The sequence below is a fragment of the Pimephales promelas genome, chromosome 21 (assembly GCF_988280905.1).
Source record: "Pimephales promelas chromosome 21, fPimPro1.hap1.1, whole genome shotgun sequence".
In the NCBI taxonomy this organism is placed as follows: Eukaryota; Metazoa; Chordata; class Actinopteri; order Cypriniformes; family Leuciscidae; genus Pimephales; species Pimephales promelas.
The window spans coordinates 11,394,351-11,516,246 of NC_142789.1; the positions used below are offsets into that span (position 1 = coordinate 11,394,351).

The following is a 121,896-nucleotide window of genomic DNA, read 5'->3' on the forward strand; positions in this document are numbered from 1 at the left end:
TCAGCAGATTGAGTTCACTTACTGCACTTTCTTCCAGCTTCAGTTTGACACGTCTGTCCTCAAAGTCCTTTAGCAGTGTCTCAGTCAGACCTTTCTGGGAGACAGGTGATGACACATCGGCAAGTGTGCTCAAGGGCTTGATGGGGGTTGCTCGGGAAACAGTTGGGGACATAGGTTTTTGGCTTCCCCATGGCTGGGGTGTCATAATTGACATTGAGGGCAGTCTGGAACTGGGTCGTTGTGAGGACAACTGTAGACTTTTATCTGGAGAGATAAAGCAAAGCAAGAGATTATGATTATGATTCATTCACCATCTTAAACAAGTCATTCGTTTCCCAATTCCTTTTCTCTGGATTACAGTTACAATTTTTGAATACTGCTTCATGTTTTCCATGGAGCATTTTTTAAATAATTACATCTAAACACATACTATATATCTGTTGAAATCTACTCTCAATTTCATTGTGGACTACAGATTCTGTACTGATAAGTGTAACCTTGGCCTGACATGAATCCATGGTTTATAGGTAGAGGGCCAAGCACCAGCACAAATTATATTCGAAAACAAGACAATAGCATGTGTGCATTGGATTGTCTGAAAAACAGTCTTTAATTTGAAATGTGCATTTACATCCATAAAGTAAATGATTAATCATTTTTCAGTGAAGCAGAATGCCATGTCATGTCCAAAGTTCAGAAACTAAGTTGGTAATTCTTTTTCATTCCTTGGTGCTGCTGACATCCATAAACATTTAACACTTAAGTTAATCAGTTAGCTATAAAGAAGAAAGTTATGAAACACATTTCCCCCAAACATTGTCGAGAATAATAAGACAACAGACAATAGTGCCTATATGCAGTCCCCCTTTGCCCATTTGTTATGTTTATGTTTGCCATGTATTGAGTGCAGTGAGACTGAACAGTTTTACCTGCCATGGATAATCGAGAGACAGAGAAAGTGTCCAGACTCCAGGAATAAGGGTAACCACGATCAGACTTCTTTTCTGGAATTACAGAATCCACTTCTGCTATGTCCCCATGTGGAGTTTGTGGTGAGAATACAGTTTCCTCACTACTATATAATGGAGACCTGGGTTCAGAGGAAGTAAGCACTGAAGCCTTGGGTGCTGAGGTGAGTACTGAGAAAGAGTCTCTCAGATCTTGGAGCTCTTGTTCACGCCTGAGGTCCTCTTCAATTTCCTGGCGGATGCTGTCTGGGGCATTCTGCATTTTGGGGCTCCAGTTGGTGTGCTCAAGGTGAGATCTCCTTTTAGGAGTGTACCAACTATTTTTTGTGGGATCCAGTGGGGACGGAATTTTTGGAGAGTATAATCTGTTCTTTCCTAACATTCTGTTGTCGTTTTCTGCAATCCAGGGTGGCTCTTTTTCTGTAATGAGTTTATTAGTTTGGCTGTCAACACCATTTTCTTTGTATACCCTTACTTCAGAATGGTTGTTTTCCCCAGAATATGCACTCATTTGGGCTTGGTTTCCAAAAGTGCTGCTGTCAGTGTTTCTTTGAACCATGGATTCATCAGGATGTCGATGAGGACAGCAAGGCGAAAGAACCTCCTTTGGATCTAAGATGTCACCTTCATCTACTAGTACAGGTTGCTCTGTAATCCACATATCATTTTCAGAGACTGTTATTTGCTCTACATCATTTGAGGGACTTTCTCTTAAACTTGTCCTCATAGATGTGATTAGAATTTCATTGGGTTGTGAAGCAAATGACTTCTTGTCCTGTACTTGGTTCTCTCGAATGTGGTGACTTGAAACACGCTGTGAGTTATGTCTCTGTTTCTCAAGTTCAAGCTCTCTCTGAATAAGGAAACTCACTCTGTTTGTTTCTTTGGCTTTTGCAGCTTTCACCTGTGAAGACGACATGGTCAGAATTGGCTTTGTCCTAATCTCCACCATCTCTGAATTGTCTGAGCGCAAGATACCCCTGGATCGCCTTAGACTCTCTTCACGTTGTTGGGAAATTCTGATTTCCCTTTGAATGGGAGTCTCATCTGTCAAGCTACTTTCCATCTCTGAAATGGAAGGTTCGTTCAAAACGCTCCAATTATTGGTGTAGCCTTCACTTTGGTCACCAAGACCAGAATCAACATCATATATGGAACCACTCACATCTTCTGGAGCCTCAGTCACAGTTACAGTCTTTACTTCTGCCTCTTGTTGTGTTGATAATGGGATCTTCTTTTCCTCTAGGCTGTTCTCTTTGCTTACTTGTTTTGGAGTGAAGATGTTGGCTGTTGAGGATAGAGATTGTCCTCGCAATTTAGGGGAGTAAGGGAGCTGCTGAGGGCTCTGTAGGAAGGGGTTCTGTTTTGATCTTTCCATCATTAAAAACTGCTTTCGTGCTGCATTGAAATCAATTTGCTCATTGTCTATGGTGCCAGGCTCAACCCTGGCCTGTTCGGTCTTTTCACTCACTGGTTTGTAGCGTAGACTAAACCCATCTAGGAGTCTTTGTGGCATGTTACTGAGGTGCAGATTTTCCAAGGCACTCCACTGCTCTTTAAGGGCAGGGCTATTCTTGGGTGCCTGATTCCGGATGATCTCAATTCGATCTTGATTTTCCTCCTCTTCACTCACTGTGGAGGCATCCATCACTCTGTAAAGGTCATCTCCGTTAGTTTCTTCGAATAGCCTTCCGGGTCTCTTTTCCTCTGTGTACGCCTGCAGTTTAAACGTGCTCTTCTCCTTCAAGGTATTCAGTTTGGCCTGTCTTTTTGGAGAAATCATGTAGACTTCATTCATCTCTGCTTCTGGGCTTGCTGGGTCATCTACGAAGGAATAGAACCCAACATGTGAGCCTGTGCTGCTGGCAGTTCCAGGGCTGCCGGGGTTGCTTGGGGTACTGGCAATCCAGTCCTCACTGTCACTTCCATTCTCAGACACAGACACTTGTTGAGCCTTGACCATCATGTCTGGGGTGCTTTTACCACTGCCAGATGATCCCTTCACAGTGGGCTGCATGCCTGTTACTGTTACGCTTTCCAAACTGAACCTGAGAGAGTCACCATCCTCACTGCTACTCCATGTGTTCTCTAGTGACTGTGGTTGACCAGTAGGGCTCAATATGGAGCGCAAATCCGACTGCTCTAGCTTAGGGGAGAAGGGCTTTATTACCCAACGCTTTGGGCTGCTGGTCATGGGGACTGGTGGATGGTTTGAGGCAGGCCTGGGAAGTAGAGTTCTCAGAGAAGGTTGGGAATGAATCACAGCCTGCTCCTCTACTGAGGGGTTTGTGGATGAATCATATAGGTTGACCGTCACAGTTGAAGCCCGTCTCTGGGTAACAAAAAGAAAAAAAAAAAAACGAAAGAAAACAGATTTACTACTGTTAGCGTGTGGAGAGTATCAGATGTTTGACTCATATTGTGTGTAGTGTGTAAGTAAAAGTGACTAAGAATCTCCAGATGTGTAACATGCATGGTTTAAGATGTCTTAGCTTAAAAGGTTTAGCAAGTTGTGTCTAATGAGTTGAAAACATTTACAATGTACATTTAGAACTTTTATGAAAAATTTTACACTCATTACATTAAACAGAAAGTCATTATAATTTAAAATAAGGACTTTCTGTCATTCTGTCCATGACTTTCTGGGTGGTGATGGTGCAGTGGATAAGACACATGCCTTTGGTGTGAGAGACCCGGGTTCGAATCCACTACGAGACACCAATGTGTCCCTGAGAAAGACACTTAACCCCTAGTTGCTCCAGAGGCATGCGACCTCTGACATATATAGCAATTGTAAGTCACTTTGTTAAAAACGCTTCAGCTAAATTAATAAATGTAAAAATGTAAATGTAAAACTGTTAAAAATGCATAGAGGGAGATAATACACTTTCACTTTCAATACACTTGCCCCTTGTGAAAAGACACAATAGTTCTTGCAGAGTAACCATGTTTTAACTGTGGTATTTTGTAAAATTTGGTTTAATTTCTTTATGTTGATGGCTAATTTCAAGCTATCACAGTTTTATAATAACTGTTATTTAAGTGGAAACGGTTACTATGGTCAACTTTAATAGTTTTTTTTTTTTTAAACTATAACTACAACTGACATAACTGTTATACAATGCATTTCCTTGATTTACACACATATATATATATATATATATATATATATAATTTCCTTACTATAGTACAATCATGGTAAATTGATATAGTTTCATCAACTCAGCCTACAATTCAGCTAAAAAACAATGTTTCTGTTTGCCTTTTTTACAGTATAAAAAGACCCATCTTCTACTTTGTATTATGACACCTGTCTGTAGTATGAAATTACATATTAAATAATAAAAATGCAATCAATGGGTTATTGAAAAGCTATACATTTTATGATGTTTAATAATAAAATTAGTACATTTTTAATAAAAATATAAAAACTACATTTGTATAATAATTTCTGATGATTTAGTCTAATTTGGGTCTAATAACTTCTGATGAAAAAAGTATTGGAAAATATATACATCCTCAGACGGTGATAGTGATACATGTTGGATGGTGATAAAAAGCTGTCACTCACCTCAAGTTATTGAAGAGATTTGTAATATTCTATATTTTATATAAAATAATTTAGCATTGCGGGAAAAACATTTTCTGTTCTGAGTTACTGCATCAAAACAATAGATAAGACTGTCTACTCTGAACAAGCTTACGTAGTTGTAAGGGAGTTTTGCTTACCGCAAGTGGGTGCCCATGTGTGACATTGTGAACTGTGAACCACTGATAAACTGATTTCCAGGAAACCGCAGCTCTGCCTATGCTGATTGGCTCATACTGTTTGAGGGGTGTCCCAAAATGTGCAGAAAATGCACTGTAGCTTTACAGTGTGTTGACCAAAGCATAGAATGTCATGTTACAGGGAGTCCTAATACAAGCTTTTTATTATTATTCATATTGTTTTAAATGTACCCACTAGATTACAGCTTCATTTCCAGATACAAATGCAATTTCATGATGGTGACCCATATTTTAACAACCACTGATAACAGAACAGCCATGTTTTGATAGATGTTCAGTGGAATGGACTCAACATAAAAAGCACATGAAGCTGCTCTTTTATTTTCTTTCAGACAGATGCAATCGAAGTACTCTATAAAAAAATAATTGTAAGATAACCATATTCAACCTGATCAACCTTTAGCATACAGTGACAATAAAATGGCTGAAAGTGAAAACATTCCCGCCCCCTAAAAAAATCCCACAATTCCCGCCATCTCAATTATAATATTGAAATAAGTACTTTTGTCTTTTAGAAAAACGGCATGTTCAGCTACAAGTTGTACTCTTTTAATTTACTGTTTACAAATGAGTTAGGCATCTTATATTTCCTGTCTCTCTTACAAATGATCTCACACCTTTCAAATGTAGAAATAAGATGAGCTATTTATTCTAACGTAACAAGACTTTCAAAAAACGTTTTAGCCAAAGAAAAAATGGCCAACACTCACCCTCTGACATCAGAAGAGGAATCAGAGCCTGTAGTGTCACATGAAGGAGGCACATCTGTCTTTACTGCACTGACTTGACAAAGTTCAGCTAATATATCATATTTGCAAGCATAGACACACCCCACACCCAGACTGAAAGGGTGCAACAGACTGATAGATTGTGGAATGGGTTTTGAGGAAGAATAGGCACCTGGCAGATTAATATAAAAGCTTATTACTGATCCATCTGTACACAACCATCTGATGGTTAAAATTAGAGATGTTTAACGGGCCTGAATAAATTAATATACATTCTTAACTATGATGTATCCTTATGGACTGTAGTGAGGATGACAACAACAGTGCAATTAAAATTAAAGCTGAAGCTGTTATTTGAGCTGTGCAGTGAGTTGAGGAAAACACTTGAGTCAGAGCAGATAGATGAGTGTAAAATAAAGAGCATGACACTCATATACATTCCAGACTTTATGGCCAAGCAAAGTCATCCCTAGTAACTTTTTAACTAGTCATGTAAAAAAAAAAAAAAAAAATCTATTACTGAGTCCTTTCACCTTTGTGCACAGAAGTTTCTGGGAATTGAAAAATTCAAATCCTGACACCTAGTGGATAAGAACCATAAACTTGGGAATGTCAAGCATGGCAGGGTCCGTTTACATGACACCATTTTAAACTAAAAACTCATTTCAGAACTGAGGGAGACAGAAATGTCAGGTGTAATACCAGTTTTTATCTGACCTTTGTGTAATTGACAGATTTTGTTTTTGATTTCATCGCTTGCTTTTAATTAAGTAAGAAATAAAATGCATAGCTGAACAATAACCACTAATTCTTATTTTTTTAATGACAATTTTATAATTGTTTATGTACTGTGCATTTGTGCAAGTCCTCATGGATTTTATACAATGTAAAAGTTTGAAACATAACAAATGTTTAATGTTTTTGAAAGTCTCTTCTGCTCATCAAGGCTGCATTCATTTAATAAAAAAATGTAGTAAAAACAGTAATATTGTGGAAATAGTATTACAATTTAAAAGAATGTTTTCTATGTGAATATACTATAGTAAACTGTAATGTATTCCTGTGATCAAAGCTGAATTTTCAGCATCATTATACTCAAATAATCATTATACATCATACGTTATTGTCAATAAATACTTTGGAGATGGCCTGAAAAACACACAACCATATATTGTCACATTCGTGTCTTCGAGTCTTCAAGTTTCCTCAGTCAAAACATTTCTGTTTTTTATTCAGCTGCTGCTACAGCCAATAGCTGGATGCCTTTGTCCATATAAGGGATTTGTGGAATGTCACAGAGTGCCGAAGTGATGACGTCACTTTGTAGGACAACTCGGAAAGCGCGGTGCATGGGTTCCCTCAATCGAAGAGCTATGCATTTTCCCCATAGACTTTTGGAAAATCGCAAAAAATAAGAACTGTGTTTAACAAAGAGTTGTGACCCTTACACGTTTTGATTAATTTTACAAGTTAATCCAAAATGTATACATTTTGAAGCCTATAAAGTTTTTAAAAAACCCAAGCAGACACAATAAAGTAAAAAGTAACTCACTTCCGCGTTTTGGCCTACAGAGTGACGTCATAACTTCGGCACTCTATCCACAAGTTTCCTACGCCCCATGAGGCCTTGCGTCAAAAGTGGGCGCGACTTCCGGTTTAAAGTAAACAAAGCGCGACTCGACATGCTTGACACTCGTTCATTCAACAGTTGAAAGTCATTCAAGTTATAGCGATCCAAACTAGCTAACGATGTGGGAACACAACCTCAACGAAATTCAAAAGGGTGAAATAACAGTACCTTTACCCTCCGCAGTAGTTGATTGGGAGTATTATAATAACATTATTAATAATCAATACTCATCAAGGCATGGTGACAGACAGTTGTGTGAGCTGACAAACAATTAAAATAAAAAATACACACTTAGTCATTGTGCTTTGGAGTTTATTCAAAATTATAAATGAATGTGCTGCTTGAAATTACTGGCACATTCGGTATTCTGTCAACACAGGCTTTGATCCTGAGTTTAGGTGCAACATCAGTAGAGAACAGCCAAACACATGCTGATAGAGTTTATAGAATATTAAGAATTTAAACAAATGTACACAGGAAGATTCGTCTTTTGGGAGGTGATGGAAACTACAGTCGTTGGCAGGATCACTCTGATTTCGTTTTCAGCTTCAAAACGATCACGTTTAAGCCACTGAATCAGTTTAGTCCGGTTATACATACAAGCGCGAACAGCACATGTTGTCCCTGACCTCCGTAACGACATCTCTCATAAAGATTTGCGTCTTTAAATAGTAAAATAATTCTCCGAAAAACAGCTAGCCTCTTCGCTAACTAACACACAAAATACCATTGGAATGCTACTTCTGCCGCCTCACCGGAAGTTTCACCCACTTGATTTTTTACAGGAGCGCCCCTCGGAAACTTGTGGATAGATGAATCCGACGAGCGTTCTGTGTAGGCTGCCATCTTGTGGCGACGCCATTACTGAGCTGTTACACCGGCATAGACATATGCACCGGTATATAAACAAAACTCGGTGATAACAGCTACAGCCAGGCAGAATGACTTGTTGGGTTGATGATGTTAGACAGCGGCCTCCAGTCACAGATGAAGGTACAAACGATCTTACAGATTATTTATGAAAATAGCTTGGCAAGCTAGCTAGGCTAACGAGGAAACTATAAAAAGATCTGTCCATTTGGCAACAATAAATAAATAAATGAATGAAATCAAATAAACAAATTCATGTTTTTCATTTGTCTCCATTATTTATCTCATTTTCACATTGCAACGGGCAAGGGTAAGGTAACGTTACAGCTAGAAAGTATACATAATATCGACCAATTAGTGTTTTTAAACCATGGAAAGAGGTCAATTTAACAGCAGGAGAACAATTATGTCGCATAACGTTACATTTAGCTCAGGAAAGCCATTTAATTGCCGTTAATTGAAGCCGTTAATTGAATAGAAAAAATAGCAAGTGAGGAGATTTTGCTGATCACTATATCACACATTTATTATATTTTTTTTTACTTATGTCATTAAAAAATTGTTATTATACGCGAATGTCCGCGTCTTGTACTCGCCCAGGAAATCTGTGTAAACCGTACAGCACCAGACAGGGGCAGTCGACCCGGTGTATTCACAATGTTTTCTCTTCAAAATTGAAATTTTACTGCCACCATTGAAACAATTTATAACGGAAACTGTTTACCCACTCGACATTATACAAGGGGTAACGTTGTAACGTTAGTGACAGTCGTAAATCGCGGGCTGTTTATTCCAGTGGACGCAAGTTGCAACTAAAACAATAGGAGGCAATGGCGCAACGCTACCCAGCAACAGCTCAGTAATGGCGCCCGCTTACTTCCGGTAGTTTCGCCGGATTCGTCTATACGCACAATCGGCTCTGCGTCATGGAATGTCCAACACATTCTCATCCTTTAGCGTCATATAGAACGCTATATGACAAAACGGCGCTATACTACGCACATGGCACCCGTTATTGTTAATATAACACGTGCTGTGAGGGCTAAGTTTAGGTGTGGGGTATGGTCTGCGTGTCATATTCATGCTAAAGGATTTATGACGTCTTGGGTTCTCGTGTTGTATTAATGATAAAGGGTGCCATGTGCGTAGTATAGCGCCGTTTTGTCATATAGCGTTTTATGTGACGCTAAAAGATGAGAACGGGCTGGAATGTCCCTGAATAGGTTCATGCCCACTTTCGGGGGAAAACAAACTAGACTCCCCATTAGGGTTGGGTATCGTTTGAATTTGAACGATTCTGATTCCGATTCCTTGTTTCGATTCCGGTTCCTAACGATTCTCGATTCCGATTCTTTTAAGAGGCAGGGTCAAAAAAGTTTAGCTAACCTTGCTAACCAATGGCCTTTCTGAAGTAAATACTCCTTTCTGAAGGAAATCCTCCTTCTGTAAAAATACTCCTTTTGTCACAAATTTTGCATTTTGCCGAGATTTTGTTATTTTTAGAAAAGTGAAGCCACACTTTGGATCGCCGACGTAAGGTACTCATGTTCGACTCGCGTGGTTATGCCAACACTTCCGGTAGACGCTTCTTCGTTGGTGTTGTTCAGCGGTTTCTTCTTCCGCTCGGCGGACTGTGAATATCGAAACTAGGAATCGAAATTTTAACTTTTGAACGATTCCAGGAAAAACGAAAAGTTAGTCTCGGTTCCAATCGATACTCGATTCTCGATACCCAACCCTACTCCCCATAGACTTCAATACAAAATAATAGCAAAAACCAACGTCCGTACACAACCGACAGGAGTAAATAACTTAAGAAATCACTTATATAAAACATGTCAAGTAATTATACTGTATGTCCACCCTGCCTGCCACAGAGCGTGAAAGATACATACACAAACTTAATTTGGTCAATTTAAAAACATGTCCCTTTATTCTCCCATCGTCAAATTGGTGTAACAACATTTATTTGTACCTCATCGAGTCACCAGGTAAGCCAGTTAATGATTTTATTTCGTTTTTTAAAGTAAAAAACCTTAATGTATATATTATTAATTATGATGATGATGGCAGGTAGCCTGGGCTAGTTGATAATGGGCATAAAAAATGTATCTTTCACGCTCTATGGCAGGCAGGGTGGACATATAATTACTTGACATGTTTTATATAAGTGATTTATTAAGTTATTTACGCCTGTCGGCTGAGTACAGACGTTGGTTTTTGCCGTTATTTTGTATTGAAGTCTATGGGGAGTCTAGTTTGTTTCTCCCAAAAGGGGGCGGGGACTAAATTGACAGTTAAGTTCCCGGATGTGCCGGTTGTGCATTATCACTTCCAGAGCCCGTCTAACGGAGAGCCTTGGCACTTCCTATTAGCCCCGTTGTGTATCATCCTGGTTGCAGTTCCATTAGAAATCCACTGGAGGTGATCGAATGAATGGGAGTCTATGGGGCTAAACGGCTAAAAGTGTCTCTTTCACCTGCTTGTCGTTAAATTAACATAGATTTTATTGTTGATTACGCAAGTTCAATATAGATTATAGGCCAAAAGTCGAATGAACAAGTACTTACGTCCTTTTGAATTCTTACAGGTTAGGCTGTTGTTGGCCGGAACACGGTAGCATTCTGCTATTGTGTGACGTCATCACATTTTTTAACTGATTTTTAGAACAGATAAGTGAACTTAAAAATGCAATTTTCAGCTGAGTGTATTATCTTAGCCCTCCCTTTTGAATGCAACTTTCAAATTACTTTACACAAAATTACATCCAGAGAAAAGTAGATTTATGGGGGTGAAACCCCATTGACTCCCATTCATTCTGCACTTGACCGCGAGCGCCCCCGCATGGACAGAGACGTGTTACTGCAGCCAATCCAGAACCCGGAAGTAACCAGCCAGTGTCAATTCTCTTCAATAGACATTCTCTCTCACTTCTACGAATCCGTTTGGAATTTCTGTGAGAGAGCGCCCTCCAGCGTTGTGAATGAATCACAAATTACATGAGAGTGTTAGTGCTCCATAATGTTCAGATTGCCTCGTTTTGGAAAAGAATAAAACAATAGGTCATGCTATCTTGAAATCTCTTTGAATTAAATCTAGATTTATTCACAATGGCCTCTAAGTGAACACACTTGACCCGCAAAAAATGCGGGGGATGCATTTATGTTTGAGGGGCTGAAAAATGGTAACTTTTGAAAATGGGGTATCAAAATGCAAGATTTTGTAAACAATACTGTTATTGTCTCCATGAAAATGGTTATGCCATGCGCATGCGTGTTACATGTCCAGTAGGCACGTACTGATAGATAGGCACAAAGTGACCGTCAACTAGGGCGTCTTTAATAGTTTTCGTGGATACGTGTGAAATGAATCGCTTTGACAACACATGAAAATGCATAAAAAATATTTAATTCGTGTTTTTTTTTAGGTAAATATCTATTTGCCAAACCACATTAAAATGCATTAGATAAAAATAAAGTAAAATGCAAAAGTATTTGACTTGACTTGTACGTCAACAATGAACATTTGCAGCTATTTAAGCATTAAAATACTAAAACACTAAAATACACTAGTATTGTACCATACACATGTATTTTATTTTATTTACAGATGACTGAAATTCCATTTGTTTAAAACTTTAAATATTTAGTAAACCTGGTCAAGACAGGCTAGTTTATCAATTTATTATTGTAGAATAAAATACTTTTTAACTTTTTTTAAACTTTGTTTTCTAACATACAAGCACTTCTTGAAACACCTTACCTTAAAATCACGATCCAGGCTGTTACACAGCACCTGCCAGGGAGGTGTGTACCTGAACATGCTGCTCGCTGTGCGTCTGAGCTGGTGTTTGCTGCAGTACTACTTGCTTATTAGAGTTCCACAGGAAAACCCAGCATGCAGTTATCTCAACTCAGTCCTAATGAGTCCAGTCTGTGGAGGAAGTTGGGTTAATGAGGAGAGGGGAAAGTGAAAGGAAGAGGGAAATCATTTTCATATAACATAAAATATCATAAAACAATCACCCTCTCAAATGTACAAATACTCTAGTATGTGTATTACAAAATAATGTATATGAATACATTATATTTGCGAAATGTTTTTACTCTCAAAATAAGATATTCTTCCTCTGACTCACCTCATCTTTTGCAGGCCCATGGATACAGCAAGACCATCGTGTTTAATACCGCTGAAAGATACAGTTAAAGCAGGACCTGGCCTACCCATCTGTAATTCTGCAGGGTTCAGTCAGCCACACTTGACACTTTCCCACCCACTACCCATAAAACTTGTGTTTTGGCTCAATTGCTCTGGTAAAGCCCCTCCTCCAATATGGCTGCATGTGTTGTTTACCGTTCTCAGCCAAACCGAGAGGTATCATCTTTAGCGAAAATGCCAAAAATGTATGTGGGGTGACCTGGCCCATGGTCAAAGATTCAGTGCATGCATGCGTGTCCCTGCTGAGGGCAGGGATACCAGTCTGGAATACTGCTATAATCAGCAACCTTAGAACAAAAGCTGAGAATACCACTCTACTATCCAATAATGCAGCTCATAGTTGCTCTCTAGCCTGGTCATTTAGTCATTGACAAAGGAAGTGACAATGCCGCAGTTAGTTCTGAATGGCAGCAGAGTGGCGTTCCTCAGGTCTCGCCACTAGGCCCGCAACGAGTTTGTATTTTAGAAATTAAGAAAAATTCTTTCCTTGCTTAGCAGTTCCCTTACTCCTTGAATTTGTTGCTGTTTGTTTTCGACACAATAAGAAGAATCAGCTCATTCACACATTTAAAGGGGTCATGAACTGGCTTTTAAAATGTTATTATATTGTTGTATGAGGTCAACTTAAGACGTTCGCTTGGTTTTTGCATTCAAAAACATCAAAATGAATAAGTAATAGGCTATTTTGTACCCAAGTTGTGAGCCTTCCTGAAAAACGGTCGGTTTTTATGGGCGTGTCGCACTGAAGACTTGGAAATAAACGCCCACTGCTGTGAGTGGATAACAGTTTTGCATATTATAATGAGTTTCACTCACCCGTCGGTGTATGTGGGGGAAAACGTCCAATGTTGTCAAATGGCAACCGGTTGCCCATACATGTTCGACCCAGAGTCCGTGTGTTGCACAATTCCTGTCAGATCCAATATAGACGGCACAGCACCGTTCTTTACTCTTAAACACTCTGTAAATCTAGTCTTGTTTACAAAACAATCCTCAGTGAAATGAAGCGAACAGACGACGATGTTTTACCCTCATCAGCTGGAACGTCATTAAAAATAAAGTTTATCCATGAAGTCCTATTGGAATCCACAGGAAGCTTATGCAGCGACTGTCTTCTTCCACAACCAGGCACTGCACAATATTCTGTATTGCTCGGTAGAACGATCCGGTTTGTATGGAAGCTTGTTTCCGCCACTGAATAAAAAAATAAAATAAATAATTGCGACTTTTTATCTCACAATTCTGACTTTTTTTCTCACAATTGCGAGATAAAAAGTCCGAATTGCGTGATATAAAGTCGCAATTGCGAGTTATAAAGTCAGAATTGCGAGATATAAAGTCGCAATTGCGAGATAAAAAGATAGAATTGCGAGATATAAAGTCGCAATTGCGAGTTATAAAGTCAGAATTGCGAGATAAAAAGTCAGAATTGCGTGATATAAAGTCGCAATTGCGAGATAAAAAGTCAGAATTGCGTGATATAAAGTCGCAATTGCGAGTTATAAAGTCAGAATTGCGAGACATAAAGTCAGAATTGCGTGATATAAAGTCGCAATGCGAGTTATAAAGTCAGAATTGCGTGATATAAAGTCGCAATTGCGAGTTTTAAAGTCAGAATTGCATGATATAAAGTCAGAATTGTGAGATTTAAACTCTTCTGATGGGGGAAAAAGAATTGGCCTAATAAGTCGCAATTGCGAGTTTATATCTCACAATTCTGAGAAAAGATGTCAGAATTTCGACATATAAACTCGCAATTATGTGTTATAAAGTCAGAATTGCGAGATGTAAACTCGCAATTGTGAGAAAAAAAGTCACACTTCTGTCTTTTTTTCTCAGAATTGCGACTTTATATCTCACAATTCTGACTTTATATCACGCAATTCTGACTTTATATCTCGCAATTCTGACTTTATAACACACAATTCTGACTTTATAACTCGCAATTGCGACTTTATATCACGCAATTCTGAGAAATAAAGTCAGAATTGTGAGATATAAACTCGCAATTGTGAGAAAAAAAGTCAGAATTGTGAGAAAAAAAGTCAGAATTGTAAGATAAAAAGTCACAATTCTTTATTATATTTTTTATTCAATGGCGGAAACAAGCTTCCATAGGTTTGTCATCACGAGGTAGGCATTGTATGTTTGGCTACTTAGCTATGCGTGTATGCGCTAATCGGTGGGCGGGGCTAAACCGGCCGTGTTGAAGTAGGTGTTGATCTTCTTCTGCGGGGGTGGTGTTTAACCCCTTCGACGTCATAGTTTCCCACTTTTCAAAACGAGACGTTTTCAGAGGCTGGTGTAAATAAAAGCTTTTATTGGACTAACAAGGATGTTTTCAGTTCTGAAACTTACAGGATATTCTTATAATATGATAACCTCTTAGATATCAAAAGCTCAAGGAAAATTTGATTTCTCAGTTCATCACCCCTTTAACAACGCTTTACTCCAACATGATCTTTTTTTGCCATTATTTCGCTGTGAACGATATTTCTATTGAATTGCATCCAATAGACTGCAAACGCACAAAATGAATCTTTTGCTTCTGCTTTGCTTTGAAAAAAATGCGGAGAAGGGAGTGCTGGCCTGGTACATACCGATTTGCACATCAATCCTAAGAAGCACATGGTACATTTGTTGTTACAAAGAAAACAAGACAGACACAGGGATTTCCGTAAAGCACATCACATTTTAATGTCTCGTCCCAACTCTTTCTACAGCTCTGTCAGGTTGATTAGAAAGCAGACCTTCACAACACACAGACAATAGTGGCAGTAATAGCACACACATTCATTATCATGAGAACCAATAAGAGAGGGCTGTTCAGACAGGCGGAGAAGTACCCCGTCTGGGCTGCCCATTATCAGTACTCATTAGAACCAGGTTATATGTCCTTGGTCCTCTGTTCTATCATGCCTTTGAACTCAGCTTGACATCAAGGGTTAGGGGGTTCAAGCACAGGGACATTATCTAACATGGAAATGGATATGTATATGTAGATATGTGCGATTTATGTACCTATAAAAGCATGCAACTATACAAAAGAGATACGCCGAGCCCGTGGCCAGACAACAAGGCATTCAGGGGTGAGGAACAAGTCGGAACTGGAATGTTAGTACTGACGGACAGTAAGGTGAGCGGCGAAAGTGTGAGGCAACCGTGAAACTCACAGTGAAGCAAAGACTTTAAAGGAGGAGTCCCAGATGAGGATTGGGGGAAAAGCAAACTGGTTCTTGATCAGCTGAGCCATGAATTATAAACTCATAGATACTGCTTTACATCCCCAAACTGTGCACATGGAGAAGTGAAAATTCTGCAAGTGTGTAAACATGAGGGAACAAGATAAACAGTAAGGTTTTTCATGCTGACCTCATTTGGCTCCTGGGCCTCTGAACACACACGCATATTGATTTCCACAGAGCTCATCCCAGTGATTCAGGCAGTTAAACAGACATTACAACTATGTAATTAAAATAGGAGATACATGACACATATTAACTGACATAAATCAAAACACACACTTCATCTAGCACATCTCTACCAGGGCCATATAATTAATTCCTCTAAAATTAGTTCATAATTTGTCATCGAATTAAATCGATGAAGCAAGTAATTTACAAAGCAAGGGACACAACAGGTTTAACATTCATGAAGAAACCCTCCAATGTAACGTTATGTACAATTGAAGGTGCATTTAGTAGTTTGGAGCTAATTTTTAAACATGAATAAAAAATAAAAGCATTTTAAGTATGTATATGCTGTACGGCGTGTACGCTATTAGCATAGTGTTGTTTGGCGATTCAGAGTTTGGTGACAATGGTGTTGAGAGAAACAAAATATTTTAGACTTTGTAACCTAAAACTCGTTTGCTAAAATCACATCATGTTGGCCAGTTTCAAACATGCTCGGAAAACACAGATGATGTGTAGGCTTCATTAGCAGTGTTTTGAAAGCGCCCATCACAACCTACATGGCCGAAGATGCAGAAAAAGTATGAAGCCAGAAGACAAGACAAAAAAACGTGGCATATTACACAAGGTGGGGAAGATTTTCAAAATCCTGATAGTTATTCAGAAGTTGATTCTTTTCTGTTGGACAGCTAAGGGAGTTTATTATTCTGTTGAAGACTGCTTGCTAAAACTCGAGATGATTGTGCTAAACCACAGATAAGGCAATTGTGATATCAGACTACTGGATGCACCTTTAAGTGTTACTTGCAATGGAAAACATGGAAATAAAAAGCGAAATAAATTTAAAATGCCACCGCATTAAACCATAATGCAGTCAATCACCCATCTCTTCAACAAAAACTATGCTTTTTGTTTTTACTGAAGCATTTGGCATCATAGCTACTTTAAGGGTAATTCCAACATTTTTTTTTTCCAACTTTTATCAGAAACGTTAACACTTTTCCCCCCTAAAATAATCTAAAAAACTTCAATACTTGGCATGGTAACCTATTAAACTTTTCCTGTCGCCTTGCCACACTTCCCCTCATTTCATTGGAATAGCTAAGGAAGGGCGGACAGTGTCCTTCCTGTCTTTCCATTCTTGAACTGTTATGATTGTTGTTTAACTGAGAGAGTTTTGCTTATTCTGACACTAGTTTACACACATGAGGGCTCTTGCATAGGATTGGCTGCAGCAGTTCTCTAATGTCACATGTTGGAAATGAGCTGTCAATGACCCTTCCTGAATGCTAATGGCAGTGCAGACTGGAATACAATCAAAACACCGTCCTGGACACAGCCAGCTTGATACTTCAACAGTTCTTAATGTCAGAACAAGGGCAGAGCTTTTTCAATAATCAAAATCCATGCAGGTGAAATGATGAGAAGGCAACAAATATTTCAATGCAAGTTTATATCACGCAGCAGTTTGAAAGTAACCAAGAGAACAACTTGCTTCTTACTTGATGAAATCTTCAAGTTTGGACAATATATGACAACGGGTTTTAGGGTTTTAGTTAAAACAAAGGAACGATTAAACATGCGTAAGCTCTTTGCTGGACAAGTCTGACTGAGAACGACTACCGAAAAGCCTTACTAAATATCAGAGCTTACTGAGATATCCTCGGCTCACCTGTCCTATGTTTCAATATGAAAGAGTGCAATCAGCTGGACGCACATTAGAACAATAAGAAGAAATACAGATTTTCCTTTAAGGAGGGGAAAATGGTGCTGTATCACTCCCTTGTGAGTGCGTGTGAGGGATTGCAAAGAAAATTAAAAGGGATGCTCTGATAAAAGAAAGGGCTTTGAAATATTCTTTCTTTGAAGCAAATAGTAATTTGTGAGAATGTAGTCTCAGCGTAAAATACAGGTGTGCATTTACAGCAATGTTGGTTCGATAGAGGATAAGCAGTGACATGCTTTGATTTAGCACAAAATTGTTATAACTCATCCCTATGTTTGTAAAAAAAACAAATAAAAAGCACGTATGTTATGCAAGTATAATGGAAGTCTATGGTGGAAGGCATAGGAATAAATAATAAGTCTAGCTACAAGACTATACACTACTGTTTAAAAGTTTGGGGTCAACAATTAGTTAAAAAAGTTATCAAAAGTAACAGTAAAGATTTATTTATTTAAAATATATTTAAACAATCTATTTCAAATGAATGCTTCAATAAAGAATTATGGGGAAAAAAAAGTCAATTTCCACAAAAATATTAAGCACCGTTACTATCACAGGAATAAATTAGATTTTAAAATACACGACAGTTTTTTAAAATTGTGATATTACTGTTATACAATATCACTGCTTTACTGTATTTTTGCTGCCTTGGTGAACAAAAGAGACTTCCTTCAAAAACATTTAAAAAAATCTTATCGACCCCAAACATTTGAACAGTAGTCCATGTGCTCCTGTCAAGACCATGTAAAGCCAGCAAGGATTTACAGAATGATTTAGACAACAGCTCAGGAATAATAATAATAATAATAAAATACAAACTTCCAATTTTTGTAAACGTATTTTTTTTTCATTATAAACTGAGGAATGAGTCAAAACAATTATCTATATCAATAGAGAGCTTAACGTGTATTTAACCCCAAAATCATTTAAAATTCATTTCTAAACAAAGGCGGAGAGCGCTCTCTCAATCCCATGGTTTTATTCCTAGTTGAGAAAACCAAAATGATAATAATTGAAATACTTATCACAGCTTCATCAGTAATAAATATGTAAAAATGTTTTCTTTTATGCAAAAGTGAAAATGCTTTGCACAAAGGGAACTCAACTAAAATAAATATTTCTTTCAAAAACAAATCATGACGTCATATATATTATGTAATTATGTAAGATAATTCATCCCTTTATGGTAGGACTTTAGGATTTAAGAGGCTTGCTGGATATACCGATCGGTTCAGTTCAGTTAAAGGGTCTTTAATCTTCAGACTTTTCTCATAGGAGCGCATACGACGTGATTCATTTCAGCCACAATAAAACCAGAAAAAAAAATAACTATACGCATCAAATTTAAATGAGGTTAGAGAGTATCAAGGGGAAAGGATCAAGCAATATAGAAAATATAAAACAGGTCAAAATCAATTAAAGAAACAACAGCTTCTATCAAAAGATTGTGAATGTTTATTCTTTGCCTTGCTATTGTTCTCTCTGTATGTTGTTGCATTTCATCAGCAAAGTCCATGTTTGGGAGGGTGCGTTTAGGCTCACATGATTACGCAGCACTTGCAGGGTTGTTTCTCCTTGCTCTTGACCTCAGCAGCGCCCCCTTCTGGCTGTCCCGACTCTCCCGCCGCCTCTTCAGCCTTCGGTGGCTCTGCTGGGCTGCCGTTAGAAGGTGCCTGCTCCTGCATGGTGTCACTGCTGGTGGTCTTGGCATCTCCATCCTCTATGACGACCACCTCGGCCTTCACAGTCGTGCTTTCCTGCCCCAAAACCTTCTTTGTTTCGTCCTCGTCCTCCACGCTCTGGTAACCCATGAAAACCATCGTAACTGGGTTCGCCGCACTGGCCCCGCCCACTTCTGTCTGAGGTGTTGCGGGTTTCGGTTCTACGCCGGTGATCTCCATTACGGGGGTGGAGCCGGCTGCACCTGGGACTACGTCTTTCTCAACCTTCTCAACTTTCTCGGCCTGCCCTCGCTCCAGTCGTGGTGTAGTCTTGCCGCTCTCGCTCATGGTCACTTCATCAGCTTTGTGGAGGAGCTCATCCACCTCGGAAGAGCTGAGCTGGTGAACGCCATTGGTTACTGCGCCGTCCACACTGCGCACTTCATGCACCACTGCATAGAGAAAAATAAGGCACATTTTAGTGATACCCTGACTGACCGCCCAATATCTATTGACATGACACCCCCTAGAGCAATATCGACCACGAACAAATGTGGGTCAACGACAAATTTCAGTGTTCAAGATCAATATTTTTTTTTTATTTTTTTTTTAAAGTCCTTTATCTTGTTGGTTTCATATGGTTGACTAATTTAATTAATCATATAACTTAATGTAATTGAATAATTTAAAATTATGTTTCGGGAGGGGAAACTAATGGCAAACTAATTAAACTAAAGGTCAAAATATCTGATATTAATTATATTAATTATATCATTAATTATAAGACTTAATAATAGGTTTTCTTTTAATGAGGAATTTACATAATTCAATTATCAGGGCAGTTCGATCATTTGAATATATAAATATATATATATATATATATATATATATATATTAGAGCTGTGCAAAAATTAATTGTGATTAATCGCATCCAAAATAAAAGTCTGTGTTTACATAATATATTTGTGTGTGCTGTATATAATTATTTTGTATATATAAATACCTATGCATTCATGTATATATTTAAGAATTATTTGCGCTTAAATTGTGTATATATAAATAAATACATAATCTATATTATATAAATATAATTTTATTTATGAATAACACATTTTCTTAAATATATACATGCATGTGTGTGTATTTATATATACAAAATAATTATATACAGCACATAGAAATATATTATGTAAACACAGACTTTTATTTTGGATGCGATTAATCGCAATTCATTTTTGCACAGCCCTAATATATATATATATATATATATATATACATACATAAATTAATCGATTCAAACTAAAGTGAGTGTCATGTCACATCTTTCAGATTATAATACAGCACTCAGCCTTACTTACATACAGCCTTACTTGACAATGCTTATATGAATCCTTTGTGTAAACATTGCAGCACATTTGCCACATATTAAATGCTGGTTTGCAGTAATCAACATTTTTTTTTTTATAATACTGTGACTTAGGCCTAATCATTTCTGCTGGAAAACCACAATTTATTTTACCCATTGATGAGCACAGAAAGCATACTGTGCACAGTTAGTGACTACTGTTAGCATCGTCTTTAAAGATTGTGTGCCAAGTGCACTTTAATTGCCAGGAGTGCTCACATGAGTGAGGGGATCAAACACAGGGAAAGAGTGGCAAGCAGTAAACAGAGCAGGAAGCAAGCAGTGCTACTGGTGTTAGCATTAGCAGCTAGCAGCATACGGTACAAACAGATACAGTAAATGAAGTATTGTAATCATTCATAAAACCTTGGAGAATATAGGCTACTTAATATGTGAGTAATTTATAGCTTTATTGTATAACAGCACATTTTAACTGGGAAGGGGTAAGGCTCATGGCTAAGCTTGGCAACAACATGCCCAAAACTAGCAGTCAAGTTGCAGGGTGACCAAATATGAGTTTAATGAATGATATGGTCGCTTCTTCCGGGAAATAATGATGTGTCAACCAAAATCAGGAGTTTGTGGTAACCCTGCATCTAAAGCCATGTTTAGATGAACTTATTACTTTACGAGAAGTGGTCAGCATTTGCTGACATATCCAGTGTGTTACTTTTATTAAAAAAAAAATTAAGATTCATATGTGCTAATTGACACTATCTCATCCCCATGTGGTTCCAGACCCATTAGACTCACTTTCTTTAGTGGAACCCAAAATACACTGAAAAAAATAATATGCTTTATCTAATCAATAAAATTGTGGCAACATATTACAAGCAATATTATTAATTAAATTGTACAAATTAGAATTAATTAGAATGTTAATTTGATTAACTATTACTCAATTCTAATTTGTTCAATTTAATAAATATTATTGCGTGTAATCTGTTGCCACAATTTTATTGATTAGATAAAGCATGTTCATTTTTACAGTGTAGATGACCAGAAGCTATAAATAAAAATATGCAGGTCTCATCAAACTCCAAAAAGGACAAAAAAGTAACATAGTTCATGACTCATGGCTCATTGGAAAAATGTGCCTGCCTACGTTGGTTGTTGTACTGCGGCTGTTTAGAATTGAAATGTGTGGTGAGTGGCTCTGAAAGGTTAATGCTCTGTTGTGTTCGAAAATAAACCCTAAACCTAACCAATAGTTTTAATGAAAGCAAACATGAGATTAAAATGCATTTGCTGAAGCAACCACACTATTTTAACTTGCTGCTATAGGTCTTTGAGGTCTTTTCTCATGACTCATATTTCACAGGACTCATACCCGAGTGCTTCAGATCGTAAGTGCAGTGCTTTGCCAGTCCTGGATGAGCTATTAGAAAATGTACTACATCAGAAAAAGCCATACATAAGGAGCTCTATGTGACATGCACATCAAAATGTATGTTTACAGCATGCTCTTAGTGTTTTGATGCCGTAGTATTGTGCAAGGAACTGTCTTTATTAATATATAATCTGCCCATGTAATCATAATGTGTTTGAAAAGGAATAAAAGTCTGTGTTTTACTGCCACTAATGTTCATTTCGGCTGGAAACCACAGTTAATTGAATTGGTGCGTTTTAGGAGTTTTGCAAAAATGTAGGCACTTTTTTTCACTGATACATGTTGTCTTAAATGTCAAACACCTGAAAAAAAACATTTAACCCTCACCCTTCCTTTGCACTTTGTTACACATCTTTCCCTCATGGATCAAAATGACCCAAAGCCCTAAAATTATACTTTTTTCTTCTTTTTCAGAAAGCTTATTTTATGTAATTTCAAATTTTTTAAAGCAATTTTTTGAGATTTTTTTTGTTGCTCTTTTTATTTATTTTCATTTACATGACTAGATTTGATCAATAACTAGTAATTTAAGCATATTCCTCACATTATTTATACATATATATATATATATATATATATATATAACATCATATTTCATGACTCATGCCACTAGATGGCCTTATAGTTCTATTTGGAGCAAATGAGCTGTTCCGCTGGGTCCCAAAGTCAGATTCTCTTCAGTACGTATTCAGATACAAATGTAGACATTATTTAAAAAAAAGAAAAAGAAAAAGGTTGCTAAAGTTTTAGCATTTTTAGTTAGAATTTTGAGCATTTTTAGGTTTTTCTTTGTACTGAAGCATTCTTCGCATTCCATTCATTCCTAAAGGGGTCAAATTGACCTGTGAGGAAAGGATTTGTTACTTAAAAAAATTCTACCACAGAAACTCGTCAAATCCATTATTTTTTTTGGTGTATTCGTGGTTCAAGTGCGACAAAAGTCCTAGGGTCTTGGACCCCTCTGAAAAACATTCAATTAATTTCGGATCAAATTGACCCAAGGAAAGCATGAGTTAAAGCTACACCGTGTAACTCTTTTAATTTATTCGTAGCTAAAACACTTAGTTCTTTCAAAAATATATGTGCTCATTAATTTATATTTAGATCGTGCAAGTAATAAAGTATTCTCGTGAGTGTATAATATGCCATTGAAAATACATATTGGTAGGGGTTCTAATGTCGGTCGCCATGTTGCCCCTCCATCTTGAAAGTACATTAGCCAAAGAGGGACATACCCGTTAATTCAAGCTTCGCCTTTCACATTTACGTTTGAGTTAACACTCATGGACGAGGTCGAACTGGAAACAATGTTAATCTTGGACTACATCGGCCACCGTAGGAGTTAAAACGAAATCGGAATTGAGAGGAACAGAAACTAGTATTCACTGGATGGTCATATACCTTTTCACCTCTAGATGGGGGCAAAAATCACACAGTGTAGCTTTAAATATTTGACGGGTTTGACGGCTGAATGGAAACGGTTCTCACATGTCACATGACCCACAACGACACAGCAAACTAAATATGTGAAAGTCAGAACAAATTATGCTATGGAAGAAAGAAAGTCATACGGGTTTGGAACAACACAAGGGTGTAAAGATGACGTTTGTGTAAAACAACATAAACACCAGGTTTGGGCAAATAAGACAAATTACAGCTGATGTTTTATGTAAACATTCAGACTTCTCGTAAAGTAGACATCTCTAGCAAAGCCACGCACGCCTGCTCTATCGCCAGCCACCTTTCTGTTCATCCTCATAGACCTTGACCCCCTGCATCGAGAGGTCTTTGGGGAGCAGTGTGTTAGTGGACAGGACTTTGGTCTTTCCAGTCACCAGGTCCTTCTCAACAGTGATCTCTACGGAGTACATCGCTGCAGTGCCAACGAAAGAACGCATTACAATCCTGCAATGATGTGCTGTCACACTCACATGAAGTCATTTAACACACACACACACACACACACACACACACTTGTTTGGGACCAGTTGCTTTATTCAAACAACCAGTGAAACATGACTTTCAGAGACTGCCTGTTGAGCACTATGACAACAATGACACAGAGTGAGGTGTTGAAAGACAATATGACTGATAGGCACTACATGTTTGTGTTCTAATGTAATTTATTCGAAATAATATTATTTGGAGATTATATTTTATTATATAATAATCAGAACTTGCTTATAACCATATAAATTGCTTATAACCTTACATATATATATATATATATATATATATATATATATATATATATGCGCTATATTTTATATTTTTGAGTTTTATTTTAAACATCTCAATGTTAATTTATTTAAAGATTTTCCTAAAATCATGTAATCAGAACTTAAAAATTCCTTATTATCTGTTGAAAATGTTTATAAAAATATATAATTAAAATTTAAAAAACAAATAAAAAATACTTTTAAATATATATATATATTTAAAAACTTTTAATATATGAAAAACATTTTTGTACATATATTTTTCCCCCAATATTTTAAATATAAAAATAAAAAAACAAATACATATAATTATTAAATCATTTGTTGTATTTTTGCTTGTTTAGTTTATTTTTGTAACTCTATCATAAATAAAAGCCATGTTAACCTAATCCTTTATTAATACAACTTCCAAAAAAAGCGGTTTCAATTATATGTTATTCTGCTCACACACACACACACACATGCAAACACACATCAACTGAGAGAACAGAGAAGACAAGATTAGATGAAATCAGCACAATATTAGTAAGTTTTTCAACACTGACAATTGGACAATATTTTTTAGATATTTTTTAGTTGGTCTAGTCATCTATTTCAGTCAAAAAAACTGCAAATAAATTTAGAGCAAAATTTAGACCTGAAAGCTTTTTTTTTTTGTTTTCTGACAGGTCTTAGTTTTAATCAAGAGATCTAAAACAGCACCTTTCAGCTTTTGGTCTGTATCTGACTTTAAAACACTGATTCAGCAATCGGGTTTGAACATATTAAAATTAACCAAGAGGCATTCAAGTGATTCTAAACAGACAAATAAGGTTTACACAATGAAACTTTTTTCCAAATTTCTAAATCTGTTTCTAATTAGACATTAGTGCACTTGAATTTGCACTTGAAAATTCTAAAAATACTATTGGGGTGTATATGCAAAGGTGTTTAGGACATTTCCCTAGTTGGGCAAAGGCACAGTTAAGGGTCTAAAAGGTTTGAGAACTGCAATGACATTAATCGGCTAATAGGTCTAAAATAGAGCTTTTTTGAGCCCAAATTTAACCTTAACTCTTACTTTGTGCCCCTTTCCATCAGTATGTGATATTTATCTCAGAATAACAGAGGTAAAGAGTAAAAACAGCAGGAAGAGTGTGTGATCTCTGCGTGAGCTATGGGTGGACTAACACTCACCTGCTCTCATCATGTCAGAGACACCTCCGGATTTCTCCAGACGAGGGCTGACGTGAACTTTGACCTCTAATTAGGGTCATGAATGAGGACAGAGAAGGACAGAGAATGATAAAAAGGTATAAGAAGTGAGAGTGTGGAACAGGAGGGAGAGGGAGGATGGGAAGGAGTACTAGACACAAGATTGACTGTATTGTCCTTTGGATACATGACAAGGGTAACTCCAGAAACTGGCCTTTTGGCAGTGTAACTTATAACTAGTTGTTTTTGAGATTTCAAAGAGCGTGGAGAAAGAATTCTGATCAAATGTTGATCACAAAAAGGCTGTCATTAGAGGTGTTTCTGGTGTCAGAGATGGTGATGTTACCTTTTACAGATTTTACAGAGTCTGCCACAACCTGAAAAAGAGAGGGAAAAAAACAAGTTGATCCAATTATGTTTGTATTAAATATGAAATATCCAAATACAGTCATCTGTCAAATAAATTACTTTGCTATCTAGTTAAGTTTTTAATCTTTTTTTTTTAAATGAATACATATTTATAGTGCTTAATGTTGTCTTGTATTACCTTGATGTTTCTAATACAATGACAAATTTGACTTTTTTTTTTTTCAAGTTCTGACTGCTGTAATCAATCTCTCGATATTTTTTCCCTCTTTTGGAAAGTTTTCCTTTTTGTTTTACAGAAATTATACTAGTTGTCATCTCCCATGTTTAACTATGGAAGTTTACCCAACTATGATGACTTCTGCTTCTGAGAACCCCAGAAATGTCAAAATTTAGATATAAGAATAAGTATATGAAATAAGTATAAACCATTTAAATATATATATTGTGTAAAATTATGACTGCCCTGTTAACTTCCTGAGGTGTCATTTCCACCTCATTTTTTTACTCTACTGTATTTGTTTACCAATGACTCTAGACAATTTCAGTAAAGACAAGAGCATGCTTAAGGTGAAATATGAGATATGTAATGTGTGAAGAAAAAGAAAAATCAAGCTACCTGTAAACACTGTATAACGTGTAAGCTTATTATAGGTATTTTCCAATCAAGCTGTATTTAGTCAAATAATATTTTATTGTGCATACACATAAAATGCTAGATATACAAGCAGCCACAATAAGACAAAGAGTCAGTCATGTGATACTAAAAATGTTTAACATTTCAACCACCATCATTTCCAGCACAGAATGCTATTTAAAACAATACATAATTTGAGATGTGGGAATTTTCATTATACGTTCAGAAAAAAAAAGAGAACTTTGTCATGTGATATGTATACTGTATACTCTATTGGACATTGTTAAATAAACATTTGTAAAACTAGTTAGTGTTTTAAGGAATTTTAGCTTTTTAACATCTACCCATAGATTAATACACACTTCAACTGGTAAAAAAAAACCCAACAAAAACAAAAAACATTCAGTTTTTCCATTCTAAGGGTTTCTATAGAAAATGAACATTTGGCCATGAACAACTCTACGGTACTGTTTCTTAATTCTCAAAAGTAATAGCTGGGTTTCAGTTAAGTGATTATGATGACGTGCAAAATTCAGATGGAGGGCAGGGAGTGAAGAGCGCAATGGAGGATAGTCCATACTGTACTACTTAACACGCTATTACAAGAGAAAGATATAAACAAAAAATCAAACGTGGATGTGATCCTTATTTTATGAAAAGGAGCGATTTACCTGCCATCGAGACGGTAGATATCAGTAACTACCTCGTCTTACAGACATACTTTGACTTTACAAAGTTCGGAAACTGGTACGTTACACAAACATAGCCACTTAAGTTGTATTAACTCACCTTTTACAAAGTGATCACTGCACAAACGGGCATTTTCCTATTCGGCTCCCCCCGACTGCAGGCGTAGGTTTGCAAGCCGTTTTTCCAGAGTTTTTCAGACAATTTCTTACATTTTCCCCCCTTATGAACAACAACTTTTGGTACACGATTAAAAACTCCTCGTGGGTTGATCGATTTAAGTAACCGTAAACAATGCAAAATATAGGCATTTTGAGTTTGTTTTAGTGCTTTCTAAATACAGCAAATCACTTCCTGCCCATCATTTGCATTTCGCGCCATGGCAACGCAGTGGCGTGACGTCATATGAAACCCAGCTATTCCGGCATACATGAATTTGGAAATGTATTCAACTGAAGACATAAACTGTAAGCACTAGAGGTCAACATGCACTGGACAGTGACATGATGTTCTTTAGAGGATTCTGACCACAACAGAAAAGTCCAATCAAAGAAAATAATGTGTTATTTTCACATTGCTATGGAGTTCCCTCCGAATGCAGAACAATAACATTTCCAGTGAGTGCAAAAGTCAGTCAGTTGTGAATGTTTCGAGCATGCTGCTTGAGTGAGACAGATTTCTGCACTTTAAGCAGTGATGCCCTTAATCAAGATGGCCTTTGTGTAGCCAGACATGAGACGGCCCCCTATTGTGTGTCATGCTTCAATAGAAGCCTTGATATCTCCTGCTGCGTTTTATGGGTTAGAAAGAGCTGGTGGTCAGAACTCACCATTTTCTCTACTGTCATGGTGTTGACTTCCTGTACTGCGTCTGACAGGTTCTCTTTGGTGGATGTTGCAGACAAACCTGTCTCTAGCACTTCCAGCTCTCTTTCCAGTCTGGGTTAATAAAGGGAGAGACAGAGGAAAATAAAAGATGGTCATTAAGTATATTATTTTATATAACCAATCACAAGTCTTGCAAAGAAAATAGCTTACTTAAGCGTTGTAAGATAAGGTTTCGTAATGGGAATGGTTTATCTTTAGGAAAAAGGAAAATGTCATTGTTTCTACAATTAATAATATTCATTTTATACTACGGGGCAGTGCAATGCTTGAATCTGATTGGTTAACAAGCAAAAAACGCATGGCTAAAGTAGTTCCAGGCTGATCTTAATCAAATTACATAAAAGGTCCATACAGCCTACAACAGCAAAAGAACCAAAACCCACAACGACACTAGCCAAACAAATAAATATAGTATACAGTAAACAATACGCTCTTAAGAAAAATGGTTCTAAACAGTACCAAATTAGGGAACAAGACACTTTCACAAAGTTAAAGAACCTGTAGCAATTCAAATCTGTTTTCACAAATCACGCCACACCGTTGTGTGAGGGCCTTCCACACCAGGCCTTACTGGCATTAGCTGTTTACTGGCATGATTCACTGGTTGGCATACCAGTTCTGTGCCAGGAGCCCTAGCAGCCAGAGCAGAGATTTAATCAGGGAATGGAGATCCAAACTGGCTGTTCTGACCCATGCCACTTTTTCACCATTAGAAATAAACTGAGACAAATCACATGAGAAAAATCTTGGCCACTAGATCCATATTACACAGTCCAGGCTGATGGATCCCACATTAGGGACTCTAACCGCAGCTGGACTGAAAAACAGAGGTAGGATAAAGACATCTACTTCTGTTTACTAGTCCTTTTATTAAAAGTGTCAAATGCAACTCTTTATTGCAATGGTGTGACTGGTTTACCTAAGAATGGTCTCCTCAAGACCTCTGGTTTTGGCCTCGTCTTCCCGCAACTGTTTTGTGGTCTCGTCTTCCTCCGGTCCTGCAGAGGGCGCACCGTCTAGCAGCCATCTTTCCCTCAGTGCCTTTGACTACAAGAAAACGCACATTTTCTGTAAGCAAGGAATACTCAAATGACCTTGTGCATTTGTCAAAATGTGCCATGTAAAACAGAATATACTCTGGGGAACATTGTATCCCATAATCCAAAGTTCTGTGAAACAATGTAATAAATGATATAGAAGCAATCATAGCCTTTTTTTTTATTATTCATTGATTTTTTTTTTTTTAAGTGTTTCCACCAAATGTCATTTTTACTCACATGCAAATTTGTATTTTATTTTTTTCTGAGTGGTCAGTTATTTCATTTGAACATATTTGAGCATTTATTGCTGCAACTGACCAATCAGAATCAAGTATTTCAAGAGAGGTATGCAACAATGTTTCACATTGTGTATGTGTGTGTGTATATATATATATATATATATATATATATATATATATATATATATATTGTATGCAGTTTTCAGTATATGGTATACAAGTAATCCATGTGGTGTATTCCATTTTATCAAAAATACAGTAAAAACAATAATTTTCTGAAAAATTAAAATTTAAAATAATCTATGTTTAAATATTTTCTGTGATTTCAAAGCTGAACTGTCAACAGTCATTATTCCATTTATCAGTGTCACATGACCCTTCATTCTAATATTTTGTGCTCAGCTATCAATAAATTATTACTGAAGCTCAATGATTAATAATGATTCTTATTATCATCAAAGTTAAAAAACATTTTTGCTGTTTAATATTTTTGAGGAAACTATGATATCATTTTAATCTATAAAGATCAAAATAATAGCACTTTTTTTAGATGGAAATGTTTTGTAACATAAATATCTATACAAAATATTACACCCCAAACCGTTGAAAGATAGTGTGTGACACTGATAACAGAAACAGAAAGCAGCAACATTTTCAACATTGATAATAATAAGAAAAAGAGTAATGGCTGCTGAATGGAAAAAAGCTTTGCCACCGCAAGAAAATATTACATTTCAAAATATTTAAAAATAGAAAACAGTCTTTAAATTGCAATCATATTTCACATATCACTATTGTTTAACTGTATTTTGATCAAATCATTATTGTATATTTTCTTTACCAATGCAAACAGATTTAGGGTAAAGATGGTGTTGTTACAATGAAGTTACAATGTTGTAAAAATTGTTATAACCAATAGATACAGTCGGTTGGTCTGGGAACGCCCCCGGGAACGCCCCGTCACGTGGTGTGAATTTAGCCCGTGGGGGAAAACATTGCCTTGGCGCTCATTGAAATACATGGGACAATCATGCCGAAGAGTTGCGGTGTCGTTTTCTGTACCACCAATAAACAAACAAATTATAAATTGAAGTTCTACAGCCTTTCTTACATACATACAGGACCAAATAGGAGGACAAAATGGCAAAATTAATCATATCTTATTAGATTACTGTGTGAGTAGGTCCCTGTGTGATAAAGTAGTAGATGTTTAACTCGTATTAGGCAGTGGGCCAGATTTGTCTGACGTTACATCCCTTACGAAAAAGAGCTATAGTAATCCTATGGCTATTAGTATTCTATAGTAGTGTATAATACTTCTGTGATGTTCTTTAATACCTCTATACTTCTAGGCTATGTCCCAAAATACTATAGTATTCCTATAGGAATATTAACGTTACTATAATATTTTGTCCTAAAATACTACAAGATTCCTTTAGTTGTTTTTCATAAGGGATGTCTCAGTCACATTAGCGTTATCAGCTGAAGGTTATCAGACTGCAGTCTGTGAGAATTCGGATAACTGTCAGCAAAGTCCCTCTGCAACTTCGTAGCTACTACTACTGATCACTGTTTTACAAAAGGATAAATAGTTTGGAGTGAAGCATACGTACAATTGGTAAGTGACATGGTTTTATGGACTTATAGTAACTTATACGCAAGTTGATTGAGTAATAGGCTTGTGTTGCCGTTAGCTTCCGCGATGTCTTACCTGAAGATTCAACCAGATATAATAGTCTGGAAACGACACCTCCGGCCATTTGGTTGGGTCATTGATCCAGTTTTTAATTAAATAAGGGCAATCATAACCTATTACAGTTAATTTTGCAATGTACCGTTGCCGGTCGGCAGGCATAAATGACTCGCAATATGACATTTTTCTCATTCAAATACATAGGATGGTCGCGCTGCTTTCCCCCACGCCGACCACGCCCCCCAACTATGACGCGTTGCCGACTGTATGTATATATATATATATATATATATATATATATATATATATATAGAGAGAGAGAGAGAGAGAGAGAGAGAGAGAGAGAGGATTCATGCATCAGTTGAACAATGATGATAGTGACACATGTCCCAAAAGAGTTTGAATTATGTTATCTCCAGCCTTTGGAGATCTCCTATGAGAGAAGAGATCTTTACTAACCAAATAGTGCACAGCTCTTGCTCTCAGAGCCTGAATTATTCAGTTAATTGGCACTAAAATCTAAGTGTTGAGCTGGCACTAAGCTGCCTTGGCACCAAACCAACCACTGCTCTGATTTACTCTCTGAAACTGATCTTACCCTTTTCTTGACTCTTATTGGTAAGCATTAAACTATGCCAATTTGTTTGCCATTTACAAACTGCATAAGATGCGCATGTGTATAGGCTGTCCTGTACCCATCCCATTTCCATCAACCATTAAAAAGTCTTCAGCTAAGTACAGTTCCTTCAAAACTTCAGCAATATAGACTGGGCGGGGTAATAATGCTGCAATGCAAGCCTTTTACAGTAGCAAATCCAAATCCAATTTTTGCTGATTTTAGTATATTGCAGTCCTAGCATCATTTATGTTGATTAGTTCTTTTATTGCATATGGATATTTGACAGGCAGTCAAAAAAGAAAAATCATAGATAAGACTGAGCATTATGGAAGCGAGTTGTATTATTTGGTGGCCGTCCAGCCCCTAAAGGGCTCTTGGCATTAACTGCTAAATGCTCTGCAGGCCTCAGACATCCCTGTCTCTCCCAGCTGTTACTGATCAAACCTTTGAAGATGGCCGTCTTATTCCTTTCTGTCAAGTCATAACATTCTTTATGTGCTAATACTACATTATATATTTTGATTAATGCATAATAGTTCATGGACACCAGTTCTGTCTTCTCTAAGCTACTTCTTGGCCAATAGTTCAGATCTGTTCTTGCCCTTGCAGATTTTTTTTATTTATTTATTTATTTATTTTACTTTTCTATAAAATTGTTCAGCTTTATTTACAGAAATAAAAAAGCAATATTTGTATTAATAAAATGTAATTTTTATATTTATTTATTTTTTAATTCTGTGACAATAGAGCTGTAGATTAATATTAATGTTTATAATGATGATATGTTGTCATTTTTTTTTATAATAAGGAAAGATAATTTATAACCAGATAATTTAAAATTTAAACTTTACACTTATCCAGCTATAAACATCTGAATATGATCAATGAGCATACATACATAGTAGCACTGGTCTTTTAAAAATAATCACATCAATAAAAGGGTAAGTCAATCATATTTTGAGTATAGGTCATCAGTGAGCATTATTTCTCTTTTATTCTTTACCTTACTTCTTTCGTTTCTTTTTATTCTTTCATCTCCTTTTTCATTTTAGTTTGAACTGCCACCTCCCACTCTCCAGAAACCCACTGTGGGAGAGTATACTGACCACACTCTCTCTCTCTCACACACACACACACACACACCTCTTCACTGACACAATGCAATAAAAAATACAGGACAAAGCGCACAAGCGCCTATGTGCTTATAGTGGCAGACCCATTGTTTTCGAAAGTAAATGGATCCAGATTTTTAGGCAACAGATTAAAACAAAGACATTTGTTGGTCTATTAGAGTTCACCACTCTCGATCATGTGTCATGTGAACTGTGTTAACCCATGCCACTAATCAAACCACACCTAACCAATCCACATCATTAACATCCTGTCAGAACATCCTTTAATCAGTCTGAAGTAACCAAATAGCCAATCAAAACAGGGAAGCTTTGGAGCCAAAATACTGAAATTGTATGAGTATGAAACTTCATTCAGACACATGGGCTTTAGCAGGACTTGGCTAGGGGCCTAAAACTGCATATCTTCATACCTCAATTGGTTTGAATTGTTCTGTATTTGGACAGAACCCTTTGGCCCCTATCTTAGATTGACAAATGCCTGCTCATATATCAGAGAGCATGTGTTTTCAGGACTCTCAGAGGCCCCTCCATACTTTTGCGACCTGCGGCCCATTATTCACTGGCTATTCATCTCTTTCTCTTTCTCTCCCTTTGCATTTTGCTGACTCTGAATGGAAGCTCCATAGAAACTGCTAATGAGGAGAGTTTTTGGATCTTATCTCTGGCCAGCACAGCAAAGTCTCTCAACTACAGCTGCTCTAAAGTTGTGGAGCTTCAAAACACACACAGAGAAAAAACACAGCTAGTTTCAACTTCCACAATATTTACAAGAAGGACTGTCAATAATAATTATGATCCAATTAATTACAGCATAATATGAATAAAGCATTACAATAAGAAGAAAGCATAACATGCAACGAAAAAGCATCCACTTTACAATAAAGTCTCTCAGACTGTCTCAAAATAGATTAACACAAGATGTATTTTGGTATTATTGTACATTCGAACCTATGCCACATGAGCACCAATTTTGGTGAAATAATGAGTTAAGTAAATGGCAAAAATCATTATTTGATGTTGTTAACAGTACAGTGAAACAGTAAAATTGCAGTGTTATTATAGTATTATTTATTCATAAGTTTTTATTTTATTTTTTTCAATTTGAAGAAATTTTGTTATTTGCCTCTGTCATTATTATTTAAATATTTCTATTTAGCCTAATTTAGTTTTATTTCAGTTTTAATAATTTTAGTACTATAATTTCAACTTAAGGTTTAATAGACATACATAAATCCCGTTGCAGATCTAGGTAGGTAGAGCTGGGGAGGTGGGGGGTTTCAGAGGAACTCTGAACAATGAACCAGACTATGTAAATGTTGATTAAGGAATCTCATTGGCTGCAGGATCAGGAAAGGGCCAATCAGCTTGTGCCATGTGGTAATTAAGTGATTGCTTCCAGATTGCATGTAAAGAACCTATTAGCATGTGCCCTCTAGAGTTTTGGGATTGAACTAAATATTAATTCAACCGGGTATATATGTATACAGAAAATAAAAGCACACCGTACATGGTGGACACTCAGGGGTATGCGTTAACTCTTTTTGAACATACTGGTGCTACAGATGTTTAAGTTTTGTAGCACAGGCCACACACTTATAGCATAATAAGTATAAACGCCTTACCAATTCTGAAAACAACCATAAATAGTGCAGTTCATCATATATGCCATGGCATGTATGTTTGCTAATTATGTTATCAATCACATAAATAACCTGTTTTTAGACCTGTTTTTTAGGTTGTTGTTTTTGAGTTTATGGACCAAAATAATTTGAAATAAATATGAATATAAGTCTCATAACATTGTGGTTAACTGATGGCGCTTTTCCTCTGCATGGTATGGTATGGTACGGCTCGCTTTAAATGGTACCACCTCAGTTGAGGTTCCAATTGTAAACGTACCGATACTAAAATGTGACATGAAAATACTGCAGATCACTGATTGGTCAGTCAGAATCGTCACTAGCGCCATTGTATTTGCGAGACATCAAACCCACTAGATTTAAATAGTCGTATCACACAGTGGAAAAGGGAAGCGAGCCGAACCGTGCCGCACCGAGCTGAACCGCACTGAGCTGTATCGAGATGTACCATGCAGTGGAAAAGCACCAAAAGAGCCTATTTTTGTTGTGCATATGGCATTTTCATATTTTATTAACTGTGTTAATATTTTTTTTATGTTTATTAACTATTATTATATATTGCTGAAACGAAGACTTTGATAGCTAGGACTGTAACTGTAGCTTGTTGGGATAAGTGACCACTGTGGTGCATCGGTAAGAATGCAACTGGATGCTCTGACTCTCTTGAAGGGGTTTATTGACAGTCAACAGATGATTGTCTGTCTTCTTAAAATGTACAGTATGTGTGGTTCTACGATAAACAATAAAGAAAAGAAAAATATCAGCATACAAGTAACAAAAGTGCTGTCAGGATGATATTATTAAAGCTAATACTTGTCATTTAGTATAATCTTCCCTTCAGGTAACTTTAGCTATTTAAATCAAATAACCAAAATAATCAACGCGTTCTCATCCCAAAGCGCCATATAAGACGCTTTTGCAAAAGCGTAAATATCCAACACACATGGCACCCTTTAACGTCTAATGAGACGCTTCGGTTAATGGTTAAGTTTAGGTATGGTGTTGGGTAAGGGATAGACCACTAGGGGGCGCCTTCTGCCCAAATCTGCGTCTCATTTCACGTTAAAGGGTGCCATGTGCGTTGGATATTTACGCTTTTGCAAAAGCGTCCTATATGGCGCTTTGGGATGTGAACGGGCTCAAATAATATACCAGCACACATTAGCTTCTTATTAAACTATAGCCTCAGTAACAACAACAACCAAAGACACATAGTTCTCTACTACATAATCATTATAAACACTCCATGGATAACTATGCAGTGTCAGATGAATACTCATAAGCACAATAGTAGTGCAACACTATAATACTAGGCATTAATGTGCTGTTAGCGAACTTTAAGCTAACAATACTGCATTTCAACTGAGTACCTCAGATTAAACAACACTCATAAATACCCTAATACACCAAAAATACACATATGTAAAACATTCACCAGGGTACTCACATGTCTCTGAACGCACACATGCACAGATAGCAGCACAGATTACTGATTTATTAACTATTCTCTTCAGAAATATCTACGATGTGCTTCCTGGCCTCTCTCACCACTAACTCAAAAACGAAACCTATCAGTTCGCGCAAAAACGGGTGTCCTCTCCGTGACTCCAAAACAAAGGCGCTGATTGGCTGATCCCCGTTACTAGGACATTAATAAGGAGTCCTTCTTTACGATTGCACTATTATACTTTAATATACCAAAAGGATTATAAGGAACACCATACTAATACTGTGTTTTACCCCCTTTCAACTTCAGAACCGCCTTAATTCTACATTGATTCAACAAGGTGCTGAAAGCATTCTTTGGAAATGTTGGCCCATGTTGATAGCATAGCATCTTGCAGTTGATGGAGATTTGTGGGATGCACATCCACGGTCTTAAGCTCCAGTTCCACCACATCCCAAAGATGGTCTAATGGGTTGAGATCTGGTGACGGTGGGGGCCATTTTAGTACAGTGAATTCATTGTCATGTTCAAGAAACCAATTTGAAATGATTTGAGTCTTGTGACATGGTGCATTATCCAGCTGGAGTATCGAGCAGCCATCAGAGGATGGGTACATGTGGCCATAAAGGGATGGACATGGTCAGAAACAATGCTCAGGTAGGCCGTGGCATTTAAACGATGCCCAATTGGCACTAAGTGGCCTAAAGTGTGCCAAGAAAACATCCCCCACACCATTACACCACCCCCAGCCTGCACAGTCGTAACAAGGCATGATGGATCAATCTTCTCATTCTGTTTAGGCCAAATTCTGACTCTACCATCTGAATGTCTCAACAGAAATCGAGAATCATCAGACAGTCTTCAACTGTCCAATTTTGGTGAGCTCTTGCAAATTGTAGCCTCATTTTTCTATTTGTAGTGGAGATGATTGGTACCCGGTGGGGTCTTCTGCTGTTGTAGCTCATCCGCCTCAAGGTTGTGTGTGTTGGCTTCATAAATGCTTATCTGCATACCTCGGTTGTAACGAGTGGTTATTTCAGTCAAAGTTGCTCTTCTATCAGCTTGAATCAGTCGGCCCATTTTCCTCTGACCTCAAGCATCAACATGTCATTTTTACCGTGACAAACCAATCCTCGGATTGAATTTGACTCACGATTGTGGGAATAGTGAGCATCTTGAACCTGAATCTCCTCAGAGAATGGTTCAGGTGCCTGAGATCTATTATTGGACGCAACTCCCCATCCTTCTTGGGAACTATGAAGTAGCGGCTGTAAAACCTGGACTCCCTGTCTAGTGGAGGAATATATTCTATAGCCTCTTTTGCCAGCAGGGAGTTTACTTCCTGTTCCAATACCCAACCCTGCACTGGGTCGACTACAGTCCAGACCACCCCGTTGAATCTGGGTGGGCGGAAACCTAACTGCAGCCTGTACCCATTTTGAATGGTGCGCAGGGACCAAGGGGAAATATTCGTCAGATTTTTCCATGCATGGAAATATCTTACCAAGAGAACCAGCCTCTCGAGCCTGGCTTCGGGTATTAATTAGGATTCGTTCTTGACCCCCTGAAGCGGATTCCCGGCAGGGCTGAACCGGAAATGATTCTCGATGGGTGAACATGAATACTGCCTGGCCGCAAGCCTGTGGGGCGGACAGTGCTGCCTGCATTCGCTGGAAACCGATGTGTCCCGAAATGTGTTCAACAGCGGGAGAGAAACATCGATTTCTTGCAGGCTCCACGAAGGAGGCGACCTCGGTCGTTCCACCACGGGTGGGGCAGCCCGCAGAGAACCTAGACCAGCTAGGATCTCTGAGAGCGTCGTCTATGCCCCCAGGCTCCTTGAGGGGGGGGGGGGGGGGCTCTAAACGAGACGCTCTCTTTTTGGGCCTGTCTGTAGGCGGAGGAGCTGGAGGATGGCTGTGGCTGCCCAGACATCGAGCGGCGAGGGAGATATTGCTTGAAGGCCGCCGACTGTGTCTTTGCCTCCTGAAAACTGTCGGCGACTATATTTACGGCGTCGCCGAACAGGTCAGAAGGCGAAATCGGGGCATCAAGGAGGAAAGCCCCGTCTTTCTCTTTGATGCACGACCGATTTAATTATAGATGTCTCTCCAACACTACCATCACCACCATGGAGCGGCCGATTGCACGGGCCGTCTCCTTGGTGACACGGAGAGACAAGTCAGCGGCCTTCCTCAACTCTGCGATGTCTTTGGGAGTTGGACCCTCACCCTCATGAATGTGTTTAAGAAGGTTGGCCTGGTACGTCTGAAGCAGCGCCATGGTGTTCCCTGTGCTGCAGGAAGCGCTCGCCCAACTTGCTCTTAGTAAGTGCTTCCTGCCTCTCTTGTGGCCAACTGACATTTAAATGGCCACAGCACAAGAAACAACCTCCACCAGCTCCTCAAGTGCGGGGACATGGGGTGGCGAGTCGTCCCCAAAATCCCTGCCCTCGATGCTGAGCACGTCTACCTCTTTAGAGGCAGACAGATCAAGCATCAGTTCCTTGGCTCGCACAGAAGAAGCCGCTGGGCGGGGTTCCCCGCGAGGCTCGATGACATCAGAACTGCCAGAAGAATCCTGAGGTGCCTCGGCAGCCTCGGGATTCCCTGACAGATCCGTTTGCGACACCCATGAAGAGCGTCGCCCACGAGGCTCGCGAGGCTGGCCATCCTGGTCAAAGAATGTTTAGATTGTCAATTTCAAGTGCAATGCCAATTGCAACCACACTTACTAACTAATAGTCTCGATGGAACCCAACACTCACTCACTCACTCACAAGAATATCTTGAGGATATTCAAATTAATTAACCAATCAGTAATACCCTTGACTAGCTCTACCACACGTGGATGTTTTTCCGCTAAGAAACGAACATTGTTATTATGTTTTGATTGATACAGTGAAGCTGCTTTGATGCAATCTATATTGTGAAATACGCTATATAAATATACCTGACTTGGCAATATTTTCATATAAGTATGTGGCATAATAATATGACAGTTTGTGATGTTTTGCTAAGTATATGACCGTTTATGATGTTTTGCTAAGTATATGATTGTTTGTGGGGGTTTACCCTAACTACTTGTCTTGCTGGTTACACTATATTGATATTGATTTGATCTTTAAAAAGAATAAACAGATTTCCTGTAATTGGGCAAAGACAGGTGTTATCTGAAACCTTATTGTCTGTTGGGTTCCATCGAGACTATTGGTTTGTGTAATGCTACACTTTGTGTTTTATCTGCTTCCCAACTTCATTTTTGGAATAAAGCAGTGTATGCAGGCTATAAAGGGGAAGGTTTTTTTTCTCCTCTCCAACCTTTACTGCTCCATAGATTACTTTTACCTGCATATCCACAATTCAGTATTTGGATAGGCAGGTCTTTAAAAGATCGGATGGGGCCCCATACATACCTTCGCCTTGGGCCCTCAATTTGCTAAATCCGCCACTGACAGCCCTGACATTAAAGAAGTAGTATTTGTATGATAGTAAACTATATTCCATACATATCCAATAGGGCTGGGTAATAAATATCAATTTCTCTATATTAATTGATTCTCATTTTTACGAAACGATATCGATTCTTAAATCTCAAGAATCGATTAGTCATCCTGTTTCATTTGAATGAAAGGAACATTGTATCGCGGCTACGCCCATCCAAAAAATCGCAATAATCTTTGTCCTTTGTTACTACTGATATGAAACAAAGTCTCAATTTTCAAATTACGTCCATTTTCTTTAGAAATTCAAAAACATAAATAACGTTTTGGCGCTGTGGAGTGAGATCGCTCTGGTGCAGCTCAAGAGAAGCAGCAGCGCTGATCTCTCTTCCGGCTTAATAATATCAGTTACAGCGCGAAACAAACATGAATGAGCATCTGAAAGTGTGTTAAAAGGTAGAGTACAACTTATCGAAATCCGTATCATGTCACATTGATTCGCTCAATCCGCGTTTCAACCGTGTAATAGGCGTCAGTTAAACAGCTTGTAATCAATGTCATGTATCGTCATATTTACCTCAGAAAACCCACATCAACTCGTTAGTCAGCTAGAAAAAAATAACTCCAGAGAAGAGCATTTTGCCAAATATACACACCATATTACATATGCATTATAATTTTAATGTTCTTCAATATTTAATGCATATTTGAATAAATATGGCAAGTTTTTATGACCACCATTTAAATGTTTATATTTCATATAATCTTCTTATTATAAAAATAAATAAAAGTGTAATTTAAGTGTTTGTATAGCTACAAAACAGTTAATTATTACCTTCATATTAGGCTAATGAAGCCTAGTAGGCTACAACTAGACTCCCATAGTTTACAGCATTAGTTAAGAGATTTGATTTCCTTGAGAAAATTTGCCATTTATTGTAACTGATATCCAAAATAATCAATATTGAATCAAATTGAATCGTAATCGAAATTGAATCTAATTGCAAGCTTGTGAATCGAAATCGAATCGAATTGTGAAATTTGTCTCAATACCCATCAGCCCTTATATTCAAAGACATTAAAATGTATATTCTAAACTACTGCATAAACAGAAATGGGGGAGAAAGACCTCCAACAGTTCACAATCATGTACACCTGACCTGAGGGCCACAGAGACAATACACCATATATTTAGCAGAGTGAAGCATTTCCCTCTTTCCACAAACAGGATGTCTTGTCACCCCCCATGGCAAATTCTCCTTCCTGTGTCTGACGGGGTGTTCTTGGCCCAGACTGCACCAAATCACAGTGCTCCAGTCAACACTAATATCATCAGACAATCTTAAAGGGATAGTTCACCCAAAAATCTGGCTCTATCTTAAGTTTATCAAGGGACAAGAATACTTATTGTGCAAAAAACAAACATAAATAATGACCTTTATTCAACTATTCATTTCCTTCTGTGTGGTGTAACAGCGCAGCGCTTCTATGTTGTAAATCACATGTAGGATCATTATTGCCCGACGCTAGTCATGTGTGTGATGCGTGTGACGTACGAAGCGCTGCGCTGTTATACTACGCGAACTCGCGTCAGAAGGCCACACAGAAGGAAATGAATAGTTGAATAAAGTCGTTATTTTTGTTTTGTTTTCACACAAAAAGTATTCTCGTCGCTTGATAAATTTAAGATTGGGCCACTGTAGTCACTTGGACTATTTTAACAATATCTTTAGTAACTTTTCTGGGCCGGCAAATTTCAATCCCTTAGAAGCCTATGGAGGAGAGATCTAGCACTCAGTTTTAAAGATATAAACAAATATCTTAATTTGTGTTCTGCAGATAAATTAAAGACTTGTGGGTTTGGAACAACATGAAGGTGAGTAATTACTGACAGAAAATTATTATAATTATAACAAAAACTAAATGATGACATAAGACAAAATTATTACAAAAAAGTAGCTATGAATAACTATGAATTTAACTTGTAAAAATGTTCAATTATTACATAAAATATTTAAATTATGACCAATGCAACATTATTACACAAACTCATAATTATGAGATAAAAAATGTAAATTATAAAATAAAAAGTCAATTTCACCAAAGTTATCATTCTCAATCTCATCATTTTGACTTTTTATGTCATAACTTAAACTTTGTACGTCATTATAATGACTTTTTATCTCATAACTATGACTTGGTAGGTCATTTTTCTTATGTGCCAGAAATTGGCTTCAATAAAAGAGACGTGAGTTAAACAGTTTAACCCTTTCACGCGTACGATCACACCGGTGTGATCAGTCTTGGCTGGTCCCTGGAGCGTACGATCACACCGGTGTGATTAGAACGTTCAGTGCACACGTCAGCAACTGCTAAATTCAAACTTGCTCTCGCGCGTTGGCTGGCGCTCAGCCAGAGACAGACGCACTCAGTTCTGTCATATATCACAACTATTGAGTGTTTTCAACCACATAATGTTTATTTTAGGTTTCAGACATTTAAATACACATATGTACTAGCAAAACAATGATTTTGAGTTTGTAAAATACACACAGATGTCTATAGAAGCGGCAATAATAATCCTTTCAATTATAATAAGACGACATGTTTTATTCATATCAGATACACATTGTGTAAGTAGCTTAACATTTGATCCTATTCTTCTCCCAGTTCACCAGCCATTTACTATCATGTATTTCGTGAGAAGTGGATGAATTGACGTTATAAATCCAACAGATCCGATTCTCTGAACTGAAAACGAAACTAAAATGGCTCAACTAAAGGAAAAAAAGGAAAAATGACATAAAAGCAGATCATCATTCATTCCGCGCTCTGTTCTGGTTGTGCTGTGTCACGTGACGAGCAATGACGCGTCACCATGGAAACATTAAAGTGGCAAGTTCTAAATAACGGTCGCCTTGAAAAACTCACGCTGGGGGGTCAGTTAGAATAATTTAAACTTACGTGTGAAAGGGTTAATGAAGCTGTAAACTGTCACTTCATCTTCAATACTGTAGTAGGCCTTTGACTTGCCTTTATATTTTATTTTACTTTATTTATTTATTTATTTTTTAGATTAATGGGTGAAATAGTGGGTTACCTTTAGAACAGAACACAAAGCTGCATCATGGCACTATGGGAACGCTTCTGCATGACCAGTGTCTGAAGAATGTGTGAAAAAATGCCCATCTTGATTGGTTGACACGAGGCCAAGTGATGTAGCATATCGTTTTTGTTTTATCGAATGTTTTAGACAGTATGGCCAGCAAAAATGCTAAGTTAGGAGTTTGCCTTTTTTATTGGCTTCCTCACTCCACTGGGATGTAGCATCTTCCAAGGCACTACCCATAGTGCATCCTCGCAACCTGTTTGTGCTGCGGCCACACATTCATAAGATTTAACAGCCTGGACATGGATTCAATCCGAGGATGTCCTTCTGGGTTGGTCCAGTCTCTCTGCTCAACAAATGTCTGTGTCACAACCTTGATGGGTAGACACTTTCCCTGGTGGCGTTGGTATTAACTTTCCCATAGCATCAACTCCATAACGCAGCGTCAACTTACATATGTAACCCTGCTCCTTGAGAAGGGAACAAGACGCTGTCACACTGAGGATTCCATGGCGTAAGGGCCCTTTTATGGTCTTGCTGACGCACTACACTACATCACCTGTCCTCACGTCAGCTAATCAAGATTGCAGTGTTTTCACACGTACTTCAGACAGTGGTCACACAGAAGCGTTCCCATAGCGGCAAAGCCATAACACAGCATCTCATTCCCTTCTCAGGAAACCAGGTTACATAACCTGAGAAAATGTTTATCATTTTAAATTATGGTTTTATATTAATATAGACTGCAGTCTTGATAAAATGACAAATATGTTGGCCTCAGATATCAGTGTCTTACCTTAAGGTGCTGAAGCTGTCGTCGGTCATCCTCTAGTTGTCTTTTCTTATTCTCAATTTCTGTCTGTCTTTTCCTCCTTTCCTGTGAATAAAGAAATACCTGATATTAAGAGAAATAGCTCTTAATAGCTGAAATAGCGAGTTAATACACATCCAAAGCACTAACATGATTTTGCGCTGGTGTATTGTTGTTCTGTACCACTCAGCGATTGCACTGTTCTTCGAAAGTTTTAAAACATTAGTTATGTGAAAATAATTTCCTTTTGTTGTTTGAGGATGGCTAAAAAGGTTTTTCCTAGGGATTAAATATTTTGTTGAAACCTGTGCTGTTGCTCTCAGACCAGAGCATGTATGATAATGAGTACTAACAATCTTCATATGTGAGAGAAAATGAGCTGAGAACAAATGTGTTCATCAAACAGTGAGACCCCAGCCAGCAGGGAGAGCATGTGTATGATGAGATACATGTGTTTTCCGGAATGATGAGATACTTAGTAGACCGTCCTCACTCAATGGCTGTCTGTCTAAGTGGTGTCCGCAAAATAATATAGTATTCATAGTCAATTGGAAACGTTTTTGGGGCAGACCTGACCTGTTGAAAAGAGATGGTATTCATCCCTCCCAGGATGGTGCTGCTCTTCTCTCTAGTAATATGGCACATTTTTCATGTTTCATGTTTGAAACTTTAGAGCTCAAACATGACGATTTGGGGCTCGGGTCAGGAAGCAGACAGGCTGGCTAAACCAACTGTTTACCAGGTCACAGACGTCACAGAAGTCAGATAAATCCCATCACATTGAGACTCTTTCACCTAGATTTCATCATATAGAGACTGTGCCTCTGCCTCGAATTAGGAAATTAGAATTAGAAAAAAATCTAATCGTAGAAAAAAAAACGCCCAAACCCATTTGAGGGTAATTATTGAATATGATGTTCAACAAATAAAAAATAGATATAATACAGATTAACAAATTATAAAGTTGGGTTGCTGAATATATTCAACCCCGAAAGCACTTATTGTTAATGATATGATTACAGATTATAATATAGACGTGTTGTGTTTGACTGAAACCTGGCTAAAACCAGACGATTACATTACTTTAAACGAGTCAACCCCACAAGATTAATGTTATAAAAAACGAGCCACGTCTGAAAGGCAAAGGTGGAGGTGTTGCTGTAATCTATCTATAGTACTATCTTCAGAATTACTTGAGAAGTCTAGATTAAAATATAATTATTTTGAAGTGTTGGTGCTTAATGTAACACTAGTGTAATCTAGTGTAAATGATAAATCAAGCTTGGCATTTGCATACAGGCCACAGGGCACCATACAGACATTATCAAATAATTTGCAGATTTTTTATTGGAGTTAGTACTGGCTGCAGATAAAGTCCTAATTGTTGGTGACTTTTATATACATGTAGATAACAACAAATACATTGGGGTTGGCATTTAGAAGCATTCTGAACTCTATTGGAGAACACGTGTCAGGACCCACTCATAATCGTACTTTAGATCTAATATTGTCACATGGAATCAATGTTAATACTGTTAAAATTCTGCAGCGTGATGGCATCTCAGATCATTATCTTGTCTTGTGTATACTCCATTTAGCCTAGTTTGCAAAGCCGACTCGGTGTAACAAATATGTTAGAACTATCAATTGAATTTCCATTTCCATTTATTAATTTAGCTGACACTTTTATCTAAAGGAACTTACAAGTGCTATATATGTCAGAGGTCGGACGCCTCTGGAGCAACTAGGGGTTAAGTGTCTTGCTCAGGGACACTTTGGTGTCTCACAGTGGATTCGAACCCAGGTCTCTCACACCAAAGGCAAGTGTCTTATCCACTGCACCATCTCCACCTCTATAGGTATATATTATGCCTCTAAAGACTGTTTTATTAATAATAATCTTGATCAGTTTCATCTCCTCCAGTCCTTAAGAGAGCAGCAAGAAATTGGAAGATTTGAATTTCGTGGAGAGCGAGCATGATTGGGTACAGAAATGCCTTAAAAATGGCTAGATCTGCTTATCTAAATAAAGCTTCCACTTCTGAATTTTCCAAAGAGCATAGCTTAATGACTATATGAACTTCTTTACTTACAGGATTGATAATATTAGAGAGAAATACTGTCTACTACAGTATCCCATCAGGCAGTGCATTGTAGTGTCCCTGAGAAAAATTCCATTCATTCGTTGCAATAGGAGAGGACGAATTGTCTAAGCTCGTTAAATCATCTAAATCAACAACATGTATTTTGGACCCTATACCGAATAAGCAACTGAAAGAAATGCTTCCAGAGGTCATAGATCGTCTTCTTAATTATAATTCATCTTTGTCACTAGGATATATGTACCAAAAACTTTTAAGCTGGCTATGCTATTATTAAATGCAACTAGTTCCTAGAGAATTAGTCAATTACAGGCCGATCTCAAATCTACCCTTTTTGTCAAGGATACTAGAAAAGGCAGTATCCTCACAACTATTTTCCTTTTTAGGAAGAAATTGAATCTGCAAAGACTTCTAGTCAGGATTTAGACGACACCAAAGTACTGAAAGTGCTCTCATTCGAGTTACAAATGATTTGCTCTTTATCATCCGATCGTGATTGTATCTCTCTATAAGTGTTACTCAATATTAGTGTTGCATTTTATACCATTGACCACAACATTCTTTTAAATAGATAAAAAAATGATGTTGGCATTGGTGGAATTGCATTAGCATGGTTGAAATCATACTTATCTTTCCATTATCAGTTTGTAGCAGTAAATTGATCAGTAGTATTATATGATATAGTATTGATCACAAGTTCACTATGGAGTACCACAAGGCTAAGTACTAGAACCGTTTGTAAAGTAGATATGGGCTGAGTGGAATCCATAAACAGGTCTTTATTAAAGGATCTGAGCATAAAATCCAAACAATATATTAGTCACAACTCGTAGTCAGGTCACAGACATTGGTCAAAGAACAGGTAAAACTAACACAGTCTCATCCCAAAAAGTCATATAACTGACGTTTTGGGACGTATTTTGACCATACGTCAATATCCACCTTTTTAGGGCCCCCTTAAAACGTCAGTAGATGGCGATCCCGGGCCGTCATACAACTGACGCTTTACCTTTAACGTCAGTTAGGTGACGGGTTAGGTTTAGGTCTGGGGTAGAGTTAGGATCCCATAACCTCATCTACCGACGTTTAAGGGGGCCCTAAAAAGGCGAATATTGACGTATGGTCAAAAGACGTCCCAAAACGTCAGTTATATGACGTCTTGGGATGAGACCGGGTTGGTAAAACAATTCAAAGGCAGACAAATCCACAAAAAACAAAAAACAAAAAAACAGCAATCCAAAAGCGTGAGTCGAAAAGCAAAACAGTGGTCATAACAGTAATAAACAAAAGAGAATGGTAGAATTCTTAGCAGGGCAGCAAGGCAGAGAACTGGCAATACTTCGCAATAAGGCAGTAATAGCACATTGCTTAAATACAGAGTGACAGGAAATGACAAGACAGGAAATTATGTGGCAGGAACAGGAAGTAACAGAGTTTAATATTCAGGTGATGGCTCCCTCTGGTGGACTGGTGCCTGATCAAACGTTACAGATTCCCCTCTCCTCGGATGACCCTTTGGTCAGGGTGCTTGGTGAAAGTCTCTGATGAGTGTCGATTCCAAGAGGTCCTTAGTTGCTACCCACGATCTCTCCTCTGAGCCGTATCCCTCCATATCCCAAGTTATTGCATCTGACCCCTTCTCCTGCAAGAATCTAGGATCTCCCAAACTAGGTAGGCAGGAGCTCCATCGATCTCGAGCGGTGGAGGAGGTTCTTCATCAGTGGTCACAGGGCTTGATAAGCCATGGGCTGGTTTCAGGAGGGACACATGAAAGGAAGGAAAGATGCGATAGTTATTAGGCAACTGTAAACGGTATGTGGCAGGATTAACTTGACGTACAATCTTAAAAGGGCCAACATACTTTGGACTTAATTTCTTGCAAGGGATTTCAGGCATAGGTTGCAAATGGAAAGCCACACCATTTGACCTGGCTGATACTCAGGATAAGGACATCAGTATTGATCAGCTTGGATCTTTTGAGATCGAACAGCTCGCTGGAGATGGACATAAGCATTGTCCCAGACCTGTTCACTTCTCCCAATCCAATCATCCACAGCAGGTACATCAGATGGTTCCCCAGACCAGGGGAATAGAAGAGGCTGATAACCCAGGACACATTGGAAGGGGGTCAGATCAGTTGAAAAGTGCTTGAGGGAATTTTGGGCACACTCTGGCTATGGAAGGTATATGCTCCATGGTCAATGGAGACCATGATGGTGATGAATCCTTGAGAGTAAGGAAGATCAGTGACAAAGTCAATGGAAATGTGGGACCAGGGTCATTGAGAAATGGGTAGTGGTTCTAGTAGTCCTGCAAGCAATTCTCAAGCTGTACATGACTGAGCGCAGATTTAACAAGCAGCTACATAGCTATTAACATCTGCAGATGATGTGGACCACCAAAATGAATTTCTGACCAAAGCGGTGGTGTGATTAATTCCAGGATGTCCATAGCAAGGGATGTTTGAAATCATTGAATTATTCTATTGCGAAGACTGGATGAAACAGATTTCCCAAGCTGGACACTCTGGAGGGGATGGCTCTTCATGTAGGACATGTTGAATCTCTTCCATAATATCCCACTGGATGGGTGTGATGATGAAGTGTGGTAAGATAGTTTCTGGTCTCATGTGTGAGTCAACAGAGTCGTGGATATGCATGTGTCTTGCTATTTTTGCTCCCTGGACGGTATGTGACTGAGAAATTGAAACGAAATTGAAACCATTGGAGATAACTGAAGCCGCCGGTGTCCCAATATGGCGCTGACATCTTGGGACTTGAGTCTGCACACTTGCGTTTTCGGGACCAGACATGCGCAGTCGTGAGCAGGAAGTACAGCTGCAAAATCAAGGCCCCGCCCTCACTCTCACTGAATCAATCACAAGCACACTCCCCTGCACTTTTCTTAAGTGGCCTCTGACTGCTCCGTTCCTCTCCAATGATGTCTGCTGATTGCAGTACCTCGTTAAAATGAGGTAAATACAATTACTAACCACATAGTCAACATAATGAAAAAAAGTCTGTTGGTCGGCCCTTCATTGACTAGTTCGCACAGATAACCTGTCAATCATGATGTCACAGCACCGTTTTTATAGCATCAAATAACTAACTAAAAACAAACTTATTTTAAAAACAAACACTTGACACTTGGCTGCAGGGGAGGGCTTGTGCGGCACGCTTGATGCGAGCGCCTGGCGTCTTTGTGGTCTGAAATGACTTGAAAGGAATGAAGCCAGTGTCTAGCCAGTGTCTAGCCAGTTTCTCCATTCACAACTGCGGCCTTAATAGATAGTAATTCCTTGTAACCAATATAGTAATTGTTTTCTGCTGGAGTTAACTTTCGTGAGAAGAATGCACAGGGGTGTAACAGAATGCTGGGAGAGGACAGCACCTATTCCACAGTCCGAGGCATGAACCTCTACGATAAAAGGAGGTCTTGGGTCTGGATGCTTAAGAATTGGAGCAGTGGTGAAACTGGATAGCATAGGCAGAAGCAGGTCTGGTGCCTTGACGTAGCTGAGTTAGTTGAGAGAAGCATGCCCCCAGCAGGATATTGGAAGACATCACGAATCAATTGAGTGAAGTAATTCTATGACTGTTTGATACGTTGTCAAACAGTCATACAGTCAAGATCCCAAACAGCTGTGGCCCACTCTAAGGCCTTCCCGGTAAGCAAAGTCATGATAAAGGAACACTTGTATGACCTCAGTAGATCCTTTTCCTATTCAGCACCTAAACTCTCCCTAACATTGTCTGGGAAGCAGACACACTCTGTCAGTTTTAAATCTAGACTAAAAATACATCTCTTTAAAGAGCATATTGCAGGTAAAAAAAAAATTGAAATGTATAGATAACCTTGTATGAAAATACCATATGAAAAGTTAATGCAGGATTTAAAATGTTTTAAAACAACATAAGGGCACTAATTTAGAAGATAAAGTGAGCGTTTCTTGGACTGCTAGTAAAAAGCCGCAGCCTCGGCTCAGTGCAGAGTAGGCTGGTGTTCAGTGAGAGCGCTCGTCAGTCAGTGTGCTTTCGTTAGTTTTTGGATTTTAATTTATCATCGTCATGGTAAATTATTGTGTTTGTGGAGATTGCAAAAACTTCAGCCTGTCAGGACTTCAAGATCGAGTCCACAAGTTTCCATTACAATAAAAGTGACGGTGCTATATAGCCTATCTTTCGTTCCTGGTGCGGTTTGAGCAGGTGAAGAGACGGGATTTTTCTTCTGCATCGGCTCGGAAAACGCGGTCGTGTGTAGCGTTCACTTCAGATCAAATGACTATAGCATCCCGGCGATATGATGGAGTTCAACATGGTGTGCCGAAGCAAGAATATTGATCGTCGTATACTACCAATGGCATCAAATAGTGGTATATAGGTAACTTAGTCATGTCATGCCCTAAATAGAACTTATAATTGAAAAACAAAATTGGTTATTTAAATACTCAAATTTTTAATTTTCTGTTTATGTTATAACCTAGGTGAAAAATATGTATTAAAAATTTACCTGAGTATAGCCTATGCTTTTAGTATAGAAATATACTCAAGAAAAGTTTTTATACATTTAATAGTATATAAATCTACCCTAAACATACTAATGCCTGCTGGCCTGTTATAGGATCATAATAATCTGTACAATATTGTGAGCACAGTGTATATCGTTAGTGAACGTGTATAGCCTAAGCACGTCTCTCACCTAAAAGGCACCTGTCCTGTTCTCCACTGGTTCTCCTCACATCACAGGTCAATTTTTCTCTGACCTTTCTGTCTGACATTATCCTGGCATGTCCCTGATCTCTTTAGCATAGCAGGCTCATAACTTTATGGCTTGATCCGTCATACGCGTATTTCCTCAGAGTCCGAAATGTCATGCGATTCATTGTTTTCCTGTTGTGTGAATCGACGGCTCTCCCGCTCATTGCGTCACGCCCGCCACGGCCATTTTCAGACGCGGAAGTAAAATTCTCTCACAAAAACGACTGCAGAAGCTTCTGTAGCGTGTTTATACGTATATTTTAAAGAAAATCTAGTTCCTACATTGTTTTTCTATGCATTGACTCGTTGGGTCCTCTAACCTGCAATATGCCCTTTAACCTTGCATACATATTATACATTCCTATTATTCAAAACAGTTAAATGATTATTAGGCTGCATAAATTAGGTCAGCCGGAACTGGGAACACTTCCTAAAACACCAAATGTACTCGTTACATCATAAGAAGTATGGCATCTACGCTAAGTTAGTCTTTCTGTTTATTCCGAGGTTTATGATTAAACTAAAAAGTAAAAAGGTAAAAAGTTATGGTCACTGGATATGTTTTTTCTGAGGTAAATGTGACGTTACATTACATTGTTTACAAGCGTTTTACTGACGTCTTTCCACGGTTGAAACACTGATTGAGCGATTCCATGTGAAAGACACGGATTTCGATGAGCTGTACTCTAACTTTTAACACACTTTCAGATGCTCGTTCATGTTTATTTCGCGCTGTAACTGATATTATTAAGGCGGAAGAGAAGATGCTTCTCTTGAGCTGAGCTGAGCCAGAGCGATCTCACGCCACAGCGTCAAAACACTATTTATGTTTTTGAATTTCGTGAGAAAATGGACCTATTATCAAATATTATCAAATGATAATTTGAAATCCGAGACTTTGTTTCATTATAATAGTAACAAAGCACAAAGATTATTGCGATTTATTGGATGGGATGCTCGCTCGCTACAATGTTCCATTTATTCATTAATTGAAAACAGCATAGCCCAACGGTTCGTAAAAATGAGAATAAATAAGAGATCTAGAGCTAAAATGTTTTGTTTTTGAAATCAAAAGGAACGCTTGTTGCCGCTGCTGTCAGTTGCATGCATACAGTGTTCTCTGTGGCGCGCAGTCTTCACTCGGACGCGCACTTCAATCTATCGCTGTTACGGAGACTCTATTCATTCCGGTAAAATCACAAAATAAACGTGTCCTATGCTTGATATAGACAGTAACGACTGATGGACATATTCTGTTTTGATGAGAGAGAAAAAAAACTGTACCGAGGGCGGATTAGAACCTGTAACCTCTGACACTCTAGGCAAAAGATCTACCACTAGACCATTGAAACGCTCAAATAAATTTTGTAGATCGATGCATTTATTTACGGGTTGAGCAGAAAGGTTGCACAGTTTGACAAGTTTGTACCCAGCACTTTCGAATGTGTCTCTGTGCCCAGCAAATTTCAAACTGACACCCGTGCTTAGGTGAATTTAGGGGGCGGCTTGTACACTTAAAGACACAGTATATACCAGTCCCTCCAGAAAAACGCGATTATGCGATCGCTGAATTCAATGCAAAATCAGCCAAAGTCCGCATATTTATGCGGGGGCCGCATTTTTTCAAATACGCCTCACTTTCGCCGCATAAATTGCCGATTTCCGTGCAAAATATGCGGGGTTTGCATAATTTCATAATCCTCGCATTTTCGTTGCAAAAAAAAGTCACATGTATCTTAGCAGAAAGTTGAAAAATGTTGCGTTTGCTTCACATAAGAGCAGCCATTTCCCCCTGTTTCCATGGGAACGTTATGAAGTGGCGCAATTACGCGACGCCAGACAGACTCACGGAGGCGATTGACATCTCACAAATCGAACTCGTATAACTGTCTGTCACACGTTCTACCGTCACATCGTTACTTAATAAACAACATAAGATATAAGAAGTAGCATCAAACAGAAATTACCCGCACACATGGGGTGTTCGACAGTTCAACAGGGAGCGCGCAGCTCTTAAAGGGGCCACACCTTATTTACACTCTTACAGTCTGAAATAAAACAAGATGAGAAATTAAATATTCCCAGCACTTTCTATGATGTAGTATGCTTGTTTATCAAAGTAAGTAATAAGAAATGACTCTTATATTAACAGGATGTTGGGGGAATCACTTTTTTTCTCTTTTTCATCAAACCGCAATTTTTGCAAGTTCCCTCAATTTTTGTAAATTCCAGCAATTTCATTGCATAAAATTGCATAAATGTCCCACATATTCCATCGCATTTTTAAAGAAAACTGGCCGCATAATCAATCAATTTTTGCCCGCAACAATCACAAAAAAAACTCCGTGTTTTTCTGGAAGGACTGAATACTATTATGGTAAATGTTAAATATAAATCGCAAATTTTTTCACAAATTTTTGGAAATTACCACCACAAAATCAGTCATTTTGATCGCAAAATTCACAAAAAAAAAATCGTGAAATCCTGGAGGGACTGATATACATGTAAGTTTCATCACTAGAGGTCACTTTTTCAAAACAATAGCAAATGCATTCCAGACGTGTTATGAAGCAGGGTGGTTCCGAGAGCATAGGAAATTTTGCATTGCTGTTTTTATTATGCTTGTATGCCACAGTCGTTCCACTCCATTCGCTTTGATATTCATGAATATTTTATGATTAAAGTTACTGTCAATGTTACGTTTAACATTCGCCTGCTTGCTTCCCTGAAATTTAACTTTGTTACAGTTACGTTTGATCACTTAAATTCACATATTTTTTTTTTTATTCTAATAAATCGCTCTTTCTGATTTTGCTGTGTTAGCAACAAAATAGTGTTGTCTCTGAGGCAATGGTACAAACATGTTACTCGCGGTGAATCAAGAAAACAAGTGATCCAAACAATAAGAGTAACCATGTTGAGCTATATAACAATGATTAGTTGTCTGTCGATAAAACTATCCAAACATTTGTACACAAGTCTTATAAAATGCGTCTTTAGTGTTTCAATGGTTTCTACAGAAGTAAAACCGGAAGTAGGGAGTAACGCAGATATGACGTCATTGAAAGGTGACATGACGACACGGGCCATTACAATGTTTAAAATAGCTGATTTCTCTGGATTAAATGGAAATTGATAGAAAATTTTGGAATAATGTATGTACAAAAGTCAACAAAATATATAACATAGTTTTATTGTTTTTTTGATATTTTAATCCAAAAATCTTACATATTGTGCCTTTAATGGCATTTTTAAGCCACACACTGTATGTAAAAATCTCTGACCCAGTTTCAGATTTGTGAAATGGGTTCAGTAGGTGGGTTTATTAGGACTGCCACGGAAACGTGGTGTGTGAGAATCTGACTTACTGCAATAGCCTGGAGCCTTTCCTGCTGTGAGCCTGATTCTGACATCCTGAAAGACAGAGAAAATATATTAGGCTAATAGATACAACAATGGTCCTGAACAGAGGACAGATTTGCTTCCTGTTGGTAATTTGACTCTCTTAGATATTTTGGTGAATTAAGAAGAAAATTACATGCTGCCTTCATATAAGTATATTGTATATACTGTAAATGAGATGATCATACCCACACAACACATTACCACGATGTTGTAATTACCACTTGGGAATTTCCCTAGAGCCCTGACTTTGAAATGTTAATTAAGAATCATAATGGACGCATATTGTTATTGATTAGATAGATAGATAGATAGATAGATAGATAGATAGATAGATAGATAGATAGATAGATAGATAGATAGATAGATAGATAGATAGATAGATAGATAGATAGATAGATAGATAGATAGATAGATAGATAGATAGATAGACAGATAGATAGATAGAATAGACTCTGTTAAAGGTCTCAAAAATAATAAAGAAAAATGGTGCTTTCCCACAATGCAAGAAGGGAAAAGTTTGAAAACCGATTCTGGACCTTTCTGAGATTTGATCCATGCTGAGCGTGATTGAGCAAGAGAAGAAAATATTCAGCAATGGAGTGAAACTGCAAAAATTTGTTTTTGTAAGGTTTGTGCAATTGTTTCCATGAATAGCATACAATGGCTGAAGAACCGTCTTAACGTTAACCACATCCTCATGCAGGAGAGATTGAGCAAATGAAATTGGTTTTCCGATCAGGAACATCCTCATTAAACTCACTCCCTCATTTATTGTCAACACACACACACATTTCCTTGTTCAGTTGCTAAAAGCCCAGCCTAAAAGGTCTTCCAAACAGTGAGATGGACCCCTGCTGTCAGCCCCGTCTGCTGAAGGACACAGCTGTGGCGGAGGCTCCTATGCCATCAGGGAAAAGAAGAATGTGAAGGTTGTTCTCCGACCCACCACATTCGCATTCCCATCCCTCCCACGAGTAAAACACAACACCTGTACAAACAGCCTGGCAGAGGAACTGAATGGATGACAGCAGAAAAAGAGTGGAGCTATGATGCTGATCCTGGTAACCATACGCCAACACTAAGTGATTATGCAAACATCCTTTTGGAAGGCAATATAACTGGTAGGATGATGTTTAAAACTATGCTTTATATCTGAACTATTATAATATAGTGAATTTATCCAAATCTCAAATATACAAACCATCATTATCATTCCTTTCCGCAAACTGGTGCTTTTGGACAGTTAGTTTTAATGAACCAATTCATATATCCAATTCACCAATTAATATATGCAATCATGCAAAGATGTCATGTATATGCAATTAAATAATTATTAAATAATGATGTGAAACACAGATGTTTTATGTCTAAAGCATGAAGTGGATAAACTAGTCAATCATCTCACCTCTTTATAAACCATTTCACCCCCTCGTTCAAGTCAACTGCTAGATTTCCAATACGTTTTATTTATTATAGCCTACTTTATGCTTTACCGCAAAAGACATTAGAAACAAACATCCCCCCTTCCTTTATGGCAGACAGTTCTCAACATGTTGGATATGTCCAACAGGCTGTTCTCAGTTCAGTGTACTGCTGAACTAACTGAAACACTGAATAAGTTGGCAAAAACTGGCATCATAGGATATCCTAGGAATTGACTCGTTTCGAATTGGAGGGACTGCAAGCACGTCCGTAAGTGAGTTTTGATTGAGTAACTAGATCTGTGCTGACTAAAGCCATGAGTTGTTTCAGAAGGTTCAGTCCGACCGAACTGGTTCATCTAGTTCACTAAAAAAGAACTGGATTACTAAAAAAGAAGGAAAGATGTATTCACGAACTGGAAATCGAGCCAGACCAATATATCAGCTGGCCGATATTATCGGCCGATATTGGGCATTTTCCAAAATATCGGTATCAGCAATCTATCAATCATCTCTCCTTGGCCTGTTATATTGAAAATGTATGTTTTACAATTTGCAGTATGACGTTATCAATTGCTAAATCATGGCTCATCATAGACAAAGCTAGCTAATACCACTATCGTCAGTGGAAGACCGCTAACGTTAACATTAATGAGCTTGGAAACCACAATGAACTTTTTCTGCCTAAATGAAGTAATGATTAATTTATTTATTACTAGCATATCTCTAGTTACCGTCCCTGCATTGTAAAATGTAAGTTGGACTTACGAGGAGTGAACATTTAGACATAGAGAAAAAGTATCAAACGTATCTTGTGCAATGGCACGTATCTTGTGCTATCTCTGTAATGGATTTAGAATAAATAGTAGGTTTTAGGAGGCAGGCAGCAACTGATGATTGAAAATGGTTTGATGTAGCTTGATGGAAAGAATGTAAAAAGTGCAGGTAAAGGGATAAGCAAGCTGACATTGTAAATACGTATATTCACACAATTTTGGCCAAAATGTTTTGTATAAAAACCACAGCAAACCTAGATTTTTTATTTTTTTGCAATATTTATCAAAAAAAAAAAATCACAACTAGAGTTTTCCCCCAAATCGTGCAGCCCTAATTGAGAGTGAGATCATTTGATTTGGACAGGTAAACAACACTCCCAGAAAACCCTAGCAAATCAACAACAAAATGCTAACAACCATTCAGAACACCTTATGCCAAGTTCAGACTGTACGATTTTCAAATGAGACGGGTCGCTGTTCTTTTTCACACTGCATGACTATCTTGGCCAGCATTCAGTCGCTGCCGTGTTCACACTGCACGGTGGATCGGCGACAGAAGGTTTCACACTGCATGACGTTACAATAGGAAGAGTCGCGACAACTCTGTCTAGCACGCTGCGCGCAAACTACAAACATTTCACAACAAACACACGCGAGATGTGACAAGGAAACAATGCGACATCACATGTGCAAGACCGGAGTTCTCACGTGAGACTTTTTCTTTTTCGACACGGTTGTGGTACAAATGAAACCTCAAACAGACACGGGTGCTCCTGCCAAATTTCTGCTAATTTCATGGGTCCAAATAGAAGAAGCCCTTTTCTGAAACAATGCCATATGTGATCTATAACTCCTCCCCAAACTCCCCGCTGCTCTGTATCTTGCTCTCTTGTTGGCTGTCGGTAATCGCCGATGTAGTTTTCAATCAGAATACTTTTCACACAGCAGGATTTTGAATCGCAGACAGGTCGACATATTTAGCATGCCAAATATCCCACGGTTGTCGGCTACTCGTTGGCGATTCTCTCAGATCGCGTCTTTGCTCATTCACACTGCGTGATTGTCACTCGCGTAAAAGAGCGCCGATTTGCCTATGATTTCGGGCATTTGTCAGCGATTTCTCAGAACCTGTCGGCGAGCCAAAATCGTGCAGTCTGCAACTACCAACAACACCCTAAAATTGTGGCAAACCATTCACATTTTTTACATAAAAATGTAGTAGTCTTCCCTTCTTTGTCATGGAACAAATCTAAAATTGGTATAGCATGAGTGTCATGGTTAGGTGGCTGTAATAAATAAAGCACACAATAAGAAACTCAAAAATAATTTAAATATGATATTACACCAAACAGGAGAAAATCTAGGCAACTATAATACAACCAAATAACACAGTGAAATAACACAACTTAAGCAATGCAGGACCAGAGAAAGGAAGAAACTGAGGGCTTAAATACAAGGGCAAACAAATGAGTTAATGAGACAATAAACAAGACAAACCTGGACAGAATACTCAAATCAATCAGAAACCATGGAGAAGAACAGGCAGGGAGAACAGACGAAGACACAACTAATTAACAAAATAGAAAGCTGATCTCAAAACATACATGAACAGAACAAAAAACAGACCAAAGATGAACTCAAACCATGACAATAAGGTATTTTAATGGGGATATTTTTGTGTGTGAATTTGATTTCAGAATCAAGAGTGTGTGTGCATACGTGTGTGTCAGTTCTGCTTGATTTCTGTATTGATCAGAAATGATTACTCAGCAGAATTTGCATCCACATCCAGACAGACTGATGAAATATTGCACAAAACACTGCATTAAGCACAACAACTAAACAGATATGGACACAAATATTTAATGTTCCTCTTTGATTTTAAAATCTTGAAATAATAGGCTCTCATAAAATCTCATAAAATAAATAAGTCATACTCACGAAAATAACAAACAACCATAATTTACAATGAAGCCACGTGCACTGCAAGCAAATTATATTTGTGTTGTGTAACTTGCAAAATAATTGGCCAATTTGAGATTATTGTACCAGACTGGCAGATGACAGAAGTGTTTTCAACATTTTTGTCAATTTTGATAAGATATTGCGTAAAATGCATGTTTTTGGCTGCTTTCAACTGGTACGTATCATTTGCAACCAATGGGCTATATGCACGCATAAATTCCGCATTTGACGCAAGGATGCTCGTCTATTTCCGGTTGTGGAGATTAAAGCGGAGGAAAACCGAGGAAAACGTGATTATGGCAGGGTCTTCAAAATTTACTGTCCTCCAGTCTTTGAAATGAAACGTACATACGTTTAGATGTAATTTTATATATAGTTATATGTATTTAATATAATTTTAAAAAGAAGCATAAACACAACGAGGGGTGTCTGTTTTATCTGTTTTTGTGACTAACGTTTCTTTAGTATAACCATGGAGTATAAAATTCAATATAAATTCTCGGTATTGCATTGGACTCTACGATCGGCGGAAGTTATCGAGCATCCTTACACCTTCACCGGAAATACCGCCGTGCATAGAGCCCATAATGAAGAAAATAATTCCTGTCACTTGCAGCACAAATGAAGTGCGAAAGCAAGGGCTAAATTGGGAATAGCGTAATAGCATTACTCTTCCTATATATGGCAAAAATAGTGAAATTAGTAGGCCTAGGCTAGTACGCTATTCCAATGACTGTGTTCAAAAAGGTTTCCCAAACACTCCGCTTGACTAGAAATAAGTTAAACAATTAGTCCCATGCCTAAAGGCCTGTTCACACCAACACAAATGTTCGACACAAAAAATCTTACTTTCACATTTTAGGATTCTTTTTTTGTCACTTAGCAAAAAATGTCTGAGTGTAACAGAGTTGTAGTTTAATTAAGATACATCGCATCACATTTTCACACCAGACATTCATTGGAGTGAACAGCCAAACATTGGCTGAGCCAAAATCATGTCAGACTGGTGGGAGGCTCAAACAAACAGGCTTAATTTGGAATATAACCACTGAATGACAATAATTGCTATGCTAATATGCTACTCCGAATTTGGCTAATGTTTACACATTTGAGTGGAATCAGACTATAAATGATTTACAAATACATATAGATGCCTATATTGGGTAAGAAGCAAGAAAAGCAGGTTAGTTAGCTTGACAAACAGAAGAAAAAAATGCTTCATAAAAAGAAACCGTTCCCTACAACAAATTGAGCTCAGTGCAAGTAGCGCAGTGCTGAGTTCGGGGTTAGTAGGTCAGTGTTGTCAGCAGGCATAGAATGACATAATGTAATTCTCACAGAACCGTAAAGTCTCTTCTGTAAGGACTTTTCTCTCTCTAAAAAAAAAAAAAATTCTATACAGCCGCAGATTCTGTGCAGTGGAGGCTCAGTCATCTGTAAAATGAGGGTCATGTGTCTTGTTAATTTTCCTCCCGTCACATGCTTATCTGCCACAGCTAGCACAAACAACAGCAGGATCTCAGAGCAGGTCCGGTCAGCACGCCCCATTCGCCAGCTGATTAGATTTCCTTTACAAGCTTAACGCTTTAATAGCTGTCAAAAGCGTGTCCAAGTTGTCTTGTAATGTTATGTAAGAGCCAGTAATGGGGAACCTACTAAAACTACTCAGCTACTCAGTTGCTCTTTTCTGTTAGTCACACTACAAGCACTACAGTACTTATCAATTTGAAGTATATAACTTAATTTTAATTTAATAATATGTTTTTGCAATTACTTTTAAATAGATGGTGTGATTTTTAGCGCTTGTCAGTTCCCCTCAATAAGTGTAGACTACTGTTCAAAAGTTTTATGTTGCTAAACAGACTCTTTTTTAAGTCTCTTATGCTCAACAAGGCTGCATTTATTTAATAAAAAAATACCGTAAAAAGAGTAATATTATGACAGAGTATAATATTGGTGGCAATTGTTCAACATTTTGAACAATTGCTAAATTGCTTGATAAACTTATAATTGAGCCACTGTAGGCACATGGAATATTTTAACATTTTCTTTAATGACTTTATGGGCCGTCAAGAGCCAGTCCCTTAGGCAGTCTATGGAGGAGTGATCCAGCTCTCAAATTTAATCAAAAATATCTTCATTTGTGTTCCGAAGATGAACGAAGGTCTTACGGGGTTGGTACAGCATGGGGGTGAGTAATTAATGACTTAATTTTCATTTTTGGGTGAACTAAACCTTTAATAGGAAGGCTGCTGTGTGAGGAAAGTTGCTAAGGACGTTGACATGTCAGGTTGACTAAAAAATATGCCATGTGATATGGTGGTCAATTAGTTCAATGTCCGCCTACAATTTAATTGTATTAACTGCCCTAATAACGTTAAATGACCTGACAACTTATCGTTATAAAATCTTTATTTATTTTATTAAAAGTTAAGAATTCAGGTTTGTTTATCAGTACCATAGTAACGTTCAACTTCCGCTGGAATTGTCGGATAGGAACCGTCCGTAGCTTTTCGCAAAAGTTCAATTTTTTGATCGCATCCGGATGACCAACGGACACGATTTTCTTCGCAACGCACTCGGTCGGACCCGTTTAGGACACATTCGCATGCGGTCTCCATTGGAAATTAATGACTTCCGGTCATTTCAGAGTCGTATCGGAAGAGGATTTCAACTGCCAGTGTGAAGGCGGTGTAAGGTTAATAAAAGCATTGTTCTTTGTTAATTTCAACATTTTAAAAAATATTTTTTACATTTTAAAGTAAAAAATGTTTCTCTTAACATTAGTTAATGCACTGAAATAACATAATGATCCAGGTCTCATTTTTTATATTTTAAAAAGTACACAACATTTTCATGGTTAAGTACTGTTTTTTACATTCAGTATACATTTAAAAAAAACTATCGGTTGATTAATCGGTTATCAGCCAGCGTCGCTACCTATCGTTATTGTTACAATTATAGTTATAATTATCAGTAGCCCTCTAATTTTAATGTTAATTTGCCTGTTTTATTGGTTTTTCATCACCTCTTCCCACCGTCTACACTCCCACTTTTCACACCTTTACACGTCCAGTCTTTTCAATGCAGAGCTGTGAACGACCACACTAAAACGGGAGTTTCATGACACTAGGAAAAAGAGTAAGACTAATTAGAAAACTAATTAGAAACTATGGTAACTAACAATAAACTAGAACTCAGGCAGAACATTGACACAAAACTAAACTAAACAGGTTTAGATTGTTACAGCAGCTTTGGGCAGAAGAGTTTCCAAATTGGTTGGTCTGTACACTGAATAATTTACCCATTACTAAAAGTACAAATAAAAATACTGCCAACTAAATTTTGTTTTTTATGTTAAAAATTAAATGTGTGATTCACATGGAACTCCAGGCATATTAGTAGCCTGAAGCATGTTTGCCTCAAATCTTCATGATCACAAGACTAGCCGCATAGTAGTTCCTCTGTAAACCCTGCTATCCAAAACAGAATAAATTAATCTTGGCTGGCAGTTAATAGAGATTTTTTTTTTTTTTTACATTTACATTGGCAAGTTGGATATGTGTGTTGCTGACTAGCATCTGCATTGCTAAAAAAAAAAAAAAAAAAAAAAAAAAAACATTAAGTAACAGGTTCCGATTGTATAAAACATACCGGTACATAATACACACATCCACAAGTCCACATCTATATTATTCTCTTAGCCACAATAATATGATGACTCTGGTAGAACATGATAGGCCATAAAAGGAAATAATTGTTTCCTCTGGTATTTTCTTAAATTAATCACATATTTCACAAATTAAGCTGCTTGTAACATGCACCATTCGTTTGAAAACGGTCTAGGGTGAAGAAGGAATTTAAGGCATCTCTTTTACTCAAATCACATCAGACATACTAGAGAACTAAAACAGATGTTTTCCACTCAATAAAGCAGAACCTCATCTCAACACAGTCTGAATACATTCTTCTAACAGTTTCAGAAGTCAGATAATTTCACGTCTCTCAGCTGAGTTCAGGGATGTTTTGAGGTCGTGTGGATGAGCAAATGTCCTCCTGCTGCAGAGAAAAAAAGCAGACACAAAGAGCAGCTTTGAGACCCCGTGACTGCAGGAGTGTCCCGCAAACAGAAATATTAAGGGAACTATTCATGTCAAATTTTGACCACAAAATTAAGGGCCCAATAAAACTGACTTTATTACCTATTATTAACAATATTTTGTATACTTTTTTTTATCATTTCATTTTCAGGTTACTGATCAAGAAACCATATTACTTTAAATGCTATAAAATGCTTTTTTTTTCCTATTTAGCTTTAAGTCATTTTATTACTTCAACTTATTTCAGTTAATTGCCAAGGCAACATTTTTCATTTTCATTCTATCTATCTTTCTATAGTGGGTAGAACTGCCGATTTTGCAGGTTTTCCCACTTACAAAGCATGTAGAAGTCTGTCATATTTATCATAGGTACTCTTCAAATGTGAGTGACGGAATCTAAAACAAATCCAGAAAATCACATTGTATTTTTTTTTTTAAATAATTAATTGCATTTTATTGCATGACATACTGTAAGTATTTGATACATCAGAAAAGCAGACCTTAGCATAAAAGCTACAGAAACCTTTGTTTGCAATTACAGAGATTTTATGTTTCCTATAGTTCTTGACCAGGTTGGCACACACTGCAGCAGGGATTTTGGCCCACTCCTCCATACAGACCTTCTCCAGATCCTTCAGGGCTGTCGCTGAGCAATACAGACTTTCAGCTCCCTCTAAAGGGTTTCTGTTGGGTTCAGGTCTGGAGACTGGCTAGGCCACTCCAAGACCTTGAGAGGCTTCTTACGGAGCCACTCTTTAGTTGCCCTGACTGTGTGTTGCGGGTCATTGTCTGCTGGAAGACCCATCTTCAATGCTCTTACTGAGGGAAGGAGGTTGTTGGCCAAGATCTTGTGATACATAGCCCCATCCATCCTCCCCTCAATACGGTGCAGTCATCCTGTCCCCTATGCAGAAAAGCATCCCCAAACAATGATGTTTCCACCTCCATTCTTCACAGCTGGGATGGTGTTCTTTGGGTTGTACTCATCCTCCAAACACTGTGAGTGGTTTAGACCAAAAAGCTCTATTTTTGTCTCATCAGACCACTTGAACCTTCTCCCATTCCTGGACGATTCCTCTGGATCATCCAGATGGTCATCTGCAAACTTCAGACAGGCCTGGACATGCGCTGACTTGAGCAGGAGGACCTTTTGTGCGCTGCAGGATTTTAATCCATGTTACTAATGGTTTTCTTTGAGACTGTGGTCCCAGCTCTTTTCAGGTCATTGACCAGGTCCTGCCATGTAGTTTTGGGCTGATCGCTCGCCTTTCTCATGATCATTGATGCCCCACGACGAGGTGAGATCTTGCATGGAGGCCCAGACCGAGGGAGATTAACCTTCATCTTGAACTTCTTCCATTTTACAATGATTGCACCAACTGTTGTTGCCTTCTCACCAAGCTGCTTGGCTATTGTCCTGTAGCCCATCCCAGCCTTGTGCAGGTCTACAATTTCATCCCTGATGTGCTTACACAGCTCTCTGGTCTTGGCCATTGCGAAGAAGTTGGAGTCTATTTGATTGAATGTGCGGACAGGTGTCTTTTATACAGGCAACGGGTTCAAACAGGTGCAGTTAATACAGGTAATGGGTGGAGAACAGGAGGCTTCTTAAAGAGAAACTAACAGATCTGTGAGAGCCGGAAATCTTACTGGTTGGTAGGTGATCAAATCTGTATGTCATGCAATAGATGCAAATGAATTACTTAAAAATCATACAATGTGATGTTGTGGATTTTTGTTTTAAATTTTGTCACTCACAACAACACAATCTAGGCTTTATTTAATTAAATGAAAACTAAGTATGACTCATTTTAATAATAATAATTTATTACATTTATATAGCGCTTTTCTGGACACTCAAAGCGCTTTACATAGAGAGGGGAATCTCCTCAACCACCACCAATGTGCAGCATCCACTTGGATAATGCGACGGCAGCCATATTGCGCCACTACACACCAGCTTACTGGTGGAGAGGAGACAGAGTGATGAAGCCAATTGGTATATATGGGGATGATTAGGAGGCCATGATGGACAGAGGCCACTGGGCAAATTTGGCACTAACTAAGTTCTGTGTCAATTTAATTAGGCCTATCTAACACAGGCCTATCATATTACACAAAAACCTCAGTTCATACACAAATCAAAATGAACAACAGTTCATGTCTTTAAAGCAGTCTATATCCCAGTGGCAGAACAGTTTAAAGAATCCACCTAATGAGCCATGCTCCTATAATGACCCTACAAAACAAATAACCATAACTCAGTATAACACACTTAAATGTCAAGGCTAAGAATGTCAATACCTATAGAGATTATTGGTTTAACCTTTACTACTGCTGCTCATGCTGGAGAGGATAAGCATGAAGGCTTCCAGGCTGTCACAATCCCAGTCTTGTGGTCCCATGTTGTGCAAAAGACTTTTATGTTGAAGTGTTTTTGCTGTTCCTATTGTTTCGGTTCACTTCCTGTGTTTAGTTCTTGTTTCCTTTGCTTTCTTTGTTTGCTGTGTTTGAAATTGCCCACTATAGCCTCATTCACTATTCTCTTCATCAGTCCATTAATAGTTCACTTTAAAGGCCTGTTCACACTGGTCGACGTTTAACGCCTCGTGACTAAACAATGGGCGCCAATGTGAGTGTTCACACCGATGCGAAAAACGCCACGCGTAAAAGCGTCATTTTTAAAAAAACGCCTTGGGTTCGTTTTTTTGGTTTGACGAGCTGCGTCTAAACCTATCCGACCAACGAGATTGGCGGGTTTGCTCACGTGTCTGGTACTTCTGAAGTTACAGTAAAACACAACTTGGGGGCGTTCAAACACAAAACGGTCTTGCCGAGCACACATGTGTAACAGTGTGGGACATGTGTAACAGTCACTTTGTGCTTTATAGAAAGCAGAGTTGAGATGAGAACTGCGTAGTGTCAGTTAGATTTTGACAAGTGAGGAGAGGAGATAGATAACCGCTCTGCCGACTCTTTCTATTCTTTCTTTTATTTTATTTTTCTATTGTGACCAGATGTTTGTTTGTGTTTTTTTTTTCTCTCGCTCGATCCCCATGTATGAGGACGAGTGTAACGTTTGAGTGGTTTTATTAAACGCGGGGAAATACGACAACTCTCGTGCATCTGTTCATCCAACAACTACTGTGTTTTTATCTCTGGGCAATAAGTCCTTACATAAGTCCTCCACGTCCTGTCCTGGCTGTTTTTAAGTGATGAAAATGTCCTGGTTTAAAAAAAAAAAAACTGCTGGGAAAGATTAGTTCTACAGTGAAATATAGATGGGCAAACAAGGTGGATGAGGAAGAAAAACAGGATAAAGAGGATGAAAACTAAAGATATAAATAGATTTTGTTAATTCGTTTTTGTACGTTTGTGAGAGCTATTTTTTGTTACATTTGGAGGCATTTCTTTTAGTTATTATATATATTTATTTTTCTAATACAGAATACATTATTTCTATCATTATTTCATTCGTTTGTTTTATCTGTCATAATAAAACATTGAGACATGAATATGATCACCCTAGTATAGGCTATCATTATTTCTGTTTTACATTAAGCGCCATCTAATGTCAGGGAATGAATTTGCATGTTCACTCGGCTCATCGTCAGCGAAAAACGCTTGGGTGTAAACACAAAAAACGCGTTGAAAAACGCTGACGAATAACGCGCGCTGATATTCGTCCCGGTGTGTACGGGCCTTAAGAGTGAATAAAAACAAGCAAGTTAATTTCCGACCCTTGAATCAGGGTTCTTACGCAGATTGGAAAAGTATGGAATTTGATTTGAGTAATTTCCAGATCTGGAAAAGTCTGGAAAAATGAGATCAGATTGTGGAAAAATATGGGTGCCCAATTCTGTTCCTGGAGATCTACCTTCCTGCAAGGTTCAACTCCAACCCTGATCTAACAATGAAGCAGCTAATTAAGATCTTCAGGAGCACTTGATCATTACAGACAGTAGGGGTGTAACAATACATCGATATGGATTAATTTTATAATAATGTACCGACTGGGGTTCCCTGTATAGTTTACAGAATTTGTTGATACTTGATACATACCCTGATGTACACTCAAACAGTGCACTATTTAAGGGTATTTAAGCCCTTGTTTGTCACCACAGCTATCCTTATTTATTTCTATGGCTACTCGTCACCTTCTCTTGTCCCTTGTTCCACCTCTTTATCTAGTGTATGTTGACCCCAGTGTTTTCCAATGTTCTTTTTCAGGTCTTGTCCTTCCATGGCTGATTCTTGAGTTCCTCATTGTACTGTCCCTTATATATATATATATGTATATATATATATATATATATATATATATATATATATATTTGTTAAAAAGGTTATTGCTGCATTTCCTTCTCTAATGCATGTTTAAAGTTCACCAGCACACATGCTGTCACGTAACGTGGCATCAAAGCTCACAAAGACGATGAATACACAAACAATACTCATCTCAGCAGAACTAAAGACATAATTGACAGAACAGGTGAATGAAATCAATAATCAGACAAACTAGGAAAAACATGAAACATGGGAACCCTGACAGTAAGCTACCCTTTGGAAAGGTCCGTCCTTGCACCGTATATGGTCCAACTGAGGGAGGGAAGGCGGGAGCCCAGGAGGAGGGCGAGGAACTAGAGAGGAGCAAAACAAAAAACAAGTACAAAGAACAGGAGGAGATAGGAGCAAGAGGAGCTGGATGTTGAGCCAGAGGTCAGCCAGAACGAGTTCCTAGGGAGGAGTCAAAGAGTGAGGAGCCATGGTGGAGACAATTTGATGGAAGGCACCCTGGCTATGACTGACGAGGTACTGGAGATGTACTGATGAGCATTCGAGGTATAGCTGTGGAACGAGAGGACAGAAGGAGAGCCGGTGGGACTGAGGATGAAGGCAAAGTCAAGGGAAGGGCAGCGCCAGAAGGAGCCGAAGGTCCAGGCAGGACAATGTCCGACCAAGGCAAATCCGGAGGGATGAGGGAGCTCGGAGAAACCATATGGCCAATGGTTTCCGGTAGAGCCAAGAGAGCAAGGAGCCAGGGTGGAGCCAATGTGTCAATGATGGCCACAGAGGCTGAAGGCAGGGGATTCTCTGTGCTGGATGGAGCTGGTGGCCTGAAGACACTGGGCAGGACTTTACAGCATGTGGAAGATGCCGAGGGGCTGAAGGACACAAGCAAAGGCGGGGGTGAGGAATTGACTGAGAAAGAGGAAGGATGGACGGGGAAACTGGAGATACCGGAAAAGTTGGAGATACAGGGCGAGTGGGAGTAACAGGAAACACTGGAGATACAGTGGAACTAGAAATAATTTATCCAAAAAAGTAAATCAAGTTTTCCTTAATGTCTTTCAGTTCCTCAAAATTTCCTCCAAATGCCAGATCATACTCGCACATAGCGACGGGAGTGTGGGTGGAGCTACACTCAAAGCCGTCACTCTCCACTAACATTCCCTCTGCAATCCAGTGTTGTCGGCTTGCGCACCTGGTCAGACACGATGTGGAACAGTCTCCGGGGCAATGACTCCTTCCGACCTCCTCCTCGGTTTGGGCTTGTTCATCGCGGCAGGTGGGTCTCCATGGTCTGCAGTGGACACAGGCAACTTCTCCTTTGCGTCACTTGCTGGTGGTGGAAGGCTGGTCTCTGGCAGCGGTGGAGTGGGACTGCTAATGCTGTCATCCTCAGCAGGGCCAATGGTAAATGGTGAGTTGTTTAACAGCACCCATTCCACGAAGGCAGCGAAATCCTCCTTAGGAGACCGTCCGCTGCAACTTGGGTAGTAGTGTTAATTTCGTTAACGAAAACTAAACGAAAATATTTTCGTCAACGCACATTTTTCACCGAACGAAAACTAGACGAGACGAGACTAAAATCCCCACTAATAAACAATAACTGGGACTAAATCAGAAATAATTTTCGTAGACTAATAAAGACGAGACGAAAATGCAGTTCGGTAAATAAAGACTGGGCTAAAATCTATGGACATTTTAGTTCACGAACAAAGACGAGACGAAAATTACATATTATTATATGATATGGTTTTGTCAAATCCTGTCTCCTCCTCCGCCTCCTCCTCGTCAGCTCTTCCGCCACACACACCCACGTTCAAACCTGGAGCGGGCGGGCACAGTCAGAGTAGCCTACACAACACACATGGAGCAGACAGGAGCTGGATTCACGGTGAGGCGGCGGCGACAGGTTAAAAGTAAAACATGCTTTGCACGGGGCTCGGGAGAAAGAAGAGACGTGATATATGGACACATTTTGTTACAATGATAAACTAACTAATGATGGCTAACTTTCATAGCATTTAGTATCCAGGCTGGCTATGTTGCGTTAGCTTCTTAGCACGTAGCGACCGTAGCCACTTGTTGATAGAATTGTATGTGAAGTTAAATTTTATGCTAACTTAGATATGTTATACTGGCCGGGCAACTATAGTTTCAGTTACATTTGATTAAAGCAGACAGACGCTTTAAAAAGATTAGTTAAAAAGATTTCATACGTTCTAGCAAGCTATGCCTTGTTTCACCTTAAATACTGTACCTTTATATACCATGTGAACTAGCTGGCAGGAAAGCACTTTTGTTGTATCAGTTGGAGTTTTTTTTTTTCACAACATTGACCTCAAATCTATTTATTTTATTATTCTATGTGAACTAGCTTTAAACAGCCAGCACTTGTGTTAAGTTCATAATACACTTTATTTTATTTATTTGTTTCCTTTGTCAGGTGTATTTTATTTGTTTAATGCAAGCATTTGTGTTTGTGTCTTTGAACCTTAACAATGTTCAAAATAAATATGCAAATATTGTCAGAACATCTTCCATGTCTGCATGTGTTCCTTAAAATTGTGTTTTTTTTATCAAAAAGATGAGAGAAAATGTTGAAATGTGAAATAATTTTAGGAAATGTTAAATATTATCTGCTGACAAAAAAGTAAAAGGTTAAAATGATGTCCTGACTAAAACTAGACTAAAATGTTGACAGTTTTTTTTTTTTTGACTAAAACTAAACGAATAAAATTATGTTTTCTTGGACTAAAATAAAGACTAAAATGCTCGACTTATAGTCGACTAAAACTAGACTAAATAAAAATGGGATGATGTCGACTAAATGTGATAAAAAACTAACAAGCGATGCTGAAACTGGACTAAAACTGAAACTAAATTTAAAAATGGCTGGTAAAATTAACACTATTGGGTAGTGCATCTAACACGCAAGATGTAGAAAGTCCAGTGTATGAGCTTCAAGCAGATGTTCACCCTGCTCCAGGAAGAATAATTGAACCGCGGGGATCCATGAAAGAAAAACAAAAGAATCAAAAAGGAAAAACGCCGCAAATAATATAACTGTCTAGGTACGTTCTTCTGTCACGCAACGTGGTATCAAAGCTCACGAAGACAATGAATACACAGAATAATCTTTAAGAACATGCAAGAGATACTCAGGACAAACATCATTGACATAAACGCATACATTGACGAGAACGGAGGAGAACACAGGGTTTAAATAATAAGGAGAACTAATGACATTGACAGAGCAGATAAATGAAATCAATAACCAGACACACTGGGGAAAAACACGAAACCCTGACACAGGCTTTAAGTGGTGACATAATAAACCTTCACAGGTTCTTCACATGTATACAACCTTTTAGGGGTTTCCATCACGGGATCAGTTTTAATGAATAAATTTAGTTAATTAATTTTAATTACATTTTATGAATTAAACAGCTTGTAAACATTCTTTATTGACCCTAACCCTAACTCTAACCCTAACCTAACCCTAACCCTAACCTGTTAAACATGAAGGCATTAGGCAACTATTTAAGACATTTCTCCTTTACACAACTTTTTGGCATAAAGCATTCTTTATAGAACCCTAGGGTTCTACTTACGCTAATAAATCCTTTTTTTTTTTTTTGTAAAGAGTTTACAAATAGTTTGAGATCATTCAGTGTATTTCCACACAGCCTAAAGATTTCTAAAGTGAATTCAGCCAAGAAAATGAGATACTAAGCCTGAAGTATGGACTCAGATTCATTACACTGACTCTGATTTATAGTGTAAATGTACTGTAACCCATGTGCAGGGCTGTTCTTTGGGCTCAAAATTAGTGGCAGAGGCGTCACAGAAGAGCAATCATGTCTGGTTAAAGGGTCACAGACACAGATAAGCAGCAGGAGATGAGAGGCCAGAATCTGCTGATGCTACTCTTTGAGAAATCTATGAACAGTTAATGTGTCTATTTGTTTTACATGGGAATGTTCACCCAAAAATGAAAAGTCTGTCATAATTTACAACCCACCCTCAAGTCATTCCAAACATGTATGATTTTTAGTCAATAGGGTTTAGTCAAAGTCAATTGGGTTCAAAGAATACTGTACAAGAATTCTGAGAAATGTTTAAATATATTTTTTTGTGCTCCACAGAAGTTTGGAACAATATGGGTGAGTAAATTATTCCTTTAAAGGGGTGGTTTACTGCTTTTTTCTTTGCATGATTGTGTTTATGGGGTGCAATATAACATGTATTCATGTTTTTTTTTTTTTTTTTTTCAAAAGTCTTATTTTTCATAAATTCACCTTTTAGGCCGCTTTCTCCTCTGTCATTTGAACGACCAGTTTACATCTTGATTCTATGAAACTACTCCCTCAGAAACAGGCAATGGGCTCAGATTGGTTAGTTTGGGCCGGTGTGTTGTGATTGGCTAAACTGTGTAATGCACGTTGTCCGGAAAATTCACACCCATTACCTTTACGGGCAAGAGTTGCATATATGTTCCAGAGCAGCGATGAAGAGAGTCAACCAGAACCTCCCTAAACACGGCTCTTACAAAACGTTTCTGAATGGTAATTTGCCTATATTTTTTTGCCTATATTTGCCTATATAACTCACGTTTTTTTACACAATAGCATCAAACTGACTGGCTACTATATACAAAAACAGCATTGGCATTGGTTTACGTTCTTGATCAAATAAAAAAAATAACGTCATAAAGTGAATATATATATATATATATATATATATATGAAATATATGAAAAATACATTTACAAATTAGTACATATACAAATTCAGGTCCAAAATGTTTGTACACGTTTGTTGTAGACACGAAATAGCATAACTAAGTGGCTATAAAGCCAGCGCTGGCATTTGCTAACTAAACTAAACTAAAACATTACGTCAGAAATTATAGATGCAAATACATTTAAAATTATTATTAATTCTTACTTACAGGTTGTGTCCCAACTGCTGCCTCTGGTTTTAACATTTTCTTGTTGAATTCGGCATTGAATTCGTGGAGATTCTGGAAGCTGTCTTTCGTAAAATGTGCAGCTCAGAGAGCTAAATTACGATTGTAATTTTCAGGAACGTAATCAAACATAAACTGTATCCATTGTTGACGAACTACAGCGTCCGTGGGAAGCCCGAACACAGAAGACCTGACAACTGGGTGAACATAACACACTTTCGATGAGCCGTAGAAATATGGCCATGCCCTTTTTTGCATATTCCGGAGGGAGGGTTGATGCAAATGTTGAGTTAGTTACGTATAAAACCTGTTGTAGTCCCATTCGAGTCGTTTTGTAGGCATTAAACTTCCTGATTTTTAAAAGACAATCTCTCTGCTTACATTGAACTTTCAGCGCTGCGACTCTGCATTCATGTACCAACAGCAACATTACATACCTACTATTTAAAATGAGTGAAAGTGAAATCGCAATCAACCACCCACCCTTTAACTAAGGCTTAAATATAATGGACATGCTATCTAATATGCCAATTTAACAACACACACACACACACACACACACACACAAACTTTCAAAAAAATATCCAATATGCTTAGAACATAGATAACATAGATTGAACAAAATATCAGAGACCTACCTAGAAACCATCCAGAACACATAAGCAACATATAGCAACTGTATAGCAACGCTCTGGCAACCAGCCATGATGGGGAAAGTCCGAATTGTGAGATTAAAAAAGTTATAATTACCTTCTTTTTTTTTTACTTTTTATTAAATTAATTAGACATTGGAACCAGTGGCATAGCAAAAATCAATGCCCAACCCTCAACCCCCTTCTTGAACCACAAGTCCACAATAGGGGTGGGCGATATAGCCTAAAAATTATATCACGATATTTCAAGAATATTTGCGATAATGATATTTATCACGATATAGAAAAAATATATATGAAACAATGTTTTATTGGTGATTGCAGCTGGCTGGCAGCAGCATTAGTGCAAAAAAAAAGTATAACATAACTCCTTATCATTTTATTTTAACAATAACTACAGTAATACATTAACAATATTAACAATAACTTCAGAAGCCTGCACAATATTGTCACCTAATAAAATTTACCTAAACTTTGAAGTACAAAAAATTTAAACAAACAGCAGCAATCCAAACAAACCTTCAAAATGTAACAGTTGCCTTGCATAGTTTTTGGATTAGCATCAAATGAGGTATACAATACCTAATTTACAATAATTGTATAAAATTGGAACATTTAGGGAAAAAAAACATTTAGTGGGGAATAAATAAGAGACAATTGTAACACTAAATCTGGTAAAACTTTACACATTGCTCTTTGTATTGTACATTCATGAAAAAAAAACAAGGTAACAAATCAAAAGGATTAATTATTATATAGCATAGTCTACTATAAAATTGAGGCATGTTTAAAATGTATAGCACAGCTGTTTAATGAGGCAGCAACATATGATCGATAGGACAGAACAAAGGCTATTAATAATCTTTCATTGCGCAAAAGTATTATGATATGAAAGGCTCCAATATATCGCACAGCGCTTATGCGCATCCCGAGCGCTGAATGATGCGCTTGAAGCAACACGGAGTCACAGCGCGCACGCGCAGCGCGTCGAATACTCCGCACTGAACAGTTCAAAGCACAAAGTAAATAAATATTGATGCGTAGCGTCGTGTATAATATACAGCATCTAGCTGTGCAATCGTTTATCGAGTCCTTTCTTTTAACAGTTTTACATTTCAGTTACTGTGCGCGTGATGAACAACAGTGCTCTGACTCTAGTGTTTTGCTCTAACAGACACCCGGCCGGTAGAAAGTAACATGATTTAGTTAACGTTACAGCAATAAAGTCCAGCAAGATAAAGTTGTGTTATGCGAAACCATAGACCTTTTATTTACAAATATAATAATAGTAACATTGAATCATCTTAGAAAGAGTTTAATCGTGTTGACTGTTGTACCCGAACTGCGGAAACTCTGAAGGAAGATTAGGCGAATGCAAAATGTACGCTAGTAGGGAAGTGGTGAAACGAGTTTTCATGCATATTTGACAAAAAAATAAATAAATAATTGTGTTGTTGGAGATCTGACCTCTTGTACTCAAACAACTTCCATACTATTGAAGTAGCGCCCTTTTTAGGAACTAAATCTTGATCTGATCCGGAGGCTTACATGCTGCTGTGTTGTTGTGCACACGCTAAGTAACGTAAATACGCCATACGTCATCATATCATCAATATCGCGATATGACAATTTTTTATCATGTAAAATTTTATACCGGTATTATCGTGGACGGTATGATATGGCACAGCCCTAGTCCACAATATCTTTTTCTTTCCAAGTCATGTGCAGGATTCTGGATTCAGAAAGTGTTAAAAAAAGTGTACAAGATAATCCAGCGCAGTCTCATCCCAAGAAGTCATATAACTAACGTCTTGGGACGTCTTTTGACCATATGTCAACATCCGCCTTTTTAGGGTACCCTTCTACCCTTCGGTTAGATGACATTATCGGATCCTAACCCTACCCCAGGCTAAACCTACTCCTAACCCTACCCCAGACCTAAACCTACCCCGTCACCTAACCGATGTTAACTCTTTCCCCGCCAAACACGGAATTTTCCGGGTTTAATGAAAAAGACCCGCGCGCATGTTCTGAATGAGTGTGCAACTCTTTGATCAGAGAAACAGATTGCAATCGTCTCAAACAGTGGAGTAGTGAGAATGTATCAGACAGACAATGCAGAGGTATATGGCTGAAGTACTGGAGGTTAATGGACTCGGAGTCCGATCACTCTTTATTTGATAATTCTGAATCTGATCGGGATGAAGTAGTCAGTGAGAGAGATGCACATGTTGTCACAGAAAGTTCTAGCCATGGACGTGCCGCAGATAGATCGTATAATATTATGACACTATAATATTTATGTGTGTGTGCAGGCATTTATGTGTGGCTGTCTAAATATGAAGGTGTAATTGTCAAATTATTTCTCTCTTTGTGCACATTTACCACATTGTAATATGTATTTCTGTGTGTGTGTGTGTGTGTGTGTGTGTGTGTGTGTGCGTGTGTGTGCGTGCGTGTGTGTGTGTGTGTGTGTGTGTGTGTGCGTGTCTAGGCCTGTTTATTGTAATTCATTATTCACAGGTAGAACACAGAGAGGCAGAGGCAGAAGTTTTATTGCAAAAGTTACATTTCCCTTACATCCTGGGAAATTTGATATATTTTACATTTATTTATGTTTTTAATTTATTTTGGAAAGTTTTATATATGAAGGAAACAACATCTGAATGTATTCTGCTTTTAAATGCACTTGTTTGATAAAAATACCTTTTTCTCAGTTTTTTGACAAAACCTATCTCTGTTCAAGAGGCAATAAAAAAAGAACAAATGAAGATAAAATAAAAACGTTTTTTTTTTGCCTAAAAGCAGAAGCTCAGATCTTTATTTTTATATATATCATCTTCATATATTCATGGAAGAAAATATTCAGTGGGGCATTAAAATTTAGCGAAAATCGTCAAAAACCCTGGCGGTGGCTGGCAACTTTTTTTTTAAAACGCTGGCGGGGAAAGAGTTAAAGGTAAAGCGTCAGTTGTATGACGGCCCGGGATCGTCATGTAACCGACGTTTAAGGGTTCCCTAAAAAGGCGGATGTTGACGTATGGTCAAAAGACGTCCATATGACTTCTTGGGATGAGACTGTGTTAGATAATCCTGCAATCCTGAAAAGGAAATGATGTAATGATTCTGCATGTCCTTTCAGTCTGATATCCATATCTAAAGTTGCAGTACTAAAATCCACACTATTCTGTCCACATCCCTATGGATTTACTCATGAACTGCTCAATGAATTGAATTGAAAGAACACAGTCTAATTTATATGACCTCGCCCCATATTGTCAGTAAAGGGTGTTGGCCATGAGTGACATATAAATTAGATAACACAGAGGTCCTCTCACACTGATAATGAATAATAGAGTGAAGACAATAACAAAAAAGGACTGAAGGACAGAGGATACATTAGTTTTAAATCATGGTGGGAAGGGTTCCCCATTTGCTTTTTTAAAGGGGTCCTATTATGCCTTTTTACAACGTCTCAATTTGTTATTGGGGTGTGGAATATGTTTTCATGCTTGATTGTTCAAAAAATGCACTTTTACATATTTACATATTTTACATTATTACAGCAATTCTCTCCCCCGTCTGGTTTGAACACGCCGATTTTGATAAAGCCCCTCCTTCCAAAATACGAAATGTGCTTGTGATTGGTTAGCTGGTCCAGCGTGTAGTGATTTGCACCACTTAGCGCGTGTTTTGGAAATGTCCCACCCCTCCACAACTGCGAGTTCTTCTCAAGTGTAAATATTTAGGATGGCGTCAATTTCAACCAATTCGAACCCGATTCAGACAACTTTAACAAACAAAAGGATCGTCCAGAATGGATTTCATGCACAGATTTTGCAAGCGTGGATTTTCCAGGACGTTTCAGAGTGGTATGTTTTTTGTAATTTCCTTATACATTTTAGATACAATGTTATCCACCATTTAATCATATTTGTCTGAAAACTATGCTAATACAAACAGTAATTGATCACAAACCCATGGTTTACTTTCCTAAGGAGCGGTGAACGTCTTACAAAGGCGAGAGCTTACAAAAGCAGATGTTCTCCATAAAATGTGCAGCACAAAGATAAACGTTGGGGTTATAATGTTCAGGAACAGTGATTTCACCACTCTAAAGTTTGTCAGCATTACTAAGGTCAAATAAATGAGTTTTGGAAACGTGGTGGAAAAAAACAGTGTCTCTTTGACATGACAACACTTCATCACTAACTCAGCTCAACCAGGCAACATGGCATCATGACTTAATGTAAACATGCACGCCACTTTCAAGTCAAGTGGCGTGTTATCTTTACGCATTTTGAGCTATCTGCGTGTATGTCCACGCCAAAACAAACTGTCATCTTTTGCGTGTATGTCTACGCTGTTAAATGTCCGAGTGATTCCGTGTGTATGTACACGCCGTTAAAATTCTGAGCAAAACTAAGCAAAATGATCTACATCTGGGGAGCGATATTTTTTTTTCCTAGGATGGTAGAGGAAGACTCATAAATGTTATTAACCACAGTGACAGGTAGGTTTATGGACGGGATTGGGGTAGGTCATATATTTATATACAGTAATGTAAAGTCAACGGCATTGATAAACACGCTAAAAAGCGATTATGCGTGTTGATAGCACGGCAAAAATGGAAATATGAATTGGGGTGTCATACATAAGCCATTTCGTGAGATCAGTCTGAACCAAGCCTCGACCCTTTTTTTCATATTCCATGGGCTTAGATTATTTAACATTAAGGGACCTATTTTAACGATCTAAGCACATGGTCTAAAGCGCAAGTGCACTTAGGGCGTGTTCAAAATCCACTTTGCTTGTTTAGACCAGGACCAGGACAGATTCTATTTACATGGCAGAATCAGCAAGCAGAAAAACTGAACGCTTCTCTAGTGAGGAAAATGATCTGATCGTGCGCTAGGTTAAAGCGTGCAAGCAGACCATCTACGGGACAAAGTGTACGTGCATTGTGGAGGAAATGAAAATGATAACTGCGTTGGGCTGAAACTAGGAAAAAAAAACACTTGAGAAAAGTGGATTCTGTCAAATAAAAGATCTCCCTTTGGTGTGGACTGAGTTTTGTAACCTTGGCTTGCAGATCTTTTTTAAGTTCAAGCAGAAGCATTACACACTAACTAAAGGTGAAAACCAGGAAAAGCATAATAAGACCCTAATTCGCTTTAGTTCTCACTAAGTTTTCATCCTTCTTTGAGGAACCCTGACCAAGCAGTTTCAGGCCTGTTCATTAGGGCTCAGCTCAGACACGGTGTCTGATGAATCCTTTGAAGCTTCCCAGCATTCCTTAACACATGTGGCAGAAATCAGCACTTCATAAGCAAGAGGAAAGGATGACAGTGGAGAAATGGTACACATGCTGAGTTTCAAAGCAACATCAACAGGAAATGATGTGCCATTCAACCTTCTCAATGAAGCCCGAGATTAACAGAGATTGACTATACACTTGAAGTGAAAAGGAAAATGAGCAGCTTTATCATACTCAAATTTCACCACAACTGCACCGGTCATAAAAAGGCAATGTGCAGTACCCAAAATACACAATAGGATTATACATACATTTACCGCCACATTTTTTTTCCAGCTAAAAGCAGGTCTTATCATATTTCAGGGAAGATATTTCCATTGTGCCAATAAAACAGTGCCTAATTTCATCCTCTCCTGAACGGAGTGGTCATTTATGGGGTTTAAGACAGACTCGTGCGAGTCACTAATGGAGAGGCATGTGTCATCCGATATGGGTAGGGCCTTTCATTCAGATTCCAGGAGCAACTGTCAGCCCACCCCTCATCTCTCTCCCTCTGGTGTAGTACATTAGAGTAATTAAGTCTGCCGGCAGTTGTCTCTGCTCTTCTAGCTAAAGCCCTGGTCATGATGTATGTATCCTCTCACTTTCACAGAGGGAAACAGGATTCTCAGTGCATGGATTATTAGGTTGTTTGACATCAATGGAGCTCACTGCATTCTTTCAGAAATCAGTCAGACAGAAATCTTTCGTGTATTGTTTATGTACTCCCAATAAATCTTTTCATTTGACATGCTTGAAATCACCATAAAATGGAACCTATTTTCTGAATGCATCTTAATGATCTCATTAAGGATCATTTATTTATGCATATGCATGCAATTTTTAACCAAAATATCACAACACAAATATTACAGTGAAACGACAAACTACTTCACTCTCTGGTTTAGTACGCCAGACTTTTTCAATCATTTAGTCTGCTTAAACCCCACCCCTTTCTTAGGGTGCTTTCACACCTGCCTCTTTTAGTTCGGTTGAATCGCACTAGAGTTCGTTTTCCCCTTTGGTGTGGTTCGTTTGGGCAGGTGTGAAGGCAGCAGTCGCACTCGGGTGAGTACCAAAAGCGGTTCGTTTATGGTGAGAACGTGATCTGACCTCGAACAGAGCCAACTGCCAAATAACTGTGCATTTTTGGACTAAAACAGCTGTCGTAATCAAATAAAACTATTATTTAGATTGTCAATAGCGCTCCCTTTAAAGGGTTAGTTCACCCAAAAATGAAAATTAAGTCATTAATTACTCACCCCCATGCTGTACCAACCCCGTAAGACCTTCGTTCGTCTTCGGAACACAAATGAAGATATTTTTGATTAAATTTGAGAGCTGTATAACTACCACATTGGCTCCTAAGGGACTGCCTCTTGACGGCCCAGAAAGTCAATGAAGAAAATGTTTAAATATCCCAAGTGACTACCGTGGCTCAACTATATGTTTATCAAGCGACGAGAATACTTTTTGTGCCAAAAAACAAACAAAAATAACGAGTTTATTCGACTATTCCTTTTCTTCCTTGTAGGCCAGAAACGAGACTTCCTTAGATTTCCACGACGCATGCGCGAGAATTGCGATCTCCTTACACTACTTCAGTTCAGTTCTCGCGCATGCGTCGTGGAAATCTTGATTAAGTGTACAATTTACTGAAATAAACAAATGTTGGTGTTGCAATAAACAAGATGTGTATTGCTCGAAGAAAACATCAGCACAGCAATATAAGTTAAAGCTCAGAGTAAGCAACAGAGAAAAAAAGTCCCATCACCCATGATGTTGAGAATAACTTAAAATAACATGACAACAAATACCAGATTGCTTAATATCAAGCATCATGTACAAAAAACTCGCCTTACCAACGACACCGTGGAAAGATTCGTGGACGCTCTGATGCTCTGGCGTAGATCGAATGCGTGATATTTTTTAAAACTGTGTTTAAAGGGGCAGCAAAGCAAACAAGCATGTCGGCCGTTATTTTTGCAGAAAGTTGATCGATGGAAATAACTTTAAAATTATAGTGACATGTTTGCTAATTAAATAAACAAATTAAAAGCCATATGTGTGTGGTGTGGCTTTTGTGTTCATGGTTAAGTGCTATTATAATTTGCATTCCCGCTGAAAAAGTGTTCTAGCACGAAAATCTTGCCTATAAATAGTGTTGTCTGCCCTCTTATCAAATTCAAATGATCAACCTCCTCTATTTTGCTTGGGAGCTAATGTGGTCGGAACTAAAATTTACAGGACTGCGTTCTCTGGGATTCTCTCAAATGGAGCACTTCTACATTCCGATTGGTTGTCGCTGGTTGCCGCCGAACCGAACTCATTGCTTACAGTATGAACTGATTTCAACTCTCCTCACTGCCCTCACCGTCCAAGACGCGCCGCGTTGCCCTCGCCAGAGCTCGCCGCCGGCTTTCATTGAAAATGAATGACGTGCGGTGTGAATGCACAGTTATGCAGAGTTCACACTGCACGATTTTAAAAGTAGTCAGGTCACTGTTCTTTCCACACTGAGTGACTATATGGGGTATCATTCAGTTCCTGATTGTGTTCACACTGCACGATGGATCGGCATCGTGTCTTTGATAATTCACACTTGTGTGATTGTCACTCACGAGCACCGATTTGCCTATGATTACAGGCATTTGTTAGCGATCTCCCAAAACCTGTCAGGGGGCGAAAATCGGGCCTAAAATCGCTCAGTGTGAACTGTGAACTCGACATAAGTGGAGTGATGCTTTGAGCAGAGGGGAGAGCTCTGTAAATCCATTGAATTCATATAAAGTGTCCCACACTTCCAGTGCCTTGCTTCTTTAGGGTGTGTTCACACTCACCATGTTTAGAGTAAAACTAACTCTGGTTTGATTGTTCTGTTAATGCGGTTCAGTTGAACAAGTGTGAACACTGCCATTCGAACCCTGATAACCAACAAACAAGCGGACCTAGACCTCAGAAAAGAAGTTAACCAAACCCAAAGCACACTGTTCAGGCTTCTTTTCCAACTATTTCCATTGGCGGAGATGAAATATTAAAAGAAATTAGCTGGTTTCTCTATTCAGTGTGTAGTGTCTCATATTGCTTACTTTATAGGTCGGCTAACCGCTCTGTAGCACTGAATCTAAGCATGGCAGCTTAGTAGCCTCGTGCCAATGACCGAATCACAGGTTAAATACAGTACGCGATACTGTATGTAAGATGAATAGCAAGTTCCTCAAAGATTAAAAAGGAGACATGCTGCTTCTAAATTAGCCATGAAAACAACTGCACTATGTGTCAATGGCATGAAGGAGAAACCTATTTCTGTCAGCACGGGGGATATAGAGCGCATGTGTGCTGGATGCTGCTCACCCCTGGATGTCATACCGTTATCCGCTGTACAGATACACATTACAGCAAAAAATAAAATAAAATAATACAATATAGCTCTAAACCATCATTGTTTTAAACATTAACATTTGTAACATTAAAAATGAAGCCTTAATTCAAATATGCCGTTTAATTGTGCCATATAGGAACAACAAAAAGAACAGAGCTTGGGATGTTTTGCAGGTGTGGCTCCGTTCACTCATTAAAAGGGCCAGCGACACACTGGCCTGCCCACTGAATGAAGAATAGTTGCTATACTCACTGCATATTGTCCCAGTGCTGTTTCCCCTCAAATTTCAGGTTTGTTCTCCCGTTAGTTTGTTTTTATCAGATGCACAGCACCATCAGTGTCAGCCCTGTGTCTTCTTCCCTGTGTGTGAGCGGTGAGACCGGGAGCTGCTGCTGCTGCTGCTGGCGTCCCTCCCCTGAATCTGCCCCTCACTGCCTTATGATCTGTCCACCGCGAAACTGAGAAAGAAAAAAAAAACACTTCACGTCCGTGTCAACGAGCTCTAAAGCTAATCACTGTGGTAATATCTCTTTATGATCTCTCTAAGGGAGTCCGGTTTCTCAGAGATCTGAGTTTTGTATGCTGTAGATGTTTTATTAAATGATATTTCGCCCAGTGTGGTAATTAATTTGGGATTTGTCGCCCTCCCATGGACGTAGAAGGTACGATGAGTCTATGTGAATATGTTGACATCACGCTGCAAATACTATTTATATATTTTTTTTTAATTATTTAGTCTGTTGATTGAACTCTCAAGTTTGCATTTAAAAATATATTCACTGTACAATTATATTAAATCTGTTCTGAATTTGTCATTTATTTCAATCATTTATTTTGACACAGCTGCTATATTTTTAAAATAGACAAAACATGATTCATGTTTCTGTAACCTCTTTAACCACTTCATTGTTCATTCAGAAAGTAAATTACTGTAGCATAATCTAATGTGCACTTCTGCTATACAATGATTGGAAAAACGGGCGTTGAAAAGTTAAAATGGCATTGCAAATCATTCCCTTTTTTTGTGCAATTTGTGTAAGTGCTTCTACAGAACTTCTCATAATTATTAATCTGTTTATCAATTGCCCAATCTGAAATGCACAAATAAATATGGGGAATATATCTAAATATGTATGCAATAATAGGCTATTATATATAGGTTTATATACTGTTTATATACTACATATATATATATATATATATATATATATATATATATATATATATATATATTAGCTTATTTATGATACCCTATATTATTTATTTAATTTTATTTTAAAGATTGTATTCCATTGAATATAAATAAATATATATTTAATCTTATTTTTAATCATCAAATCTGTTTATTTTTGATTTTGTAAAATTGCAGTGAATATTTTATGCATGTTATTGAGTGCACAGAGGATAATTTGACATGAGTTATGTTATTTTCATATTATATTATGATGACACAATATTTCAGCCGACACTGCAGTTGAGTTGTGTGTTTGGCAGGCAGCCTGTAGATGGAGTACATCACCAGCTCTTAACATAGAAATATAACCATGACCATAGGAATCTGAAATCATTTTGAAATGAGTGATAAATCATTGAAAATTTATAAATCAATGAAATACATAAGTTGAGCACGATTCTATCCTCCTAACTAATAGAGGAAGCAGAAAAATATTCCATCTGTCTGACTTCCACAACAAGATCACACCTTCAAGCCTTCATAAACGAGCGAACACTGTCAGAAATATTCACATTCTAGTCGAATGCATAGCTATAGCTACACCGAATCTCTTATGTTAATATAACATAGCATTGACTTATTGAGCATGTTTAATGCACTGGATCTTCCCCACACATGCAGCTCCACCTTGATGCTCCTCAGGCCGACTCTTCTTCAGCCACACGGATCTGCCTCACTGGCCTGCCAGTTGCCGTGGTAACTTGACATGTCTCCATTTGCTCTGATCAATGGAAATGTTGCTGTCGCAGGGGATTGGAACGCTGCCAGCTCTCTCGAAGTGCAACGTGAGTCCCTCTCTCCCTCTCGCTCCGAGAGAAGGAAGACACAAAGGAAGAAATAGTGGCAGTGGAAGCAGTGGGGTGGTGGAGGTGGGTGTGAAATGCCATTTGGGTGGTTTCTTGGCCTCTGTGGCCAGGGTTAAATGGTCACTCATGAGGCTAATCTTTTTCATTCTAGCGCACTGATTCTGTAATAACAAAACAATCCGTTTGAGTGGCACTCTGATGTAGAATAAGGGATTTTCCTCAAACGACCAGCCTTCCTGATTTTGCTGAGTAAATTTCTGGAGGAGTGGGGGTGAAAATGGCGGCAGCATCCGTGTGTGTTTGTGTGGAGGAAGATTTGATTTCAGCTTGATGTCTTGCCAAACCTTGAAGAATTGAGCAGTAGTATAGAAAATGCCCCTTTGAAGTCAGATTAAGGATATTGTTTATTGTTGATATTGTATATTGTTTGTTCTCTATTATAGTGAAACATGACTACAGTGAAATTTAATGTGACATGCTTAAAAGGACATATGAAGAGTTCAGATGCAAAAGCCTCTAAGTGCCATTTGAAATTTTCTTCTAGAATGATCATTTTTATCAAAGTTGTATATTTAGGTTCAGTAATTTCACTTAAATGGCACTGATAATGACCTATTAATTGTTATTTAAGTGAAATTACTGAACTTAAATATACAAGTTTGATAAAAATCATCATTAAAGAAGAAAATTTCAAATAGCATTTAGAGGCTTTTGCATCTGAACTCTTCATATGTACGATTTTGGATTCAAATATCTAAAAACCTCTAGAACAATGTTATATATTTAGTTGACTCTTGCACTTACCTTAACCTAAAGGTTTCCGACAATGTTTGAATCCAGAGAAATGAGCAATTTTAACCAGTGTAACAGCCCGTGTCAACACTTTACCCTCGATTTCTGTTTTTACTTCCGGAGAAATACAAAGAACGCTTTATATTACATGTTTTATTAGACTGATGTGAGCAAGTTTTTGGAAACCGTTATCGATTGCTATATAACTCAACAAAACTCTAAAACTCAAAAACTCTCCCGTCGGATTGCATTCCATCAGCTGTGGAGGTGAAGACCACAACTCCAAGGATTCCACACACTCATGGTGTCAGCAAGCTTTGCCTTTGTTATTGTTTTGAATAAGTGACCTGTAGTAAGGCAAACTACTTAAAGTGCCTTTAAAGTCCCCCCAATAATTGTATCCCTTAAAGGAGAACTCCGGCGCAAAATGAACCTTTAGTCTAATTACACATTGTTACCTAGTCAACCGTTATCTGAGATTTGTTTTCATGATAGCTGAATGTAAATACTTGTATCTCTAAAAACAGTTTAGCCTATAACGCTAGTATAATGCTAGTATATAGGGCATAATGTAATGACAGTATATAATAATGTAATGACATGAGTAATGACAAATAAAAATCGCTTGTTATTACCACTAAAAAGGCTCAAAATAGCTCCACACTAACACGACAGCATAACAAGGGTCTCTACATTCAAACCGAAGCATTGAGAACTTTGTCAGTGTCCATACAGTTTAATAAGCAGATATTTTATACACACAGTCAACTTCGTGAATACATGAAGCCAGGTTTGAAAATTAGTCTCTACCAGTCGATCTACGAACGCCGATCCAAGTGCGCTGGTGAGATGTGAATAATAATGTGAGCGTGAACAGTAGGCTACGTGTACATATTGAAGACAAGTAAACGGTTCGTGTTTGTGTTTCTTCTGGAAACAATGGACCATATGAGATTCTGCACAGTTCAGCGCACTTGGATCGGCGCTCGTAGATCGACTGGTAGAGACTATTTTTCAAAGGTGGCTTCTTCCTGTATTCGCGAAGTGGACTGTGTGTATAAAATATCTTCTTATTAAACTTTATGGACACTGACAAAGTTCTCAATGCTTCGGTTTGAATATAGGGACCCTTATTATGCTGTCGTGTTGGTGTGGGGCTATTTTGAGCCTTGTTAGTGGTAATAACAAGCGATTTTTATTTGTCATTACTCTATGCCCTATCTACTAGCGTTATACTAGCGTTATAGGCTAAACTGTTTTTAGAGATACAACTATTTACATTCGGCAACCATGAAAACAAATCTCAGATAACAGTTGACTAGGTAGCAATGTGTAATTAGACCAAAGGTTCATTTTGCGCCGGAGTTGTCCTTTAAAAACTAATCTTTAATCACAGAAATTACATATTTAAACTGTTTTTTCCTTGAAAAAAATTCTTAATGCCTTAAAATAACTTGAATGTAACTCTACACCCTTGCCAGTTCTATGCAAATTAGCCCCGCCTCCACTCACTCACACCAGCTCAGAGATCCACTCATCGACGATCACATATTGACATAATTGGTTACAAGCGAATTCAAACTGCATTTTTGAGACTGTCTTTGATTCACTGCAGCAATGGTCTTGACTTGTGAATTTGCGAATGTTTTTTTTCTTATAGACAAATAAACAATATTAAAAGCTGGATTTTCACCACAGGGGGACTTCACTGTTTAGAGAATGATTACATATAGAGTAAAGTAATGAGTCTACATTCATCAGTTCTACTCATATAGGTAATGACGCCTTGGGTCTGCCGTATGCAAGACCAATAGAGTACCTTCAAAGAAAAAAGAAAGAAGTGCAATGAAAGTGACATTGTGTAGGAATTGCTGCCATCTAGCGGTGAAAATGTATTTTGCATTCAATCGAATTGTGCTCTCCAGCGTTTTGCTTTTTCAAATGCGTGTTGCATCTACGGTAGCCCTTATGTACCAAAAAGCTGTGACAGGATTAGCACTTCGCCGAGTGTTCCTTCGGGTGAACAGGTTTGTTATTTCAAACAAACAGAAACTTGAAACAACGAATAAACAATGTTAGGCCGTGTGTCCACCAAAGCGTTTTTAGCCAATATATGCAGCAGTCTGAATGTTGTGACAGTTGGTCGATGTGATTTAGTCCCGCCCCTCCTCCACTGTGATTGGACGGCTGGGTAAAATGTGACAGTGATGAGCGCTGCGTTTTATCCAAAGTTGAACATTTTTCAACTCCCAGCGACCAGAAAAAACACTGGGCGCTCGGCGCTTCAGCGTGAAAAAAACGCTTGGCGCCTCGGTACGCTCATGGTGTTTAAAAAACGCGGCGCTAACATTGAAACCATTTGAAAACATACGCCAGGGGCGTGGAAAAACGCTTTGGTGGACACACAGCCTTACAGTATGAATTACTGACTGTGAAAAACTATTGTAATTAGTTGTTAAGCCTTTATTCGTTATATTTTCTGAAGTAGCCTACGTGCATATATCATCAACTTTTAGGCTAACTATAAATGTTCATCTGTCTACATAATAAAGTACACAACCAAACAAGGGAAAAAAGCTTGTAATTAAGACTGTAACTTTGCCTTACCTGTCAAGAAGAAAGCAGGACTTCAGCGTCTCTTTTGAACTCTTGCATTAGATCCACCTGGAAAAAGCTATCCCGACATTAACTCGTGTTTTTTGTAATCTTCGGTCACGTTTCCTTTTACAATCTATTTTTTTTGGACGTTTCTGGCAATGGGGGTTTGCAATTCAGGCTTTTAAACTTGCCGGGGCAGTGAAGTGCTTCTCACTGCTCTGATCCTCCGCTTCTGCTGCTTTCAGTCACGTCACACTGGCTCTGAACAAAAACGCGTTGTGGAAACGCGTTGGCCTAGTACTTTATGTCCCTCTCTGGTATTATACTTTTTCAAGATGGCGGAACATGGAAGCCTCCGTGGGGACTCCCCGTCGCATATAAAGATAATAAATTCTTTGTGTACGAGGATAAGTCCGATAATTGGCAGAGGTATTTTTACACCATCGAGGACATATTTATGAATAAAAATATTGATTTTAAATAATAAATTACATAAAAAGTTACACACAGTCCCTTTATGTTAAAACGGAAATTTAATTTTGAAGTTTCATGGTTATTGTAGGTAAATTAAAAAAGTTCTTTAAAATCATTAAAATTAGTTAATATATATATATATATATATTAGGGCTGTGCAAAAGTTAATTGTGATTAATCGCATCCAAAATAAAAGTCTGTGTTTACATAATATATTTGTGTGTGCTGTATATAATTATTTTGTATATATAAATACACACACATGCATGTATATATTTAAGAAAATGTGTTATTCATATATAAAATATTTATATTTATATAATATAGATTATGTATTTATAAATGTATACAGAATTTAAGCGCAAATAATTCTTAAATATATACATGCATGCATAGGTATTTATATATAAAAAATAATTATATACAGCACACACAAATATATTATGTAAACACAGACTTTTATTTTGGATGCGATTAATCGCAATTAACTTTTGCACAGCCCTAATATATATATATATATATATATGTATATATATATATATATATATATATATATATATATGAAGAGTTCAGATGCAAAAGCCTCTAAATGCCATTTGAAATTTTCTCAATTTTTATCAAGCTTGTATATTTAAGTTCAGTAATTTCATTAAGTTCAGTAATTTCACTTAAATGACAATTAATGACAATTATCATTGCCATTTAAGTGAAATTACTGAACTTAAATATACAAGCTTGATAAAAATGATCATTTTAGAAGAAAATTTCAAATGGCATTTAGAGGCTTTTGCATCTAAACTCTTCATATATAATTGGGACCATCTGTTTAAAATCATTTTAATATGCTGATTTGGTGCAAAAAAAAATTGTATTATTGTCGATGTTGAACAGTTGAAAGCGTTTTGCTTTTTTCCAGGATTCTTGTTAAACCGGAACAGCATTTACTTTAGAAACATGTTGTAACATTGTAAAAGTCTTTACACATTTTTTTTTATATAAAAGTGTTAGTCTCTTACTGTTGCCAAACTTTCGGTGTGACCCATTTTGAGGGTCCAGTTCATAATGACCAGTTTTGCGTCCACTATACCTGTTTGAGTCATAAGCATTGAGAATTGATCCACTCCTCAAAGTTCTGCAAAAAGTGTGACATTTGGCCATCTGAGTTGGTGCGATACCCTGTAAAAGTGCTTTGCAAAATAAAAGCTTTATCACCATGAGCAGCCGAAGCACCTGGAGATCAAAGGGCTGCTGTCTTCATTAAAGCTCTTGAAAATTTAATCAATGTGAATTTAATCAGGGTGAGTAAACTGAATACTGAAGAAACGAGCAAAAGTCATCACCCGCTATCTCCTTTACAGCAGACAACTGATTGCATTCTTCTTCTAGTTATTTTAGACACATAAATATGATGAATTATGAGGAAAAACAATCACATTGTATGTTGGTGTGGATTTGGGTGGTTAGCAGATACTATTTTATCTATTTTCCTTTATTGTTGGACTCCTGCATACTTTGATCCATGAGGTCAAGTAATCTCCTGCCAACGGTTGAAGAACAGGCTGATGAAATGAGAAATATATTGTGGTCTAAATATCCAAAACCCATTAGTAAATCATCTGATAAGATTTTAGTAGAAGAACAATTTCCATCTCTCATCCATCAACAGAAGAATTTAAAAGGAACACTGTAAAAACGAACTTTTTGGTGTAGTAATATATATTAAATGAATCATCATAATTTTTACTTAATAAAATTAAAATTCAATGTGAACTAGAATTTTCTAAGTAAAATTTTAAATATCTACGCGTTTAATTCATGTAATAAATTAACTGGTTGGAAAGAGTAAATCTTATTATATATTTTCTTGTAATATTTAAACGTTTTATAGTCCCTTCACATAAACATAGTAATTTTAAGTAAATTTTAATAGAAAAGCATAGCGCGTTTGAATCCGCACATGCGCGTTTGGACAAGTCTAACTGCGCACTTTGGATCTGAGACGAGACGAATTGGCGGGCTGCTGCGTGGCTGCTTTCTGTCGTGTTTGAGGTAAGTTTGTCTTTCTGTTTTACATTTAATAAAACATGAGTCTGTGTGGGTTTTGATTGATGATTCTTGTTTATTTGACTCAATAAACATTAATGCTCACCTTACAACATGGCCTCATATTAGTGCAACGCGTGTGGGTTATCCATAACAGTATAGCTGCTACTCATACTGTATCGTTAACCCCTTTTCACTTCCTAACGTTAACGTACATTATTTATATTGAATCGGAAGTTTTCAATAGTTTTATAGATTCACAAAGAACTGTTTTTCGTGTAAAAATGTCAAACTAAGTAGAAATTAGTAGACAATCTTTACCGTTTTAACTGCTAGCTAGCTAAAATTGGGCCTTGAAATTAACAATTTAATGTCAACCGCTCTTAACGTTATACTGTTGACTATGGAAAAGTTTGAATGCTCTTGCTGAATATTGCTCAGGATGGAACGTTTACACATAAAGCTTTTTTTTTTTTTTTCAATCGCACTAAATCGTGCATAAATGAGGTCTTAAAGTAAGCAGGGCTGCGTTTCTAAAATCATCCTGTTTCTAAAAGTTGATTGTAGAAAATAGAGATCGTGAGTGGTAATCATGGGCAATAATAATATTGACAACAGTAACTGATTTAGCACATGAAAAAATAAATAAACTTGAAATGTACTAAACTCAAAGTTAAAATTAGTGTTTCTCTTTTGGATTTGCACATTACAAAAGAAAGTGCTGGATTGTTCACTCCACTGTTGATATCTACAGTCCTTGTATAATTAACCCTTGCTCCCTGCATCAGTCTATTTAACCAAATTTCTGCTGTTGTACTCTTGAATCATTTTGTCACATTAGATCAAGGAGGAATTCAGGAGAATCGATCATGGGGCAGAGATTCATGTTCAGACTTGACCAATGCACATCAAGACTTATTGCCCTGATGAAGGCCATGGGAGGTGTTGTGGGGACCAACTGAGGCCATTTCTGGACAAACTGAGTCAGGTGTGTTTGATCAAAAGTGTGCTTGTTCACATTTTTTTAAATAAGATATACTTAATGTATTTCTCATACATGCATGTACATTTATTGTATAGCTTTTAATACAATATAGATTGCATTAAAGTAGCTTTACTGTATTAAACAGACAAAAGTCAAAAGTTCAGAAATTTCAGTAATTAGAATTTTAGTCATAAATTACAACTTAAATTTCAAATATTAAGAATCTGTACTGAAGATGATAGAGTTTCAGCGACAGTTCTGCTTTGGCCAAAATGCAAGGCAGACAGGAACAAGAAGTAGAGTCACTTTGCTCTAAGTACTTTAAATCAGTGTTCCTTGCGCATGAATGCTTTTGTGTTCTCACTTGATTTCATTGAGTTCATTGTGTATGAATAAAATGTTGTGTAATGGTACAATATAAATCTGTTCACAGACACAAAGCCTTGAGATGGGAATCAGTTATCCGCAGCCTCATTCTCTACTTTGACGATAAAGAAGATGATAAACTGTGTTTTGAAGATGAACAGAGTTCTGACGGGCTCGGGACGACATGAGGGTGAGTCATTAATGACATCATTTTCATTTTCACAATCACGAAACGTCGCCATGGAAATAATAAGGAGATATATTTTAAAATGAAAGTCGCACACTGGGTGGTCAGCTAGAATATTTTAAAGTTGCGTGTGAAAGGTTAAACAGAGTCAAATTTATTTCACAGAAAACTGCACTCCAGTTTATAGCACCCTAAAAAGGATAGTTCACCCAAAAATAAAAATTGTCATTGTTTACATTGTGTAAACATTGTTTACACTCAAGTTGTTCCAAACCGTTGTGAGTTTATTTCTTCTGATGAACACAAACAAATATATTTTAAAAGAATGTTGGTAATCAAATGACGGTAGCCATTGACTTCCATAGTAGATTTCTAATGGCTACAGTCAACTGTTTGATATCCCATTTTCTTCAAAATACAATGTATGTATGATATACCGTCCTTGTCCAGAAAAGGTAATACAGACATCATCAAAGTAGTCATGCAGTGACTGCAGTGGCTCAATTTTAAGTTTATAAAGCGGCAAGAATACTTTTTGTGCGCAAACATAATGACTTTATTCCACTATTCATTTCATGAATTCATATGCATAATGAAAGCATAGGTGCACTCGAACAATCATTCATTAAAACGCATAAAACTTTAGTTTACAAAGACGTGAAACTCACCGAGTGGTCTGGGGTGTTCACTGATATGCTCACACAAAAATCGCTGTAAAAGATGCTTTCCAACAGGTTCTATCGTAGTTTTTGTCCAAGTCCATTTTCTTCCTGTTTTCGGTCGAACTAGATAACTAAGGATCGCGCACGCAAACTCGAACTAGATAACTAAGGATCGCGCACGCAAACTCGAACTAGATAACTAAGGATCGCGCACGCAAACTCGACAATTGACTACTGTGGATTTCGACCAAAAACAGGAAGAAAATGGACTTGGACAAAAACTACGATAAAACCTGTTGGAAAGCATCTTTTACAGCGATTTTTGTGTGAGCATATCAGTGAACACCCCAGACCACTCGGTGAGTTTCACGTCTTTGTAAACTAAAGTTTTATGCGTTTTAATGAATGATTGTTCGAGTGCACCTATGCTTTTATTATAAAGGCGGGGGGGTGCTAACACAGGATCCAAAAATTCTCGTGACCGGAGCATCTGTCTAAAAAACAATCTTAACTATTCTATTTCATCAGGGACGATCTTAAAACAGGGCTTTAATTGTAAAATACCGAACTTGTCCTTTAATGCAAGTCAAATAAAATAATTTAAGCCATTATATTTTTGTTTCTCAAAAGAATTATATTTTTTCTTCTAAATTGTATGCAGGAGGACAGCGGCAGTGACATCACTCAGCACAGCATTAAAATACTGGTCGTTCGTGGTGCTGATGGAGAAGATCCAATCGATGTATCCATCCTTTTTGAAGGGAAGGAAATGCTGGAAGCAGCAATACCGTAAAGACAGTTTTACTGAATGCACCTGTGTCAAGAGATGACTGAATGTCCATTCTTGTATGAACATTTTTGATGACTAAAAAATAAACTGTTTAATTGAATTTTAGTTGTGTGATTTGTGAAAAATATTGAGAAAATGATTATTTATTTATGTTCATGATTATTTATAAAAAAGAAATTATCAATGTTTAAATGTTTAAATATGTAGTAAATGAAAATCTCAACAAAAAAACTTAAATAATATCTACTTATTTTACTTCATTAAATGGTAAGATTTACTTAAAAATTTCATAAAAGCAAGCTTCCTAATTTAAAAACAATAAATAAACTTTACTTAATTACTTTAAATAGATATAGCTTCTAAATGAAATGTAAATGGGTATTTTTTACTTAATTTCTTCATGAGAGTTTTGTTCAATACTAAGTAGATTTTACTTGATAATGGCACGCGAGTTGTACTTAATATTATAGCAGTAAAATTTACTTAAAATTTACTTGTGCAAATTGTTACGAGGATTTTATTAAGTAAATCTTACAAGTAGTTTTTTTCAGTGAATGAAACAAAGTGACGGCTTCAAATTGAATAACATTTCTACGAGACATTATTCCACAGAGTCTTCTGTCTCATTTTTCTTTAGTCTTTTGAAAAATGATTACATTAGTTATGACATAATAAACCCAGCCATACACCTTCCAGCTTAAAATAAAGGAAACTTTATCAGTGCTCAAAATCCATTTCAACCTCTCATCTTTCAAACTCATTCAATGTCATGAAATGAATTGAATGTCTGTGTGATTGTGAGCCCAGACCCGCCCCTTGAAACACATAGTTCTTATTAAAATGATAAATTGCTCCGCACTGGAGGCCCCCACTGCTCAACCCAGTCACCATGGCAACAGCCAGAGCTCTGTTTGTGAGCTCTTTCACAGACTTCACGATAGTTGCAGTGGATGGCGTGGGCACTGCTTGTGTTTGGAGAACGTATGTAGGCGTCAGAGTTGACTAGGTGGAAGAAGCATATACTAATGCCAGGTGAACCATCAGCTTTCTGACACACACACAAAAAAGCATTTTTACATAAACTGCGTGTCTTTGCCTAATGATCATTTTGAAATCAAATAAGAAATGATTTACTAGGGCATCCACTTTGGTACTGTAATGCTTAAGTTCCAATGAAGATATAGTGTAACACAAGTTTTAATAGATAAATCCAAAAGGGCAGCCAACATGCGAGACAGTGTGCTTTAGTGCACAGACAATACCGGACAAGGAATGCAGGTGAAGGGACAACTTAAGTATGAACACAAACCAGGATAATTACTTAAACGCAGCTAATACATACGTATGAACTAATAATGATGGTAACCAAAGAGAAAAACGAGTGGCAGGAATCTGAACAAAGAAGATGTGCATGACAAATGAAAACAACCTGAAAATATAGCTGCGAGCAGCGATTACGGGCCAAAGACGGCCCTGTGTCAATAGCTCAATATGTTTTGCAGCACTTAACACTAGAAGTGCCAGAATTCCAAAACTACTAGAACGGCCACGAACGGTCATTTTGACCGTTAGATTCAAAACAGTGTTTATTTCATTGACGAATAATTTTCATAATTTTATTTTCATCAACCACATTTTTTCAAAGACGAAAACGAGACGATAACTAAATAAAAACTAGGTTTGAATGACAAAAACTATGACGAAAATGTTAGTGACGATATGCGAAGCGGTCAATAGGCTAATAATAATAATAGGACTAGCAGAACTAGTGAACCGCCCATGCAGCAACAGCGCAGGACAGGGCAGCAGAGCTCACCAGGATCATCCGACATGAATGGATCATCTGGATCCGCCGTGTCTGATGACAGCAGCCGTCTCTTTTTCCTTGATGTGGACTCTGACTCTGAATCACTCTCTAATGATATATAGCCTATAGATAACGTAAGTATTATAGATAACTGTAGTCTGGTTTTATTTGCTTATTTCTGATCAACAACTAATGTAGAAATTATTATATAGCAAACACCGCTACAGAGGTGACCGGACGGACCTTTCTGTTGACAGTTGAGAGAGAACAAGATCAACTGCGGGATATTTAACAAAAAAATATTGCGAAATTCAGTGCGGTCAATATGACCGTCTATGGCCGAAATAGGTAAATATGTTCTTTTTTTTTTTTTTTTTGCCTTACGTTTATGTAACTTAATTTATATGAAAAGCATTTTAAATGAAAATACAGACAATTTTAGGAAAAGTCAGGTACCAACAGGATTTTATTATTTTTTTCAACAAAGTTATTGTAGATATATAATTCAAAACGGTCAAAATGACCGTTGTGGCCGTTCTAGTGTTAAATGTACAGAATCTCCGTATTTATCTGGAGGTCTTTGTAATTATATTTTACGCTTATGTGTTCTATGATATGCAATGGAAGTAAATTTTAATGTTTAACATGGGTGTATTCACAACACATAGCATACAATATAATATCTTAAAGGGATACTCCACTTTTTTTTTGGAAATAGGCTCATTTTACAACTCCCCCAGAGTTAAACAGTTGGGTTTTACCATTTTCGAATCCATTTAGCCGATTTTCTGATTTCTGATTCCGATTTTCCAGACAGTTTCTGGTCTCATTGACTTCCATAGTTTCTGGTCTCATTGACTTCCATTGTAGGAAAATTTTTTAAAACTGTCTGGTTACTGATATTCTTCTAAAAATCAGAAAATCGGCTGAATGGATTCGAAAACGGTAAAACTCGACTGTTTAACTCTGAAGTTGTAAAATGAGACTATTTCCAAAAAAAAGTGGAGTATTCCTTAAAAATTATTCATCTTAATGTTGTCTCTGCCTTTTCTGTTTTAATGATATTCAGAACAGAAAAAAAACTAAATGTTCCTTTATTTTAATTAAGACATATTTAAGCAATTAAGCATTTTTTTAAATAGCAGCTAATCATGCTAATAGCAGCTCGATTGTAATCTCCGTTAATGCAAGTTACGGCGAGCTGCATGGATGTGCTGGATTCGCTGTGTTTGGATACCGATGTAGGTTTGCAAAGCCATGAGCATAAATAGTAACCGTCTCAAATAAGCCTGGTGTGTTTGTGTGTGCCGTGCTAGCATTGCTGGGCAAAATGAGATGTATACAGTGACGTAAGATCTGGCTCTCTGATGGTTCTCTAGCCTGTGGAAAGGCAAACCGGTTCTTTGAAAGCTCGTCAGTCGAACCAACTCCGAACCAGCACTAGCTCTAGCTCTGAACCACCTGGTTCTTGTTGGTGGAAAAGGGGCAGTGGTGTTGTCTAGTTTTTTGTAGGGAGTATACTGTAATATACCAGCAGATCAAGCAAAGCAAAGCAAGCCAAAAGCCAAGGCAACAGTGGCAAGGAACCAAAACTCCATCAGGTGACAGAATGGAGAAAAAAAACCTTGGGAGAAACCAAGCTCAGTCGGGGGCCAGTTCTCCTCTGGCCAACGAAGTAACAGTGTGTGATTCGTGCTGTATTACCTGTTATTCGGGCTGAGTATCTATTTTGAAGATGAAGTAATCACGCCGTTATAGAGACGAGTTGTTGAGGATCAGTGCCGATGGCTGTCATGTCGATGAGGCCGGCACTTAAGGATGAGTTGGGATGGGTCCTGGCGCAGGTCCACTATAGAGGGTCCCTTGGGATCCCTCAGAGAGACTAAGGCCGGATTCACATATAGCACCTAAAAATGCATAGAAAACGCTGAGCACGCCACATTCTCCTTTTGCCAAAGCGCTAGGGCCTTTGCGCTCCGGTTGGTTTTTGTCACGTGTCCTACTGTGCGTATATGGTGCACTTGCGGCATTCTGAAAAGTTGAGTTGTTTTTATCTCGATGTGGCGCAGGCGCGCTTGGAGAAAACGAGCGCGTCGCACCACGACCGTGTCGCATACATTATGAGCGCGCAAAAGACGCGATATGGGTACAGGCCCTAAGCGTGCTTTCATACCTTTACTTGATGTGTTCCCGGTTCCGGCTGATCTAAACACAGTTGTGAGGATACTGTTTTTTCCAGTATCTTTGACAGAAAAGGCAGATTCGAGATTGGCCTGTAATTGTTAGCATTGAGTTTCTTGTTACTTTAATGTTGGCCATGTGCCAATATCCACACTATGCCCTGAGGTCTTCCTCGAAGTGGACACTTGTTGATAGTGCACTTAGCAGAGTAAGTGAGCAAGTGCCCGAAGCTGTGAAGAGCAGAATTGGGACAGTTTTGCACACATCACTATCTATGTCACTTCTGTTGTGATCTGGAGAACAAACACTGTTCATTTGGCTAATGTGTGCTGCTAATAATAGCTGTAACATGACACAATCCCTTTGAATGAAAAATTGAATATCTTTTTTCACTCTAAGCTACCAACCTTTCTGTTAATTTTATTCATATTTAACATTTTTTGGCTAAGATAAATTGTGATATAACCTTCATAAACTATGAAGTGATGTAAACTCTGCATTATACTGAAAGCTGTTCCTAATATGTTGTCATTTTGGTGAGTGAATGTGGAGAAAAGTGAACTATTTTCATTTACACTTAAAAAAGAAATTTCATCTCCATTTGTTTGTCCTCTTGCTTCTTGCCGAGTTTTCCCACTGCCGACCAGCACCATAGCAACCGTTTTGCTTCCCCATTGGTTAGCTGTTTGAAACATCACGACCCTAAAAGGATTCTGGGTAATAGCCTATTGCAAAGTGAAGTTTTATGCGCACTTGTGAAAATCACAATTGAACAGGGATGATCATCCCTGGAGAACACCATTAGAGGATCGGGACACCCTGCGGTCTTGCACCCCTTAGCGAGAACGCGCATTGAGGGACACAAGGGTGGAAGTGTGGATATTGGGACCGGGCCGTTGATTAGTCTGTTGATTTCCCTGGTGTTTCAGGGAAGCCCCCCTATTAGCCAAGCCCCCTTGTTATCTTGTTCTCTGTCAGTTGTTGAATGGACATTCCCTGGTTTAGTGTGTTTCCTCCTGTTACGTGTTTTCATTTGTTTTCACCAGTTACTTTGTGTTCAAACTTTAGTTAGTTATCACTGAAAAGGTGTGGATAGGGTAATTTTTGTGGCTGATCTTTTTGCATATGCATTTGTTGGAGTTTCCCTTTCAGAAGCAAAATTTATGGGAAATGCAAAAATGTAGTATACGGTATTATTTCACGGTTTGAATGCTAAAAAAAATCACGGTTTGAATGCTAACTGGTAGATTGCGCTGGTTGTTATGAAAATGTTCCGGCTGTGTCTATGTTCTGAATTTCTTAAACTTCATGCAATAGTGCTAATATTTCACTGCGTGTTTAGTAAATTCTGACGCCAAAAGAGTAGTATTTGTTTGTACATCTGGCCCTTATTCGTTTAGCATCTGCAGTGTGTTTGAAATGTAACAGTGAAATACTGACAGATATTTAAAATTTAGTGCCTTTAAAACATTTTTAGGTTGCTTGACATTCATTTGGACTGATAGAAAGCTAATTGTTGATGCCTCTAGAGGAGCTAAGAACATCATTTGTGCTTCTTTGCAGTACTACTATTCACTGTCTTAGAGGATTGCATGGCAACAGTATAATTAAACCCCAAGTGTGGGATGCTGTCTAGTCTTCATAGATGTCTGTTTCATCTTCTTTTTTTTCCGTATAATAATCATTACTCATAAACCACTGTGTTCTTTTAATCTAATAAATACAAATCTGTTGCAAATAGTGTACTTTGGAATATAAAAGTCTTCTGATTTTTTTCTTTTTCTTTTTCTCTTCCTGCACTTAATGACATCCATGCTGCAAATGAAAGTTTCATATTCGAACTCTTTTTATATTTTGGAATGCTTGCACTGCCAGTGCTTTGGTTTAATCTGCATTTAATAAGATTTTAAAGTATGACCTCAGCAAGTCTTGCAAATGCTAGTATGAAATGCTCTGGGCTACAAATGATCTCTGGTGGAGAGATTAAAACTTCCTGTATTAATGAGAAATCAAGCTATTTAAAAACCAGGTCCTAAATGCTGGCTTGTCATATTTTAATCCAACTTAAAAGCATAGTATTTCGCAGATCTGCAGAGTATCTTATTGCTTAATGTTTTTGGTTAATTACTGTAAATACTGAAGTGATCATTTATACCTCCAGAACCATTGGTCTACTGTCACGGTTGGTAGATCCGCTGTCTCAGTCTCGTTTGCGCTGATTGCATTGTTTTGTGTGGGCGTTACCGCTGATTACCATCATCGGCAATAGCTGCAAACCTATTTAATGCCCTGTCTTTCGTCTGGTGTTTGTCAGATTGTTGTTGAAGCTTCCCGTGTCTAGTGCCTGTTTCCTGTTCTCCTTGTATTTCCTGGTCTCTGGATCTTCGAACTGCTTCACTGCCACTCTCAGTTCTCTACTCTCATCACCTGCACTCTCACCTGGATCACCCTTCTCAGTCCCTGCGTCACACTGTGTTCCTGACTGGACCCTCGCTTTCTTCCTGAGAGTGTTTTCTGTATGCCTGTCTACATCATTGAGAGTTACTGAGAATAAATTACATTTCTGCACTTGCAATTGCTTCCGCCCATTTATCATTACATAATGATCTGACCATTATGGAAGCAGCCAGTCCCACCTCACTTCATCAACCACAGTGCTTCCCAGATGGATCAGCAGCATGAGAGCATCTCCAACACCTGACGTGCTGTCTAAGCGCTCGTGACGCAGTTGTCTGAGCTCGCCCAGCAGATCCAACGGCTAAGCATTCCTGCTATGCCACCCACACCACTCGTTCCACACACTGGCCGCAGAGATGAGGAGAGTATTTGACTGTTCGGTAGCCGGCAAAGGGGCTGCAAGAAGACTTGCGGACCTGAAACATGGTGTTGGTTCGGTTGCGGACTACTCCATTGAGCTTCTACATTAGCAGTGGAGTGTAAGTGGAACGAGGAGGCGCAGTGGGATATGTTCCTGCATGGGCTGGCTGACCATGCTCAAAAGGAGATTTACATGCTGAGATGGGCCAACAACGATCACACCGGTCACTTCTGGACTCTGGAGCGGAGGGTAATTTAATGGACTCAAATTTGGCACACAAGCTACACATTTTCCGTCACACCCCTGTCCCACCAGATCTCCATCACTTTGAATGATCAAGCACTTCCTGACATTTTACTTACTACTGGTCCCATAACAATTATCACCCCCAGCAATCACTCCGAGACCATCTCCTTTCTCCTTATGGACTTCCAAGTAGCACCTATTGTTCTGGGCCACCCTTGGCTTGTGAAGCATAATCCTCAGGTGGATTGGGTTTCTTACTCACTCGCCATGTGGAGTGAACATTGTCACAAGTCCTGTCTTGTGTCTGCTTGTCTGTTTGTCTCTGTTTCTGTGTTTCAGGAGAAGGCAATGAATCTGTCAAATGTGCCTGCGGAGTATCTGGACCTGAAGGAAGTGTTCAGTAAGTTGTAAGAAATTATAGTCTGCTCCGATCCAACTTCCACTCCAATATAGATTATATTGAAAGGTTCCTTCACTTAAAAGAGCTTATTTATCATAAAATCAATTCCTTACAATCTTAAAAGTATCACAGTCAGGTTCATCACCTATAGCGTGGGAAGGACAGCAGGTATTCAAGAACCATCTTGATTAGGGGGCTTCAAAGAGATGTTATCACCTTAAACATTTGGCCGTTCTTATTTGAAAGAAGATCAAAGACAGAACACAGCTGTTACGACAAGAGCAACTTCATTTACATTAAGAGGACAGTAACAGGATAAAAGGTTGAAGATTTGAATGTTCGGGGGTTCATTCTGATGCTGGTGAACCCAAGGTGCTTCGTGTGCCTTGCCACTGCTATGCTGTAATAAACTTCATTTTTGAGATCTTCGAAGTCCACTTCATTTTTTCTTACAAAGTCTTGTGCTGCTTCTCTTCCTTCGCATCGTCCCTATGACTGTGCTATAGAGTTACTGCCAGGTAAGTCTGTCTAAAGGCAAGCTTTACTCTCTTTCCGTTCCTGAGAGGGAGGCCAAAGAGAAATATATTTCTGATTCTCTAGCAGCTTGGTTCCTCCAACCTTCTTTTCCTGCTGGGGCGGGGTTCTTTTTTGTTGGAAAGGAGAGAACTGAACAACATCACAGGGAAGAATACTTATCATTTGCCTTTGACTTGCCATACATCGTCTCTACTGAGGGAGTGCATTTGGACACTGACAAGGTTAAGGCTGTGGTAGATTGGCCAAATCCAGTTTCCTGTAAGGCCTACAATGGTTTCTGGAGTTCGCCAATTTCAGTTGTCGCTTCATTCGCAATTTTAGCTAACTAGCCGCACCTCTGACTGCTTTGATCTCCTCCAGAACAATGTTCAGGTGGTCCGATAAAGCCGAGGCTCTATTTACCAACCTAAAGAACCGCTTCATTTCGGCTCCCTTCTTAGTTGCCCCTGATTCCACATGTCAGTTTGTGGTGGAGGTCGATGCATCAGAGGTGGGGGTAGCTGCCGTTTTTTCTCAACATGCTTCTGGAGATGACAAGATGCACCCTTGCGCAGTTTTTTATTCTCATCGTTTGTCACGTGCCGACCATAACTATGACATTGGTAACAGAGAGTTGTTGGCCGTCAAGTTAGCATTGGAGGAATGGCGTCATTGCCTAGTTGGATCAGGGGGACCGACTTTTATCATTTGGACTGACCACAAGAACCATATTAGATCTGCTAAAAGACTCAACTCCAGGCAGGCTTGGTGTGGACTTTTTTTCAGAGGTTTTGAATTTTCTCTCTCGTACCGCCAGGGTTCCAAGAACATCAAACCCATCAGACTCTTTATCTCATATTTTTGATCCATCTGAATGCCTGGTTACTCCCTAGTACATTTTGCCTGAGAAAGTAGTTATCTCCACACTCCCATATGTGAGGTCAAATTGAAGGTCAAGACGGCCTTAGAAGGGGTAACGCCTCCAACCGGTTACCCATCGAATCGATTATTTGTTCCGGAAGGGTTACAGTCTGACGTTATTTGGTGGTGTCATAGTTCCAATGTGGCTTGACATCCAGGAGTAAACTTAGTAAAGCAATGATTCTGGTGGCCATTATTGGCTTGCGATATTCACGATTTTGTCTTGGCTTGCTCAGTTTGAGCCATAGGTAAAACATCTAACCGACCTCCTGATGGGTTTCTCCAAACCGCTGTCTGTCCCTTTGAGACTCTGGTCCCACATAGCGCTAGATTTTGTCACCACCCTCTAATGGCATGGCAGTTGTTTTAACCGATGAGGACTGTTTCTCGAAGGTGGCACATTTCATTCTCTTGCCCAAATTACCCTCAGCTAAGAAGACAGCAGTTACTGTAGTTGGTGGCATATTTCGGCTACATGGCCTCCCGATGAACATGGTTTCTGACAGGGGTTCGTAATTTGTGTCCAAATTTTGGCAAGAGTTTTGTAGATTATTGGAAGCCACAGTTAGCTTGTCTTCAGGCTATCATCCCCAGAGTAATGGTCAGGCCGAACGAGCCAACCAGGATTTGGAAAGAATGTTGCAATGTTTGGTATCCAAGAATCCTTCATCCTGGAGCCAGTAATTGTATATGGTTGAGTATGCATATAACACGTTACTAGTGTCATCCACGGGCCTCTCTCCGTTTAAGTGTAGTTTAGGGTAATAGCCACCAACTTTTCCTAGTCTGGAGTACGAGGTCGTGGTCCCCTCTGGTCACGCTTACGTACAGAGGTGTCACTGCACATGGACTAGAGCCCGTGATATTCTGCTCCAGGTGGGGGCGCGCACTAAGGCTAAAGCCGATCGCCACCGGTCAAGGCCTCCCATATACGCCGTGGGTCAAAAAGTGTCTTTCTACCAAGAACATTCCGCTCCATTCCATTTCCGACAAGTTTGCTCCCAAATTTATTGGCCCGTTCCCTGTCACAGATTATTAGTCCAGTGACAGTCCACCTTAAACTTTCTCCTACGTACAGGACAATTCATCCCGCCTTTCAAAGATCAAGCCCGTCTTTCACTCTCGCATTAATCCGCCTACTCCGGTTCCACCCCCCGCCGCGACTCGTAGATAGGGAACCTACATATACAGTAAATCATATTCTGGACTCGAAACAGAGGGGACCCAGATTCCAGTACTTGGTGGACTGGGAAGGTTATGGTCTAGAGGAGGGGAGTTGGGTACCTGCTAGATACTTTCTGGATCACTCCCTTATCGATGATTACAATCGACGGGGGTTCGTCGGGGAACGTCAGGAGGCATTCCTAGGAGGGATGGTACTGTCAGGGTTGTTAGAGCTGCTGTCTCATTCTGGTCTTGTGTGTGCTGATTGTTTTGTGTGGGTGTTACCGCTGATTACCATCATCACCAACAGCTGCAAACTATTCAGTCACCTATTTAATGCCCTGTCTTTCATCTTGTGTTTGTCAGATCGTTGTTCGTTGTGCCACTCTCACTTCTGGACTCTCATCACCTGCACTCTCACCTGGATTGGCCATCTCAGTCCCTGCATCACGCTCTCCTGCTGACTGTGTTCCCGACTGGACCTTTGTTTTCTTCCTGAGAGTGTTTTCTGTCTGCCTATCTACATCAGGGCCGTGCACAGGGGGGTGGCCCGGTGGCTAGAGCCACTGCCCCTCTGCCCTCATTGACTGAGGTGCCCCTCCTGCCCACCTGCTCCACTTTGCTCAAAGCATTCCGTTGATTCGGCTAATCCGCTCCAGGTTTTCCTCCTCGCTCGGCAGTCCGCACTCCGCAGCATATGTCTGCGGCCCTCTCTTGAAACTGAATACGACAGTTCACGAAAGCTGTTGCATTGACAGGTAGGCTATGCAAGACTATGGAAGCTTTCCGCCACAGAATGAAAAATAAAAAAGGCAATTACAACTTTTTATCTCACAATTCTGACTTTTATTCTTACAATTGAGAGTTTACATCTCGCAATTCTGACTTTATTTGCAAGATATGTTTTGATTATGACTTTAATTGCGAGATATGAAGTCAGATTTGCGTGATATAAAATCAGAATTGGGTGTTATAAAATCACAATTGTGTATAAAGTCAGAATTGCGAGAATTGGCTTGACTCTCGCAATTGCGAGTAACGTTATATATCTTAACGTTATATATCGAAATTCGACATATAAACTCGCAATTATGTGTTATAAAGTCAGAATTGCAAGATGTAAACTAGCAATTGTAAGAAAAAAAAGTCGCAATTCTGTTTTTTTTTCCTCTTAGAATTGCGACTTTATAACACGCAATTCTGACTTTATATCACGCAATTCTGGCTTTATATGACGCAATTCTGGCTTTATATCACGCAATTCTGACTTTATTTCTCACAATTCTGACTTCATATCTCACAATTTTGAGATAAAAAGTCGCAATTATTTATTTATTTTTATTTTTATTCAGTGGCGGAAACAAGCTTCCATAATAGACAGTGGTTGAATCTGCGAAATTATTCATTATTTTTTTGTTTATTTTGTACATTTATGTCGGTAATGTTTTGCTCTTGGTCTTCTACTAGTGCTAACAACTTGTACAACATATCCACGTTCTTAGAATTAGCTGCTTGTCTAAACAAATTATTGTACTCTCTAGATCTAATACAAATAATAGCCTAAGTACACCCCCCCCCCCCCATCCTTTTTTGCTGTAAAAGGAAAATACTGTAGCAATAATGTAAAATATGTAACTGTAACTGTAACAATAACTGAATAATTTGTGTTAACAAAGCAACCACCCCCTTACCACCCCCTTAGTGCCCCTTTTTTTGGCTAAGGCCACTGCCCCTCAAAATGTCTGTGCACGGCCCTGATCTACATCATTGAGAGTTACTGAGAACAAATTACATTTTTGCACTTGCAATTGCTTCCGCCCATTTATCATTACATCTACACTCTACATCAATACACACACGCGTGTCCACAATTTGCCTTTTGTAAAAACACGAAAATTTGAACATTTCTTTATTTTGTTGTGCATTAAGAAATTATCGCATTTCTTTTTCCATGAAATTCTACAGGTGAAATGAAAAAGATGTTTGTTTTATTTTATTCTCCTGTATCCTGCTGACAGAAATACAAATCAAGAGTTTTTTGAGGGGTTTTTTTTTGCACTAAAGTTCCTGACACCCTGCAGCTCTGACCTGGTTTACTAAAGCTAAGCATGGATGGGCTTGACCAATACCTGGATGGGAGACTTATTATGAGAATTAAATTGCTGCTAGAAGTGAGGCCAAAAGTGTGTGTGTGTGTGTGTGTGTGTGTGTGTGTGTCTCTGCTAATGCTCCAGCGATGAGGATGATACTCCACACTGTGAAAAGGCACCATTTTTTGAATGAGAATTTAACTTGAGGTTGTTGGAAGACAGAAACCAACAGATGTTCGTTGTATTGCTTTGCAGATTTAAAATTATGTAGCCAGTCAACTGCCTTCCTGTGATTTGTAATTGTTTATAAGTAATGTTTATAAACCAAACGTTACCTTACCTTTCATGTACATCATGGCCAAATGTCAACTAATTGGTTCAAAATCTTAATCTCCAGCACTATCCTGTTGTAGCCCACCAGATTTACACTTTATAATTTGAAGAAAAGATTTGCAGTGCATTACAAATTACAAACATTGTAATTTACTGCAGATTGTTTATTGATGTCATATATATTGTCTTTTTTCATAAACTGCATCAACAGCACGAAGCATCCATCAAGGACAACCATCTACAGAGATCCAGGAGTAGCTCAGAGCACCGGAAAGAGAGAGCTGATGCTCACAGAATTCAACCTGCAGTGACAGCTGCACATGTACATTATAACAGATTGGAATTCTTTACTGACAAGGCTTCACTTCCACCTTGACGACACTCACATAACATGCATCAAGTTCATCTAGAGGAGAACCTCTGGGAAACAGCATGACAAGCAGATTACTAACTATTACATATAAATCCCAGAGAGTTTGTAAAAATTATTTTTGTGATTTACAGCAAAAAAAAAAAAAGTTTCTTTTGGGGAATCATTTCTCATTATGACACATACAATGTGGGACTTGCAGTCAATTCTTCATGTGTACTCCATTAGGCTATAAGGTAAATTATGAATTTTAAAAAATAGAGTCCAGCTCAGTCTAATATTCCCTTGGAATACCTCACAGACATTCCATTTCACTTCAATTGTCAACACACATAGAAATGAAGTAATTCATAAGTGCTTATTCAAAGTGCTTCCATATTTTCCACTGCTTTTTCACAGAATGTTTTTACTAGATTTGCAAAGTGTCCAGATGTAGATCAGCAAGTCAGATGTAGAATGAAGGACATTACCATTTTGCAAAGCAATTATCATTCATAAAGAGCCAACAAAACACTTTAACTCTTTAACTTGGTTTTCACCATGAGGGTTACAAGGCAATATATATCTTTTTTTTTTTTTAATTTACAACATACACTAAACAATCGTGCGCAAACACATATACACATAAATTCAACTTGACATCTCAGTCACACGTTTATGTAAGTCAAGTATGAACAAAAAGAGCAACAATATAAATAAACCCAAATCTGCCTTGTAGGAATTTGATAATATAAAGATAATGTAAAAACAATAAAGCTGAGAGGAATTTTTATGATGAATTTTATAGTTTGGTTTACCCTCAGAGGGCAAAACCATTGTGCTCTTAAGTCGTCAGAAGCAGCATCACCTGAAAGCTCCCCGGAAAGCTCCACTGACTCAAAGTGTAGTGAATGAAGCAGTCATTCAGATATTCCTCATAGAATCAAGTAAATAATTTAAAACCAAAAGACAAAAAAAAAAAAATGAACACATTGTCACTCTTTAAAATTCCTGCTGCTTTGTAGCTTTCTGTAGTAGTTTTCCTGTTCAGTGTGGTTCTGATTGCCCTCCCTGTCCAGCAAAACTAGTGGGGTCTTGCGGCGCAGACTGCGACCTTCTGAGATTTGACCCACAGGTGGGAGTTGAGGGGGAAGTGGTGGCCGGGGAGGTTGAGGGACCTGGGGTGGCCCGTGGTCAGCCTCACTGGCAGAAGAACAAGGAGAGCTGCTCCTGATTTGACGGTAACTGCGGGAACTCTCACGGTTGAGGTTTTTGAGCTCGTATGGCTCTGCCATGTTTCCGTCACAAGATCCTCTCCACTCCCATGGGTTATTTGGATTTGAGGTCATACGAACTACAGGGTGGTGGGGGGCATGGGCATCAACGGTGATGATGCCTGAACCGCTGTCACGTTCCGAGCGATTGGGTGATGATTCTGTGCCTGTGATGGACGAGGTACCAGAGGAGGACGAAGTCTCAGAGGATTTTGCTGATCCAGACAGAAGTCCCTGTTGCTTTGACATGGCAATGACCTGCATGATCCGAGGCTGATTTCCTGGCTTTATAACGGGAATATTAGCACCACTTTTCTCAGTGATGGACAGCCATTTGGCCCGAGTGCTGGCACTTTTAGGGGATACAGGCGGGGGGACTGGCTGCCCAGGGGGACGAGGGGGCATCACTACTCTTGCACCTGCAGGTGGGTTAGCTGGTTTGGTAGTTTGCGGAACAGACGAATAATTTGAAGAATGGACGCTGTCCTCCTCTGTGGTCGTGTCGTCACCACCGTCTGAGCCCTGCTCGCTGGTGTCCTCATCGGGCAAGCTGCCACCTCGCATCTCCATTGACTTTTGCTTCCATTCAGATACTAATTGCTGTGACCGCATGGGGTCCATTGGTACAGGTACTGTCACCAGACGCCTAGTTGGCTCCTCTGGAGCTGTAGCACGAGGTAATGTATTACTGAAGGTTACCATGGTCTCCTTACCCATTGGGCTGCGAGGCGCCAGTAGCTCCACGTCCACACTGGCCCTCTTTAAGCTTCCCAACGAGGTTTTCTCTCGCTGTACAGGACGGTTCAACCCATCTAGAGATGCTGGTAATGTGATTTCCTCATTGCTCTCAGAGGCATGGCCCTTGTTATATACAGAGTCATGACCTCGCTGGGCCAGAGCCCTCAAAGCATCCTTCTGGAGAGGAGGGGGTTGAGGGATGACAGTGTCCTCAGGAGATTTAAAGTTGGCAACAGCATGGAAAGCCTGGAATGAAATGGAATGGATCCATAATTCTAATTGCCAAAATCACAGTCACACATTTAGTTAATGCTTTAATCCAAAATTACTTAGATTACTAATAGAATTCCCTATTTATCAAAATGGCTTTGTGCTATGCTGTAGGCGTAGTCAACCCTATTACTAGAAGGCTACCTTCATGCAAACTTCAGCTTCAATCCTGTATCAACACTCATACATGTAATTTTTAAGTTGTATTAATTAGGGTTGTAGCTGAAGTCTGCAGGATGGTAACCCAACAGGAATTGGATAGGCTGATACCCCTAATACTGTTTAAGCTACAGCAGGTGTTTTCAAACCATTCTTGAAGCCTACCTAGCACTGCACATTTTGGGTGTCACGATTACTTGGGTACTCTATGACACTCGGGCCCTCAAAAGAGCAGCCAGAAAAATGGAGAGCAGCTGGAGGAGAACTACAGATTTCCGTGGAAAGAGTGCACGGTTGCGTAAAGACAGGCTTTAAAAACTGCTTGATCTGCTTATTTTTCAACCGTAGAAGAAACAAATACAGACCTAGGTTTAAATTAAAAACATGTAATATAAAATAACCTAGTGGTTAAATAAATTAACAAGAAATAAAACGCTTCAAACAGCACAGCAGTTATGACTTTATGAACTTCTTTACTTCTTTTCTTTACTTAGAATGCTAATTTTAGAGAGAAAATTATAATTACCGGTATGCAACCGTCTACTAGACCGTGCATTGTTGTGTCCCTGAGGAAAAATTACGTTCATTCATTGCTATAGGAGAGGAAGAATTGTCTGAACTTGTTAAATAATCTAAATCAACAACAAGTACTGTACATAGACCCTACTGACTAAACTACTGAAAGAGATGCTTCCAGAGATCATAGATCCTCTTCTTAATATAATTTATTCTTTGTCATTAGGATACGTACCAAAAACTTTTAAGCTGGCTGTTATTAAACTGCGTTGCAAAAGCGCAACTTGATCCTACAAAACTAGTCAATTACAGGCCGATCTCGAATCTTTTCTGTCAAAGATACTAGAAAAGGCAGTTTCCTCACAACTATCTTCCTTTTTAGAAAGAAATGTTAAATGTTATCTAGTATAGTGTCCTAGAATATGAACCTAGAATACTGTATAATCTAAAACCATTCTTCGCATTCTTCCATCTTAAAATATATATTTAAATTACAATACATGCTCTCAATGACCAATGAAGAACAGTTAGTTTATGTGTTCTAGACCTAAAGGATAGATTATTGTAATGCTCTGGTAAATGGGTGGTTGCCCTGCATGCTAAATAAACAAACTCCGCAGCTGGTCCAAAACACAGCAGCTAGATATCTTACTAGAACCAGGAAGTATGACCATATAAGCCTGGTTCTGTGCATTGGCTCCCTTTTAAACATTGTATACATTTTAAAATCTTGCTAACTTACAAAGCACTAAATGGTTTAGCTCCCCTGTACTTGAGTGATTTCTTAATGCCTTAAGTCCTTCATGTTTATTGTGATCTCAAAATACTGGTCAGTTGATAATACCTAGAATATCAAAATAAACTGCTGGCAGTAGATCCTTTTCCTATTTAGGATTTAAACTCTGGAACACTCCTCCTAGTGTTGTTCAGGAAGCAGATATGCACCAAAATGTGCAGTGTTGGGAGGCTCCATGAATAATTTGAAAACCTATACAGAAATTGTATTTAGCCAAGTAGGTTCACTGTTGTCCTGGATCATTGTTGTTGGTTTTAAAACTGTACAGCCACTCGGCAGCCATATTTGCAACAAAGGAGGTGTAGGCAGCTTTTTCGGGGCATCCACGATAAAGTCCTATACATCAGGGGTTCTCAAACATTTTGGAGTCAGGGACCCCTTTCAGGTGAAAAAAATTTCCAAGGACCCCCCTCATAGTTATAACCGTTATTGAGCACAAAGTTAATGTGTGAGCGGCTAATGAAATATTTTTGCCCAAAATTAATGGTCTCCACCCAGGGCAGGAATTTCTAAATAGCCTACTGAGGTCCCAAAAGTGATCTTGCTAGGAATCATTTAGGATCCCTCACTTAGGAATTTTTGATGTTCTTGATCTACACATGTGCATTTTAAGGTGTTTTAAGGCCCCACAACTGGATAACTATAGATTTAGAAGCATGTCAGTGGGCAGTGGCATACATTTTTTTTTGTCAAGATGTCACGAAACACTATCACATATTCCAAACAGGAATGGCCTTAAAAGAGAAATGTTTCAATGATTAGGCCTATTCCAACACTATCTCACGACCAATTCGTACGAATTTGACGCATGATTAAAAAGTGTCTAATTCGTACTAATTCGTACGACCTCACTCGTACTAATTCGTACGATTTGTCTAAACCCACGTGATGGTTAAGTTTAGGGGTGGGGTAAGGGGTAGGTCATTCGTATGAATTCATACGAATTGGCCAATTCGTAAAATATGTACGATTTAGCAAAATCGTATTAATTCGTACGAGTGAGGTCGTATGAATTGTTACGAATTAGCCACTTTTTAATCATTCGTCGAATTCGTACGACTTGGTCGTGAGATCGGGTTGCCTATTCTGCACACAAATAAAGCCCATAAGCCTATAAATACAATGATAATGGCATTATGTTTAATAGGTGTGTGCATTGTTAATTTGAGCTACTGTAATTAGCTAAAAAAAAAAAAAACATACAGTATATGTTAAATATATGAATCCATAATGTTAATCTCATGGGCACAGTATGTTTCTCTTGACCTGCTTTTTCCTTTGTTAAAGTTGAGCTCGGTTAATTGCAAACTGATTGTTTCAGTCGTTTTTTAAAACTTTTATCTAAAACAGCTGTTTAATGTTAATTTAGGCCTACATCTTATCTCGCACTTTATGACCGTTGACAGAAACGTCGTGCGGGGATTCGAGTCGTGCAGAGAACTTTGAGTTCACTCCGACTGAAACATTTTGACATTGAGCTGTCGTTGTTAGTCTGCTGAAGCAGCTCAGACAAGAAGGTCAGTTATCATCGCGATGTGCATCCTTGCAACCTCAATGGGTACGGCCCTGTCCCTGTGCACTTTTATTTTGATAATGATCAGACTTCTAATGTCAAATCTTGCAGTCCTAGAACCAACTATTGTGCGCGCACGCGAGACGGGCGCGCGATTACGTGGAATTTTTCCTCAGCAGTGGAAACGGGAATACTCTTATTTATGGTCATAGATAAGACAAGAGTGCATCATCCGAAACGGTAAAGTGTCCATTTTTTAATTGTGTATAGGAAATGACTACAAAATGTCATGCCTTTTAAAAATACAGAAAACAACCGGATGCGGATTCATGCCGTCGATCTGTCTCCTTTCTGGCGCACGTCCTGCAAAATCAACAGCAGCGAATAGTCTACTTGACGCACAGACATAGATTATCTATCTATAAAAAACTTTAAGTGTCTACTTTGATGTTAAATGCATTATATAATATACTTAGGAATAAATAGCATGTTTTCAGATGATAAATAAAACATGACTTATAGCACGGAAAAAACGTTAGGTTGTTATAAATTATTTCGCGGACCCCCTGGCTTTAGCTCACGGACCACCAGGGGTCCGCGGACCCCACTTTGAGAACCTATACATTTTAATGGTGTGATCCTAAAATCTCACAAATAAATGACATATTTCAAATCAGCAACAAAATCTAACATGAACTGTCCCTTAAATGTTGTTTCTTATATCCATATAGCGTTAAAAAGATTATTTTAAGGCTAGACCAGACAATGCGCATGTGCAGCAGCAGTCCTAAGTGCAAGTCTCAGGTTTCTATGGGAACTTGAGCTTTTGATGGCAGCTGCAATGATGGAATGACTTTACCAATCAGCCATTGGCTCTTTTCCTTAGAAGGCGGGACAAATTCCGACATATTGTGCGTTGCAGTTTCTCCCATTCATAAGTAATAGGACTAAGTAACTGTCTTTCTACATCTATAGTCTTTGGGTCCAAATCTCAGGCAATACAAGGTTTGGTCAAATGTATAACTTGAATTTAATGAAAGTTTGCATCTTTTTTTAGGATAAACACATGTCAAATGTAAAGTGTTATAGCCCTAATCCTGAGAGAACAGATCGTTTGCTGAATGTTGTTGAGTCCCTATCCCTTGGTTTTGCCCAACTCAAAACCCTAAAATCTGATTAGTTGGTTGTAATTTGCTCCTGAACCAACAAGGATTTTGATGCAGGAACATTTTCTACCAGGGTAAAACACATTAAGCTCATTAGCAACCTGGCATGACATTACATGGGGATTGGCCGTCCAAATAAACCACACCACTGATACAATAGACATCAGAAAATCAATCACTCACCAGGTACGCAGCAATACCAGCGCCAATACAGAACCCAACATACACATCGATGGGGTGACTGCGGTACTGGGTAATCTGAGTGAGTCCCGTCAATGCAGCCGCAATGGCAAAGGCAAACACCAGAACGGGTTTGAGCAGCTTGGTGCTATCTGAGATTGTTGAGTTGAAGTACATCTAGAAGAGTAGAGAGCAGCAGAGGTCTCTAGCTGTCATGTGGAAATTAATAACAAGCTGGCTTACAGCTTCTGACAGTCTGACAGGCTCAAGGTGGGAAGCAGTAACAAATGTATCTCCATGTCTGTCGCTTGAGGAGGATCCTGCTAAGTACCTAGACATGTGAAGTGCTTACTTATAATTAGACTTCCACTAATCTAGCGAACATAATGCAACTGAGCATATTAAATCAAATCTTAAATGTTTTAAAAATTTGAGGAGTGTTGAAATCTATGACTTGTGTCAGTGCATGTGCCGTGTCTTTTCCATGCACAGCTAAAGTACAATTCAATATAATGTTGGTTGTTCATCGTCTACAGGACAATCACTTTAAACTGTACTAAATGCTCTCTTTTAAATATTTTTTTAGGAATTTACACCACTAGCCTATTAAGTTTATACACAAACAGTATTTCCTGAAAACACTGAGCAAACACACATTGACACTGTGTCGAAGAGACTTACTGAAATATAAACAGCAGCAAAGGAAGAGAGGGTTGCATGCTGGGAAGGGAAGGTTTTCCTGTCACAAAGGAAAGCAAACATCTAGAGTAAGTCTACACACGATATGCAGCAAAAGTCAATGTTAAATGTTATACATTTTTAAAGAAAGGGTGGAGATTATAGGGAGTGCTCTTCAGGAAGAAAATCACAAAAGGGAAAAAGAAAATGGTGATTGTACAAGGTTAGAGTTAATCACAGTTATAATTGGATGCAATTTAGTAGCAACACACTCAATTACCTGGCCGATAGAATAGCATGCTGATCCTGGCCAGAGCAAATGTCTTTGGTGATGTAAGGGTTCTTGTCACAGGATACACCTGGTACAGTGTAATTGGGTTTGCACACTGTGAGAAAGAATGGTGTGTGGTAGCCAGTGGCTAGCTGGATGACATCAGTAACCAGTGCTGTTGCACAAAGCCCAAACACATGAACACCTACAAGGAGAGACAGATCATGAGGAATAAAACATTGATGATTCATTTCATCGGTTTCATGTAACACTCTGTGACTCATGTTAGATAATATTCATCTGCATCTTTCCTATTCGGATTTCACAAGTTCACACTTACAAATAATTCGATAGAGTAAAAGAGTGTGTGTATTTGGTGCATGCTGTCCGAGGGAGGGCTCCGAGCTCGGAATGTGGCCCGACCCCAGAGTGTCCCAGGCTTGTATAGGAACCAGCTGAGAGTGAGGAGTCAGGTGGTGAAGGGATGCCGAAAAGACTGTCGAGGATACATATATATATGAAGAGTTCAGATGCAAAAGCCTCTAAATGCCATTTGAAATTTTCTTCTTTAATGATAATTTTTATCAAACTTGTATATTTAAGTTCAGTAATTTCACTTAAATGGCAATGATAATTACCTATTAATTGTTATTTAAGTGAAATTACTGAACTTAAATATACAAGTTTGATAAAAATCATCATTAAAGAAGAAAATTTCAAATGGCATTTAGAGGCTTTTGCATCTGAACTCTTCATATATATATATATATATATATATATTGTATATATATGACTCCAATCATACTGATTAGAATTTGCTCCTCCTGAACTTTGTCATTTAATTTCACACATTGGAAATTGTGAGGATATTTCTAGATTTCTAGACATTTCTTTCAATAAAAATGCTATATCAGTGTATCTTTACAACACAACTCCTTTCAGATTCCTGAGTCACAAAATACAGTTAAAAGGAATAGATTTAAAAATGACAGTGTAAGTCAACTGAAGACCAGGATTATACTGTAAATCCAAGCTAGAATTATTAGCACACAGTCCACACATTCCTTTTTGCTATACAAAATTGCCTTACAATGAAACAGTAAGACACATGTAAGACAGTTACATACCAACAAAACGAACAGTTCTTCGCAGGAAAGAGTTAAAATTACATCCACCAGCATTGATGCTTCCCTCAATCCCTGGACGGACCTTCAGTTTGGATTGCATACAATACAGCAGACCTTCACCCATCATTATCTGAACACAACAAGAATTATGTGCCTGATAATCAAAAATTTTACTTTGGCATATTTAAATATAATTTGAGGATGATTAAATATAGTACACTTATTTCAGATATTAAATGCAGAGAAATAACAAATATAACAACGCATTCTCACCCCAAGGCGTCACCTTTGACCATGCTTCAATATTTGACGTTTTAGGCGCCCTTTAGCGTCACTTACATGACGCGATCCTACGGCGTCATCTAACTGACGCTAAAGGAAAGCGTCAGTTAGAGGACGCGGTTAGGTTTAGGTGTGGGGTGGGGGTAGGGTACACGCGATCCTAGGGCGTCATCTTACTGACGCTAAAGGGCGCCTAAAGCGTCAGATATTGAAGCATGTCCAAATGCTTCCCAAGGCGTCAGTTAAGTGACGCCTTGGGGGTGAGAATGGGCTGAATATAAATGCAGAGAAATATAACGTAAGGTTGTGTTATTTTTCTGAAGCAAGTTAATACGTTTAAGATTAAGATTTTTTTCTTTGGAACAATGCACAAGTTGACGTTAAAGGGTTAGTTCACCCAAAAATGAAAATTCTGTCAGTATTTACTCACCCTCATGTTGCTCCAACCCCGAAAGACCTTCATTCATCTTCGGAACAAGAATTAAAATATTTGATGAAATCTGAGAGCTGGATCACTCTTCCATTCTAGTCCATAGGCTTCTTGAGGGATTTAAACTTGCCGGCCTCGAAATGTTATTAAAGACATTGTTAAAATAGTCCAAATGACTACAGTGGCTCAGTCTTAACTTTATCTATATTTCAACTATTCACTTCCTTCTGTTTGTGCCTCTAGTCAGTTAAACTAGTGTAATTGCGTAGATCTACGTCACACGTAGGCTCACTATTGGCCGACACTGGTCATGTGTGTGATGCGTGTGACATACAACAACAGATCATACGCAATTACACTAGTTTAACTGACTAGAGCCGAAAAGAGAAGGAAGTTAACAAAATAAAGTCGTTATTTTTGTTTGTTTTTGCGCACAAAAAGTGTTCTCGTCGTTTGATAAACTTAAGACTGAGCCACTGTAGTCACTTGGACTATTTTAACAATGTCTTTAAAAACTTTTCGAGGCCGGCAAGTTTCAATCACTTAGAAGCCTATGGACTAGACTGATCCAGCGCTCAGATTTAATCAAAAATAGCTTAATTTGTGTTCGAAGATGAACAAAGGTCTTACGGGGCTGCAACAAGATGAGGGTGAGTAAAAACTGACAGAATTTTCCTTTTTGGGTGAACTATCCCTTTAATAACCCTGAAATATTGCTATCATCTCACAGAGGCAGCAGGGCCAGCAAATGCCAGACTCAGGAGCATGAGTAGAGGGATGAGCTCATCGCCGCTGTCCACGTAGGGCATGCTGAGTGAACGGTCATGGCAGCGGAATCCCACCAGCGCTGGCTGGAGCACATCCGTCAGTTCCAGGAAGTACAGTGAAACCATGGAAGATGCCACAATGGGTAGCTGTTTTCTCAGGGAAGGGACAGTATGTGTAATTACATGGTAGTTACAAATGTATTATGGTGTAATAAATGCAACAGCCTATTTCAATTTTAAAATGTACTAAATTTCCTACAAACAGATATTAAAGATTGATAATACACGAACATCAGAACACAGTTTGATTACTGTTGAATGACTGTGCCAGATGGCTGTTAAATGTCAACACAGAGTACTACTCCAGGGCTGACAGTGTGGATGACACTAATACACACAAATTGACCGCTATTATGCATTTTCAATTATGTCTTCAATGAAAATGAGGAGCCCAGTTATTTTGAGTGTGTAATGTAATTACCTGAGACATTAATTGCTCTATTGAAGTATAACTTGTATATTGATGGCCTGTACCTCAACAAAATAGAAGCAGGGTAGCAGCGTCAAACTGTCTTTGGGTGGTTTCTTCTTAAGTTTTTCACGTGCAGTCATCATGGTGGTGGTCTTCTGAAGTTATTCTGTCAACACATGAGTTCATTTAAAGCAGTTCATTTACTGCACAACATAGCCACTTTGATTCGCTCATTACTAATGCTAATCAGTAGGCAGTATTAGGGAGTGGCACATATTTATTCGAGAGAGCATTTGATTGGACAAAAATGTGGATGTGTTTAATGCGAATGTAACATGAGAAAGAAATGCTTAATAGCTTCTTTTTATTTTTTTAATTTTTTTATTTTTAATTACAATATAGCATGAAGCATTTAAAGATACATGGACAGCCATCTTTAGAGTTTTGTTTTTGAATTTCCGTTTCTGTGATAGATCTGTAAATTTACAGTATATGGCTTCGCTGTCGAAGAGTAATTACTAAAGTAGTTAACTAAAGTTATCATGAGCAGTGTTGAATGTTTTAAGTGTAGCGGATGTCATAAGTGTCACAGTCCCTCGTCTGCACCATCCTGTCTGCGTCTCCAGCACTACACTTCCCAGGATCCTCTTGTCTCCACACCTGAACTCACTCCCTCATCAGCCTCCCGTTCAGCGTCCTGTATTCATCTGTTTCACCTGTTTTCACCTCGTTTAGTTTGATTCCTGTGTGTATTTAGTTCCTTCCCATTCAGTCTGTCTTTGTCGGTCGATGTTAATGTTACCCTGTGTTCCGCCTGCCTGTTTCCTGTTTATTTGGGAATAAACCTTTTGTATTGGAGCTTATCTGGACTCTGCCTGTTCCTTCTGCCTGAACCCGCAGCCGTGACAGATCGACCGACCCCAAAAAACTACATGGACGCCGTGATCTTCCGGGGGATCCCCTACCCGGTCCTGCGACCCCGGTTACTGCTCGTTCCCCGGAAGTCTGCGCTCACCGTCAGCCCTGCCGAGCCCGCGCTCACCGTCAGCCCTGCCGAGCCCGCGCTCACCGTCCGTCCTTTTGAGCCTGAATGCTCTTCCCCGCTGGTTCCGTCCAGCTCTCCAGAGACTGTATGCTCTTCACCGCTGGTTCCGTCCAGCCCTCCAGACAACAGGGACGTCGTGATCTTCCGGGGGATCCCCTACCCGGTCCTGCGACCCCGGTTACGTCTCGTTCCCCGGAAGTCTGCGCTCACCGTCAGCCCTGTCGAGCCCGCGCTCACCGTCAGCCCTGCCGAGCCCGCGCTCACTGTCAGTCCTTTTGAGCCCGAACGCTCTTCACTGCTGGTTCCGTCCAGCCCTCCAGAGACTGTATGCTCATCACTGCTGGTTCCGTCCAGCTCTCCAGAGACCGTCCAGCCGGCACCAGAGACCGTCCAGCCGGCGCCAGAGACCGTCCAGCCAGCGCCAGAGACCGTCCAGCCAGCGCCAGAGACCGTCCAGCCAGCGCCAGAGACCGTCCAGCCAGCGCCAGAGACCGTCCAGCCGGAGACCGTCCAGACCGTCCGGCCGGAGACCGTCCAGACCGTCCGGCCAGAGACCGTCCAGACCGTCCGGCCCGAGACCGTCCAGACCGTCCGGCCGGAGACCGTCCAGACCGTCCGGCCAGAGACCGTCCAGACCGTCCGGCCAGAGACCGTCCAGACCGTCCGGCCAGAGACCAGGATCCCGCCCAGCCTCCCTCTCCCGCCTCCTCTCATCTGTCCTCCCTCTGCTCTCCTGCCCTTCAGCCCCCCGAAACCAGCCTGGTCCGTGTATCCCCGGCCTTCGCCTCACACCTCCCCCATTTGGACACTTCCTCGGCCCCCGGTCCCATTGGCTCCCCCGTGGCTCCTACCTCCCTCAGCTCCTCCATGGCCCCTCAGTCCACCAGCTCGGCCAGGCTCCCTCGACCCTCCGGACTCCCTTCGCTCCCTCGTCATCCTCCCTTCACCTTTGGACTTCCTTCCCTTGGCTCCGCCCCGTCATGTCACCCCCCCGGTTCTGTCGGACTCCTCACTCCCTCCAGTCACCCGTCAGCCCTCACTCCCTCTGGCCTCACCGTGTCCCTCTGTGCCCCTGTCGTCACTTCTGTCACCTGTGCCTACGGTGTCACCATGGTCCCTCGGTCCCTCCTCAGCACCCAAAGTCGTCTGTCCCTCTGCTTCACCCTGGTCCCCTCTCCCATCTGCTCCGCCCCTGTCAGTCGGCCCCCTGGTGTTGTCAGCCCCGCTTCCATCGGCTCCACCAGGGGTCCTCCCTCCATCTGCTCCGCCCTGGTCTCGCCCTCCATCTGCTCCGCCTTGGTCTCGCCCTCAGCCTGCTCCGTCCTGGTCTCGCCCTCAGCCTGCTCCGCCCTGGCCACGCCCTCAGCCTGCTCCGCCCTGGCCACGCCCTCAGCCTGCTCCGCCCTGGCCACGCCCTCAGCCTGCTCCGCCCTGGCCACACCCCTCTCAGCCCCCAGTTCGTCCCCCCTCCTTCCTCTGTTCTGCGGCGTGAGGTCACGCCTCCCGGGAGGGGGGAGTTCTGTCACAGTCCCTCGTCTGCACCATCCTGTCTGCGTCTCCAGCACTACACTTCCCAGGATCCTCTTGTCTCCACACCTGAACTCACTCCCTCATCAGCCTCCCGTTCAGCGTCCTGTATTCATCTGTTTCACCTGTTTTCACCTCGTTTAGTTTGATTCCTGTGTGTATTTAGTTCCTTCCCATTCAGTCTGTCTTTGTCGGTCGATGTTAATGTTACCCTGTGTTCCGCCTGCCTGTTTCCTGTTTATTTGGGAATAAACCTTTTGTATTGGAGCTTATCTGGACTCTGCCTGTTCCTTCTGCCTGAACCCGCAGCCGTGACAATAAGATATATCAGAAGACTGGGAAGATTTTAAAAGGAGCGGTTCAGTCATAAATCTGTAAGATCTAACCTTCATGCTATGACAATACAAACCGGAAGACAGAACACAACGATCACGGTGCCCAAAAAGGGCCGGGGCTACATAAGGTTTGTACAGGTCTAGCCATATCAAAATGCACTTCAAAGGGCATTTTCATTTGATTTAAGATTTAAAATGTATTTTACAAATGAAGAGTTCAGATGCAAAAGCCTCTAAATGCCATTTGAAATTTTCTTCTAGAGTGGTCAATTTTATCAAGCTTGTATATTTAAGTTCAGTAATTTCACTTAAATGGCAATTAATAGGTAATCTTCATTGCCATTTAAGTGAAATTACTGAACTTAAATATACAAGCTTGATAAAAATGATCATTTTAGAAGAAAATTTCAAATGGCACTTAGAGGCTTTTGCATCTGAACTCTTCAAATATAAATATCAATAAACAACACAAGGAAACTTAAAGCACTTATATATATATATATATTGATCTCAATATATTAAGATTGATAATATCCCCCCAAAAAGAATTTTATGAGGAAATAAATATTTGGCCTATAATATATTTGAGTATTTAATTATATTCTGAAATATGAATGTTTGAGCATTGGTTATATCCACTGGAAAAGGCAGGCACAAAGAAATGTTCAAATTACTATTTTCTCAGCTGAAACAGAATGAAGCCCTCCTGAATAAATTGATAGCAGGATGTGTGCCTGAGGAAAATAAATATTAAATAAACAGCTTCTCTCTGAATATTCTCAAAAGAGCATAATGAATAAATGTTGATATGGGCTATTGTTTGAGCAGGCATTGAGAGAATAGTGTTCCGTGCTCTTTGCCAAATCAACAGTGACTAAACAAGGCACTTGTCCTGAAGACACTCTCCCAACTCTCAAGTGGGAGTGAGCGAGGCTCTGCTGAAATTAGCAGAGAGCCTGTTTTCAAGAGTGGGAGCTCTGTTTATCTCGAAGAGCTGCATGTCTCACAGGCAAAAGATTTCTGAGTGTGTGTGTGTGTGTGTGTGTGTGTGTGTGACACTTTTAAGGAAGAATCCATAGGCGCTAAGATCTCTCCAAAAAGACTGTGTTTGTGCTCACACATAGCTACTCACAGTGAGAGGCTTTAACTACAGAGAAAGGTAATTTAAACTTGACTGCGTTTTCACACGAATCTGTGGGGTAAAGTGTGGTAAAAGAGTGAGTTGTGCAACACTGACCCTAGTTTGTCCACAAAAACCCAACCGAAATGTGTCCACAACACTGCAGAACAAATAGCTATAGATCGATAAAGATTTGGAGCAACGACAACCAGTCAAGGCGAAATCATTGTAGGCCAACACTTGACGTGAAGAGACCCAGGAAAAATCAATAATGAAATCAGATAAGAATGAGCTAGATCAGTCTTGCTAATGTCCACGCATTATGAGAAAAGTCACTGATGATGATTTCAATTACACTGGAAATTTAGACTGACAGTCACATGTATAACCTTGATTGTTGTATATATATATATATATATATATATATATATATATATCCCATATAAGTATATAAAAGCTATAGCCTATATGCAGGGTGGATTAAACAAGTAAATGACAGGAAAATAATTTGATGATTGTATAATAATATAATGATTGTAATGAATAGTGAATTGCTAGTGAATTAAATAGTGAATTAAATATTAAATAGTGAGTAGCCTAGTGCAATAGTGAATTAAAAGGCAAGAATTTTTAAGCACTCAGGAATTTATCAGTTGTAGGTTCATTGATCAGGTGTCAGTTGAACTGAAACCTTGAGAGAATCGTTGCACAATAAGGCTTGAATGACCTGCAGTCGATATCAGTATCCATACGTTTACATACATTTGCCTGCCTAAATATTTTTGATAAAGTAAGATTGAGATTGTGTTTGTTATGTAAAACTGCCGTACACCCACGTCACTGCGACACCCTCAGTTATCATTTATCGAAATAACACTGACTGCATCTCCACTGGACGCGACGCGACCGTCCCCGCACGCGTTTTCTCCCACATATAGGTTAATTATAATGGCAGCGTTCTTGTCGCGTCGCGTCGGGATTACGTGTTGTTTATTCTTACATATCTGCTGCTGTTCTTCATGCAGGTAAAGAATTTGAGGAAAATATCTCACCTTGACTGCGAAATCAAACGACTGTCTGAAAGAACGATATCCTGAGTGAAAAAAAAAAAAAAAATCCAAGCTTATTCCTTCTTCACGAGGTTATACTGCGGCTCTTTCAGTTCATATTCCTCTTTCTGCTCACGTTTTCCACGGAGCAATCACGAACTCTTGTTATATGCCTGCCTTCTGGAGCCAACCACAATATTCCTCAACTCACTTGCTGACATCCTAGCTACTGACATCCAATATCTGAGGGGCTTCAGAAGGACCCCACTAGGCTATTAGAGACAACAATGATTTGTCAGTGCTGCATGGAGCTGCATCAATTGATATTACTATAAAATCGGTCCATCATCAGCAGTCATCAGGTGTGGCAGCATTCCTGAGCATCTGTGGATCTCCACAAGCAGTGGTAACATGGTAGCTATTGCACAGGTAACGTGTTTAGTAGGCTACAGGGTGGCGTGGAGATGGTATGGACTGGTTTATTGGACAACTTATGCCTTGATTCAGGATGCAAACACACATGAACACCCCTACACATCATCAGTGGTGGAGGAAGTACTGAATCTCAGTACTTAAGTAAAAGTACAAATACCCAGATAAATATTTACTTTAGTAAAAGTAGAAGTAACACAATGACAACCATACTTAAGTAAAAAGTACAAAGTACTTTATTTTAAATGTACTTTAAGTATTAAAAGTAAAAGTACTTGCATAACAATTTATTATCTTAATGTCTATTTTCTAATGATTAATAAAACATTTAATTCTAACTCATTCAACCTAATAGCCTACTCCTATAATGATGTTCAATAATGATGGAAAAAAATGTCACCATTACTGAAACAAGCTTGCAATTAGGCAATATCATGCTTATCCTTACTATATGTTAATAACTATGTTTGGCAGTAAACGCGATTCATTTATGGTGTAATTCTGAACCTCTTGGCTTGCCATAATCCTAACCAAACCAAACATATATTACACACGGTGCGTTTCCTATGCACGTAAAAACAAATTTTCGCGTATGAGTTGCATGATAAACACACTGCGTGCGAGACGCGTTTAGTGTGACCGGGTTGATATACTGTATCTATGGCAACCAAACGTCACTGGTGAGACAAACATGCAACGAACGGACGGTCAGATGACGTTTTGGCAGGGGAAAATGTAACGGAAATGTAACAGAAGTTGTAGAAATGTAGTGGAGTAGAAAGTATAATAATTGCTGCAAAATGTAACGAAGTAAAAGTAAAAAGTATGCACTATTTATTGTACTTAAGTAAAGTAAAGATACGTGAAAAATGTACTTAAGTAAAGTAACGAAGTATTTGTACTTCGTTACATTCCACCACTGCACATCATGATGCCCTGTTTGCTGTAGTCTTACAAACGGTTTCCCTTTCAGCCGTGTTAGGGACCACAGAATAAGCAGAATCAGCCAAATTAGCCTGTGGATTGCGTGTTATATTACTTTCATTGAATGCATATAATGTAAGAAACAAATCTGTGCATTTATTTGCAATTTTCCATTATTTTCATTCATTCATTTTATATTATAGAGGTGACTCAATAAAATAGTATTTATTTAAATAAAAAAGTATTTATTTTGCCACTATAATAATGTGATTATATTAAAAGCTGCGGACCCCCATATAAAGAGCCAAATTGTCTTAACATTTAATTTGCATCTTTCATTAATAAACACTTTCCTCAATAACTCCAATCATACATTTATAAATACATTTTAATATAGAAGACATTCAAAAGTTTGTGGTTGGTAAGATTTGAAAGAAGTCTCTTATTCTCACCAAGTATGCGTTTATTTCATCAAAATACATGAAAAACCAGGAATATTGTGGAAAAACTTTCACAATTTAAAATAACTTTTTTGTTAAATATTCTAAAACATAATTTTCTCCTGTGATGACAACGCTGAATTTTTCAGCAGCTTTAGTTTTTAGCTTAGATTCAGCAATCTGGTGCTCAAGAAACATTATGTTGAAAACAATTGTGAAAAAAAAAAAAAAAAATGATGAATGGAAAGTTTAAAATAATTTATTTGAAATAGTAATCTTTTGTAACATTATAAACGCTTTTACTGTCACTTTTTATCAATTTAATGCCGCCTTGCTGAATAAAAGTATTGATTTCTTAAAAAAAAAATCTCTATAATTGGTTTTTAAATTACCATTAGGGCATCAGTGATTTTAAGATTATTTTTTTCTTTGCTTGCTTCCAGATGGTCTGAATATGGGCACAAACTGCATTGAGGAAAAAGTGTGAACCCTCAGCAAGCTGCTGCCACTGAAGGCCTGGAGAGATGCCCGGTGGCCCTCTGGTCAC

General features: G+C 38.7%; 3 protein-coding genes and 1 long non-coding RNA gene across 9 annotated transcripts in view; 1 reads left to right on the forward strand and 3 right to left on the reverse strand.

Moving 5' to 3' along the window:
• The window catches only part of misp (mitotic spindle positioning), a 13,655-nt gene extending 8,089 nt beyond the window's left edge, over positions 1-5,566 (reverse strand). The window contains exons 1-3 of one of the 2 annotated variants that reach the window (XM_039655694.2): positions 5,468-5,566; positions 930-3,300; positions 23-264 (exon numbers count right to left, since the gene is read on the reverse strand). In XM_039655694.2, coding sequence (XP_039511628.2) covers positions 23-264; positions 930-3,162 — 2,475 coding nt within the window. In that variant the 5' untranslated portion in view covers positions 3,163-3,300; positions 5,468-5,566. Of the gene's footprint in view, positions 1-22; positions 265-929; positions 3,301-4,539; positions 4,697-5,467 lie in introns of those variants that run through there. The other variant, XM_039655693.2, reaches the window with a different exon arrangement.
• Positions 5,567-14,875: 9,309 nt separating this feature from the next.
• Positions 14,876-80,687, reverse strand: palm1a (paralemmin 1a). Of its 4 annotated transcripts, XM_039655864.2 has the most exons (9): positions 80,329-80,687; positions 53,189-53,234; positions 42,947-43,027; positions 28,708-28,835; positions 27,731-27,839; positions 25,558-25,588; positions 25,194-25,259; positions 23,540-23,671; positions 14,876-19,455 (listed from the first exon to the last, which is right to left on the reverse strand). In XM_039655864.2, the coding sequence occupies exons 1-9, from the start codon at positions 80,331-80,333 to the stop codon at positions 18,881-18,883; spliced, it is 1,173 nt and encodes a 390-aa protein (XP_039511798.2). In that variant the 5' UTR covers positions 80,334-80,687; the 3' UTR covers positions 14,876-18,880. The 4 variants fall into 4 exon arrangements, with proteins under 4 accessions (XP_039511798.2, XP_039511801.2, XP_039511802.2 ...); XM_039655867.2 differs by lacking the exon at positions 25,194-25,259; XM_039655868.2 differs by lacking the exon at positions 23,540-23,671.
• A 7,069-nt stretch (positions 80,688-87,756) lies between these two features.
• Positions 87,757-91,113, forward strand: LOC120485324 (uncharacterized). Its single transcript, XR_016148581.1, has 4 exons — positions 87,757-88,029; positions 88,865-89,011; positions 89,442-89,564; positions 90,885-91,113. It is a non-coding gene; the product is annotated as an uncharacterized LOC120485324 (long non-coding RNA).
• Positions 91,114-103,616: 12,503 nt separating this feature from the next.
• Positions 103,617-119,687, reverse strand: plppr3b (phospholipid phosphatase related 3b). 2 transcript variants are annotated; one of them, XM_039655597.2, is made up of 8 exons: positions 119,557-119,687; positions 114,540-114,643; positions 113,967-114,152; positions 112,527-112,656; positions 111,409-111,604; positions 111,132-111,189; positions 110,454-110,627; positions 103,617-106,096 (listed from the first exon to the last, which is right to left on the reverse strand). In XM_039655597.2, exons 2-8 carry the CDS (start codon positions 114,618-114,620, stop codon positions 104,834-104,836), a joined length of 2,088 nt encoding a protein of 695 aa, XP_039511531.1. In that variant the 5' UTR covers positions 114,621-114,643; positions 119,557-119,687; the 3' UTR covers positions 103,617-104,833. The 2 variants fall into 2 exon arrangements, with proteins under 2 accessions (XP_039511531.1, XP_088981506.1); XM_089125380.1 differs by lacking the exons at positions 113,967-114,152; positions 114,540-114,643; positions 119,557-119,687 and adding an exon at positions 113,239-113,490.
• Between the last annotated feature and the right edge of the window lie 2,209 nt (positions 119,688-121,896).

What these genes read in the sequence shown, in the direction of transcription:
- palm1a (XM_039655864.2), bottom strand. An exon ending in AAAGGCTCCAGGCTATTGCA is followed by an intron (nt 43,028 to 53,188) that starts GTAAGTCAGATT and finishes CTTTATTCACAG; the next exon opens with GAAAGGAGGAAAAGACAGAC. An exon ending in CTTGAGGAGACCATTCTTAG is followed by an intron (nt 27,840 to 28,707) that starts GTAAACCAGTCA and finishes TTATTAACCCAG; the next exon opens with ACTGGAAAGAGAGCTGGAAG.
- plppr3b (XM_039655597.2), bottom strand. Translation starts at nt 114,620, where the DNA reads ATGATGACTGCACGTGAAAAACTTAAGAAGAAACCACCCAAAGACAGT. An exon ending in CATGCTATTCTATCGGCCAG is followed by an intron (nt 111,190 to 111,408) that starts GTAATTGAGTGT and finishes CCTTTGTGACAG; the next exon opens with GAAAACCTTCCCTTCCCAGC. An exon ending in CTGGTATTGCTGCGTACCTG is followed by an intron (nt 106,097 to 110,453) that starts GTGAGTGATTGA and finishes ATTTCATTCCAG; the next exon opens with GCTTTCCATGCTGTTGCCAA.